We start from the raw sequence: 144179 nt of genomic DNA, 5'->3' as shown, positions 1-144179 counted from the left end.
GCAAAACAAAGAAACACACAGGATTTTATCTCACTGCTCAAATAAAAGTGGGCACACCTTTAACCTCCCCACACACGCACACATACACTCACACGCTCACCAACTTGTGTGACTGTGTTTACAGAGTACTTGCTGACGCCAGTCACTGGGCCTAATGCAATGGAAATAATGAAGGTGCATTTGATGATGTCTTTTATTGTGCCATTATGCGTTCCCTTTCCTCATTAAAAAGCTCCTCCACTGTGGGAAAGACCAAGATCAAACAGCATTTTCTCCACAGCGCAATTGCATGATATGGAGGACGAATTCTCTCCATAAGTACTCCCAACTTAGTTAAAAAATATATGCATTGCATTTATTGAGCGTCCATCATAACATTATGCAGTGAATGAAAATGCAAGGTGGACATGAGCAAATTTCTCTTACAAATGTTTTGTGTTGTGTTACTGTGATAAACATGAGATAAAGGAAATATGAAAATGAGCTCTATAACCTACAGTCATTACTGTAACCATCATAAAATCCCTAATCAATCCCTGTGGTATGTTTTTGCCTTCTGAATGACATAATCAATCGTAGAGTAAGCATGGTAAAAGAAAGAAAGGTTTCAAGTGGAGGCCTTGGCGCCATGATGTCCTGCAAGAAAACAATGGCTCATTCAAGTGGGTTACGTTTACAGCGAGTAATATGGTAAATGTAACATACAGGGAGCCTGGCAATAGTATACAACATTTGTCTGGTGGGTGCCATCATAGACTATACAAATTGGTTGGGACATAATTAGCCTACCTGATTATCACTATGGTTATTGGTTTGTAAACATGCCATCACAAACCGTTACACGTGTCTCTGCACAATTCTCTCCACACATACTGTCAAAGGAGATGTGATGGCCTTGATGCTAATACTGTAAATAGGAAAGAGAGGACATGTACCCTCTGATGCATGTCTCTAGGCTATTGGCACTAACTAAATAAGTTTGCATTTAAGGTAACAGATGAACAGAGAAATGTGTAGATCAGGGTCCCTGGCAGGTTTATTTGAAGCTTAAATTGAGTTTTGGTCTGAAGCTGAGAGCAGGGCCGGTCCCATGCATAGGCGACATAAGCTGTCGCTTAGGGCCCCCAGCTGCTAGGGGGCCCCCAACCCTCCAAAATTAATATGTTTTTTTTTACTCAGTCGGGGTCTCAACTTACTGTTGGGTCATTTACATTTTAGTCATTTAGCAGACACTCTTATCCAGAGCGACTTACAGTTAGTGAATGCATATGTTTATTTTTTTCATACTGGCCCCCTGTGGGAAATGAACCCACAGCCCTGCCGGACAAACCCTCCCCTACCTTGGACAACGCTGGACCAATTGTGCGCCGCCCATGGGTCTCCCGGTTGCGGCCGGCTGCGACAGAGCCTGGACTCGAACCAGGATCTCTAGTGGCACAGCCTTAGACCACTGCGCCACTCGGGAGTCATTTCATGTCATTTCAGCAAGCCATGACACTCACCATCTCAGATTGTTCTGAAATCATTTCTGTAGTTAGAAACAGATAAGATTAGCATTCCTGCAGCATTATTTTGTTGAAATATAATTTGATCTCTGAGAAATTAAGCTAATTGATTGCACCCAAATTGGCCATTTTAATGTATAGGATTAATATAACAAATATAGTACCTAACATTTGATTTGGACCAAACTGTTTTCTAACCATGGGTAAGACATGAGGAATCCAAGGAAATTGTCAAAAGCGACCCATGGACCCCCCACACCCCACACCAATCCCACCCTAACAATGAGTATATAGTATCAGTTCTCCATGTCAGACTAGTAGTATTGAGCTGCGGCTTGGAATATTGTTTCCTATCCTATGTAATGTATACTGAGTGAATTTGATGTTTTTTAAAACTGTTCAGAAAAATTAGTCATTAAAGTTGTTAGGTCTCCCGAGTGGCGCAGTGGTCTAAGGCACTGTATCGCTGTGCCACTAGAGGTCCTGGTTTGAATCCAGGCTCTGTCGTAGCTGGCTGCGACCGGGAGACCCATGGGGCGGCGCACAATTGGCCCAGGGTAGGGGAGGGAATGGCCGGCATGTAGCTCAGTTGGTAGAACATGGCATTTGCAACGCCAGGGTTGTGGGTTCGATTCCCACGGGGTGCCAGTATAAAAAATAATGTATGCACTCACTAACTGTAAGTTGCTCTGGATAAGAGTGTCTGCTAAATTACTAAAATGTAGGTTTTTGTCCCATCCTACATCCTGATATTACCAGGTTCTGGCCACTAGATGGTGCTATTCCTACTATTGGGTGACCTCCCCCTCAATGTTAAAGGGATAGTTCACCAAAATTACATTTGATTTCCTTACCATGTAAGCAGTTAATGGACAAGGTATGACAGCAACTCATGCTTCGGTTTTGTTTACTTGGCCAGTGTTTCATATGCTTACTTTTTAACATTTGTGGCACAAATCCATTGTAAGTCAATGGTGCCTATATTAGCATTTTCGCGGTTCATATCCAAATAATCTATAAGTAACATCATTGAGTTACACAATCAATTTTGAGATACTTTAGGATGATTTGGACATGATGCGTGAAATTGCTAACATAGGTACTATTGACTTGTATTGGATTTGTGCCACACATGATAAGCATCTCCAATCCAAAGTTAAATCTAGAATCGGCTTCCTATTTCGCAACAAAGCCTCCTTCACTCATGCTGCTAAACATGCCCTCGTAAAACTGACTATCCTACCGATCCTTGACTTCGGCGATGTCATTTACAAAATAGCCTCCTACACTCTACTCAGCAAATTGGATGTAGTCTGTCACAGTGCCATCCACACATGCTAAAAAGTTAGCATTTGAAACAGTGGACAACAAAACCAATGTATGGATCTCCCGAGTGGTGCAGTGGTCTAAGGCACTGCATAGCAGTGCTAGCTGTGCCTCTAGAGATCCTGGTTCGAATCCAGGCTCTGTCGTAGCCGGCCGCGACCGGGAGGGACTGCACAATTGGTAGGGGAGGAACTGGCCGGCAGGGATGTAGCTCAGTTGGTAGAGCATGGTGTTTGCAATGCCAGGGTTGTGGGTTTGATTCCCACGGGGAGCCAGTATGAAAAATAAAAGCTGCTAAATGACTAAAATGTAAATGGATTGCTGTCATACCTTGTGCATAGACTGCTTACAGGGTAAGGAAACAAATATGTCTCACGGGGGGGGGGTTAAACAGGGGGAGCTGGTGTGATAAACATTGCCATGACCCTGGCTGCCAATGGATGAAGTAATGTCGGCAACTGTAACTTATTCTAAGCAATGTACCCTCTCAATGCTGCTCCCTTCTGTCAGTATCAGTGTACTACAGGATTGTACACCACTGTTGAATCCAGTGGTGGAAAAAGTACCCAAATCTCATACTTGAGTAAAAGTAAAGATACCTTAATAGAAAATGACTCAAGTAAAAGTCACCCAGTAAAATACTACTTGAGTAAAAGTATTTGCTTTTAAATATACTTGTGTATCAAAAGTAAATATAATACAATTAAGTAATACTTTCAAGTATTTTTACTTAAGTACTTTACACCACCGGTTGAATCATAGCAGATTTACATTTACATTTTAGTCATTTAGCAGACGCTCTTATCCAGAGCGACTTACAGTTAGTGAATACATATCTTTTTATACTGGCCCCCCGAGGGAATCGAACCCACAACCCTGGCGTTGCAAACGCCATGCTCTATCAACTGAGCTACATCCCTGCCGGCCATTCCTCCCCTACCCTGGACGCCGCCCATGAGTCTTCCCGGTCGCGGCCGGCTGCGACAGAGCCTGGATTCGAACCTGGATCTCTAGTGGCACAGTTAGCACTGCGATGCAGTGCCTTAGACCACTGCGCCACTCAGGAGCTCGATCAGATCAGAATGAAAATGAAAAAAATCGATGTCACATTGTGCGTATATTTAATTTGTTTAAACACGTTTCTCTAAACACATTTTTTTTTTACACTAGGATCCTCTGTATTCAAAGAAATTAGGTATATCAAGAAAGACAACAAGTCCCACGAGGCATCACTTTATGTTTTAACCGGAAGCACTTTGTTTTTCTTCCTTTCTCCAGTTGCATTCTGGGTAGTCGGAAAACGAACAAAATACTCTCGCTGCTGGTTAATTCATTCGTACGTTTGAGACACTTGAAAGACCGCAGAAATCAAGAAAGAACAACTTCGTTACAGTTGAAATTACGGTAAACAAAATACTACATTTAAACCAATTTTGAATGTTTGCTGTAGGTAGTTACCGGTTGCGTTAGTTGCTAGATTGCTTCTACTAACGTTATCCAGTGAGGCCAACACACCCGCCCTTGCCAGCATGCTTAGACCAACAGATGAGTAGCCTATAGCTAACTAACTACGTTTGGCTGTTTGAAAATCCTATTTTTATTTACCTGGCTCAGAAATGATGTGGAAGTAACTATCAATATTGGTACTGAAACTCACTTCTCTTTTCAGTAGAATTGAAAAGGTTTGTTACTTTGTTTACAATATAGGCCAAAATATAAGGTCATGCTCAGATTCAGTGTTTAATAGTCAAATGTACAGGGTTGCAGGTGTGATTGCAGGGTACAGTGAAAAATCTTAGGCTTCGAGCTCCAAATGCAGGACTAAATAACTAGGCGTACAGAGAATTGAATACCATTGTCACAGTAATTGTAAGCCAGGCCAGGTGACAATACAATTGCGAAGAACCTCAAGAGGGGAGTACATCCTCTGGTTGGCCAAGTACAAGTTCAGTGCACCTCGTTTGAACAATAGGCCAGGCGTATCATTGTTAACAGTGGAGACCAACCTTGAACTGGGTCAGCCAGGTGAGTGCATGGACTGTAGGGGTTGGTTTTCCAGATAAAAGGTGAAAGTGGGGCAGTGTATGGAAGGGGGGGCAGGACTCTGGCTCAGCACAGCACAACCAGGGGTGAGGCAGAGCAAATCAAGCACTTTATTTATGGTAGGCTAATCTCTTCATTTTACGCAAACCAAATGTGGTGTCTCTTTTATACCTTTTTTTATTGTGATGGTGCCAATTATTTTCTGCAGACGAGTCTGTACCTTGTCTCTGTTTCTACAGGACCCTTGCAAATATGTCCATTGGCGTGCCCATCAAAGTTCTGCATGAAGCAGAGGGTCACATTGTGACCTGTGAGACCAACACTGGTGAAGTGTACAGGGGAAAGCTCATTGAGGCTGAGGACAACATGAACTGCCAGGTAGGTCTTCAGACTGCCTTTAGGGTTCAGACAAAATAACTTGTTTTAGGGGATATTTGTGAGCTCATCGGTATAGGAGGGATTTGTTTGTCCCTTTTACAGAGTTGTGTAGTAAGTGTATATAGCTTCCTTTCAGATGGCCAATATCACTGTGACTCATCGGGATGGGCGTGTAGCCCAACTGGAGCAGGTCTATATCCGGGGCAGCAAGATTCGCTTCCTGATCCTACCGGACATGTTAAAGAATGCCCCTATGTTAAAGAGCATGAAAAACAAGAACCAGGGCTCTGGAGCAGGAAGGGGGAAGGCAGCCATTCTCAAAGCTCAGGGTGAGTGCTGCTGCTTCTACATGCACCTATGGAGAATTTGCACTCTAAGTATTTTATTTTTTTAACGGCTAACTTCTGCATCTTTGACTATTTTTTATTTTTTCTGCAGTGGCTGCAAGAGGACGGGGTCGTGGTGGAGGAATGGGAAGAGGAAACATTTTCCAGAAGAGGCGATAGTATCTGCAATGGTTAATTTAAAATTATTGCATTGTACAGTTATTTTTTCTTTAGAATTGTGTACACTATTTGATCTAATTGTTTTGCTAGCCTTTTACATTTTGCAAGAACTGTGTTTTTGACTTTTTTTTCTTTAAAAAAAAGAAATAAGGTTATTTTTTAAATAAATTGCCAGTTCCCCTGTGTCAATTTGTATTTGAAGTGCCTTTGGTCTCAATCAAATTCTTGTCATGTGCTTTGTGAACAGGTCTGGACAAACAGTGAAATGCTTATTTATGGGCCATTTTCAACAATGCAGAGAAATGTTGAGTTAATAGAAAGAAAACATGAGGAATAAGTACACAATTAGTAATGATAACTTACCAGTACTGAGTCGCTGTGCAGGGGTACAAGGTAATTGAGGTAGATATGTGCATATAGGTAGGAATTAAGTAACTAGGCAACAGGATTGCTAATCAACAGTAGCAGCAGTGTATGTGAAGGGTCAATGCAGATAGGTTAACTATTTAGCAGTCTTATGGGGGGGTAGAAGCTGTTCAGGGTCCTGTTGGTTCAGCCTTGCTGAGCGAACAGTATATGACTTGGGTGGCTGGCGCCTGACAATTTGTAGGTCCTTCCTCTGACACTGCCTTGTATAAAGGTACTGGGCTGTATGCACTGCCCTCTGTAGTGGCTTGTGTTCGGAGGCCGAGCAGTTGCCATACCAATCAGTGACGCAGCCAGTCAAGATGCTCTCAATGGTGCAGCTATAGAACATTTTGAGGGGGAAGAGGCTTTGTCGGGCCTTCATGCCTGTTCGTGTGTGTGGACTCTTGAGTTATTGTGATGTACAATGCAACTGCTTTTTGATTAAAGTCGAACTATACAGTTAGCGTTTTCCCACTTTACCTGGCTTTCTGGGTCGTCACATTATATAGTTGTTATACCACATGGTGGAGCCAAAATGAATCAAGGCTACATTATGCTTCTATGCCAAGAAAGGCCAAAGCCATGCAAAGTTTGTTTTAGCTATGCTCCGACAATTAGGGCTGAATAGCTATTTTTCCTGTTGTGAATATTCAGGGGTAAATAATAAAACTGTTTGAGAGCGTCCACCACCCACAGCGTTTCACCAGCTGGCTACACGGTGTCTGCCCAGCTGTATTGGTCAGTCAGAGGATGCTCGCCACCTATCACGTTGCTTCGTTCAGTTTCTTCATATAGCTAGATATTTTATCAGCAACATCAACGCTATTTTATACATCAGAGTCAGGGATTAGCACACGGAACACCCTTAGTTCATATTTGCACTTGACAAGGTACGTTTTTGAGCAACGATTAGATGGTAATGTTATTTCTACCATGCGTAATGTTTGTGGTCGAGGGATTGTTTTTGCAAAGAGCGAGCGTCGCTTCCACTAATCTTCGTTTAGGTTAGCAACCTAGCTAGCTATACATCTTTTATGCTGTAACTTGCTAGTTTTCTGTAATCTGTTATGAATGTGAACCTTGCATGATTCCTTTGATGTTCTGAGTGTGTATGCCTTTTCATTATCCATCGCTCTTGTCTTGCGCCCAGGACATTCTCTATCCGGTCATTTACATTTTAGCCTGCAAGCTGGATTTACATTATCTAAGAAATGTCATGGAATTAACCTTAGTTTGCGTCTACTGATTGTTTTGATGTGCTAACTGACGGGCCCAGCCCGTCAGTCGACTGGGGTCCTATGTTTGTGTGTGTGTAACGTATAGGCTATCGGAATCATCTTCTTCGGAATGAAATATCTGGTTACCGACGATAATAATTGTGGGTTTGTAGAAAAACATTGACATTGATGCAAATTACTTCCCATTCAATTGATGACTGACCATATCGACAAGTCATGGCAGCTACAGTGAAATCATCGTGATACCAAACTTTACACGTGCATGCTTCTAGCATCTCTGATTGGTCAAATATATACCAAATAGGCCTAATAATGGGCACCCTCAGTCCCATTGAGGCCTCTCCATAAATAGTACAGTACATCAGCTGTAGTCTGCTTGAGAGAGAGGAGACTCATCTTGCCATTCACAGGCTCAGATCAGTGCCAGGGTTGATCTGTAATGATGCTTAGAATACTCCTCTGCTCCAGATGGCCCTGTGTTGTTGCCCTCAGAGCAGCATCTGTTTGTTTCCAGGGCTGGAAGGAAGCTGCTTCTTCAGCGATCCACTGTAATGAAGGATCACAGACGTTTAATGGCCTTAGTCTCAGATCTCTAGGAGCAAGGAAGTAAGTTGTCTGTCTTTGCCTGGCAATGACTCCATTTTAGCTGCCTTGACAAAAAGTGACAATGTATTAATAAGTAGTCTTACTACTTGTGTGTGAATATCTAAATCACTGACTGTGTGTGCATTAGCATCTCAAGCAAGTGGAAATGGGTCTTGAGCCGTTTCTCACCATCCATCTGAGATCACCATCCATCTACGATAATCGAACATTTCAACAAGCATTTTGCTACGGCTGGCCATGCTTTCCACCTGGCTACCCCGGCCACCAGCTCTGCACCCTCCGCTGCAACTTGCCCAATCGATTAAAGACAGTACTGTGCAGCCGTCTTCATTGACCTGGCCAAGGCTTTCGACTCTGTCAACCACCGCATTCTTATTGGCAGACTAAATAGCCTTGGTTTCTCAAATGACTGCCTCGCCTGGTGTCAAATCGGAGGGCCTGTTATCTGGACCTCTGGCAGTCTCTATGGGGGTGCCACAGGGTTCAATTCTCGGGCAGACTCTATTCTCTGTGTATATAAATGATGTCGTTCTTGCTGCTGGTGACTCAGATCCACCTATACGCAGACGACACCATTTTGTATACATCTGGCCCTTCATTGGACACTGTGTTAACAAACCTCCAAACGAGCTTCAATGCCATACAACACTCCTTCCGTGGACTCCAACTGCTCTTAAACGCTAGTAAAACTAAATGCATGCTCTTCAATCGAACACTGCTTGCACCCGCCTGCCCGACTAGAATCACTATTCTCGGCGGGTCTGACTTAGAATATGTGGACAACTACAAATACCTAGGTGTCTGGTTAGACCGTAAACTCTCCTTCCAGACTCACATTAAGCATCTCCAATCCAAAGTTAAATCTAGAATCAGCTTCCTATTTCGCAACAAAGCCTCCTTCACTCATGCTGCTAAACATGCCCTCGTAAAACTGACTATCCTACCGATCCTTGACTTCGGCGATGTCATTTACAATATAGCTTCCAACACACTACTCAGCAAATTGGATGTACAGTGAGGGAAAAAAGTATTTGATCCCCTGCTGATTTTGTACGTTTGCCCACTGACAAAGACATGATCAGTCTATCATTTTAATGGTAGGTTTATTTGAACAGTGAGAGACAGCATAACAACAAAAAAATCCAGAAAAACGCATGTCAAAAATGTTATAAATTGATTTGCATTTTAATGAGGGAAATAAGTATTTGACAGAGGTCAGACGTTTCTTGTAGTTGGTCACCAGGTTTACACACATCTCAGGAGGGATTTTGTCGCACTCCTCTTTGCAGATCTTCTCCAAGTCATTAAGGTTTCGAGGCTGACGTTTGGTAACTCAAACCTTCAGCTCCTTCCACAGATTTTCTATGGGATTAAGGTCTGGAGACTGGCTAGGCCACTCCAGGACGTTAATGTGCTTCTTCTTGAGCCACTCCTTTGTTGCCTTGGCCGTGTGTTTTGGGTCATTGTCATGCTGTAATACCCATCCATGACCCATTTTCAATGCCCTGGCTGAGGGAAGGAGGTTCTCACCCAAGATTTGACGGTACATGGCCCCGTCCATCGTCCCTTTGATGTGGTGAAGTTGTCCTGTCCCCTTAGCAGAAAAACACCCCCAAAGCATAGTGTTTCCACCTCCATGTTTGACGGTGGGGATGGTGTTCTTGGGGTCATAGGCAGCATTCCTCCTCCTCCAAATGCGGCGAGTTGAGTTGATGCCAAAGAGCTCCATTTTGGTCTCATCTGACCACAACACTTTCACCCAGTTCTCCTATGAATCATTCAGATGTTCATTGGCAAACTTCAGACGGGCCTGTATATGTACTTTCTTGAGCAGGGGGACCTTGCGGGCGCTGCAGGATTTCAGTCCTCCACGGCGTAGTGTGTTAACAATTGTTTTCTTGGTGACTATGGTCCCAGCTGCCTTGAGATCATTGACAAGATCCTCCTGTGTGGTTCTGGGCTGATTCCTCACAGTTCTCATGATCATTGCAACTCCACGAGGTGAGATCTTACATGGAGCCCCAGGCCGAGGGAGATTGACAGTTCTTTTGTCTTTCTTCCATTTGCGAATAATCGCACCAACTGTTGTCACCTTCTCACCAAGCTGCTTGGCGATGGTCTTGTAGCCCATTCCAGCCTTGTGTAGGTCTACAATCTTGTCCCTGACATCCTTGTATAGCTCTTTGGTATTGGCCATGGTGGAGAGTTTGGAATCTGATTGATTGATTGCTTCTGTGGACAGGTGTCTATTATACAGGTAACAAACTGAGATTAGGAGCACTCCCTTTAAGAGTGTGCTCCTAATCTCAGCTCGTTACCTGTATAAAAGACACCTGGGAGCCAGAAATCTTTCTGATTGAGAGGGTGTCAAATACTTATTTCCCTCATTAAAATGCAAATCAAATTTCTAACATTTTTGACATGCGTTTTTCTCGATTTTGTTGTTGTTATTCTGTCTCTCACTGTTCAAATAAACCTACCATTAAAATTGTAGACGGATCATTTCTTTGTCAGTGGGCAAACGTACAAAATCAGCAGGGGATCAAATACTTTTTTCCCTCACTGTAGTCTATCACAGTGCCATCCGTTTTGTCACCAAAGCCCCATATACTACCCACCATTGTGACCTGTACGCTTTTGTTGGCTGGCCCTCACTACATATTCGTAGCCAAACCCACTGGCTCCAGGTAATCTATAAATCACTTCTAGAGCCTTATCTTAGCTCATTGGTCACCATAGCAACACCCACCCGTAGTATGCGTTCCAGCAGGTATATCTCACTGGTCATCCCCAAAGCCAACACCTCCTTTGGTCGTCATTCCTTCCAGTTCTCTGCTGCAAATGACTGGAACGAACAGCAAAAATCTCTGAAGCTGGAGACACTTATCTCCCTCACTATCTTTAAGCATCAGTTGTCAGAGCAGCTTACCGATCACTGCACCTGTACACAGCCCATCTGTAATTAGCCCACCCAACTACCTCATCCCCATATTATTTACATTGTTATTTATTTTGATCATTTGCACCCCAGTATCTCTATTTGCACATCATCTTCTGCACATCTATCAGTGTTAATACTAAATAATAATTGTAATTATTTTTGCACTATGGCCTATTTATTGCCTTACCTCCATAACTTACTACATTTGCACACACTATATATAGATTTTCTATTGTGTTATTGACTGTACGTTTTGTTTATTCCATATGTAACTCTGTGTTGTTGTTTTTACCGCACTGCTTTGCTTTATCTTGGCCAGGTCGCAGTTGTAAATGAGAACTTGTTCTCAACTGGCTTACCTGGTTAAATAAAGGTGAAATATAAAAGGCAGTTTGAACACAGTGGGTTAGGCAGGCTAGCTAAGCCTACATCTTGGGTCACTTCTCACCAACTTTCTCTTCTCTCCTTAAGCTAAATCAGGCTATTGTGGAACAGTGTAGGTACATTACAAGAGAGAGGTTCCCAAAACACAAAATATACTCTGTTGTGATGCCATTCATACAATATTTAAGTTAGGTTGCACAGGACGTTCCTATAATGTTGACAGAACACCTGGTCTAAGTTATTTAATGGTTCCCTGAACATTTCATTAAGTTATGGGAGTTGTCTGGGATGTCGCAAGAATATTCTTGTGATATTCACATAGGTTGCACAGAACATTCCCACAATGTTGCACAATACAGTTTAGTTTAGTCACCAGGGGAGGGTACAGTGCTCTGCTCTGAAAATAATGAGGGGGCAATTCGTTGTTGGGTCTGATTTCCTTTATTCTCTGTGATCTGTTGAAACTGGCCCCTGTTTGATATTGTTACTTGGTAACGAATGATGGAGGAAGATTCCCAAGGGTTCCACGTCATGTTCTGGAAATGTCTTTCTTCTTCAAAAGATTAACACACAAGAATCAGGGCTCCAGACTAATGTTTTCCCCTGGTAGCACTGGGGCCACTAACCTTTTCAGTTGGTGGCACAAGCCAATTATTTAAAATGTTGTTGCTGCGTCACGCAATAGAAAAAACATATGTATATATTTTTTAAAATAATTTAGCAGACGCTCTTATCCAGATCGACTTACAGTTAGTGAGTGCATACATTTTTCATACAGTAATCACCTTATAAAGTTACTCACAGTGCAATAAGCAGTTGAAACAATAACAAAGCGTATTCACCGCCACTGTTTTGGTAAAAAGCTGAGGGAAGGGGCTAGAGAAGTTGGGGTCAATTCCATTAAAATTGTACTCAATTCAGGAAGTACACTGAAATTCACATTTTCTTCAATGCTTTTCAATTAGGAATTGGAATGGGGGTTTGGTTTACTTTCTGAATTGACCGGAATTGAAATGGAATCGACCCCAACCCTGGTGTTTAGTAGGAGATATAATGAGGTAGGGGTCATTGGTGAAGTACAGCAGGCACTAACAGGGAATAAGGCTGGAGATAGCCTAGACAACACAAGCCACAAGCACCCACTCCAAGCTGAGTGGGAGACATGACTGAGGGGACAGGGAGGGGGTGGATAGAAGTGGTGTGAGCCAGAGCAGGAGAGACCCATACAGAGATTATAAAGAGGCATCTAGAGGGAGTTGTATGAATAGAGAAAATGTGAAAGAGTGAGTCCAGGAGAGAGCAAAAGCAATTCACTCCCAGAAGATGTATAGAAGAGACAGACCGTGTGGAGGCGAGGGGAAAAGAGGAGAATCAAGACCAGCTGGATGGGGCGTGTCTTCCCACACACCTTCTCCTCGTTGTGAACTTGGCAGGGGGACGAGTGTCTATTTTTTCCTGTCTGCTTCGATTCTCCAGTCTATGGGGCCCACTCAGTTCGCACACACTGAGCTCCAATTCCCTCAACAGCATGTCAGGAATCTACCTGCCGAGAGAAATCGCTCCGTCTTTACCACCCTTGACGGGCAGAGTCAACATCAGAACAGATAATGGACCCAGATTGGGTTGTGAACAGGGGGTTGTACTTGAGCTAGAGGTAAACAACCTTGGTTGGCAAGAATAGATAACCTAACCCCCTATAGAGACTTCGAGAGTCCAACCATTCAGAGATGTTGTTTCTGATTCCAGCCCTGTTTGTTGTTAGCACATGGAGAAGCAATATGCTAGTAATGTCGCCTAGCCTAAGTTCAAACAGCTGTAGGTTGAGTGGTTCTCAAGAATGTTTATGAAGTTGCTTTGTGTTTGCGTCATCTTGTTAGGATTTGTTTGTTGGCACCTCTACTCATTTTCAGTTGAAAGAGCTAAGATGATGTTGCAGGTTGGAATTCCAAGTGTGTCTGGCTCATCTTATATTTACATTTTAGTTATATTTAGCAGGTGCTCTTATCCAGAGCGACTTATAGTCTTGATATTTTGCCCTTGAGCAAGGTCAGGATCAAGGCTCTATGCCTGTCTACAGACCTGTGTTGTAAATGATAGCCTAAATGTCAGACATTTTAGGTTTTCCGTTGTTCACCAAGTTCTCTGTGTTGAAAGGTGAAATATCATTTTTATTTTGTGTTTTTTGCTTTTAGCGGTCTGCTCTCCTGAGGTAGACCACTGATGGAGCAGCGACATACAGGCTCTGGGGACAGTCGTTGTCATGTTTCCATGTGTTTCCTCCTGGCCCTCTGCTGAGCCCCCGTCGCCCTGCGGCCATGCCTCCCTGCCCACACACACACACACACAGCCCCTGCCTGACCTACTGTGCCGCTGCCCCGCCCCAAAGATGAACCCCCACCCCGTCCCAGACTACATGGAGTCCCTTATCGTGGTGACTGAGTACGAGCCCAAGGGGGGTGAGGAGGAAATGGAGTGCTCTGAGACCCCTGAGCACGGCGCGCTCCCCTTCAGAGCCCACTCCTGCGACCTGCTGTCCCACGCTGTCGGCCGCCCCGAGGCCCTGTTCCCTGAGCCCCAGGAGCACCGGGGAAGACTAAACCTGTCAGACCGGAAGCTGTCCCTGCAGGAGCACTCCCAGACGGCCTCGTCCCCCAACGGGCGCTACATCTACCCCTCGCTGCCCTACTCGCCCATCACCTCGCCCCACTCCTCCCCCCGGCTGCCCCGTAGACCCACCGTGGAGTCTCACCGCGTCTCCATCACTGACCTGCAGGTAGGCCACGCCACCACAGCCCTTCTGCCTTTTACCCTCCTACTTGGTCTTTGGAATAAAACACCATTTTGTGTTAGCCAAATTCTATGAACACACATCAGCTGAACTTGTGCGTTTGTCTCCAGTGGTAAATGAAGCAGCATACTGGTATAAAGGTTGAGCGTATGTGAAGGTAAGGTTCATGGTCTTAGTAGATGCCAGCTCACTCCCCAGTAGATCTCAGAAGCATAGTCCAGTAGACTCCCTGTAGAGATGGCTTGTGTCCCTAATAGCACCCTATTCCCTACATAGTGCACTACTTTTGACCAGAGCCCTATGGGCCCTGCTATTTGGGACGCAGATATGGGCTGCGTTCCAAACATGTAAAAGACACATCCTCCTCCACTTACCCTCACCTTATGCCCTTGGGGGAATCCCAACGGCCATCTTTGCCGTCGGTCCAAACAATTAGCCAAGCAATGTAAGCCCCTCAGCCCTCGTTTGTGATCCAGTGTGTGAGTGTACAATTCTGTTCACTCCGTGGCCTTAAATGCCCCATAATTCAATTCGCGATGACTGTACATCCGCTAAGAAAAGTCAGTCAAAACGTAAAACCAACATCAATATGGAGAAGTCAACATACAAGTGTAAGTAAAAAACGAATGTAAATAAGTTAGAAATTGTGCTACTAATGCACATGACGGCACAAACACGTCTCGTAAAAGTAATGATGTTTTTGTTTGGTTAGCTTTTGGAAACATTATCTAGCGCATACAATTCTCCCTGACATCACACTTATACATTGTAATTTTTGATTTACCTGATTTCATTGGATGGCTAGTATTCGATGTCTGTGGATGCATTGTCTTCTAGCCAAGATATGAAATGCAATCATAATTGACTGTAGCGCATATAAAGCACACACAACAGCTACCGGTGGTTCCATGATGACTGAAAACACAACCTTGGGAAGAACGAGTGACGAATTTCTGGGCAAGGGCGGTTCATTTAAAATTAATTCATTCTTCCCTCGCCCCTTGCCCTGCAAGTGTCAATCATACTTCATGATATGTCATTAGAAGTGTCCACTTAATTTGAGGGGAGAGGGTGTGTCTTTTCCGTGTTTGGAATGCAGCCATGGTCTCTCTGCTTGCTAGGCTGTTACCCTGCTCCTTGAACACCTCTAGACTTTACAGGGTAAAAACTAGCAGATCCCATTACTCATGATTGGTACAGACTTACATTTTTTGGTGTTTTGGTAGTTTGTTTTCCAAGTTGAAACATAATGAAGGTTTTGTTAGTAAACACATTGCTTTTACATGTATTGTTGGTTCTGCTAATGGGATGATTGTGGCAGACCAAGAAAAAGGCATTAGTCAACCAAAGACGTCTGTTTTCGCTCTCTCTCTCAAAGGACTGCGTGCAGCTCAACCAGTACAAGCTGAAAGATGAAATCGGAAAGGTACTGTCGTCTCTCCTCAAAGCACTTCACCATTCCTCTATCTATGGCCTACTGTGCATGTTTTTAAAAAGTCAGAGGATCATTAAGGACATGCTTGCCGTCATTCTCAGTTCTCCCTGCCAGCCTTGTCCTCATTTCAAATTCCCTAAAATCCCTGGCCTAGGGAGAGTTAAGAGGAGGATGATAGGTTGGTATAAATAGCACTAGTCTCCTCTTCTCTCCTTGGGTAGTGTGTGGGGCAGAGTGGGTATGTTCTGTGTGGAGCAGTAGGCAGTGGGAGCCTCTCAAGATGGGTGGTTGGAGAGAGTTCTGCCTGCTATCTAAGATGTGTGGTGGAGGTGTGGCGGGTAGATTTGAATTTGACTGTACTTGATTTGAAGCCGCTGGTCCTCATTGAGAGTACTCAGCCCACACATTTCCGATGGGTCAGCTTGGGATAGCTATTGTGTGTGGGTGGGTGTTTGTGTGTGTATCCTTTTGAGTGTGTACTGTAGGTTTTTATTTGTGTGGATGATTGACAGCTACTGAATGTCACACTGCCTGTGCTCTCCTGTTCTCTGACAAGGGCTCCTATGGTGTTGTCAAGCTGGCCTACAATGAAGACAACAACACCTATTACGTGAGTCCAGCTGGCCACCTTACACACACACACACACACACACACACACATAAGGACTGATCGCTATGAGGTATGACAGTATGTGAAGCAGAACAGAGGCAATTGGTTGGATAATTAATTAAGCAACACTCGCAGTTCTGTAATGTGTTTCTTGTATTGTGTACAAGTAATGCATCCTCTATCAATAGAAGCATGTGCACCAGTGGAGGCTGCTGAGGGGAGGACGGCTCATAATAATGTCTGGAACGGTGCGAATGGAATGGCATCAAACACCTGGAAACCATGTGTTTGATGTATTTGATACCATTCCGCTCCAGCCATTACAATGAGCCCGTCCTCCCCAATTAAGGTGCCACCAACCTCCTGTGATATGCACAGGTTTGTAGCATGTAACTACAATCCCCTTTACTGTACATCTCTCCATACTTTGATGTCAGACCTCTCCTCCTCCCTCTCTCCCTCCTCCTCTCCTCCAGGCGATGAAAGTGCTGTCCAAGAAGAGGCTGATGAGGCAGGCAGGTTTCCCACGTAAGTACTGAGCCTGAGGCAGATGGTCAATCCAGCAGGGAGTACATAGACTATTTAGTACACTACAGTGGGACTTTGCTGCTGTAGACCAGTGGTCACCAACCTTTTCTGAGTCAAGATGCAAGCCGAGATCTACCGCTCAGATTTTTAAAAAGAAAAACGTACGCCTATGCAACATTAACCTATAAAAACGTTTCTGTAGTAATGAGGTTTGTACAGCTATAGGCCCAATACATTATCACTGCATATGGGCTATGCTTGAACTGCCCTGCCAATGTTGTTCTTCTCAGACCATTTTGAAATGTAGGTATATGATCACACTGGTAATAGATCATTTGTTGTCTTACTTGTGAGGCACAGCTGAGTGAGCATAAACATTTTCTTTTTATTTTTTTTTACTGGACTGATGGCCTGCATCTGATGGTCAGTCTGAGGGAGGGAGGAAGCAGCCGTGAGGCTGCCTCTCACAGTCCCTCCACTCTCCCTCCCTCCGCTGAGAAAAGGGGACACAGTCTTCCAGCTGATGATGACAACTCAAGTCGCACTGCATTATTTCTGCCTCATGCACTAATTCATGTTAATCCGATGTCCAGATAAAGTTAAATATTACTCAATATAAAAAAGGGACATGCCGCTAATAATAACAATGCAAACTTATCGAAACACTTTGCTATACTCATCAATTGCAGCTGCAGTGCTGGTTGTAGCGTGAGTGGAAGTAGGGAGAAAGTGCATTTTATGCCTTATAAAAGTTTTGAAGAAAGTGTTGACACTGCTGAATAACAACTTAAACATGAACTTACTCATCAGCGCTTTGCTGTATTTGTTGACTCTCTCTAGTCATGGTTTTAACATTTTTGAAATCTCAGTATCAACTTTGCTCTTCGTTCGAGGTTTCGTTTTACAGTCTATGGCTCGAGGAACTGTGCAGACACGGTGATCTGAGCTATCTGAATGGCCAACAGTAGGCCTATAGGTGCACTTGATTTGCTCTCTGGGCCTGCCAGGTAGGTGAAGTTCTACCTTCAGAAACATGAAATGGTTAAAAATGGGAACACTTTGCCTTCCCGGGGTGCTAAGGCTGCTGAATCAAGTGCACCTGCCACCAACAGTGCGAAACGAATAAAAATAATAGGAACACAAGGCATTATCATTGGTTTTTTTAAAGAAATGATTGGTGATTGACTAGGAATGCCTTGGAGATCGACCAGTTGATCGCGATCGACCGGTTGGTGACCACTGCTGTAGACTAACAAGGCCACTATACTCTCTCCCCTCCTTCCCTCCCCCCTCCTTCCTGTCCACCTGCAGGGAGGCCACCCCCCCGCGGAGCCAAAGCAGCCCCTGAAGGCCCCCCTCAGCCAAAAGGACCCCTGGAACGTGTCTACCAGGAGATTGCCATCCTAAAAAAGCTGGACCATCCCAATGTAGTGAAGCTGGTGGAGGTGAGGCTCTGCAATCTGGATGGTGTTCGTCCTCTTAACTCAAGCTGTTGTGTATTGCCAATGCATAATACATTTGTAATACATTGTGTTGCTGTTTGAGTTCAGTGTTATTTTCATGAAACAGGAACCTCCCTGCTTCAATTGTTTTGTCAAAAATTGTATACAATATTAATGTGACTGCGCATTGGCACCGTGGCACTGTCAGTGATTGCAAGTTGACTTGTGTTTACCACAGACTGCTAGTATTGTAGTGTGCTGTAGGCCTAATATTTGTGTTCCTCTCACCTGCGTCCCTCTCTTCTCCTGCCAGGTTCTTGACGACCCTGGTGAGGACCATCTGTACATGGGTAAGATTGGCCTTTTTCTCTGCTTGGCAGTGCACACATGCACACACACACACACACACACTGATATATATCCCTTTTGTTCACATTACACAATCACTGTTCAACATCATTAGGACTGATCGTTATGAGGTGTGAGACACACGTCCCACTCACTTCCTAATCAGACCCACTCACAGATTTGATCAATTCAATCATGATAACTAACTAGCTAAAGCGTTGATGATGGTGCTTATGTAATGACGGCACCTCTGTTCTGTTCACAGTGTTCGAGCTGGTCAAAAAGGGGTGAGTTAATCCTCTTGTTACTGTAATAATTATAAGCTGGAGTGAGCCCAATCTCGTTAAGCACTGGCGCTCAGTTCACTGCTCTCGCTCTGTGTGTGTCTGTGTCTGTGTGTCTGTGTGTGTGTGTATGTGTGTGTTTCTCTTGCTCGTGCGCAGGGCTGTAATGGAGGAGCTGCCCACGGACAAGCCGCTGAATGAGGACCAGGCTCGGTTCTACTTCCAAGACCTGGTCAGGGGGATTGAGTTCTGTAAGTGGATTCTCTTCTCTAATCACAGTACTGTCTGTGCTCTTCCTCTCTTTACTGCTGCTCACCGGTAGCTCACCTGTGTTCCCTATAAATGCTGTTTTGAATGGAAAAAGATTTACACCCACACCCTGGCTGCGAAGCTGAAACATCTGTGTATGCTTTATGCAACCTCTTTTTGAGTGTGGACCCATCACACCTTTTTGCTTATCTGAGTTTACGGGTTTTACGCACCCACCAAACCATTGGGAGAGCACAATGGTCTTCTTCTGATTCCTCTCTTCAGCCACCCACTGCCTCCTTTCCCCAATGCACATAATCACAATGGCTCTTAGTGGCATTATTGCACTCCATCACAGGATGCGTCCTAAATGGCACCCTATTTCCTATATGAGGCTCTGGTCAAAGTAGTGCACTATATAGGGCATAGGGTGCCATTCGGGACGCACAAACATGCTTACCACAAGCTCTGTATTCTACCAGAGCAGTACAGGTGGAGAGATCGAGGGAGGGAGATGCACTCAAACCTCTCTTCCTCTCCCACATACAACTACTCAGACAAACCCCCCCCTTTCTTAAAGACAAAGAATCCTAATTTCCCTGTATCATCAGGAGGTGTTATACTGAGGTGTGTTTGTAACAGATTGAGATCGTACCGGATAAACTCACCCACAGCTTGAAATGTCGCCATTGAATCGGATCCTTTTCAGTGGCGCAAATGGTTAGTAGGTTGTCAAGCAGGCGGTCATGTGTTTGCGAACAGAGGGTCACTAGTTAAAGCGGTGTTATGGACAGGGACTGTGAAGGAGCAATACTGTTAGCAGCACAGTGACGCTGGTTTTCAGTACGGGGAAAAAAAAAGTAGGACAATTACTGCAAGTCGCTGGATAAGAGCGTTTGCTAAATGACTAATAATAATGTGTTGTTTTCCAGTGCATTACCAGAGGATCATCCACCGGGACATCAAGCCCTCTAACCTCCTGGTCGGCGAGGACGGTCGCATTAAGATCGCTGACTTTGGGGTCAGTAACCAGTTTGAGGGGGCAGACGCCCTCCTGACCAGCACGGTTGGCACGCCCGCCTTCCTCGCCCCCGAGACCCTCTCCGAGACCAGGAAGAACTTCTCTGGCAAGGTGAATGAGCTTCTGTCACCCCCTGGAGGGCTCTTTGGGAATTAAATATTAGCGATATCCTCTGGAATTCCTATAGTGCAACTGTAATGAGGAATTGTTTTGGAATGATGTGGGTTTTAAATGAATTCTGTTTCTTCTTATAGGCATTGGATGTTTGGGCCATGGGAGTGACGCTTTATTGTTTTGTGTTCGGAGTGGTAAACCTCTCCTTCCACTGCTCACTAACCTTACACTGTGTTCCACATATTATTACATCACAATCTGCATAATGCAATAGTACAGGTTTATTACTGATACTGAACATTTTTTATGCATACTTTTTCACCTGACATGTTCTCATTTGACGATCGAGTTGACTGTAATGTGACTCCTATCAACAGTGTCCCTTTATGGATGAAAGCATCCTCAGTCTTCATCAGAAGATCAAGACCCAGCCAATGGAGATGCCAGAGCAGTGAGTTCTCCATTCAACTCTATTGGGAGGGATAAGATCCATTACTAATGGATGACCCTAAGCGTCCTAACTCTTGTTGTGCCTCTGCAGTGCAGACATATCTGACGATCTGAAAGATCTGCTACTGAAGATGCTTGACAAGAATCCAGAGACCAGGATATCAATACCACAGATTAAGGTCTGCTTCTTTGTGATTTGTTAGTGTGCGTGTGCACATTTAGAATACACTTAGTGTGTGTGCCTACATCATGTTGGGCCTCTCTCTGCTCCCTCCAGGTGCACCCATGGGTGACACGGCACGGAGCGGAGCCACTCCCTCTGGAGGATGATAACTGCTGCATGCTGATCGAGGTGACTGAGGAGGAGGTGGAGAACTCTGTCAAACACATCCCCAGCCTGGCCACTGTGGTGAGTGGTGGGAGGACGACACACAGGACACACTGCACTGCCTTCAAAGCTAGAATCTGTAGTTGATACGTCCTTTTTTGGACGTATAAATTAATGATATATGCCCATTGATTCTTGAAGAATATAGTTTATAAATGCCTCATGAGCTTAGTTCAACTGTCGGTCGTACCCCATCAGAATCCAACATTTAAAGTTGTTTTACTCCAATGTTTGTAAGCATTGTAAATGTAAAAAAATTACTGTATAGTACATCTAAGGAATACCTAGAATAGTATAAAAGTAATCCTTCTACCTACCCACACCCCCCCGTCCCCCCATAACACACAAAAAAAAAGTGCTTGTCCCACTGGCTATCATAAGTTGAATGCACCAATTTGTAAATCGCGCTGGATAAGAGCGTCTGCTAAATGATGTAAATGTAAAATAGCCTCAACATGGTTAAAACTATCATTTTGATTTCTCCAGGCCCATCCCTCATTTTACAGCAGGCGGTCTCTTGCTGGACTGGGAAATGAGGCCACACTTTACAGTTCACAAAAGATACCTTATGAATGTTCATTCATTTATTTAATATCGTCAGTTTCCTTTCAGCTCTTTGATTGTTTCATCTACAATTGCTGTCGTACAGCTGGGTAGTTACACTGGTTACAAAGAAGTTATAGAGTAATTACACCATGAGGGCAACTTTTATATGAAGTGTTGCTAAATATGTAACTAATAAAAGACTGTTTGAACTCTGACCAGAAAAAGTGAATGATAAACTTAGGACATTGAATGATCTGCTCATAGCCTCTCTGCTCTGTGACAGGTGTCATTCTGAACTCTGTGGTATAGCCCATTAAAATGTCTCTGTCTCTGTAGATCCTGGTGAGGACCATGCTGAGGAAGCGATCCTTTGGGAACCCCTTTGACTGGGGCCGTCAGAGAACCGAAGACCGAGGCACCAGTCTGTCTGCACCAGGACACATGCTCACGTAAGTCCCCCTCTCTTAGGCCTTTTACAATGCTCTCTAGTCACTCTAACATATTTTCTAAGCAGTTAGGGTTGCAAAAGTAACATTCCCAGGTTTTCCCGAAATCCTGGTTGGAGGATTCCGGATTTTCTGCTTATTTCTGGAACATTTCTGGAAAACCTGGCAAGTTTGAGAAAGTTTCCAGAAATCTGCAATCCTAAAAGCAGAAAATGCTTTTGAATAACTACAGTGGCTTGCGAAAGTATTCACCCCTCTTGGCATTTTTCCTATTTTGTTGCCTTACAACCTGAAATTAAAATAGATTTTTGGGGGGTTTGTATCATTTGATTTACACAACATACCTACCACTTTGAAGATGCAAAATACGTTTTATTGTGAAACAAACAAGAAATAAGACAAAAAAACAGAACTTGAGTGTGCATAACTATTCACCCCCCCCAAAGTCAATACTTTGTAGAGCCACCTTTTGCAGCAATTACAGCTGCAAGTCTCTTGGGGTATGTCTCTATAAGCTTGGCACATCTAGCCACTAGGATTTTTGCCCATTCTTCAAGGCAAAACTGCTCCAGCTCCTTCAAGTTGGATGGGTTCCGCTGGTGTACAGCAATCTTTAAGTCATACCACAGATTCTCAATTGGATTGAGGTCTGGGCTTTGACTAGGCCATTCCAAGACATTTAAATGTTTCCCATTAAACCACTCGAGTGTTGCTTTAGCAGTATGCTTAGGGTCATTGACCTGCTGGAAGGTGAACCTCTGTCCCAGTCTCAAATCTTTGGAAGACTGAATCAGGTTACCCTCAAGAATTTCCCTGTATTTAGCGCCATCCATCATCCTTCAATTCTGACCAGTTTCCCTGTCCCTGCCGATGGAAAAACATCCCAACAGCATGATGTAACCACCGCCATGCTTCACTGTGGGGATGGTGTTCTCGGGGTGATGAGAGGTGTTGGGTTTGTGCCAGACATAGCGTTTTCCTTGATGGCCAAAAAGCTCAATTGTAGTCTCATCTGACCAGAGTACCTTCTTCCATATATTTGGGGAGTCTCCCACATGCCTTTTGGTGAATACCAAACGTGTTTGCTTATTTTTTTTCTTTAAGCAATGGCTTTATTCTGGCCACTCTTCCATAAAGCCCAGCTCTGTGGAGTGTACAGCTTAAAGTGGTCCTATGGACAGATACTCCAATCTCCGCTGTGGAGCATTGCAGCTCCTTCAGGGTTATCTTTGGTCTCTTTGTTGCCTTTCTGATTAATGCCCTCCTTGCCTGGTCCGTGAGTTTTTGTGTGCGGCCCTCTCTTGGCAGGTTTGTTGTGGTGCCATATTCTTTCCATTTTTTAATAATGGATTTAATGGTGCTCCGTGGGATGTTCAAAGTTTCTGATATTTATTTATAACCCAACCCTGATCTGTACTTCTCCACAACTTTGTCCCTGACCTGCTTGGAGAGCTCCTTGGTCTTCATGGTGCCGCTTGCTTGGTGGTGCCTCTTGCTTAGTTGTGTTGCAGACTCTGGGGCCTTTCAGAACAGGTGCGTGTATATATACTGAGATCACGTGACAGATCATGTGACACTTAGATTGCACACAGGGAGACTTTATTTAACTAATTATGTGACTTCTGAAGGTAATTGGTTGCACCAGATCTTATTTAGGGGCTTCATAGCAAAGGGGGTGAATACATATGCACGCACCAATTTTCCGTTATATATTTTTTTGATTTTTTTTTCATTTCACTTCACCAATTTTGACTATTTTGTGTATGTCCGTTACATGAAATCCAAATAAAAATCCATTTAAATTACAATTTGTAATGCAGCAAAATAGGAAAAATGCCAAGGGGGATGAATAATTTTGCAAGGCACTGTATAATGTAGCTTTATATTACTCTGGAAAAGCTCTGTGTTGGAGGCTCTTTTGTACATGGCAACATGGCTAACTTTTCTTATCTTGCAAAATTGATTCTCCTTTTTATTGTCATTAAATTATAGTAGGATGTCACGTACAGTACCAGTCAAAATTTTGGACACACCTACTCATTCAAGGGTTTTTCTTTATTTTTACTATTTTCTACATTGTAGAATAATAGTGAAGACATCAAAACTATGAAATAACACATGGAATCATGTAGTAACCAAAAAAGTGTTAAACAAATCAAAATATATATATTTTTTGAGATTCTTCAAATAGCCACCATTTGCCTTGATGACAGATTTGCAAACTCTTGGCATTCTCTCAACCACCTTCATGAGGTAGTCACCTGGAATGCATTTCAATTAACAGGTTTGCCTTGTTAAAGTTAATTTGTGGAATTTCTTTCCTTCTTAATGCGTTTCAGCCAATCAGTTATGTTGTGACAAGGTAGGGGTGGTAAACAGAATATATCCCTATTTGGTAAAAGACGAAGTCCATATTATGGCAAGAACAGCTAAAATAAGCAAAGAGAAACGACAGTCCATCATTACTTTAAAACATGAAGGTCAGTCAATCTGGAAAATGTCAAGAACTTTTACAATTTCTTCAAGTGCAGTCGCAAAAACCATCAAGCGCTATGATGAAACTGGCACTCATGAGGACCGCCACAGGAAAGGAAGACCCAGAGTTACCTCTTCTGCAGAGGATAAGTTCATTAGAGTTACCAGCCTCAGAAATTGCAGCCCAAATAAATGCTTCACAGAGTTCAAGTAAGACACATCTTAACATCAACTGTTCAGAGCAGACTGCGTGAATCAGGCCTTCATGGTCGAATTGCTGCAAAGAAACCACTACTAAAGGACACCAATAAGAAACACGAGCAATGGACATTAGACCGGTGGAAATCTGTCCTTCGGTCTGAGTCCAAATTTGAGATTTTTGGTTCCAACCGCCGTGTGGGGGTGATACGCAGAGTAGGTGAACGGATGATCTCCGCATGTGTGGTTCTCACTGTGAAGCATGGAGGAGGAGGTGTGATGGTGTGGGGGTGCTTTGCTGGTGACACCGTCTGTGATTTATTTAGAATTCAAGGCACACTTATCCAGCATGGCTACCACAGCATTCTGCAGCGATACGCCATCCCATCTGGTTTGCGCTTAGTGGGACTATCATTTGTTTTTCAACAGGACAATGACCCAACACACCTCCAGGCTGTGTAAGGGCTATTTGACCAAGAAGAAGAGTGATGAAGTGCTGCATCAGATGACATGGCCTCCACAATCCCCCGACCTCAACCCAGTTGAGATGGTTTGGGATGAGTTGGACAGCAGAGTGAAGGAAAAGCAGCCAACAAGTGCTCAGCATATGTGGGAACTCCTTCAAGACTGTTGGAAAAGCATTCCAGGTGAAGCTGGTTGTGAGACTGCCAAGAGTGTGCAAAGCTGTCATCAAGGCAAAGGGTGGCTACTTTGAAGAATCTAAAATATATTTTGATTTGTTTAACACTTTTTTTGGTTACTACATGATTCCATATGTGTTATTTCATCGTTTTGATGTCTTCACTATTATTCTACAATGTAGAAAATAGTAAAAATAAAGAAAAACCCTTGAATGAGTAGGTGTATCCAAACTTTTCACTGGTACTTAAGATTTCTTCTCTCCCCGGGAGACCAATGATATGCTTGCTGTAGCAACCTCTTAATCTGCCCCCGCCAGCAAAGGGAGAGCGGGCAATGTGAGATACTGCTACATTCATAGTAACCAAAGAAGGTGAAGGACTATGGGCCTGCCACTGCCTTGCCTGCCTATCTATCTCAGTACTATTTAAGTTGTATGAAACTCACTTTAGTCCATAGGCATGAATGGTGTTCGTTGTCAAGTGCTCCTGTGTAACAGATCAACATACAGTCAAGGGAATAATTATAGCCAGTTCACAGGGGTACTTGAAACCATGTCTGGGAACCTCTTGCTGATTCCCAACTGCACTGGTATCTGTTATGATGTGGGGTTCCCTACTACCAAGTGCAATCTAAGGTGTTTTTGGCCAAATGTGAACTGTACAGCAATGAGCAGAAACCGTCAAGTCAGCAAATTAGAATGAATCTCATTGTCTAAACCCTGATTGTAATAACCTTCATAACATGATCAAGGTCAACCAGCCTGACTCGGTCCTTGGCCAAGCACTTATAGAACTGCAGCCTAAACACTTTTCCTGTGAAAACCCTGATTTAAATTTGGCCAAATAACTATATTAAAAAAATGGGTCAATGATTCCTCGCATGCAGCACCACAATACCCTCCCCCCTCCCAAGGACATACCAGTGAACTACTTTCATGTTTTTTTTGGTCTCTGACCTGAATGTTCAACCATCAGCTTGATAAGTTCCCTCTCTGCTCGATCTCTCCAGTTATGTAGCTAACAAGTGAATGGTTCCGCTCAGTTTCCCAGCTAAACTGAGGTTAACTAGCTCTATCTCTACAGTGATAGAATTGACACAGGTACTTAGCACTGACGGCTGTATTGAATTCTGCTCCACCGGTTTGTTTCCTAGGAAACAAGAGAGTGGGGAGGGCATGAGAAGTGTGGACCTGCCCTTCGTGGGCGAAGATGAGGCTCTTTCCTGATGTGGTGTGGTTTTTCAGCGCGAGGGTGGGGGCATGCTAGCGAATTATGTTGGGGAAGCCACTAATGTTTTTTGTGGAGGAAGACATGACCGTTGGAAGAGCTCCAGGACTTCTGTTGGGATGTGACTGGAGCCTGGGAACCCTTTTGGTGAAAGCTCCCTCCTGACTGTGTCACTCACTAACACCCGTCTGTAATGCATGCTCATGTTTCTAGTCATAGCATGCTCTGTCTCAGGCTTCTGATGTAAAGGTCTGTATTAGCTTAGGGACACGTGTTTCTCCACCCTCTCCTCCATTTGAAAATGCTCTCATGTTTACTGCAGGGCTATGGGGCCGGGAGGGGGTGTTTGTGGATGGTTGTACATTTCAAGGGGTGACTCCTGGCCCCCACATTTTAGTAGAGCAAGTTACTTGACCATGACTGTCTGGACCACTCATCATTAATGTGGCCAGTTTTGAAACAGTAACCAGGAGAGGTTTATTGAAATGAAAAAGGTTTACTAGCTACATTCATAGTATGCATGTGAGTTTGTTTTCTTTTCCAATGCAAACATTGTATATGCTACGTAAGTTGCACATTCGTAGAATGAGTTATTGATGCACAATCTATTTGATTTATTAAGTCCTCACTAATGGTTTGTTGTAAAATGTCTCCCAGTTACTACAACTGGTAAAGAGCTTTTAAAAACTAAATGTTTTCTAATATGTTTTACTTCTCGAACGTGCGGAGGGTGAAGGATGATACAGTGTTGAAGCCCAAATCAAAATAATGTGTTTTGTGGCATGTTTGTTTCTTTTAAACTTTTTATATGGTAATAGATTTACGGATGTGGTTTTAAAACATCTCATTTTCAGAACACCAAAAATAAAATAAATTGTGTATTTTGTAAACTAATAGCAAACACCTTTTTAAACAAGTTAATATTTCTAATTGCAATTTCATTGTGAAATTGTATGAATTATTGTCTCTTACAAATTCGTTTAACTCCCAGGCATATAGTGCGGCTGCAGACCTCTTGTACAATCTATGCATGACATATCTCTTATGGAAATGTTGCAATTCATTTGACAGATAAAGTTGTCATCAGATATGGTAAGATACAGTGAGGGGAAAAAAGTATTTGATCCCCTGCTGATTTTGTACGTTTGCCCACTGACAAAGAAATGATCAGTCTATAATTTTAATGGTAGGTTTATTTGAACAGTGAGAGACAGAATAACAACAAAAAAATCCAGAAAAACGCATGTCAAAAATGTTATTAAAATGCAAATCAATTTATGAGGGAAATATGTATTTGACCCCTCTACAAAACATGACTTAGTACTTGGTGGCAAAACCCTTGTTGGCAATCACAGAGGTCAGACGTTTCTTGTAGTTGGCCACCAGGTTTGCACACATCTCAGGAGGGATTTTGTCCCACTCCTCTTTGCAGATCTTTACATTACGGTTTCGAGGCTGACGTTTGGCAACTCGAACCTTCAGCTCCCTCCACAGATTTTCTATGGGATTAAGGTCTGGAGACTGGCTAGGCCACTCCAGGACCTTATTGTGGTTCTTCTTGAGCCACTCCTTTGTTGCCTTGGACGTGTGTTTTGGGTCATTGTCATGCTGGAATACCCATCCACGACCCATTTTCAATGCCCTGGCTGAGGGAAGGAGGTTCTCACCCAAGATTTGACGGTACATGGCCCAGTCCATCGTCCCTTTTGATGCGGTGAAGTTATCCTGTCCCCTTAGCAGAAAAACACCCCCAAAGCATAATGTTTCCACCTCCATGTTTGACGGTGGGGATGGTGTTCTTGGGGTCATAGGCAGCATTCCTCCTCCTCCAAACACGGCGAGTTGAGTTGATGCCAAAGAGCTCAATTTTGGTCTCATCTGACCACAACACTTTCACCCAGTTCTCCTCTGAATCATTCAGATGTTCATTGGCAAACTTCAGATGGGCATGTATATGTGCTTTCTTGAGCAGGGGGACCTTGCGGGCGCTGCAGGATTTCAGTCCTTCACGGCGTAGTGTGTTACCAATTGTTTTCTTGGTGACTATGGTCCCAGCTGCCTTGATCATTGACAAGATCCTCCCGTGTAGTTCTGGGCTGATTCCTCACCGTTCTCATGATCATTACAACTCCACGAGGTGAGATATTGCATGGAGCCCCAGGCTGAGGGAGATTGACAGGTCTTTTGTGTTTCTTCCATTTGCGAATAATCGCACCAACTGTTATCACCTTCTCACCAAGCTGCTTGGCGATGGTCTTGTAGCCCATTCCGGCCTTGTGTAGGTCTACAATCTTGTTCCTGACATCCTTGGAGAGCTCTTTGGTCTTGGCCATGGTGGAGAGTTTGGAATCTGATTGATTGATTGCTTCTGTGGACAGGTGTCCTTTTTATACAGGTAACAAGCTGAGATTAGGAGCACTCCCTTTAAGAGTGTGCTCCTAATCTCAGCTCGTTACCTGTATAAAAGACACCTGGGAGCCAGAAATCTTTCTGATTGAGAGGGGGTCAAATACTTATTTCCCTCATTAAAATGCAAATCAATTTATAACATTTTTGACATGCGTTTTTCTGGATTTTGTTGTTATTCTGTCTCTCACTGTTAAAATAAACCTACCATTAAAATTATAGACTGATCATGTCTTTGTCAGTGGGCAAAAGTACAAAATCAGCAGGGGATCAAATACTTTTTTCCCTCACTGTACAAACATGATAGTAGACATTGCCAGTGCAATCTTTTTCCATGTCTAAGCTTATTCTACATTTTTAGATGAGCCCAAAGTGGTCGAATGATCTCCCTAGTTCTCTTGTGGCATGTTTATTTTAACCTTTTGGCCTTTTTGCATGTAGTTAGACAGTGTTTGTGTATGGATAGCTACAGTCACTGGACATGTTTGTGGTTCCATAGTATATTATTGAAACAACATTAATTCAACAATTAATGCTTCCAACGTACAGATTTTTTCAGCACTAACGTGTTGAATGTATAACAAAGGGCAATATTTATTTTATTTTTTACACATTTTCTTGCATGTCACGGCTGGATGTTAAAACTCTAAATGGTATGTTGTGTGTTTTTTAAGACTATTACTTACTATGCATAAGAAATGTCACTCTATTTTGCAACGCTGGACCCTGTCAGTCGGCCTGTCATGTATACTGTGTGGTTAGATGGTACAGTATCTTATTGAGGAGGTCTCTGTATACAGTAGCTGACCATCTAGTATGGCAGTACCTGTTTGGAGATCTCACCATCTTGTGTAAAATGTTCAGGAATAATATTAAAATGAAGGATAAGATACTGACTATATCTATGAGAGTCCAGCTCAGAAGCGGCGGCAGGTAGCCTAGCGGCTAGCGTTGGGCCTGAAACCGAAAGGTTGCTAGTTTGAATCCCTGAGCTGACAAGGGAAGAAAATAAAATACAATTGAATTTTATCCCTCTACGTGAAATTACCCCCCTCCCCTAAGTACAACATTATATCAAAGAAGAGGTTGGGTTTTACGACAGGGCTAAATTAAATGCAACCCACAGAATTCTGTATTATATTTGTATTTATACATATATTTAATCTTCGCTTTTTGTTTCATCACAGTCTTTGCCCAATCTTATTGAAGGGCTAGGATTACCTTTACTGTCCATATCCCACAATGTACTGTAGCATAATGCCATCCATTGTAGTGAGCGCTTTGGGGCCTCTACCCAAATACATGCTATAAAAATACCATTGAATTGTCATGGCATGACAGAGCTTCTCACAAAGCAAGAGCTCATAATGAATTATTCTATTGTATCCAGTTCATTATTTGAGTAAATTACAGTTACCTTTCTGCAATGTGTCCTGTCTCTGTCACATTATTGTTGAGTATTCTGCTGTAGGGTATTGTTGAAGCACTTGGTCACACGTTTTCGGGCCATCATAGGTAATGCCCATACTGTATGAACATCAACTTATGTTACACAAAATGACCACCAGAGTGCATCCTATGCCAATTCATGATACAGTATGCACTCTGCATATTCACTGCCTCGGTCAAAAATAAATGCCCATAGCTGAATAATACTTATAGGACGAATAGATGAATGTATTATAAGAGTTGTATAAACCAGCTGCAAGCAAACTTGTTGAATGTCTATGGTGAATTTGTTTAATATGTGGTGTAGGGATGTTCTTTAATAAATAAAGAATGGTTAAGTTATTATCGGATAACATTTTGGGAGGTCATCTAGACTTGCTTTACAGAACACAGACGTGAAAAGGTTATGAGAACAAACGGTTCTTCAGAATACGAAAGTTTCCAATTGTGGCAGCTGTCTGTGGTGTGCTGTGGGAGGGAAAGAAAGCCACTACTGGGCGACTATCATTGGTCTCACTTTTTAACGAGTGACCGGTTGAATGACAGTGTGTAATGTAATTGCAGGGAGTTCCCAAGAGGCAACAGATAAGGCATGCATTTCATCAAACTGCTTGGGTTCAGTTTCTGCACAACAACTGAAACCGACGGTGACTGATTTAGGACTGACGCATTGATTACTCTTGTTTGTGAGAGACTCGCATGAACGCGCTGAAAGTGTTGCAGAGCTGGCGCGTCCTCTATGGGAAATATCTCTTTTCATCTACAACGCAGCCGGGGAAGTTCATTGAAGAAAACGCTTGACTACACAACAGTTTGCAGCAGTAAGTAGTAAGGTGTCTACACCTTTGAATGATAGGTGAAGTTTAGAATGATATGATATACCAATAAAATTGTAAATGTTACGTAATATCATTCAGCAGTTTTCTTGCATCATTGACGCATTAAACCTAACATCCTAAAATAGAATAGATTTTTTATGGCAAGTAATGAGTAGCTTACTAGTCTGAAACGTAAAGAGACCTGTAACTTGATCATGCGTGAATAAGCGTAGAAACAACAGGTGCTCTCTTATAGGTCGCTATATCATCCAGACTACACAAGTAGCCTACTGAAAGTGCAAGGGTAATATCCAACCCATCTATTGCAGTAATAGTTTTATCACCAATAGTGGAATGTTTCATGTGTTTCTTGTGGTGTGTTTAATCGCCTTTGTAGTTGCATTGTCCCTTTCTGTGTGTGCTTTGTGTTCATAATGTTTGTGGTCTGGTTTCTCAGCTGCTGGCCAAAGGCACTAACTTCTGCTGGTCTTGCTTGTGTTTACACACACACTGTGGGACTGACTGTGCACCCCCGTCCTGCCCACCCCCACAAGATGCATATGAATAGCTTACTTAATCGATGGAGTAAGTAGCACACTCTTTTAGTCCACCCATATGCTTCTAACAGCTTACTACTTACTTACTACTTTTCTTCCTTTGCCCTCAATTCTTCCCGATTCCCTCCCTTGAAAGAAAATCATTGGAGAAAAGCTCTTGTTGAAAGTGATTGCATTGCTTAAATCCTGTATCTGTGCACCCCAGGGTTTAACAATGTTATACTATCCATCAGCACTGCAGGTGCTTTACATCTTTTAGGGGCTTAGTTTACATAGACTACTGACATATGGCTTGCCTATTGATCTAACCTAAACTTAGATCATGCCAAGCCAGTCACCGTGATAAAGTAGGTCTAAACTTGTGTTGAAATCAGTTCATTTTCTTGAGCGGAAATAAATAGATTGTACAGTAATAAATATAATGTAATTATGGAAATGTTATGGTAATAAACGGATAATAACATGACTGGGCAATTATTTCACTTGGCTGACTGCTGATTTGGCAATACCAGCTTTAATCACCTTGGAAGGGGGTCTGAATACTTTCCGAAGGGACTGTACGTCAATTCGGGAGCCCAGAGAATGTATTTATAAATCCCATAATTGGATGGTTCGGTAGTTGGGTTTCCCAAGAAACTCCATAGGCCAGCATAGCTGAACTAAATTGTAAATATAGAAAAAAATATTTGCTTGGTAATGTGTATGTCTTTCAAATCTTGGAATGTTCTCAAACCAGGGTACAGATTCCACATTTGGCCCATTGGGGGATGCAAAAGTCTGCCGTCCAGATTGCAAGGCATTATTGTGAAATATTGGAGTATGATTACCAGTAACATTGTTTTTCAAACTTACGTCAAATAGAAATTGTGTGAGCAGTAATAGGACCAAAGCGTAGTTTACATTGTTTAAGGGATATATCAGTGAAGACCACCTCTTCCAGGGCAATAGAATACACCATATTTATCTCTATACTCAGCCAGGGGGCGGAAGAATCATGTCTAAATCCAATTTAGGATGGGACGAAATGCTAGTGCCTGGAAATACAATTTAAAGTTTGGTATGGATAATGCTCCTACATCTATCCCTCTTTCAAGTTTGTAAATTTTATCTGGGGCACGTTTACCTTGGCATAGAAATGTTTCAACCGCACTATGGATTTTATCCCAATAGCCAGTAGGGGGAGATAAGGGAAGCGTTGAACTACAGAAATTCAGCCGTGGCAATATATTCATTTTGACAATAGATATCAGTCTGGTTAAAGCAACTGAGATATTAGTCCATCTACTGAGGTCGAATTGAATTGATTTGAGCGTTCTGTTTAAAGTTTCTGGCAATGGTTTTATCTAAGGAAGGTAATGTGGTCCTCTGTAGCTCAGCTGGTAGAGCACGGCGCTTGTAACGCCAAGGTAGTGGGTTCGATCCCCGGGACCACCCATACACAAAAATGTATGCACGCATGACTGTAAGTCGCTTTGGATAAAAGCGTCTGCTAAATGGCATATTATTATTATTATTATTATTTATTATTATATCTCCCTCAATGTGATCAAGACAAAGGAGATGTTTGTGGACTACAGGAAAAAGAAGAGGACCGAGCACGCCCCCATTCTCATTGATGGGGCTGTAGTGGAGCAGGTTGAGAGCTTCAAGTTCCTTGGTGTCCACATCACCAACAAACTAACATGGTCCAAGCACACCAAGACAGTCGTGACGAGGGCACGACAAAAACTATTCCCTCTGAGGAGACTGAAAAGATTTGGCATGGGTCCTCAGATCCTCAAAAGATTCTACAGCTGCACCATTGAGAGCATCCTGACTGGTTGCATCACTGCCTGGTATGGCAACTGCTCGGCCTCCGACCGCAAGGCACTACAGAGGGTAGTGCGTACGGCCCAGTACATCACTGGGGCCAAGCTTCCTGCCATCCAGGACCTATATACCAGGCAGTGTCAAGAGGAAGACCCTAAAAATGGTCAAAGACTCCAGCCACCCTAGTCATAGACTGTTCTCTCTGATACCGCATGGCAAGCGGCCAAGTCTAGGTCCAAGAGGCTTCTAAACAGCTTCTATCCCCAAGCCATAAGACTCCTTAACATCTAATAAAATGGCTACCCAGACTATTTGCATTGCCCCCCCCTTTTTTACGCTCCTACTACTCTCTGTTTATTATCTATGCATAGTCACTTTAATAACGCTACCTACATGTACATATTACCTCAATTACCTCGACTAACCGGTGCCCCCGCACATTGACTCGGTACCGGTACCCCCTGTGTATAGCCTCGCTGTTCTTATTTTACTGCTGCTCTTTAATTATTTATTACTTTTATTTCTTATAAAATAAATTTTATTTAATGTTTTTTTGGTATTTTTTGTGTGGGTATTCTTTCTTAAAATTGCATTGTTGGTGAAGGGCTTGTAAGTAAGCATTTCACTGTAAGGTCTACACCTGTTGTATTCGGCGCATGTGACAAATAAGATTTGATTTGATATCTATTCCCTAATATTTAAAATGGGAAACTATTGGGATTCCATAAGTAGAGATGCCTTAGGACATATTTGGTTAGATTTATTTTATAACTCGAGATCGAGCTGAATTTGTCTAATCTTCAGAGCTTTTGGGAGGGATTGAGATACATTCTGTAAGTCGCTCTGGATAAGAGCATCTGCTAAATTACTAAAATGTAAATGTAGATAAGGTAAGATATTGTTGGCGTATAATGAGATGACTTGATCCATAGAATTGAGAAATATTGGTGTTCTTTTGATTTTCGAATTGCCTGGGCCAGGGACTCCATAGACAATAAAAATAGCAAAGGTGAGATGGGATCATCTTGCCTGATACTTCTAGTTATTCTGAACGGAACAAAGCAGGTATTGCCTTTTATTACTATGGCTGAGGGATTGGCATATAGTATTTTAATCATATTAATAAAATTGGAGCCAAGTCCCATATGTTCCAAAACCCACCAATGATATGACCATTCTAGTCTATCAAAAGCTTTTTCTGCGTCGAGATAGAACTGCCCAAGGAGCTTTGATTTCTGATGAAGCATGTAAGATATGTAATAGATGACAGAGGTTATCTGTCCAGATATACCAATCTGTGTTTATCAAAGATGGAGAGCAAGTGAGAGCACTGGGTGGCGTCCTTACCTTTTTAAAAATAAATAAAAGCGAAATTAGTGCTGTATTTATATCCCTTCCAAATGAACCTTTGTGAACAGCTGTGTTAATGATTTCAAGTAACAGTGGACCTAATTGGTTCCAAAATGTTAAATAGACCTCAGGAGGAATACCATCACAACCAGGTGATTTGCCTTTATTCATGTTATCCAATGCCCTTTTGATTTCCTGGAGAGGGATGTGGGCTTCCAGCAAGCCGGCTTCCTCAGTTGAGGAGTTCTTATATCTTTTAAAAAACGACTAAATCTGGCTTGGTGTGGATTTACAATCAGAGGTGTACAATTATTTATTGAAATGGGGAGAATCTTTGCTTAAATAATTTAGGTTCTGATAGTAATTCACATGATTCAAATTCAATAGTTGCAATATTGGCTAATTGATCATTACTGCAACGCTTGTTAGCCAGAAGACGACTGGGTCGATTACCATAGAAGTAATGGTTGAGTCTAACTCGATGGATGGCAAATTCTGCTATCTGTCTTATCAATAGATGTAGTTCTGTCTTGACTTTGAAAAGAGTAGTCACTATCTGGTCTGAAAAAAGTTTTTGTTGAGAACACTCTAACATCGTTTAAAACTTTTCCAATTATGATATCTTCTTTAATTGTGATTTATTCATGGCGTCCCATAAAATCAGAGGATCATCGACAGAATTTTTGTTAATTTTGAATTCTTTAAATTCAGTTCAAATTGTTCACAGAGAGTAGGATCTTGTAGTAAGGAAAAGCATGTGGTCCTCTGTAGCTCAGCTGGTAGAGCACGGCGCTTGTAACACCAGGGTAGTGGGTTCGATCCCCAGGACCACCCATACACAAAAATGTATGCACGCATGACTGTAAGTCGCTTTGGATAAAAGCGTCTGCTAAATGGTATATTATTATTTATAATCTTGTTGCTCTTTTTAGGAGATTCTGAAATGTGTATCTGGCAGTAATAAGCATGATGATCAGATAGGCTCATACTGTATGTCCAATTTCAATTTTCTTGATTTAAAGAAAATAGAGTAGATAATAGTAGGAAATGGATTTAGGAGAATGTTTTGTGCCTGTTTGAATAGAAAGTGTACTCTTTTGGTTTATGGTAATGAGCTCGCAAGGCATCAATGAGGTTGTAATCAGAGTATATGTTGGAGAGCCTTGGTTGCCTGTGGATTGTAGTTAGTCTTATTAGATTTGTCCAGGAGCAGGGCAAGAACAGGAACTGTGCCACTGCCACCCGAACGAGGACAGAGGAGGACAAGTCATAAATCAGTTATTAATTTTAGACAACAGAACAGGCGTTGTGGGCCTTTAGTACAAGAAGCTCTCTAACGGGGTACAGTTGATTCAGTGCTTGATATACAGGTAAGACAGAAAATTACATTTACATTATTATAATTCACATACTGTATTTTTGTAATTATATTCACACTGACTGCATGCACATCCAGTATACCTGAAGATTTAATTAAATATCAGCACACAATATTGTATGGATGAAATTATTTGCATCAGCCTTTTTAAGAGGTACGCAAGGTAGCCTACGGATCTATCCACGGTGCATTAAACAAAGACAATATGTCTGTCAAACACGTCAGTGTTAATTTGTCTTTGAGCCTGAGGAACAGCACGGTCTCTTCTCATGGCGTTTCAATGACAAGATCAGATCTCTTACACAGAGTCCTTTCTGCAGGTACAAAGCATTCATCAGATCTATATATCATTGTCACTCACTTAGAGAAGGAATGAAAAATGCTCTTAAGAATGTTCTCTCCCGCTTGGAGTGATGTACGTTTTGTCTGTGCTTTCTGTTTGCCATGTACTGTCCTTGGTCATGTTGATATTATTGCTCTGTGGTGTTTCACTACTGGGACATTTTTGTGGTAGCAGTCGATTGTTCAGTTGGAGCAAAGTAGCTGAATGAATGTGCGTAGGTCATCTGTGGGGGGTTGGTCCATGGACAAAAACCAAGAAGAACAAGGGGGTTGATTCATAAGGGGCTTAGCCAAACGACTTAGCCTTTCTCTGTGTGGCACAACGCTGGCACGCAAGCCCTGGCTGAACCCTGCCATGAGGTGACCATATCTATCGAAGGTCGAGAGCCATGCGTCCTCTGAAACATGACCCAGCCAAGCCGCACTGCTTCTTGACACACTGCTCGCTTAACCCGGAAGCCAGCCGCACCAATGTGTCGGAGGAAACACCGTACAACTGGCGACTGTAGTCAGCGTGCATGCGCCCGGTCCGCCACAAGGCCGGCTGCGATACAGCCTGGGATCGAACCAGGGTCTGTAGTGACGCCTCAAAGACACACACACATGCACGCACGCACTCACATACACACAAAGTGGCATAAGTCCTTCATGCAGCTGAATATGGCCATTGTGTGTGTCTTTGTTTGTATGCAGACAGCATTTGTGTGATTCTGGAGGTTGGCCATAGGTCATTTTCAGCGTTGGCTATTCAATGTGGAGCTGTGACACGTGTCAGTTAGTTTGTCTGCCATCGAGTAGGAGGTCATGATTGGAAAGCATAGAGTGACCATGAGGAACAGGGTTCAAGGGTCAAGGCCTTGGAGTGAAGTCATTTCCGCTGAGGTCTTGCTGTCGTAGTAAGGTCAAGTGCTCTGGAAATCTCTGGATTTCCTTTAGACAAACCTTCTCACATCCTGGATTGTTTGTGATGACACACAGGCAAGGTAGATCCTTCCCCTGTCCTAAGTAAGATCCTTCATATAGCCCCATTTTCTCTCCTGGCCCAGGTTAACCCTTCATAAAAAGTAATTAGCATAACTGGCCACACTTTTACTTGAAACGTATCTACTTAAAAAGCCTGCCTACACAATTGAACTGAAAACAACCTGAATCCTACACGAAGCTGCTGCATTGTGCATAGTTCTGGTCAGGGAAAATGTTCATCCTATTGTATAGTAGGTGCCCCCCCTGCTTCTAGCCAGAGTCTCTGTGGGGTCTCTGGTGGTGTGCCAGGGTACCAGTGGTACTGTAGAGAGTTCACCACCAGTAGCAGACTGTGGTCCAGCAGTAGCTAGGTTGGAAGGTAGCTGTCCTGGGCAGGGCTGTGGAATGTGGCAGAGCTGTGAGGATTAGCTGAGCCTTTGAACATCAGGTTGTTCTGTACTCAGGCACCTGGTCTGGTAGCCTGGTACTGAACCATTCTCACCCATTCCATCTATTCAGTCACTTCAATAAATGCTGGGCCTAGATTGTAATTTGTCTTTGGTTGGTCATGTGTTTGTCAGAAAGCTGATCCAGTAATAATGCTACCAGGCCTCAGTCACTGACGTCTGATTGATACTCCCTGAGTCTGACTTTGATTACCACCGGCACTTGACACCTCAAGATAATGTGACCTGGAGAATGACAATGGAGCAAAACGTGTACAGTACATGTGATTAAAGGAATAAAATCTGTGGATAATGTGGATATACAGTTGAAGTCGGAAGTTTACATATACTTAGGTTGCAGTCATTAACTCGTTTTTCAACCACTCCACACATTTCTTGTTAACAAACTCTAGTTTTGGCAAGTCGGTTAGGACATCTACTTTGTACATGACACAAGTAATTTTTCCAACAATTGTTTACAGACAGATTATTTCACTTATAATTCACTGTATCACAATTCCAGTGGGCAGGAAGTTTACATACACTAACTTGACTGTGCCTTTAAACAGCTTAGAAAATTCCAGAAAATGATGTAATGACTTTAGAAGCTTCGGATAGGCTAATTGACATCATTTAAGTCAATTGGAGGTGTACCTGTGGATGTATTTCAAGGCCTACCTTCAAATTCAGTGCCTCTTTGCTTGACATCATGGGGAAATCAAAAGAAATCAGCCAAGACTTCAGAACATTGTTTGTAGATCTCCACAAGTCTGGTTCATCCTTGGAAGCAATTTCCAAATGCCTGAAGGTACCACGTTCATCTGTACAAACAATAGTACGCAAGTATAAACACCATGGGACCACGCAGCCGTCATACCGCTCAGGAAGGAGACGTGTTCTGTCTCCTAGAGATGAACGTACTTTGGTGCGAAAAGTGCAAATCAAACCCAGAACAACAGCAAAGGACCTTGTGAAGATGCTGGAGGAAACAGGTACAAAAGTATCTATATCCACAGTAAAACAAGTCCTATATCGACATAACCTGAAAGGCTCAGCAAGGAAGAGCCACTGCTCCAAAACTGCCATAAAAAAGCCAGACTACGTTTTGCAACTGCACATGGGGACAAAGATCATACTTTTTGGAGAAATGTCCTCTGGTCTGATGAAACAAAAATAGAACTGTTTGGCCGTAATGACCATCGTTATGTTTGGAGGAAAAAGGGGGTTGCTTGCAAGCCAAAGAACACCATCCCAACCGTGAAGCACGGGGGTGGCAGCATCATGCTGTGGGAGTGCTTTGCTGCAGGAGGGACTGGTGCACTTCACAAAATAGATGGCATCATGATGAAGGAAAATGATGTGAATATATTGAAGCAACATCTCAAGACATCAGTCAGGAAGTTAAAGCTTGGTCGCAAATGGGTCTTCCAAATGGACAATGACCCCAAGCATACTTCCAAAGTTGTGGAAAAATGGCTTAAGGACAACAAAGTCAAGGTATTGGAGTGGCCATCACAAAGCCCTGACCTCAATCCTATAGAACATTTGTGGGCAGAACTGAAAAAGCGTGTGCAAGCAAGGAGGCCTACAAACCTGACTCAGTTACACCAGCTCTGTCAGGAGGAATGGGCCACAATTCACCCAACTTATTGTTGGAAACTTGTGGAAGGCTACCCGAAATGTTTGACCCAAGTTAAACAATTTAAAGGCAATGCTACCACATACTAATTGAGTGTATGTAAACCTCTGACCCACTGGGAATGTGATGAAAGAAATTAAAGCTGAAATAAATCATTCTCTCTACTATTATTCTGACATTTCACATTCTTAAAATAAAGTGGTGATCCTAACTGACCTAAGACAGGGAATTTTTACTAGGATTAAATGTCAGGAATATGTGAAAAACGGAGTTTAAATGTATTTGGCTAAGGCGTATGTAAACTTCCGACTTCAACTGTATGTCACTATTATCATGTCACCTAAATATGTGGATATATGTCTGTCATGTTGCCTACCAGTCAAAAGTTTGGACACACCTACTCATTCAAGGGTTTTTCTTAATTTTTTTACTATTTTCTACATTGTACAATAGTAGTGAAGACATCAAAACTATGAAATAACACATATGGAATCATGTAGTAACCAAAAAAGTGTTAAACAAATCAAAATATATTTTATTTATATTTGAGTTTCTTAAAAGTAGCCACCTTTGCCTTGATGACCGCTTTGGACACTCTTGGCATTCTCTCAACCAGCTTCATGAGGTAGTCACCTGGAATGCCTTTCAATTAACAGGTGTGCCTTCTTAAAAGTTAATTTGTGGAATTTCTTTCCTTAATGTGTTTGAGCCAATCAGTTATAGCAATAACAGCTCAAATAAGCAAAGAAAATCGACAGTCCATCATTACTTAAAGACATGAAGGTCAGTCAATCCGGAAAATGTCAAGAACTTTGAAAGTTTCTTCAAGTGCAGCCTCAAATTGCAGCCCAAATAAATGCTTCACAGAGTTCAAGTCACAGACACATCTCAACATCAACTGTTCAGAGGAGAATGCGTGAATCAGGCCTTCATGGTCGAATTGCTGCAAAGAAACCACTACTAAAGGACACCAATAAGAAGAAGAGACTTGCTTGGGCCAAGAAACACGAGCAATGGACATTAGACCGGTGGAAATCTGTCCTTTTGGTTCCAACTGCCGTGTCTTTGTGAGACGCAGAGAAGGTGAACGGATGATCTCCACGTGTGTGGTTCCCACCGTGAAGCATGGAGGAGGAGGTGTGATGGTGTGGGGGTGCTTTGCTGGTGACACTGTCAGTGATTTATTTAGAATTCAAGGCACACTTAACCAGCATGGCTACCACAGCATTCTGCAGCGATTCGCCATCCCATCTGGTTTGGGCTTAGTGGGACTATCGTTTGTTTTTCAACAGGACAATGACCCAAAACACACCTCCAGGCTGTGTATTTGACCAAGGAGAGTGATTGAGTGCTGCATCAGATGACCTGGCCTCCACAATCACCCGACCTCAACCCAGTTGAGATGGTTTGGGATGAGTTAGACCGCAGAGTGAAGGAAAAGCATCCAACAAGTGTTCAGCATATGTGGGAACTCCTTCAAGATTGTTGGAAAAGCATTCCTCATGAAGATGGTTGAGAGAATGCCAAGAGTGTGCAAAGCTGTCATCAAGGCAAAGGGTGGCTACTTTGAAGAATCTCAAATATAAAATATATTTTGATTTGTTTAACACTTTTTTGGTTACTACATGATTCCATATGTGTTATTTCATAGTTTTGATGTCTTCGCTATTATTCTACAATGTAGAATAAAGAAAACCCCTTGAATGAGTAGGTGCATCCAAACATTTGACTGGTACTGTATATGTACAAAACATTATGCACACCTACTCTTATCATGACATAAAGTGACCAGGTGAATCCAGGTAAAAGCTATGATCCCTTATTGATGTCACTTCAATCAGTGTAGATGAAGGGGAGGAGACATGGTAAGGAAGGATTTTTAAGCCTTGAGATAATTGAGACATTGATTGTGTATGTGTGCCATTCAAAGGGTGAATGGGCAAGACAAAATATTTAAGTGCCTTTGAACGGGGTATGGTAGTACGTGCCAGGCGCACCGGTTTGTGTCAAGAACTGCAATGCTGTTGGGTTTTTTATGCTCAACAGTTTCCTGTGTGTATCAAGAAGCTTCCACCACCCAAAGGACATCCAGCCAACTTGACACAACTGTGGGAAGCATTGGAGTCAACATGGACAAGCATCCCTGTGGAACGCTTTCGACACCTTGTAGAATCCATGCCCTGACGAATTGAGGCTGTTTCAAGTCTTGGCATATTTTCAAGCTGATTTAAGTCAAAACGGTAACTAGGCCACTCAGGAACATTCAATGTCATCTTGGTAAGCAACTCCGGTGTACATTTGGCCTTGTGTTTTAGGTAAATGTCCTGCTGAAAGGTGAATTTGTCTCAGAGTGTCTGTTGGAAAGCAGACAGAACCAAGTTTTCCTCTAGGATTTTTCCTTTGCTTAGCTCTATTGTGTTTCTTTTTATCCTAAAAACCTACTTAGTCCTTGCCGATGACAAGCATACCCATAACATGATGCAGCCACCACCATTCTTGAAAATACCGTATGAAGAGTGGTACTCGGTGAAGTGTTATGTTGGATTTACCCCAAAGATAATGCTTTGTATTCAGGACATTTCTTTTTGCAGTTTTACTTTAGTGCCTTATTGCAAACAGATGTATGTTTTAGAATATTTTTTATTCTGTACAGGCTTCCTTCTTTTCACTCTGTCATTTATGTTAGTATTGTGGAGTAACTACAATGTTGTTGATCCATCCTTAGTTATCTCTTATCACAGCCATTATACTCTGTAACTGTTTTAAAATCTTTGTAGTGACTGTGTGTATTGATACACCATCCAAAGTGTAATTAATAACTGCACAATGCTCAAAGGGATATTAAATGTATGCTCCCCCCATCTACCAATAGGTGCCCTTCTTGGCGAACCATTGGAAAACCTCCCTGCTATTTGTGGTTGAATCTGTGTTTGAAATTCACTGCTCGACTGAGGGACCTTACAGTAATTATATGTGTGGGGTACAGAGATGGGGTAATTGTTGTACACAGAGTGAGTCCATGCAATTTATTATGTGAGTTGTTAAGCACATAATTTTACTCCTGATCTTATTTAGGCTTGCCATAACAAAAGGATTGAATACTTATTGACTCAAGACATTTCAGCTTTTAATTTGTAAATATTTCTAAAAACATAATTCCACTTTGACATGATGGGGTATTGTGTGTAGATCAGTGGTACACAATCTAAATGTAATTCATTTTAAATTCAGGCTGTAACACATCAAAATGTGGAACAAGTCTAGGGGTGTATGTATTTTATGACACCTAAATATGTGGATATAAAGTACAGTGCCTTGCAAAAGTATTCATCCCCCTTGGCGTTTTTCCTGTTTTGTTGCATTACAACCTGTAATTTAAATAGATTTTTTTTGGATTTCATGTAATGGACATATACAAAATAGTCCAAATTGGTGAAGTGAAATGAAAAAAATAACTTGTTTCAAAAAATTCTCAAAAATAAATAACGTAAAATTGGTGCGTGCATATGTATTCACCCCCTTTGCTATGAAACCCCAAAATAAGATCTGGTGCAACCAATTACCTTCAGAAGTCACATAATTAGTTAAATAATGTCCACCTGTGTGCAATCTAAGTGTCACATGATCTCAATATATACACCTGTTCTGAAAGGCCCCACAGTCTGCCACACCACTAAGCAAGGGGCACCATGAAGACCAAGGAGCTCTCCAAACAGGTCAGGGACAAAGTTGTGGAGAAGTACAGATCAGGGTTGGGTTATAAAAAATATCAGAAACTTTTAACATCCCACGGAGCACCATTAAATCCATTATTAAAAAATGGAAAGAATATGGCACCACAACAAACCTGCCAAGAGAGGGCCGCACACCAAAACTCACGGTCCAGGCAAGGAGGGCATTAATCAGAAAGGCAACAAAGAGACCAAAGATAACCCTGAAGGAGCTGCAAAGCTCCACAGCGGAGATTGGAGTATCTGTCCATAGGACCACTTTAAGCCGTACACTCCACAGAGCTGGCCTTTACGGAAGAGTGGCCAGAAAAAGCCATTGCTTAAAGAAAACAAGAAGCCAAAAGGCATGTGGGAGACTCCCCAACCATATGGAAGAAGGTACTCTGGTCAGATGAGACTAAAACGGAGCTTTTTGGCCATCAAGGAAAATGACCCTAAGCATACTGCTAAAGCAACACTCAAGTGGTTTTAGGGGAAACATTTAAATGTCTTGGAATGGCCTAGTCAAAGCCCAGACCTCAATCCAATTGAGAATCTGTGGTATGACTTAAAGATTGCTGTACACCAGCGGAACCCATCGAAGAGACTTGCAGCTGTAATTGCTGCAAAAGGTAGCTCTACAAAGTATTGACTTTGGGGGGGGGGGGGTGAATAGTTATGCACGCTCAAGTTTTCAGTTTTTTTGTCTTATTTCTTGTTTGTGTCACAATAAAAAATATTTTTTGTATCTTCAAAGTGGTAGGCATGTTGTGTAAATCAAATGATACAAACCCCCCAAAAATCATTTTTAATTCCAGGTTGTAAGGCAGCAAAATAGGAAAATGCCAAGGGTGGTGAATACTCTCGCAAGCCACTGTATGTCTTTCATTTAAGCTAAATATGTGGATATATGTCTCTCATGACAAATATAATGATCACGGCATTAGGAGCTTAGAACACCCTGCCCAAGACGCTTAGCCATTCAGCATAAAAATATCTTCAGTCCCACACCCTAAATAACTTCATGATGTAGTCTGTGTTTTGTATGTTTAAAATGTTTTACATGATGAACCTTCAACTCTGCCTGGGTGGTTTCCTTACATACGGTCTTTTCCAGCAGTTTATCACGTATGTACACACACACACTCACACACTCCCCAAACACACACTCCCCAAACATACACACAGGCCGACACACACCTTATGGAAGCAGCAGGTCGTGACCCTGGGAGCTAAACTGTCTAGGGTGACAGGAAGTAACCTGAGAGAGTCGTTTCACAGGGGCCAGAGAGGGAGGGAGCAGAGAGCTGTGTCACAGGGGCTGGGGCCAGAGAGGGAGGGAGCAGAGAGCTGTGTCACAGGGGCCGGGGCCAGAGAGGGAGGGAGCAGAGAGCCGTGTCACAGGGGCCGGGGCCAGAGAGGGAGGGAGCAGAGAGCCGTGTCACAGGGGCCGGGGCCAGAGAGGGAGGGAGCAGAGAGCCATGTCACAGGGGCCGGGGCCAGAGAGGGAGGGAGCAGAGAGCTGTGTCACAGGGGCCGGGGCCAGAGAGGGAGGGAGCAGAGAGCCATGTCACAGGGGCCGGGGCCAGAGAGGGAGGGAGCAGAGAGCCATGTCACAGGGGCCAGAGCGGGAGGGAGGGAGCAGAGAGCCATGTCACAGGGGCCAGAGCGGGAGGGAGGGAGGGAGCAGAGAGCCAGCAGCAGCTCTAGGGTTCCACTAGACTGAATTATTTACCCAGCACAGCAAAGCCCAACCAGGCCAGGACCCAATGCTTCTTTCCATCAACACAATTCCAAACCCTGCCAGCTCTTCATGCAGCCCCATGACACAGGAGCATAAATTAATCATTATCCACGAGTGGGCGGCCCATTTGGAAAAGCTAAATTCCGTCACTTTTCAACCTGATCTCATTTGTTGCGTGGCCTATAAGGATCTTAGACTAACTGTATAGCATATGAGAGTGATATACACTTGCATATTGTGTATGAAATAATGCATTGAGTCTGAGTCAGCCTGTGCTGCTGGCCAGTGTAAGGTTGTTGTTGTTGATCAGGTTCATGTGTATATTTTTATGCTCATCACATCACCCACACAAGGCAGGCCTTGTTCTTTTTGACTCCCCCCTCTCTGGCCCTCTTCTGCGGTGTTATGAAATCAACTGCTGTCCATTTTGTCTGAGGGCTGAGTGGCTCTGTGATTGTTTAATGGTGGGTGGCCATCCACATCTCCTACAACGCTTAACCCAGCTTGCATCGTGATTCTCTCTCTCTCTCTCTCTCTCTCTCTCTCTCTCTCTCTCTCTCTCTCTCTCTCTCTCCCCCCCATCTATCACTCACTGTCTTTCCATACTTATACAGGGTACATACCATACTCCCACTAGCACAATCACATTCTCTTTTCAGTAGCTCGTATACAGTCGTGGTCAAAAGTTTTGAGAATGACACAAATATTAATTTTCACAAAGTCTGCTGCCTCAGTTTTTATGATGGCAATTTGCATATACTCCAGAATGTTATGAAGACTGATCAGATGAATTGCAATTAATTGCAAAGTCCCTCTTTGCCATGAAAATGAACTTAATCCCCCAAAAAACATTTCCACTGCATTTCAGCCCTGCCACAAAAGGACCAGCTGACATCATGTCAGTGATTCTCTTGTTAACACAGGTGAGACTGTTGACGAGGACAAGGCTGGAGATCACTCTGTCATGCTGATTGAGTTAGAATAACAGACTGGACGCTTTAATAGGAGGGTGGTGCTTGAAATCATTGTTCTTCCTCTGTTAACCATGGTTACCTGCAAGGAAACACGTGCCGTCATCATTGCTTTGCACAAAAAGCGCTTCACAGGCAAGGATATTGCTGCTAGTAAGATTGCACCTAAATCAACCATTTATCGGATCATCAAGAACTTCAAGGAGAGAGGTTCAATTGTTGTGAAGAAGGCTTCAGGGCGCCCAAGAAAGTCCAGCAAGCGCCAGGACCGTCTCCTAAAGTTGATTCAGCTGCGGGATCGGGGCACCACCAGTGAGGCAAAGACTTTTGGAGGATGGCCTGGTGTCAAGAAGGGCAGCGAGGAAGCCACTTCTCTCCAGGAAAAACATCTGGGACAGACTGATATTCTGCAAAAGGTACAGGGATTGGACTGCTGAGGACTGGGGTAAAGTCATTTTCTCTGATGAATCCCCTTTCCGATTGTTTGGGGCATCTGGAAAAAAGCTTGTCCGGAGAAGACAAGGTGAGCGCTACCATCAGTCCTGTGTCATGCCAACAGTAAAGCATCCTGAGACCATTCATGTGTGGGGTTGCTTCTCAGAACACAGCCATGAATAAAGAATGGTACCAACACATCCTCCGAGAGCAACTTCTCCCAACCATCCAAGAACAGTTTGGTGACGAACAATGCCTTTTCCAGCATGATCGAGCACCTTGCCATAAGGCAAAAGTGAAAACTAAGTGGCTCTGGGAACAAAACATCAACATTTTGGGTCCATGGCCAAGGAAATCCCCAGACCATAATCCCATTGAGAACTTGTAGTCAATCCTCAAGAGGCGGGTGGACAAACAAAACCCCACAAATTCTGACAAACTCCAAGGATTGATTATGCAAGAATGGGCTGCCATCAGTCAGGATGTGGCCCAGAAGTTAATTGACACCATGCCAGGGCGGATTGCAAAGGTCTTGGAAAAAGAAGGGTCAACACTGCAAATATTGACTCTTTGCATAAACTTAATGTAATTGTCAATAAAAGCCTTTGACACTTGTGGAATGCTTGTAATTATAGTTCGGTATACCATAGTAACATCTGACAAAAATATCTAAAAACACTGAAGCAGCAAACTTTGTGAAGACCAATACTTGTGTCATTCTCAAAACTTTTGACCACAACTGTACTCAGACATGTCATACTCACACATTAATTTCCCCTTGGGAATTACACAATCAGACAAAGACTGGCTCAGAGTTTGCCTAATGCTTCAGAGGACCACTCAGTGCAAACCCCTGCAGGAGTCCGAATAAACCCTCACACAGGGGCGCAACTTTGGTTTTAGAAGTGAGGGGGACATGTCCCCCCTCATCCCCAGTGAAAATTGCGCGCCTGCCCTCACACATACATGGCATAATGTTCAGGAAGGCAATTTAGCCCAAACAAACTCCGCTATATCTCATAAATCTACACATGCACACGCACTCACATATACATGCGTGCACGAGCACACAGACATGCGCATGCACACATACACACACACATGAGGAAGGCCTTTCTGCCCACTCTCCTGCACGCTCGGAGAGTTTTAGTGGGAGAGAATGTGAGGAGGAAGCGCAGAAGAGTTTCAGTCCTATAAGAAAGAAATGTGCTATGGTAAGGGACCAGCCAAGCAGGTTTATGTGTGTGTGTGTGTGTGTGTGTGTGTGTGTGTGTGTCATGCACAATATGTGATAGCTCATGGAAGCAGAAAGTTAATATTTCACCTGTCAATTGCATGTTTGTGTTGATATGACACTGTACTGTACTATACTGTACTGTACACCATTGTGGTTAGAAAGCCACATATTACAAAGCAAAAGATGGGTGCAGCAAGGAAACATTAGTATATCAATGAAAGATGATTGGATATGATTAGATATTGACTTTTTGCGGTGAAAATATGCATGATGCACATATCCCATAGTGCTGAAAGGCTGATGCTGGAATGAATTAGATAAAAGGGGCACTGTATGCAGATATGAGCAGAAGCAATCATTTCACAAATCTGACAGAGAAAAAGCAGGATTTGATCTTTAGTGACATGAGACAGGAAGTGTGGGATAAAGGATTTCAGATCCATCTCTCTATGTAAGCCCGTTAACCCCTCAATCCCTTCTGGGACCTAAATGGGCTGATGATGATTCCCATATTAGGGCTTTAGCCCTTATGTAATTTATCTAACATGTCCTCCTTCCAAGCCCGGACTGTATGTCTGTACACAACATTATGCCTTGTTTAGGTCAGATGGATTTTATAATCAGCGCCCGGTCGCTGAGAGAGGGGAGGTTGGTAAGCAGATTGTGTCAGAGGATGTGTCAGGATGCCCGGGGTTGCAGGGAGAGCCAGGGGGTAGACTGATGGACTCATTGGACTGTGCAGAGTGGAGAGTGGAGTGTGGCTGCTAGGACTGCCTATGGGAGTTTGGATGGAGCCTTTGCTGTAAAATGATGGTTAAAGAGAAAGAAGGCCATTACTGGCAAGCCGCCACATCATAGATGGCCAAGGATTGAGCCGTGATGGCTTTTTAATGTTTGGGTGACGTTACAAGCGCTCATCCACACTGACGTGTTCATCTGTTTTTGATTCAATAATATCTGTCTTGTACACATTGGGCTTGTGGTACATAACACACACACACACACACACACACACAAATATGCACAGACTCTTTGTGCACTCTCTTTCCCAATCTCTCTCTCATCCATTCAACAAGTCATGACTCATTTCTCAAGTCATAAGTACACAAATGTTTTGTTGATTTAAAGGTAGAATCCTTAATTGAAAGTCAACAAAGGACAGTCAACAGGTGATTATGGTTTACTAGGAGCCACAAATATGATGCAGGTTAAGTGAGGTGTTTTGACCCAGTCGGGGAAAGACACTGTCAAATTCAATGGAAATGACATCCATAAACCCCTATCCATCCCAACACATATAGTGCCTTCAGAAAGTATTCCCTACAAAAGGGCTTTATTACAGACAGAAATACACTTCAGCACCCCCCCACCCCCCTCTGATGATCCCGCAGGTGAAGAAGCCGGATGTGGAGGGCCTGGGCTGGCATGGTTACACGTGGTCTGCGGTTGTGAGGCATGTTGCACATACTGCCAAATTCTCTAAAACAACGTTGGAGGTGGCTTATGGAATGAAATGAACATTCAATTATTTGGCAACACCTCTAGTGGACATTCCTGCAGTCAGCATGCCAATTGCATGCTCCCTCAAAACTTGAGACATCTGTGGCATTGTATTGTGTGACAAAGCTGCCGATTTTAGAGTGGCCTTTTATTGTCCCCAGCACAAGGTGCACCTGTGTAATGATCATGCTGTTTAATCAGCTTCTTGACATGCCACACCTGTCAGGCGGATGGATTATCTTGACAAAGGATGAAATGCTCACCAACAGAGATCTAAACACATTTCTGCAAACAATTTGATGAGATAAATAATATTTCTGTGCGTATGGAACATTTATGGGATCTTTAATTTCGACTCATGAAACATGGGACCAGCACTTTACATTTACTTTACTTTATATTTGTGTTCAGTGTACATTGACTGAACCTGACAAACAGGTTGTTATATCAATCTAATTTCATCATAATCATCAGAAGTATGTATACATTGAAATTGTGTAGAAAATTCCATTTGGAAAGTCTTTTTCATCCTATATTCAGTATATTGGATGGCTGAAATTATGTTGAATGTTATATTTGATTAGACAAATCCAATGTATTGTCCACGTTGATTCCACGTCACAATACACTGACATATTACATTGAAACAACATTGATTCAACCAGTGTGGGCCCAATGGGCCATGACTCTATTATTGTGGATTATGACATTCCTTGGAGTACTGAACTCTTTATGGCCTTACTTTGTTTGTAAGACTCTCTGACCATTCAGGTGAAGCCTCTGTCTCAGAGGCCTTGTATTGGGGTCAGTGGCCTGTGTTTAGACATGGCAGGGAGGTGTGATACAGGGGCCTGTATGTGACCTGCACGGGTTGGTGGCACCTTAATTGGGGAGGACGGGCTCCTAATAATGGCTGGAGCGGAATTAGTGGAATGGTATCAAATACATCAAACACATGGTTTCTATGTGTTTGATGCCATTCCATTCGCTCCGTTCCAGCCATTATTATGAGCCGTCCTCCCCTCAGCAGCGTCCAGTGGTGACCTGTGTGTAGCCTGGCCACTGGTCAGAGTTCCCTGGGTTCACTGGCTTTCTCATCTCCACTCAGGGCACACGGCCACGGCTGCCCGAACTGGAAATGTTCCGTAACGTCTTTCCGCAAAGATACCATCGTCATTCCACTTTCTTACCCAGCTGTGACATTCCAACTGGGGCTCGACCAATATCTGGCTCCTTTTTGACGTCAGATATGTTGGAAAGTAGTGAGGAAAAAAACAACAACAAAAAAAGTCCCTCTCAAAGCCCTCGGAAGAAAATAGAAAGTGTGTTCTGTTTTTGCTGTGGATAAAAAGGGACCTTGGGATGAAGGGAGAAATCTGTCACTTCACTTTAGGAAACTTGGCAGTTGGGACTTTTGCATCATAGGGGGTCTGTCCTTCTGGGAAGTCATGTTTAACTTAGATGTCAGTCTGTCACATCAAGGTTGAAATGTCTGCTTCAGGGGTGAACTACCCACCCAATCCACTCAATGTCAAAGTGACATCATTAGATGTTGCCAGACTGCACAGGAAACTGAATAGAGATAACTGCAGTCATATTTTTCAGAAAAATGGCCACTTGTCACTTGTGATTTAAGACTTTTCATTAAAGACGTTCCTGATCTTGCGAATGGAAAGCTTTTATTACAGAAATTCCAGTAATACTTTTGTTTACATGTGCGCTGACCCTAGGGGATTTGTAAACACTTAAGAATCTAGTTTCTCATGGCCTCTTCCTGGTTGATGGTTGCCCTGGCCTAGATAGTGACATTGCCATAACAAACAATGTTCTACACATGAAACTGATTTGATTATATCTATGTCACCATGTATGCTTTCCTACTACAATATTGTCACTCATACCTGATCATATCTGATCATCATGATGAAAATATTTAGCGCAACTGTTTTCAACTCTGCAGCATTGCAGAAGCTATGAGTTGCTTGTCTGATTGAATCTGTGTGAACAAACCTCTCCCTGTGAGGAGACAACAAACAGGCGGTTGTTTGGCCTTGAGCAGGTGTTAGACACAGTAGCCAAGGCCTTAGGCTAATCTCATGTTTTTCTGTCTTGAAGCTGAAAGCACCAATGACATATGCTGTTGTGATGGTGTCATAGACCTCTACTTACGTATGTGTTTGTAGTTTTAGGTTACACACCGCAAAAGCAAAGAATAATCAGTCTAAACTGTGATTGTGCGTCTCCAACTGGGTGTTAAACCTGACAGTTAGGCCAGCCAATAGTAGGGGCTCCATCTTTGACAAATTACCCTTGAAATGTGATTTCTCACAGAAGTACCATATTGATTCACACCTTGTTGTCTTGTTATCTAACTGCCAAGTATATCAGTCTTGAAGATACAAGTCAAAAATCACTGATATACTTTGATGGAAATTGCAAAGTTATTTGGAATGAATTGTAATGCATTCAAAATACACTGCTCAAAAAAAATAAAGGGAACACTTAAACAACACAATGTAACTCCAAGTCAATCACACTTCTGTGAAATCAAACTGTCCACTTAGGAAGCAACACTGATTGACAATAAATTTCACATGCTGTTGTGCAGATGGAATAGACAACAGGTGGAAATTATAGGCAATTAGCAAGACACCCCAATAAAGGAATGGTTCTGCAGGTGGTGACCACAGACCACTTCTCAGTTCCTATGCTTCCTGGCTGATGTTTTGGTCACTTTTGAATGCTGGCGGTGCTTTCACTCTAGTGGTAGCATGAGACGGAGTCTACAACCCACACAAGTGGCTCAGGTAGTGCAGCTCATCCAGGATGGCACATCAATGCGAGCTGTGGCAAGAAGGTTTGCTGTGTCTGTCAGCGTAGTGTCCAGAGCATGGAGGCGCTACCAGGAGACAGGCCAGTACATCAGGAGACGTGGAGGAGGCCGTGAGGAGGGCAACAACCCAGCAGCAGGACCGCTACCTCCGCCTTTGTGCAAGGAGGAGCAGGAGGAGCACTGCCAGAGCCCTGCAAAATGACCTCCAGCAGGCCACAAATGTGCATGTGTCTGCTCAAACGGTCAGAAACAGACTCCATGAGGGTGGTATGAGGGCCCGACGTCCACAGGTGGGGGTTGTGCTTACAGCCCAACACCGTGCAGGACGTTTAGCATTTGCCAGAGAACACCAAGATTGGCAAATTCGCCACTGGCGCCCTGTGCTCTTCACAGATGAAAGCAGGTTCACACTGAGCACATGTGACAGACGTGACAGAGTCTGGAGACGCCGTGGAGAACGTTCTGCTGCCTGCATCATCCTCCAGCATGACCGGTTTGGCGGTGGGTCAGTCATGGTGTGGGGTGGCATTTCTTTGGGGGGCCGCACAGCCCTCCATGTGCTCGCCAGAGGTAGCCTGACTGCCATTAGGTACCGAGATGAGATCCTCAGACCCCTTGTGAGACCATATGCTGGTGCGGTTGGCCCTGGGTTCCTCCTAATGCAAGACAATGCTAGACCACATGAGGCTGGAGTGTGTCAGCAGTTCCTGCAAGAGGAAGGCATTGATGCAATGGACTGGCCCGCCCGTTCCCCAGACCTGAATCCAATTGAGCACATCTGGGACATCATGTCTCGCTCCATCCACCAACGCCACGTTGCATCACAGACTGTCCAGGAGTTGGCGGATGCTTTAGTCCAGGTCTGGGAGGAGATCCCTCAGGAGACCATCCGCCACCTCATCAGGAGCATGCCCAGGCGTTGTAGGGAGGTTATACAGGCACGTGGAGGCCACACACACTACTGAGCCTCATTTTGACTTGTTTTAAGGACATTACATCAAAGTTGGATCAGCCTGTAGTGTGGTTTTCCACTTTAATTTTGAGGGTGACTCCAAATCCAGACCTCCATGGGTTGATAAATTTGATTTCCATTGATTATTTTTGTGTGATTTTGTTGTCAGCACATTCAACTATGTAAAGAAAAAAGTATTTAATACGATTATTTCATTCATTCAGATCTAGGATGTGTTGTTTAAGTGTTCCCTTTATTTTTTTGAGCAGTGTATATTTTCTGTGCAAATTATGTTTTAGTCTCAGAATGTCTTTCATCTCACCAAACATTTCTCCTTTTCCTCTGAATCTGTTTCATTTGCATTTTAAATTAGTATATTTATCTTTCAAATCGCCCCCATTTTACTTAAAGATTAAAACTATTTTCTTTTTCAGAAACTTTTTTCTCTCATGTTTACTAGTTTTGAGTGTTTGCCTCCAAGATTTCTAAATTGGGTTGAAGGAGAGCATTGTGATACTTCTAGTTCCTCTGATGGCTTTAACACTGGGATATGGATAGTGAGGGAGACTGAGTGTCTGACCCTGTGACCCTGTGCCTCACCAGACGAGCTGTCTAGGATGAGGTGTGAGGTGGAGGTGACCCCTGAACCCAGCAGCCCCACACTGCTCGGAGAGGCAGCAGACACCTACTGCCAGGTGGACCGATGGCAGAAGCTACGCACCGCCGTCCGCAAGCTGGAATTCTGGGAAGACTTCAGTGCCGAGCTGATTGGGAGTGGCTTCTTCTCCAAGGTGTACAAGGTACGAACTGTTCAATTTGGAAATGGCTGAAAAAACATGTGTATGCTTGTGGATACTTCAATGTGTGCGTGAAAGAGAGAGCAAAAAATAACTGACGTTCTACACACCCTCTAATTAAAGTCTATGATTTACTTCCCATTAATTTCCATGTTTGTTTCAGTTACAATTACCTCATTAAATCAGCATATTTCAAAAGTGGCATCATGCGTTATATGGCACGCATCCAGATAAGTGTATTAAAACATACTTGACAGAATACATACATACAATACAGTCCCATACAAAGAGCAACCTACATTTTGTGTACTACCAACTCCGGTGTCAAAACTGACAACATGATGCCTTGGATGATCCCTTAAACACCCCTCAGAGCATCAGACACAACATGCCCAAGTAATTACACTGCAAACCTGTTCTTCTCTGCATTCATATGCCCACGAGACAAAGGAACACAGCTGAAGTTACCTTAATATTGTCTAGGTGTGAGGGACTGTCTGTAGAGTCAAATGAACAACATTTAAATGATCATGACTGAACACTGGCATCGTCTTCAACAGTCCTAGTCGTTTTCCTTGGAGGCCATGTCAGGTCACAATTGTAGCAGGGTCATCATGCAGGGCCACCGTGCCTTTCCTGCTATTGTTAGCGTGTTTGTGTTGAGCTGGAACTCCCAGATGCTCAGATACAGATCAGAGATGGCGTTATAAAGCCCGGTCATGATAGGAGCGTAATTAGAGGTGTGCAGTCAGTCAGCCAGTGTGACGGTTCCCAGAACCTGTGCCAAACAGTCAAAGGATGAATCCTAAATGACACCCTATTCCCTATGTAGTGCACTACTTTTGACCAGGCTCTGGTCAAAAGTAGTACCCTACATAGGGAATAGGGTGCCTTTTTGGATGCACACAGAGAATGCTACTGTGGAGGGAACATGGTGTACCACTGAACCAGTCTTGCCTCACAGAGAGACAATAGGATGCAGTAAACTTTAATCACCTCAGGAAGTTAAGGCCGTTGCTTTAGTCGTTCTAGTTTTAGCACGTTGTTGTGTTGGTATACAAGAAACAATGAATTGTTTGTTTTGTTCGTTCGCTCTAGTTCATAGAGATCCAGCCTCGTTTACAACTTGTACAAATGCAGAATAGTGACATTGTCCAACTGTTGTCAATCAAAGCTGAGCAAGGACAGCTCTGTAAATACAGTATATCGCCCTCTGTTGTCTAGGTGTCACACTGTACCACAAGAAAAGTGATGGTGGTCAAGATCTATAAGAACGACGTGGACCAGGACAGCATCGTACGCGAGATCAGTCTACTGCGGAAGCTCTCACACCCTAACATTGTCAGGTCAGTCCCATGTCCAACATATATGACAAATGCTTGTTTTTAGAGGAAGATGTGTAGTTGTTGCAAAAAAAAAGCCTAACATCGTGATAGTAATGCTAACTATTATTATCTATTGCTTATTCTTCCTAGGTATCTTGGAATCTGTGTGCGGGAAGATAAGCTGTATCCGATACTGGAGGTAAGATTGTCAGTTTATTTGTGATCATGTTGATAATCACAGATAGCAGATATGTTTTCCTCTCAGTATATGTATGCATCTCACCATAGTAGCAGTGTTGGAAGGGAAGAGACTGGTATGCTTGTGTAAAACCCATAGAAACCCGATCTATATGGCATAACCCATAGAAACACATAAGGGATCTCTATGGGACATTCCCTCTTCTGTATTTGTGCACCTGGCAGTAGTCACAGTTGTTGGAGGGAATAGATTGCCATGCATATGTATAACCCATGGATATGGGATATCTATGGTACTTATGCAGCCTCTCTCTGTGCTGTCAGTATGTGAGTGTTGATATAGGATCTCTATATACGGATAAACTCTCTCTCTGTGCTGTCAGTATGTGAGTGTTGATATAGGATCTCTATATACGGATAAACTCTCTCTCTGTGCTGTCAGTATGTGAGTGTTGATATAGGATCTCTATATACGGATAAACTCTCTCTCTGTGCTGTCAGTATGTGAGTGTTGATATAGGATCTCTATATACGGATAAACTCTCTCTATGTGCTGTCAGTATGTGAGTGTTGATATAGGATCTCTATATACGGATAAACTCTCTCTCTGTGCTGTCAGTATGTGAGTGTTGATATAGGATCTCTATATACTGATAATCCCTCTCTCTGTGCTGTCAGTATGTGAGTGTTGATATAGGATCTCTATATACGGATAAACTCTCTCTCTGTGCTGTCAGTATGTGAGTGGGGGCTGTCTGGAGGACCTCTTGGCCCAGGAGGATGTGTCTCTGTGTTGGAGAGAGAAGGTGGACCTGGCCTGTGACATCAGCAGAGGCATGACCTACCTGCACTACAAGAACATCTACCACAGAGACCTCAACTCCAAGGTATACACACACACACACACACACACACACACACACACACATACATAAACACAAACACACCACGGTCGGGCTAGGATCACGTCTGGACAGATAACTCCAGCGGTGCCAGAGCAAAGTACCTTACTAATGCAATCTTGGCTCTTAATAAAAAAAAGCACATGACGTTCATTTGACATAGTTTTTTCCCGTGTATCAGATGTGAGTTGGAAGTTGATTGAAGGGATCAAGGACAAGTAAAGTATATGTTTCTGATTATTTCTTGATTTATAAATCTGATAACTAGGGTCAACCGACTATTTTCTCAAGCACATAGCCGTAAAGCCGCCTAAGATATCCAATCTATCTGCCCTATACACAAACACTCATAATAGGGACCTAACCTAATGCCTACCAGCTTTCTCAGAACTGAACCTTTCATTGTTTCACTGTCTACAACGCAAATGCTAAGCTGCAGGGTTTGCGTTCTACATCACCTGTTTTAGTTCCACTGGACAACTTTGTGAAAGAATAAGAATAAGCCTTTCTCAAAGGCTGCATCGCAAATGGCAAGTATTCCCTCTATAAAGTAGTGCACAAGTAGTGCGTTAGGTAGGGACTAGAGTACCATTTGGGATGCAGCCAGACAGTAAGTAAATAAGCCTTGTCCGAGCCAAAACAGCCCAAAGGGCAGGAGCCTGCCTCCTGTTTCTGTAGCGTGAGGCAGCATGATGTACAAGTATACCCCCTGGACAGGACGCTAGTCTATAGTACTAGTAAGAAGGTGCTGAGGTTGGGGGTATTTCACCTCCTAGATGATCCTTTATGTGAATGTTATGCAAGGGGGTTGTTTATATACAAGCATGCACACACTCACGTCTCCCTTTCTCATTATCTGTCCATCACAGTTCAAACTCCTCTCTTTGGTGGTAAAACACATCAGTGATGAGATAATGATGGGCTGTTTGGTTGTGATCCTCCCATTGCCCCATTGCTCTGTCATTAGTGGCCCATGGTGTGTCAGGAAACGCCCTATATACTCTGTTTTATATAACACAGATACATATAATCTCTGTCTAGCCACTGACCCATAGATCTAGATACGGATACTGTCTAAATCACTGTCATGGACCTATTGGTCAAAACTTACTGTTCCACTTTGTCATCACTAGTATTGGGCCAACAAAATGGCTACCTCGGCCCACAGGTCACATCTCAATAATTCACTTTTCAGAGAAGATGGCTGGTAAAGGGACGTTTCAGACCGGATTATGAGGCAGCCTGCTAAACCAGCTGGTTTCAGATGGGTACTGTTTTTCCTAATGCAGGAGCCATAGGCAGCTCAGTAATCTGAAGTGTGTTTTCACAGTTGTAGCCAATGTTATTCTATTATTCTCCGTCCCTGTGCCTCTTTGTCCATTTGAGAATGTTGTTGTTTGACCTCCAGTACAGTGATAAGTCATACCTGTCAGCGCTCCAACAGTGAATAAAACGTTGTTTCTTATCATGTAGAAACACACGCATGTACTGTCTATGGAATTATGTTGCTACCTCCAGGCTCAAATGCAAAGAGACAGATAGAATGGAGGAGGTTTCCTTTGCAGAGTCGTGTGGCTGTAGAAGTGTCACACTGACCTCTTATGGTCAACATGCTACACTGCAGTGTGACGACTGTATGACTTCAATGATTGTGCTTCTAGTGAACACCAGCTCTATGAATATACTGTACATTTTAAGATGCAATATGTTACTTTTTGGTTGACCCGACAAAATTCACATAGAAATGTCAGTTATAGATCTGTCATTCTCATTGAAAGCAAGTCTAAGAAGCGGTAGATCTGTTCATTGTGCGCGATTTCTATACTTCCTGTTTTTGTGTCTTTTTTACTTTCGGTTTTGTACACCAGCTTCAAACAGCTGAAAATACAATATTTTTGGTTATGGAAAATATATTTCACAGCGGTTTAGATGCTAGAATGATTATTTACACGATTTGCTTGTTTTGTCACATAAACTGAAATTAGGAAAACTACTCGAATTTTAGCAACCAGGAAATGGCGGAGCAATGTCTGCATAGTACATCTTTAAATATACATTTTTATGTCCACTTTATAGTCAATTTAAATATATTTAATACATTTGGTAGCAGTGACCAGTCCTGGGAGTAATATTCTGAACGTTGTGTGTGTGTGCAGAACTGTTGTCTAACATTGTCTGAACGTTGTGTGTGTGCAAAACTGTTGTCTAACGTTGTCTGAACGTTGTGTGTTCAGAACTGTCTGATCCGGGAGACGTCTCGGGGCAGGGAGGCGGTGGTGACAGACTTTGGTCTGGCCAGAGAGGTGATGGTGGAGCTGCCGGTCAACGACCCCGAGAGGAAGATGTCTTTGGTGGGATCTGCCTTCTGGATGGCCCCTGAGATGCTCAGAGGGGAACCTTACGACCGCAAGGTTGGTAGTCTACACACTCTCTGCATCCCAGTTTAGTGCAGTACTTTTTACCAGGGCCCATTTGAATCTATTTAATATTAATTTAATGAAAATAATTCATAACAATGTAATAATGGAACTAAGACTTGAGTAAACAAGATAATGGATTTTCTCCAGGTGGACGTCTTCTCCTTCGGGATCATGCTGTGTGAGATTCTGGGTCGGATCCCAGCAGATCCCGAGATCCTTCCCAGAACACGGGTGAACACAAAACACACGCATACACTGGCACACGTACGCAGGCGCATACACACACACACACACACACACACACACACACACACACACACACACACACACACACACTTATCAAAACCAAAGAACCATACACTACTAGATTTAGACTGTCACTATACATGGGGAAATTATACCACAACTCTGAGCTATGAGTTAATAAGATGTAATTCCCCACAGTTCAGACATTATATTGAACATGATCCTGCTGCGGAATTTGACGATTATCCAATTATCAGTCTAGTGACTTGATAGCACTTTTGCTAGGCCATTAGTGACAGTGACATTTGTATGTAGATTATGGTGAAATGAGTCATTTGTTGTCCCTGTCTGTCGTCCCTGGGGGGATCAAGGCAAGGTCAGAGACACCGGGAGCAGAGAGAGACTTTAATGTGCTTAAATTCATTTTGTCATTGGAAGTGGGAGGACCGCAGGGTCAGTTAGTCACACTATCCTATCCATACAGTACTTGTTCTGCAAATTCGTCAGTAGTCGCCGGTTATCAAAAGTGGAGTGAACAGTAGCCTACAGCGATAGTTGTGGTCTCATAACGTTCCTTGTTTGCCATGACTTACATTGGTTTTCTGATCTAGCTCTCTAACCTGTAACTACTTAGTGATAATCTATGGCCCCATACACACTCAGATTGTACAATGCATTTGACATAATGTTTGTTCTCTCTGCAGGACTATGGTCTAGACGTGGAGGCTTTCAGTGAGATGGTGCAGGGTTGTCCACGACGCATCCTGGAGCTGTCAGCCAACTGCTGTCTGGTCAGTGTGGACTGGAGGGATGGAGTGTGGGGGAGAAACAGGGAGCGAGAGAGAGAGAGAGAGAGAGAGAGAGTGTCAGACAATATTAGAGAGTGAATGTGACAGCACGTGTTCGAAATTGAGAGACTTAGGATTCATTTCAAACGTGTTGTATGACCGACCAACATATTGCTTTTATTTAGGTGTGCCTTTTAAAGGTCATTTAAGTTTGAGCCAACATCCGCAGTGTTTATCATGAATGCGATCTCCGTGAACGTCGGGATAATTCCATTTAAAAGATGCATTGTCTGTATTTCAGTGCGTAGCGCTGGAATGCACTTTGACAGCATTTGAACATGGTAATAGAATCCAGGTAATAGAATTTGCCTCAGTAATCTGATTGTGAGAAAGACTTGCATGTGCGATCTACTGTAGAAGCTCACACTTGTTGTCCTCTTGTCCTGTCGTTCAGATGGATGCGTTTCGGAGACCCTCCTTCCCAGAGCTGCTGGACGAGTTAGAGGACATCGCTGAGAGCCTGGAACCCCCCGACTCAGACCTGACCACGGGGTGAGGGTCTGGGGTCACCGTGTACCCCCAAACCCCTCCACCTCTGGAACAGTAACCACATGCCGGGCTCATATTGCAGCTCTTCCTGCTGACTCTATGTGACTCTGTGATTCGCTGAAACAGAGCTCTCTTTCTACAGTACAAACTCAGCTAGTGTGGGTCCATTTGAAAGGGGTGGGGGCAAAACAGATTCAACAACCGTGTGACCAAATTCCATCAGGAGCATTTTGTCCTAGCTCTTAAATTGTATGATATGATTGTGTTATTCCACTTGAAGTTAAGGATGTAGAAGCCTGATTGTAAATAGTGCATAAGGATCTGTCCATTCTCTCTTCTATTTCAATGCTGCCTCCTATCATCATTGAACAGAATCTTTATGTGGGACTGCTCCTCTCTTTCATCAGCCAGTCCACGTCGCGACGCAAGCAAAACTAAATTCCTCCCTCTGTCTAACTAGTCATCTGAATTATGTCCTCTGTAGCTCAATTGGTAGAGCATGGCGCTTGTAACGCCAGGGTAGTGGGTTCGATCCCCGGGACCACCCATACGTAAAAATGTATGCGCACATGACTGTAAGTCGCTTTGGATAAAAGCGTCTGCTAAATGGCATATTATTATGATTATTATTATGTCAGCAGTGAGGTAATGGCCGCTTGTAGACTGCAGCAGTAGAGCTGAAGGGACAGGAGAGGAGTCACAATTACATTGAGTCAAGATTCAGGATTACAGGAGTCCGGATGACTTTGCACTAGAACTGACTGTTACAGTACGTGGCTGAAATCAATAGGATGGAGGAATTGTGCCATTGTGTGGGCGAGGACCAAACTACACTCTTTCTTTCTCTAATTTCCTCTCTCATCCTTTCTGGTTTGTAATGTCACATATTTTCTGTTGTTGATTAACAGAGTTGGCAGGTGTTAGGTAAGGGTTGGTGTTTAGTGGTGTTCAGTACTAGGGCTAAGTAGGCGGCGGAAGGAGGGCTATCCCTCCCTCTCAGGATGTGAATGAAATAATACTAAACTTAATGAAACACCAACCTCAGCAAGACTTTAACTGCAGTTGTGTATCAGTTTATATTCAATGCCTTTGTGTCTTGTCATGCTTGTACAATAACAATTTTGCCTCACCCTTTTTGTGGGGATACATTTTGTTTACCATATCAAATCCATACAGTACTCTGTTTATATTTTGTGAATCTGTTTAGGTCTTGTGCTATGGGAAACTATGTTCTTGCTTACTTTACAAATCTTTAGATTTGTATAGAAGATTTAAAGATGTAATAAAATGCATAGTGTATGAATTGACTTGTGTGTATTTACTTAAAAAAGATTGACACAATTTTGCTCGTTAGCCTCATTAGCTCAAGGTATTTAATTGGTGTCTGGTTAAAACCAATCTGTTGAAGAATTCAAAACAATATGTGGTGATTCACTCAGAAAATGGGCTTGGAGGTCTTACTGCAATTATCATATTTCCTTTTTACTGCAACAGGGGAGTCTAAAGGTGATTCCCCTGTTGCTTACTCCAGCCTATTGATATGTCATGCCATGGCTGCATGATTCCCTTGTTGATGTGGAAGCAATAACAATGGAAAAGCTCTTTAAGGCTATTTCCTACGGTCCAGAAAGGGCAAATAAATTAAAACAATTATTCCCTCATTTTGTCGAGGTCACAAGATAATTTTCTCGTGTTCACGACATAACAAAAGTTGTTTTGTTGTGATCACGAGAAACTCTATAAATAGGAGTGGACATATTGATGTTAGAGTGACGGTATGGCTGAGGCAGCAGAGCCAACAGCCATCAGTGCATCCCTTTTTATTTTGATCAGGGATTAACCCAGGCAAAAATTGCATTATGTCTCTCAGCTATAGATGGCTTCCAGTTTTGGCTCAAATCCAATTTTAAAGACATAAAAGTGTGGTTGCACTTCTATTTCTAAACGGATTGAATGTGGAACGTTCAGTGCAAGAAAAGTTCTCATTGAGGTCTGTGGTTGCAGACTACCAATGAAAGTTTACCAAAGTTCACCAGACTACCAATAAAAGTTTATTTTAATCTCTTTAATAGTTTTAACAGGGAGGTTGTCCTGTCAATAGCAGCAAAAACACAGTCACATACAACAATTAACAACTAGTACATAAAAATAGTGGAACAGGTGATGTGAATCCCTTGTTGTGGTTTCTAAATACTCCAACACATCATGTAGGTTACAGTCTATTTGTCATTTCAGACCAAAATGGTGGGCAAAATGGTGTGGTGCTGAAGGACAGCTCCGCAATTCATCCAGTTATAAAAATCATCTCATTGACTAGACACATAATGTAACACATGCAATTTGTTTGGATTTGTAATTCCTCAGTTTGCCATTGTTTGCCTTTTATTGCTGGAGCTTTGATAAGAAGGCCCTATACAGTAGCACATCACTACTTACAACACATATGCTCTAATAGATCTTTGTAGAGTCTTGCTGCAACTGGTCAACTATGACACTGCTGTCAATTTATCATCAATATGTCTACTCCTATCTATAGAGTTCATCTCGTGATCTCGACATAACGAGCTAATTATTTATTTATTCATTTGTGTTCTCTGGACTTCCGTAATTTCCTGATGGTGAACAGCATAATTAGTTTAAAATTTTTTGCTTTTTGACCAACATAAGGGTTTGCTTTTTGACTGTCATTTGTGCCAATCAATAGGACATTGTCAAAGGCAAGAAAAACGTCATGAAAATCACTTGCATTTGAAAGACCAATTTTCCCCACCTCTAAATGAACTTGACAGCACTCAACTCTCATGCTCTGAGAGAGACAGCTAATCCACTGGCTACTGATCTAGTGCTTGAAAAACGCGGGTGGACGCCATGGACGGGCTGTGTACAGTTGGGGGGACAAGCCGCTCATCCGATAATTGATGAACACAGATCAAAAATCTATTTGGAGCCAGGGAGCACAACGGGAGGAGAGTAATAAACCACTAGAGGTAGGCTAATAATTTGCTGTGTGTGTAATAGTGAGAAAAGGACGTGGAGTGATTGGAACAAGGCCCAGCCTCGCTGCACTGGGGTGTTAGAGAGCAGGGGTGAAACAGGAGGTTAGGATGATGAAGGAAGAGGAAGTTGGGTGAAACTCAAACTGTGGAACGCAGCATTACTTAGCATTCCAGGCAAGAAAACACTCCCTCTGTGTGAAAGAGGAGAATTGTGTGAAATGCAAATGAGAAAAGGCCAGGGAAGCAAAACAACTCTATGATGTACAAATCCACTCTTCAGATATTTCTCATTTTGAATGGTAAGCAGAGCAGCAAAACAAAACAAAGAGCTGGAACCAGGGACAGACTGGGACCAGAAATCAGCCCTGGACCATTCTTTTCCTCATGGCCCCCAAACCAGCCCATTTTCTTCCTTGAGGCCCACATTATTAGCCAAATCATTATAATTTGGTGTAACAACCCCAATGCAGACAGACCCACTGGGCTGAAGATGGATCTGCCCATCTGGCATTTGCCTGAACTGCCCTTTGACCAGTCCGTTTCCAGCAGAAACACAGGTGGAATTAATATCTATAACCATAACCCACCAAACATTAGTAGGAACTGATGAAAAAGGAAAGGGTGATACCTAGTCAGTTGTACAACTGAATGCATTCAACTGAAATGTGTCTTCTGCATTTAACCCAACCTCTGAATCAGAGAGGTGTGGAGGGCTGCCTTAATTGACTTCCACATCTTTGGAGCCCGGGGAACAGTGGGTTAACTGCCTTGCTCATGGCAGAACGACAGATCTTTACCTAAACCAAGGCATATTAAAATGAACCATTCCAGTTCCAGTTATAAACAATGACCAAGATGACTGATCAAATCCCAAGGGGCCAACATATATATACATTTTTTTACATTTTTAGTCATTTAGCAGACGCTCTTATCCAGAGCGACTTACAGTTAGTGAGTGCAAACATTTTCTTTTCTTTTTTAATTATATATATTTTTTATACTGGCCCCCCGTGGGAATAACTGAAGCATTTGGTAAATTATTTTGAGCTGATTCATATGTCATAGCTAGCATTTGGCATTGAAACTTACCTAAAAGAGACAGACAGCTTGCCACTGCAGATGGCTCATTCAAAATGACTATTTCTATGTGTTCTGATTGGTTCATTGCCCTGCATTATCATTATGCTCAACATATCAAAGCATAAAAATGCTTTGATCAACTTGGACCAGATTAACACTACAGCACTCACTTCATCACAAAGCTTTGTTTACCAGGCAGCACTGCACACAGTCAGTTCAGATCAAAGGCTATTTTAGGAGTTGTGGTATAGCTAACCCAACGGGGGGCACCTGGGGGAACAGGGGGGCCCAAACCCCCACGTCAGCAGACGGGAAGGGCTGATTGAGAGGGGAACGTGAGCCTTCGCTCCAGATCCACATTTAATTGTTTACCGGAGGGCAGAGAGAATAAAGAGAGTGAAAAACGCAAACAAACAAGCAAACGAAAAAGGTCAGCAGTTTTAGAATTGCACACTTCTGCAGGTGTGCAGTTTTTCTGATCCTCTGGTTCCTGTCTGGTTCCTCCCCTTCTCTTGTTTCTCCCTGCCCTTCCCTGGTCTCCTCATTTAGAGAAATGGCAGGTTTGGGCTCTAAAGAGAAGGGAGCTGACAAAGCAGGTGTGGGAGGGAGGGAAAGAGAGAAGAGGTTTTTTTTTATTAGAGGAGGGATCTGTTTTAGTGCCGGAAGCTGGGTAACCGCAGTCTGTATAAAATATTAAGATAAAGTAAATAAATGATTGGGTCTAAAATGTAAGAGAAACTCTAGTGGTACTTTAGCATTACTGTCGGATGAAGAGACATCCATTTCCTGAATATGTTTTTTGTAGGGAGTCTAGGGACATCGGAGATGCTACAGTGAATTTAGGCAATGTAACATTTCCAATGCCATACATTATTGATTCCAATCCCCCAAAGTACTTCACAATGAAGAGAACCCTCAGTTAGACCTTGTTTGAAGAACGAATAGTGTGGTTCTACGAAATTCACACACACACACACACCTTTTCATCTCTATGCAGAATCTTCAAATCACAAGGCGTCACACCTCGCAGTATCAGACAAATGTTCAAAACGTATGCTCTGACAGTGAATTTACAGAACAAATTTATTACGTTTCCTTCCAGACTGCTCTGATGTTGAGATGCTAATATAAACATGACAACCACTTTTCAGCACTTTCATCAGCTGAGCAAAGGGGAGAGAGGAAAGAGAGAGAGATGAGCAGTGAGGGATTCTAGCAGAGACAGACTGAACTGTAGTCAGCTCTCCTTAGACAGATGTCTCACGTGTTGGCCCATGAGCCCAACAAGCTCAAGCTTCAAGCTCACTGCTTCTCTCACTAACTACCTGATATCCCACTACCTAGCCCTCCCCTCCCTACTGCACATCACTGCTCTGGGTAAACACTGAGTGTACAAATCATTAGGAACTTCCTAATATTGAGTTGCACACCCTTTTGTCCTCAGAACAGCTTCAATTCATCAGGGCATGGACTCTACAAGGTGTTGAAAGTGTTCCACAGGGATGCTGGCCAATGTTGACTCCAATGCTTCCCACAGTTGTGTCAAGTTGGCTGGATATCATTTGGGTGGTGGACCATTCTTGATACACACGGTAAACTGTTGAGCGTGAAAAACCCAACAGCGTTGCAGTTCTTGACACACTCAAACCGGTGCGCCTGGTACCTAATACCATACCCCGTTCAAAGGCACTTAAATATTTTGTCTTGCCCATTCGAATGGCACACATACACAATCCATGTCTCAAGGCTTAAAAATCCTTATTTAACCTGCCTCCTCCCCTTCTTTTACACTGATTGAAGTGGATTTAACATGTCATGGAAAGAGCAGGTGTTCCTAATGTATTGAACAAAAGTATTTGTTTTACAACTTACGAAAATGTAGTATTTTCTACTGAAACAAGAATATTCTCATTAAATTGAGTAGGCTCGAACTAGACGCTGCTGTAAAGGCCTAACCTTCCATCTTCAGTGTTTACTCAATAGTACACCAACAGCAGGGAGCTATAGCACCTCCATCCACAGTGACTGAGACTGAAGCATTTGGTACATTATTTTGAGCTGATTCATATGTTATAGCTAGCATTTGGCATTGAAACGTACCTAAAAGAGACAGACAGCTTGCCACTGCAGATGGCTCATTCATAATGACTCTTTCTATGTGTTCTGATTGGTTCATTGCCCTGCATTATCATTATGCTCAGTCATCTCAATAACACCTGTGAACAGTAGGTGTTACATACACTGGCAGACACACACGCAGACGCACACACACACCTGAACACACTCCTCTGTTTCCAAATGCTCCAAAATGGTGATGGATGACATGTTTAGAGCATTAGGCTATGTTCTAGGCGATTCTCTATCTCTGAGTTCAACCCAGTGAAACGTCAGGGGGAGAGCGAGAGAGAGAGAGGGAGGGAAACAGAGTTAGTAAGAGAAGGAGAGAGGAGATGGAAAAATTAAAGCTCAATTCCCCCTTATCTTCACCCAGACACCCTGTCAATAATGGCCTAATGTGATATAATCAGTAGGCCTACTGATGAGAATCACAAGTTGCCAACAATAGGTCGTTATCAATAAAACGTCACAATAAGGTTCAGAGCGTTCGATTTGCCTGCTGGGGGGCTAAAACCATTGACAACTGCGTGCCGTTTTCAAGGTATTGTTAAATAAATGTTAACTATTTGGTTGTTATATCATCACCTCTTGAAAAGCATAGTCAGAACTACAAATGTCCTATTCCATGCAAAACAATTGCGCACATTTACAGTAGCTCTATCATCAGAGTTATACAGCAAGTAACTGCATGCTTTTCATGATCAGTAAACATCAAATTATCATGTAATTTCAGATATGTGAGGGTAACCTCACAATATCTCTCAATATTGGCCACCATTAATTGGATATTTAAGTGATATAAAAATAAAAGTGAACTACACCTGACAACTATGAGTGGTTTAAGTTAATTTCCCATCCTTTGTGGGCTCTGCCTGTCAAGCAGCAGAAGGGTGCGTTTGCCGATGTACTGTTAGCTGGTAATGTTTACATTGCAAGCTACCGGTAGAAACGTTGTATAGTTGGCTAAACATACACTCAGCGGCCAGTTTATTAGGGACAGCACCCCGTTCACAAACATGGATCGCTCCTACAGACAGTGAGTCACATGGCCATGGCTTGTTATATAAAGCAGGCAGACAGGCATCGAGGCATTCAGTAATTGTTCGATTGAACATTAGAATGGACCTAAGCGGCTTTGAGCGTGGTATGATCGTCGGTGCCAGGTGTGCCGGATCCAGTATCTCAGAAACAGCCGGCCTCCTGGGCTTTTCACGCATTAGGGTTTACCGAGAATGGTGCGACAAACAAAAAACATCCAGTCAGCGGCAGTCCTGTGGGCGAAAACAGCTCGTTGATGAGAGGTCGAAGGAGGATGGCAAGAATTGTGCAAGCTAACAGGCGGGCCAAAACAAACAAATAACAGTGCAGTACAACAGTGGTGTGCAGAACGGCATCTCGGAATGCACAACTCTTTGATCCTTGTCACGGATGGGCTATTGCAGCAAACGACCACACCGGGTTCCACTCCTATCAGCTAAAAACAAGAAGAAGTGGCTCCAGTGGGCATGTGATGACCAACATTGGAAAAACATCGCCTGGAACATGACAGCGAGTTAAGTTTACTTGAGTAGCCTGCGCAGTCCCCAGACTTCAACCCAATAGAGTATCTTTAGGATGAGATGGAACGGGCTGTTCGCAGCATGAATGTATAGCCGTCCAATCTGCAGCAACTGCTTGATACCATCGCGTCAGCATGGACCAACATCCCTGTGGAACGTTTCCGACACAGTGTAGAATGCCCCAAAGAATTCAGGCTGTTCTGGAGGAAAAGGGGGGTCTGACCCAGTACTAGATGGGTGTCCGGTACCTAGCGAAGATAGCTAACATCCCCTTTTCAACATTGTTTTTAAGTGTTTAATAACAATTGCTGCTGACAGACAGACAGGCTACATTGATTGATGGACCACGTCAAATTGGCTAGCTAGCTAATAACAAATCACATCAATATGCCCCCCAGCAGTCAAATCGAATGCTCTGCACCGTATTGTGATGTTTTATTGATAACAACCTATTGCCAGAGAAATCCCCCCCTGATTATTTCCATTATTGTCTGATTTAGGTTAGTCTTCCTTTAACCTGTGAGATACTTACATGGTAGTTGGTAGATGTACCTATCTGGCATCAACCTGGACATTTAAGAATCAACTAGACTGTGTAGGCTGGTCATTCTTGAATTGCGGTGGTAAATGCTGTCCATTTGGCACCATGTTAATACAGTTTAAAATAACAAAAACAGTTTTATTGAACTGTATATTTAATAACAAAACATATGTAAGGCTTTTATATGGCAATACATCTATTTGTATACTTTGTAGAAACTACTGCGGGCTAGCAAATTGGCTTGTCCCATTGGTGCTGTGTAGTGACGTTTTTGTGATTAAGAGATATTTCTCTATTATTTTGAATGCTAGACAGTGAACAAAGGTATTTATGCGTCACAATACAATGCAGAGTGTTCGATTTGCCTGCTGGGGGGCAAGGAGATCCCCAGCTCCCCTAAAACCATTGACAACTACTTGCCATTTTCAAGGGATTGTTAAATAAATGTTATAACTATTATGTTTTAATATCATCACCTCTTGAAGAGCATAGTCAGAACTACACATTTCTGATTATTCCACATTTAGCTCTATCATCAAAGTTATATAGCAAGTAACTGCATGATTTTCATAATCCATAAACATCAATTGATTATGTAATCTTAGATAAGTGAGGGTAGTCTATCCATTTGGCATATAGTTAGCTAGCATTCAGCTTGCTTCATCAGAGATAAGCCTTTTGGAAAGGGATTGACATCGACAAGTCCTCATCCTGGTAAAGTTGTCAGTTGGAATTCTGTCATCACCACTATAGATGGCAAGCAAATCAAACAATATTTGGATATAGCTAGCCATCTAGCTAGTTTATCCCCTGAAAGTTAGCTTGTTAACTAGCCATATTAACATGACCTGTTATTAGCTAGCTAGCCAATTTGACGTGGTCCATCAATCAATGTAGCCTAGTTTTATGCTTTATTAATCAAGTTAACCATGTGAATGTTTGTCTTTCCTTATGTGATGGTTTGAAGTTCTTTGATGACTGGTAACAATTTGCAAGTTGGGTGTAGATTAACTGAGGGTTTTAATGTTTTAGTATCATTATGGCCTATTAATAAAAGTGTGATTTTTTGTTTGTATTGTATTATAATGAATGACAATCTGTGTTTTCTTATTTTTTTAATCACACCTTATTAGGTGTGAAAAGGGGGATTATTGGGGATTTATTATTCTCCTAAATTGATGGGATGACTAACTTAGAAAGAATGCATTCTTGACTGGGCTAATGTAGGTTGTGACACCTGGCAGGCTGTGATTGATGTGAAGAGCTGTTTTAGGGGGTAAAGTGAGATAAGGATTTGTGTCTCCAAATGCTAGACTATACTGGTTCTTTGTGATCTGTGAACCTTCCTTGGACATAGGAATGGTGTCTAAGGGAGCTGGCTCTTCTCACTATGACAGGTTGTTATGATGAACGTATGCCTGGTAACAGAAGAGGCTGGCAACAGGGGTGCATCAACGGATTGGCTGAGTAAAGTTTAAACCACACTCAGTCCTTTACTCTGATTGGCCAGCAGAGAAGTGGGAAACTTTCTCTGTCAGAGTATTTGAGTATTGGATCTGAAACAATGTTTTAGTTCTCTGGGGTGCCCTGCGAGGTATCTCAGAGAGCCCGTATATACGAAACATCATATTTACCATTGAAGGTTTTTGCATTAATTAAAATAACTAGTATATCTTAGAAGTCGTGTTGACCTCTTTTGTTCCTAATACCAGATTTGAATTGACGCGACTTTGACACCTATCATGTCTGTCAGCAGAAATCGTGATTAAACACTCTTAAAAACAATGTTGACAAGGGGATAATGTTAGCTAACTTTGCTAGGTGGGCCTCCGTTGGTTGTAGAAAAAAGTGCTGTACATTAGGTCTACTTAACACTATGTTTAGCCAACTGAACAAACAGTACCGATAGCTTGCAAAGTAAACATTATCAGCTAACAGTACATCGACAAATGTGCCCTTCTGCTGCTTGACAGGCACTGGCAGAGCCCACGAAGGATGGGAAATTAACCCAAACCACTCATACTTGTCAGGTATAGTTCACTTTTATCTTATATCACTTAAATATCCAATTAATGGTGGCCAATATTGAGAGATATTGTGAGTCAACCCTCATGTATCTGAAATTACTGATCATGAAAAGCATTTAGTTACTTGCTGTATAACTCTGATGATAGAGCTAAATATGTACAATTGTTTTGCATGGATTAATTGGAATTTGTAGTTCTGACTATGCTTTTCAAGAGGTGATGATATTACAACCAAATAGTTAACATTTATTTAACAATACCTTGAAAAGGGCACGCAGTTGTCAATGGTTTTAGCAGAGCAGGGAGTCTCCTTGCCCCCCAGCAGGCAAATCGAACACTCTGAACCTTATTGTGACATTTTATTGATAACGTTCAATAAAAACAAAGAAGGCTATTAAAATACATTTTTGTTATTAATATAATGTGTGTCCCTCAGTTTTATGTCATTGGTGTTACCGCCTTGAAAATGACTGATTACAAAGATCTTGAGCATTCTCTCCAGTGGCAAACTGTTATAGGGGGAAGGGTCTATATTAAAGGAAATTATTAGCTCATCTTTTTTTTTTTTTTGTCATTTAGCAGACCCTCTTGTCCAGAGCGACTTACAGTTAGTGAGTGCATACATTTTCATACTGGCCCCCCGTGGGAAACGAACACACAACCCTGGCGTTGCAAGCGCCATGCTCTACCAACTGAGCTACACGGGGCCTTAACTAAGCTACACACTCTTAGTAGGCTATGTCATACATTTAAGGATTCCATAGATAATTTGGTGTGTCTAAAACCAAAGTGTCACTTAATGTTCGGCAATTTAAATGAAGGGATATAACATTGTGGGCAAAATGATTAATCATATCACTTTAGTAAATGGAGAAAAAAAAGTATGCACTCACTAACTGTAAGTCGCTCTGGATAAGAGCGTCTGCTAAATGACTAAAATGTAAATGTAAAATGTAAATTATTTTTAAAGGTTTGATGACCTTAGATTTTAGCATTTGTGGCCTCCATTTCAGAAAATCCAAATGTACCTAAAATTACTCATTGGTGTTACCATCATTGGTGTTACTACTCCTACTGGAAGCACAATGTTATCATAATGGTCAAAATAATTTAAAGTCATTAAGCTACCATATTAGTTGATTTAAAATGGGAAGATGTACCTAAAAAGTTAGTATTTTTTTCCCAAAATGCCATGCCCGTGCTGGGCCAGCAATCCGCAGAGAGATGTATCGCCTCGCCACGCTGTTCACTTTCACCAGCTGCTGCCTCAGATCCCCCACCACCTACATGGTGGACGGGAGAGTTTCTGACGGGACAGGACTCAAGCTCAACTTTTTTCCTCGCGCCTCCTGTCTCCTTTTCAGTCCTTTTTACTTTTGAGAGATGGTCTAAGATTCACTTCTGTTTAAAGGAACATTCTCCAGTGATTATTATTGTGTTGTGACATGGAATTAAATTGGGATTTCAGAGGTGGGTGAGCCCTATTTGGTGGTGGTAACGGGATTAGGATTAGGGTTGGCGCTATAGTTTGGGTTAGGGTTATGGTTAGGGTTGTGGTTGAGGCCAGGGTTAGGGTTGAACTGGGATGTGGACATGAAGCTAGGGTTAGGGTTGTGGTTGAGGCTAGGGTTAGGGTTGAACTGGGATGTGGACATGAAGCTAGGGTTAGGGTTAGGGTTGTGGTTGAGGGTTAGGGTTGAACTGGGATGTGGACATGAAGCTAGGGCTAGGGTTGTGGTTGAGGCTAGGGTTAGGGTGTGGAGGAGCTACCGCCCTGCTTCCGCTACTCATTCTAATATTGTTTCTTACACATCTGCAGAAGTATCGCGGAAGATCCTCGTTACAGTTTAATTGAAATTTAAAGGCAATGTTCCCGCATTCACTGAGACTTCATTCACGGTAAACGCTGCATATGTTGGCTCAATCGGAAATTAACTATACATTTTAACAAGGATCTTCCGCAATATGATTGGAATACATCCCTTAATCGAGCACCTGATGCAATTACGCAATATTTTTGTTCTGTGTTTCCGAGAGTACCCTTACCCCAGATGGGGTAAGGATTCAGTCAAATTTTGAGACTGTAGATGGAGGATCAGATAACAGCTGAGACAGCATCCTTCCCTGCAGACAACTTTTTAGCAAAACATCATGACACTGCAACAGACATGAATCCTTGGGATATGATTACAGTTTCTCGATTGCTAAGACACATTTCTTGAAACCTTCACCCATTTTCTCAAAACTTTAAACACAAAACAAATCTTCAAACTACATTCACAAAACCCCTGACTCTTCTGGCAAAATCAAACAATCACCTCAAAACCATTTAATCTGTGCTCAAAATCAAACAATGCTTTCAGATCATACACACAGCCAGTCAATATATAAACACTACAGAGCGTTCATTAGACACTACATCAAGAATTGGAGAACACAGCGTCCAGGGCATGTAGTTACAGAATTTTCTATTTATAGTAAACACATTTTGCAATTAAAACAAAAAGTATAGTAATCACAACTTAGTACAGTGAATATATTGTATACTGTAAGTACTGCAAGTAATACAGTACTGAATGTCTGTATATTCAGCACTTGCATAAAAATACAGTAGTCCAACTGCAAAAGCCCACAGAACAAAGAAAACTCTAAATGAAAAGCACATTACAGTACACTGAAAAATGTTGTGCAACTGCGAAATCAAAGTCAATGAGAGATTCATTCTGCCTCAGCATCACGTCTTTGTGCTGGTTCCGGCCAGAGGACTTCGTCCACATCGCAGGCAACGTTGTCCCTTGCCAGGCAACGGGGGAAAAACCCTCTGGTGTGCCGGATCCAGCCTTGACAACACTCCACACCTATGTCACCATTGCCTGTAAGAGATTTTCCCTGGTATATGGGTTTCGGTCATAGACCTTCCACCGCCACGCAGAGAAAAACTATTCTATTGGGTTGAGGAAAGGGCTGTATGGTGGAAGGCAAACATTTATGAATCGCTGGTTGATGTTGAACCACTCGCGTATCCGGACACCACGGTGAAAGCTGAAATTTTCCCAAACCACGACATAGACAGGATGCACTGCCTGATGATGATCCTGCTGCTCACGCTCAAACAATACATCCCGAAGACCACCCAGAAATGTAAGAAGATGTTCAGTGTTATATAGCCCCAGGGTTGCATGAAGGTGGAGAACCCCATGATTACTTATGGCTGCACAAAGGGTGACATTGCCACCACGCTGGCCAGGGACTTCCACAATGGCACGTTGGCCAATTATGTTCCTGCCTCTCCTTCTCCTCTTTGCCAGATTGAACCCTGCTTCATCTACAAAAATGTATTCATGGGGCCTTTCCATGGAATCCAATTCAAACACTCTCTCTATATAAAAATAGATAAATAAGTAGTTTAGTAAGTGATACAGAAAGACAGACTTCTGCAATAGTGCATTTGTATGCACTCCTGATTTACATACACTACAATATAGTGCAGTTTACAGTAACAGTAGGCTAGTAGCATAGCATTGTACTGTAAGCATCAGCGCTGAAAGTGTCTAAGTGTACACTTACTTGCACATACTGAAATCGTAGATCTTTGACCATTTCTGAGTGTGCTCAAAGGGTACTCTGTACACTTGCTTCATGCGTACCCTGTTGCGCTGGAGGACACGGTCAATGGTAGAAAGGCTGACACTGTTGATTCCTTCAAAGTTCACATTGTGTTCAACAACTCTTTGCTGTATTTCACGCAGTCGGATGGCATTGTTTTGAAGGACCATATCAACAATGAGAGCCTCTTGCTGTTGGGAGAACATAGCAGGCCTTCCACCCTCATGTGGTAGTCTTGCAATTCTACAAAAAGGGAAAATGCACTTACAAACGTATACATACAGTAAAAATAGTAATGGACATTACTTCTATACGTAAAATATTGTATGGTAAGATGTTTAATTTTTTTTCCCCCAGTCCCCTTTCTATTGACAAAGTGATGTACTGAATCAAATGTATACAGTAAACTTTCAATGACCAAAATAAAAAAGAAACAATGACCTGTTCTCTTCTCTGAATGTCCTGATTATGGTGGCCACAGAGAATCTGCTCAAATTGGGTTGCACTCTTTGTCCTGCTTCCCTCATTGTCATTCCATGAACAACAACATGGTCTATCACAGTTGCTCGAATTTCTTCTGAAATTACTGTTCTTGGTCTTGCTCTTCCTCGTCCTCGTACTCTTCCTCCTCGTTCACCACCTCTTACACGTATTCTTCCTCCTCTGCCTCTCAGATTGTTTCCATCCATTGTTGGTATCAACATTCAACACACCTGTGCCACCTGTGCACTCTGAACTGGCTTATATTCTGTACAATTGGTTTGATCACATCATTAGAAACAAGTTTGAACAATTTGGAGTCGTTGTGTGTAAACGATGACAACTGTGTTGTAGTTGTGTTTAACTTTTGCCACCTGTGTTTACCATTTTGTAACACAAGTGCATCACAGTGCGAAATGTGTTTTAGTCAGTGAGAATGTGTTTAGAGTTTTGCAAAAAGAGTGATTGATTCGACAAATGGGTTTAGGCCACTGAGCATTTGGTTCAGAGAATGGGGTTTAGTGTTTTAGCAATTCAGAAAAACTGTATAAGAGAGAGAGAGAGAGAGAGAGAGAGAGAGAGAGAGAGAGAGAGAGAGAGAGAGAGAGAGAGAGAGAGAGAGAGAGAGAGAGAGAGAGAGAGAGAGAGAGAGAGAGAGAGAGAGAGAGAGAGAGATACATAGAATTGATCACTCAGGTGGAGATAAGGGACCTAAAATGAGCAGAAAACCAGAATAAATACTCCATCACTGCATCCATCCCCTTATCTTTCTGTCTGTAAGCTTCTGAAAAGATACTCCTCTAAAGTATGCTTCAGACTAGAGCTTGTTTATGTCTGCCGTCTCTCTATCCCGCTTGTTCTATTGTAGCCTAGTTCAGAGGAGGCAAACAGAGTGTAACGTCATAACGCCAATGTTCGACAAAGGAATACACGTCATCAGCCCAACAGATGAAATGATACTGCAAGGCACGATCAGTTTTCTCTGAGAATATCCAACAAAAAGTCATTTTGTTGAAGCAACCCCTTACTCTTCTTTCCCCTTTTATTTAAAAAGTTCTAACCCCCTCATCTCAATCAATGCTAGTCTCTGTAGACTCCCATAGCGTTGTAGTGTGCAGTCTGCATAGTGTGTCATCAGTGCAGACTTCCTTTCCAAGCAAATCACTCAATTATGTTAAATATACCTGTTCACCGACCCTGCTATGGATATGACACAGGGTCACTGGAATTCGTCTTTTCTCCAATGGACTTAGGAGCGGAGTTTGAGCAGAGTAGGAGATGGCCTTTCAGGTTCAAAGAAACCAGCTTTAGCACTCTGAAATAGGGCTCTTCCAGCACAATGCCGTTAATACTTGCTTTAATAAAATGACAAGACATGAATAAAACAAAAAGAGGCACACTGGTCTCAATTTCAACAGGACATTTTACTGGAAAATATGCTTTAAAAACCATTATGTACAAGTCAATGCCAATTGTGTACATCGTTTCTCTCAGTAGATTTAATGGATGCCCTTAACATAGCCAACTTTACTCAAAAAGGCATTTTCTCCCTCCAAATACCATGAGGGTAAAGTACAATGAAAGGCTCACTACACAGATTTGCTTTCGATTTTGGTCATTTCAAATGAGTCATATCACCAGTAGAGATATACAGTGTGTATTTTATTGTTGATATCTACATTGGTCTACCTCATAAAATGCATTGAGAATCAGAATGCTCCAAATAAACAAATTATCACATTGTCTTAAATGACTCATAGATTATAATTCAGTGTAGACTACTTGCTATAGAATAAAACAGACATACAAAAGGCTGTGGATTTCTTCATGGAACTAAATATCAATCATGGGGCTTTCCTTCCCCTCCCCAAAAGATAATGGTCGCATTCCTGGCTGACTACTTTGCCGACATTGCGTTGCATCAACCAATGGTTGTGTGCCAGGCCATCGATTGTACAGTCGGGCATCAGATTGCTGTATCATATGATGTTGTTTGCTGATATGTTAAACACCTATCCAGGCATTGTGAGATCTGACATGGGTGTGTCTGCAATGTAGTCAGCCTGGAACGCGGCCATAATCCACCAGGTGGGCGGGCTGTATGCCTCACCAATGTGTCATCAAGCAATCATCCTCTAACTAAGCCAATCATCTTCCAGCTGAGCCAGCCACCGGCCATCTCTGAGTGGGCAGCGGAGGGAGGAGTGGGAGGATGCAGAGGAGGAGAGGAGGGAAGAGGTGGCTAAAGAGCAGACCTACTGGGCTTCGTCCCAAATGGCACGCTCTTTCCTTTATAGTGCACTACTTTTGACCAAAGCCCATGTCTACAAGGCAGGCATAAGAAACAGCATCATCCTCTGTCTGAGTTCCTATGAGACCTGAAAAAAAACAAGCATTTTATTTTGTTTTCCCTCAGTGCCTAGAACTCTGAAGTGTACAGTACAGTGAGTCGCTGCACATTAAGCCCTGTTGTTAGCAAGAGAGTTTCAAAAAGAGTGTGACATCAATCATTTTAGGGCATTCTCAACTTTCTTCCTCCCCAACTTTCTTACTCCCCCTCCCCCCTCTCCCCCCTCTCCCCCCTCCCCCCCCCATCTCTTCCATGTTGCTGCTACAAACCACAGATCGAGGAGAAATACGTCTGTGGATTCTCACTCTGTGCTCTATACCATACCATATACAGTAACATTAATAGAGGCAAGAAGCAAATCACTTAAATGATTAGGTAAAACAAATCCTCATTTCTTTTTTATATATTTCTTTTTAATACGTTCTTATGTTTTCCCTAACACTTTATATTTCCCTCACACTATATATTGAAAAGGTAACAGTATAGTCATAGAAATGGATGTTCCATAAAGGATGAGATACGGGTAGAGTGAGAGACACAGTATTGCTGTTTGCATCCTTAATTAGATGTAGCAACGAAGGCTTATATGAACTACAGAGAAAAGAACAGAAGAGTACCTATTGAACTTCTGCTGACTGCTGAGTCAGAGTCTGGGTTACATGACTCAGACTCCAACAGTGAGCAGACAATGCGTTGGCATCTTTTGCTATATCTGAGGGATGACATCGATATCCACCACTCAACTCTTCACCCTCAAGAACATGAAAAAGGACAACAGAACAGCCACACAAAAGAAGACGAATGTGTTATGTTTGCGTTAACTTGGCGTCGACAGAGAACAGCTAGCTGTGCAGGGAATAATGCTGTGTGTGTGATCTGGATGGCTTTGACTAGTGTGGAGTTATGTCTTTTAGATGTCCCCTGGCCATCCTCTGGCTATCTGACTGCCTGCCCCCAGTGTTCTTGATACAGTAGTTTTATGGTGTGATACTGATGAACATGCACGCACACACGCACGCACACACACACACACACACACACATAATACTCTCCCCTCAGTGCATTACAGCACATAACTCTGCGGACACCTACCAAGAGCCCCAGGACACCTACCAAGAGCCCCAGGACACCTACCAAGAGCCCCAGGACACCTACCAAGAGCCCCAGGACACCTACCAAGAGCCCCAGGACACCTACCAAGAGCCCCAGACGGCTCCTTAATAGCTTGGAATGCTGGAAGATCAGACCAATTCCTTAAGTGCCTATTTTCTGACTGGACTAAGGCCCAGTGGAGAAAGGGGTGCTGGGGGGGAGCCAGAACTGTCTAACTGATGGTGAGAGCAACCAACAGGGTTGTGGCTAGATGGAGTACAGCTACGGACGGAAGGTATTGATATGGGCCATTTAAGTGGCATCACCCCGATGGAGACAGTAGAAAGCGATCCACAGGGTAACACTGATAGGGGTTTTGCTTGAGCTATTGGCCATGACACCAGACCTGACATCACAACTCATCTGCTGGAAGTGTGTGTCAGTGACTTCACTCTGTGGTGTGAAATGGAATGGTTCAGCATGGCTATATCAGAGAGGGGAAACGCACACACACACGAACGCACGCACACGGACCTACGAACGCACATGCACACACACATATGTATTTGTAGTGACATCATCCCTACACTTTTGGCTCTGGAGCTGAATCAGTTGAAATAGATAGAAGATACATGAGATATACATTCATCCCAAGCAATGGCAATGATGATTACAATATCTGGTAGAGTAGGGGATCAAACAAACAGAGATTATTTCATGGTTAAAACCTGAGTTATTGAAGAGAGTCCAGAAGAAACAGCAAACATAAATGATGTATCATATTGTTATATAGCGAGAATTTGCATGACTAGAGCTAGACTATATTCATGTGATGTATACATACACATCTATATATGGATTTAATTATGCTTTTCCAATCCAGATTCTCTGAGAGGTCCAACCAAAACAGAACCAAACAACTGCCCTTTAAAGTATAACTGTGCTATAAGCACCTCAAACATCAAAAAGAAAAAGACATGTTTTTATTCCTCATTTCATGATGGAGAGAGCAAGAGCACAGAAGATCCCTTCATCCCCCTTCTCCATCTTCAGGTCTTGTTGTCCTTCTAGCATCCCTTCTGCTTGGTTTCTCTCTTTTTGACCCTCGACCTTTGTGGTTGCGTAGGCGGTGAAGAGGAGGGTTGAAATAAATAATGGGTGACACACACAGCACCATGACAGCTGCTATGTCACCCACCCTCCTCCTATACCTACTCTCTATCACCACTCTCCCTCCTCTTCTTCTTCACCCCTCTCTCCCAGTCCTGGATGAAAGCAGGTATGATGGGTGTTACAGTGGGGTTGAGCAGTAAGGTTGAGTTGAGCAGTGGTGTTCAGTGGGTCCTCCTGCCCCAGTATACACTGTATGAATGCTACAGGGCTGACTTGACTTGGAGTCCCGTCACAAAAGATCCTCGTAGTCCAGGAGTTTGGAGTGCTGGCGGGTTTTCCACAGACGGAAGAGACGGAAGTCAAAGTACATCTCAATCATCTCTTTTCCTAGATAAAAGAAGGTATAGTAAAGGTTCAATTATGCATTTCACTTCAGGGTACCGTACCTAGTTATTAATACAAGGAATGCGCTAATTTGGATGTTGCCCTCAAGCGATTCCACCTTAAAGCGGCAATCAGCAGTTAAAACAATAACAAAACCTTTCCCCGCCCCTGTTTTGGTAAAAAGCTGTGGCATAGGGCTGGAGAAATGTAACCACTCTCAAATTCATAGACAGAGCTATGACCATCTATGATATCAAAATGATAGTTTTAACCATGTTTGAGGCTATATAGTGTTTGTTTACATATACTTTGTTTATAAACATTGGAGTAAAACAAGCTTATATTTTGGGTTCTGATGGGGTACAACAGTTGAACCAAGCTCACGAGGCATTTATAAGTTATATTCTTCAAGAATCAATGGGTCCATATCATTGATTAATAAGTCCAAAAATTTATGTAGCAACTGTAGCAAATTTTGAATGTGATAATAATCTCTTTAACATTTGACTTGTTATTCTCAAGAACAATATAATTTACAATGAATGGTTCAACTTCTATCATCTATCATTGTGTGTTGACACTGTGTCATTCACTGTTTAGGGAGCACCCAGCTAGCGCATAAAGTTCTGAGAATCATATGTTTCTTAAGGCCATGATACACCAGCAATTTGGAGAGACAATATTGCTGAGCAATGTTGCCAGCAATGTTTGCTGCAACTATTTTACATTGAAAATGAGCAACTTTTTATTATCTGGGGAATCTTGATCAGCAGCGCCACCTAGTGGGCAATTTGTAGGAATGCTCCAATCAGAGCACAGATATTGGTCATGTGATCAGTCTGCTGTTCCAAAATATTTTGGAAAACATGGCAACCGTTTTTGAACTGAAGTGAGAAAAAAATCTACTCCCATGTTGGAGTGAGATGTTGGCAATTCACGTCTCTTATGTTTCTCCACTACAATATTATATCATGATACATTATTACATACATACTGTGTTCAGTTTGTCATGTTTAACTGACAGAAATATCCACGGTGGTGCACATGTTAATCGATTAGCATGCTAACTGCAATCCATGCTAAGTCAACTGGCTTACCTGGTTAAATAAAATAAAGGTGAAATAAAAAATAAGTCAATGGGACAAACAGGCTAATTCGTTAGCTAGCTAGCCATGTAGATTTTACATTCATTTTTCGTTTTAGATTGTTTTTTGTATGTTTAACTAGCTGGTTAGCTTACCATTTACACTTCCTTGCTTAGAATTGTGAAGTAAAACGTTTTCTAAATCTAGTAATCCTTACGTCTGCGTTTGTAGTAAGTTTGAGTGGATGCCCATGGCAGGGGCAACACCTCTTTGTTGTTTGTTTGTTAGCTGATAAATTCCAGTACAGATGTGGCAGTCAACAGCCAACAATAAGCTATAGGAGATTTGTAAATCAATGGGGAAATTGAGTTTTAAGTTGATTTATGCTGCTTCATATGAAATCTATTATTCATGTCCATGTTGCTCATTGCTCATCATTGCTCCAGTGTCTCATAACCCACTCTGTTGCCAGCATTGCCTCAAACGAATTGCCAGTGTATCATGGCCTTTAGAGCTTGGTGAGAGTGTGGTTGTCATATGGTCATTTGAACACAACCTTCCCATAACTTTTTGGGAATGGTACAGGAGTTGCTTGGCTTTGGAACATTCTCAGGAACTTCACAAAAAAAACAGTTTCTTGGTATTTCATTACTTTAACAGAACGTCTCCTAAAAGTTCAAACATGCTTACATTTAATTTAAATGTTGGTAATGTTCTAGAAACGTTCTCCAACTGGTTTGATACTGGGAATCATCTCAAATAGTTCAGAGAACATTAAGAAACAACGTTCTTCTGTGGGAATTTTAGTACTTCAGCATAATGTTTCCTATAGGTTTCCTCGTGGTTCTATTGAAGGTATGTTCTCAAATTGTTTCAAGAACGTTAAGAAACAACGTTCTTCTGTGGGAATTTTAGTACTTCAGCATAACGTTTCCTACAGGTTTCCTCATGGTTCTATTTAAAGTCATGTTTTCAAGTTGTTCGGAGAATGTTAAGAACACTTTACATAAAAACAACAAGAACAACTTTAGTAACGTTCAGAGAACGTTCTAAGAATGTTATTTAAAAACATATACATTCTGTTCTCAGCATCAACAAAACTAATTGGCCACGCCTGATCTTAATGAGTGCTTGTTTGCTTTGAAATGGGGTCTGTCTGAATAGACAAAATGAACAGCTTTGTATGCGTAAAACAACATGGCATGCTAGCTCCATCCTGGTGGCGCAGTGGACTAATTCCATAGATAGAGAACAGAAGATTAGTTTCCATGTGTCCTATCTGTACTTGGAGTAAAAAAACAGTTAACCCAAAATAAGCTAGCAGTGTTTTTAAAAGTCTTATTGAAACATTCAATGAAAGTTTTAAGGAAGTTATTCAAAAACCTCCAAATAACCTATAATTTCCATTCTTAGAGCGTTAATAAAACCACCCAGGAAAACATTAAAAGAACCTCCCTGCAACCTAAAAAGAAATGTTCCCAAAACATGCAAAATGTTCCCTTCTGTTCTCAGAATGTTGAAAAAAAGTTCAATTTTACAGGTCATAAAACACATGTCTTCATTCCCACAACCAAATGTGCTAGCTGGGTAGGTTCGTTTGACCCTCTCCACAGTAAGCCACTGCCTGCCAATTACCTTGCAGACCTTATCTAACACACACCACAATATCACATCACCCAGTGTGTATAAGAGTGGGAAAGGTAGGGAAGGAGAGAGGGAGGGTGGGTGGGAGAGGCAGACAAGATAGTCCAGTTACAGTGAATGGACCCAAAGGAGTGACAGAAAAAGAAATGAAAAGGAGAACAAATGAAGAAAGAGAGATAGTGTTAGCAGAGGGAATTAATGAAGAATGAAGAATGTGAGGGACAGAGAGAGAGGAGAAGGAGAAATAATGGCATTTTTCATTGAGGGAACAAGTCCATCAATAAAAGCTATTGCTGGTTGTGTATATGTGTGTGTGTTTGTGCGTGTGTCTGTGTGCGTGTGTGTGTGTGTCGCTGACAGTCCTCACCCTGCGCAGACAGCTCCAGTGGCGACTCAAATTCGATGGAGTAAGGCCTCATCAGGTTCTTCAACTTCTGGAACAGCTGTTGGCCAAAGATAAGAACAGACACCAATTAATCCTCCAGCCTGGCTCTCCCTCCTCACCAGGGGGGCCTGGACCTCGAAAGGACCCAGCTCCAAGCTTTTAGGCTATGGCAAACTCCGCATTCATCCAAGATGGGTGACAGGAAGGGCAAATGAGAGAGAGAGAGAGAGTGTCTGTGTCTGTGTCTGTGTCTGTGTGTGTGTGTGTGTGTGTGTGTGTGTGTGTGTGTGTGTGTGTGTGTGTGTGTGTGTGTGTGTGTGTGTGTGTGTGTGTGTGTGTGTGTGTGTGTGTGTGTGTGAGTGTGTGTGTGTGTGTATGAGAAAATGTTTCAAAGGCACCCAGTGATTGCCAGTCTCTGTGCTTTGCTTCTTCTGTATAAACAACATGATGCTGTACTCTGTGATGACACTCTGAGGAACACACTTCTTTCATACTCGCCGTTGGAGACTTGCGCTCGGGGAGAATCAAATAATTAACTCATCTGTAATTTAATGGGCTCTAGAAGCGCTGGCTGACAACTCTCATTTTGGGAGCCTTTGCTTTAGTTTTTTATTGAAGCTAGCTTGATTTCTCTTCATCGAGCACAATGGTCTCAACTCAGCAGCAAGCCCATCCTAGCTGTTTTTCTGCCAATCTGTCTCCCAGTAAAAACACCCTGCCAATACACATAGAATGCTAATGTACTGGGGGTAATGAGTCAAGGCCAAGAGGGAGAATTCTAAGAACCAGATTCCCAGATCCTGAATTCTGAGGATACGAGTACTTGAAGTGTAAATGATGATGCATCACCCAGTCAATATGTCAAATCAAAATCAAATCAAATGTTGTTGGTCACATACATATAATTAGCAGATGTTATTGCGGGTGTAGCGAAATGCTTGTGTTCCTAGCTCCAACAGTGCAGTAGTATCTAACAATTCACAACAATACACACATCTAAAAGTAAACGAATGGAATTAAGAAATATATAAATACTAGGACGAGCAATGTCGGAGTGGCATTGACTAAAACACAGTAGAATAGAATACAGTATTTACATATGAGATGAGTAAAGCAGTATGTAAACATTATTAAAGTGACTAGTGTTCCATTATTAAAGTGGCCAGTGATTCCAAGTCTATGTATATAGTTCAGCAGCCTCTAAGGTGCAGGGTTGAGTAACTGGGTGGAAGCCGGTTAGTGATGGCTATTTAACAGTCTGATGGCATTGAGATAGAAGCTGTTTTTCAGTCTCTCTGTCCCAATGTTTATGCATCTGTACTGACCTCGCCTTCTGGATGATAGCGGGGTGAATAGGCCATGGCTCGGGTGGTTGATGTCCTTGATGATCTTTTTGGCCTTTCTGTGACATCGGGTGCTGTAGGTGTCCTGGAGGGCAGGCAGTGTGCCCCCAGTGATGCGTTGGGCAGACCGCACCACGCTCTGGAGAGCCCTGCAGTTGCAGGCAGTGCAGTTGCCGTACCAGGCGGTGATACAGCCCGATAGGATGCTCTCAATTGTGCATCTGTAAAAGTTTGTGAGGGTCTTAGGGGCCAAGCCAAATGTATTCAGCCTCCTGAGGTTGAAGAGGTGCTGTTGCGTTTTCTTCACCACACTGTCTGTGTGGGTGGACCATTTCAGATTGTCAGTGATGTGTACGCCGAGGAACTTGAAGCTTTCCACCTTCTCCACTTCGGTCCCGTCTATGCGGATAGGGGCGTGCTCCCTCTGCAGTTTCCTGAAGTCCATGATCAGCTCCTTCGTTTTGTTGACGTTGAGGGAGAGGTTATTTTCATGGCCCTCACCTCCTCCCTGTAGGCTGTCTCGTCATTGTTGGTAATCAGGCCTACTACTGTTGTGTTGTCTGCAAACTTGATGACTGAGTTGGAGGCGTGCGTGGCCACGCAGTCATGGGTGAACAAGGAGTACAGGAGGAGGCTGAGCACGCACCCTTGTGGGGCCCCTGTGTTGAGGATCAGCGAAGTGGAGGTGTTGTTTCCTTACTTCACCACCTAGGGGCGGCCCGTCAGGAAGTCCAGGACCCAGTTGCACAGGGCGGGGTTCAGACCCAGGGCCCCGAGATTAATGATGAGCTTGGAGGGTACTATGGTGTTGAAGGCTGAACTATAGTCAATGAACAGCATTCTGACATAGGTATTCCTCTTGTCCAGATGAAATAGTGCAGTGTGCAGAGCGATGGCGATTGCATCGTCTATGGATTTATTGGGGCGGTAAGCAGATTGAAGTGGGTCTAGGGTGTCAGGTAAGGTAGAGGTGATATGATCCTTAACTAGCCTCTCAAAGCACTTCAAGCGCTACCGTTCAAAAGTTTGGGGTCACTTAGAAATGTCCTTGTTTTCGAAAGAAAAGCCATTCTTTTGTCCATTAAAATAACATCAAATTGATCAGAAATACAGTGTAGACATTGTTAATGTTGTAAATGGCTATTGTAGTGGAAACGTATGATTCTTAATGGAATATCTCATATGCGTACAGACGCCCATTATCAGCAACCATCAGTCCTGTGTTCCAATGGCACATTGTGTTTGCTAATCCAAGTTTATCATTTTAAAAGGCTAATTGATCATTAGAAAACCCTTTTGCAATTATGTTAGCACAGCTGAAAACTGTTGTGCTGATTAAAGAAGCAATAAAACTGGCCTCCATGTGACTAGTTGAGTATCTGGAGCATCAGCAATTGTGGGTTCGATTACAGGATCAAAATGGCCAGAAACAAATAACTTTCTTCTGAAACGCATCAGTCTATACTTGTTCTAAGAAATGAAGGCTATTCCATGCGAGAAATTGCCAAGAAACTGAAGATCTCATACAACGCTGTGTACTACTCCCTTCACAGAACAGCACAAACTGGCTCTAACCAGAATAGAAAGAGGAGTGGGAGGCCCCGGTGCACAACTGAGCAAGAGGACAAATACATTAGAGTGTCTAGTTTGAGAAACAGACGCCTCACAGGTCCTCAACTGGCAGCTTCATTAAATAGTACACGCAAAACAACAGTCTCAACGTCAACAGTGAAGAGGCGACTCCGGGATGCTGACCTAGGCAGAGTTGCAAAAAAAAGACTGGCCAATAAAAAGAAAATATTAAGATGGACAAAAGAACACACACTGGACTTTTTCTTTGCAACTCTGCCTAGGTCAGCATCCCGGAGTCGCCTCTTCTGTTATGATTTAACTGGATAGAACCCAAATGCAGACAAGTACACCAAGCCAGAGAAGTTTTAACAGGTTTATTATAATGTTCAATAGTCCAGGTTTCCAATAAATGGGGAAGAGCAAGTCCAGGTTACAGTGAGGGTACAGATCCAGGTCAGGGCAGGTGTGGTACCGTAATGTCCTAGTGTCCGTGGGGAGTCCAAAGGAGAGGTCCGATAGTGGAGAGCAGGATGGTGGTGGCAGGAGTGAAGCGGAGGCAGGAGTCAGGTTCCAAATATCTGTGGCACAGGAGAAAAAGTAAATAAACAGTCCAAAAAAACACAAGAGCGAAAACAGACAGGTTGAGTCGGCAGCGAGACTAACATGGTTGTCTTGACTATGATCTGACGATGAGTGGCAAGTTTGACCGGGTCTTAAAGGGCTGAGGTGATTATGGTGAATGAGCTGCAGCTGGAACCCTGACTCCCGCACACCAGACTTCACTCCTGCAATCAAGGACAAACAGAGGGGAGGGGAAGAGCAGAGAGAGAGCTACCTAGCAGCAGTAGGCCTAACAGTACCCCCTCTCACGGACGCCACCTGGCGGCCGACAGGGTTTATCGGGATGTAACCGATGAAATTCACGGACCAGAGCAGGATCCACAATGAAGCTCCTGGGCACCCAGGAACGTTCCTCAGGACCATAACCCTCCCAATCCACCAGGTAATGGAAACCACGACCCCGGCGGCGAACATCCAGAAGTCGCCGGACAGTGTAGACAGGACCCCCACCCACGATCCGGGGCGGAGGAGGGGGACGAGAGGGCGGGCACAGAGGGCTGACAGACACAGGCTTGATCTGGGATACATGAAAAGTGGAATGAACCCGTAGGGAGGCAGGAAGCTGTAGCTTAACCGCGCAGGGGTTAACAATAGACAGTATCTTGAACGGTCCTATAAAACGCGGCGCCATCTTCTTAGATTCTACTTTCAATGGAAGATCACGTGACTTAAGCCATACCTCTTGACCAGGAGAGTAACCGGGAGCCTGGGACCGGTGACGGTTGGCTTGCCTCTGCATGTATGACGAAGCTCGGGACAGAGCTACCCTGGCCTTCCTCCAGACCTTGAAGCAGCGGCGCATGTGGGACTGCACCGAGGGTACCGCCAGTTCCCTCTCTTGAGAAGGGAACAGGGGAGGTTGATAACCCAGAGCACACAGAAAGGGGAGACAAACCAGAGGAAGCGTTAGTCAAGGTGTTATGAGCATATTCCACCCAGGGGAGCATGGAGCTCCAAGACCCAGGGTTAGACCCTGTGACACAGCGGAGAGCGGTCTCCATCTCCTGGTTCGCTCTCTCGGCTTGCCCGTTGGTCTGGGGGTGATATCCAGAGGACAGGCTGGATGTGATGCCCAAAGCTTTACAGAAAGCTTTCCATACCTGGGAGACAAACTGGGGACCCCTGTCGGAGACAATATCAGTGGGCAGACCATGAGAGCGGAACACATGTTCAACCAAAATATCAGCCGTCTCTCTGGCAGTGGGCAGTTTAGGTAGGGCCAAAAAATGAGCAAACTTAGAAAAACGATCAATCACAGTAAGAATGACAGTCTTTCCAGACGAGGGGGAAGTCCAGTGACAAAATCCAAAGCAATGTGGGACCAGGGCCGACTGGGTATTGGCAGAGGTCGTAGATGACCAGCGCTGGCCTGGGTGGAGTTCTTACTTCGTGCACAGACCGTACAAGCAGCAATGAAGGCTCGAGTGTCCGCCTCCATCCTGGGCCACCAGAACTTCCGTCGCACAAAGTCAAGGGTCCGAGTAACTCCAGGGTGACAGGTAAGGGGAGACGAGTGAGCCCACTGAAGTACCTGGGAGCGAACAGACTCAGGGACAAACAACCGGTTAGGAGGACCGCTCCCAGGGTCAGCTTGATGATGTTGAGCCTGTCTAACAATCCCTTCGATGTCACATGTAATGGCCGCAATACTGCAGGTAGGAGGCAAGATGGGTTCAGGGTTACTACCAGTATCAACAGCAGAATGAACACGAGACAGGGCGTCAGGCTTGACGTTGCGTGACCCAGGACGGTAAGACAGAGAAAAATTGAATCTCCCAAAAAATAGTGCCCACCTGGCTTGACGGGGATTGAGCTGCTTAGCTGACTGGATGTATGCCAGATTCTTGTGATCCGTCCAAACGATGAAGGGTTGTTCCGCCCCCTCCAACCAATGCCGCCACTCCTCGAGAGCCAGCTTAACGGCGAGCAGTTCACGATTGCCAACATCATAATTCCTCTCTGCCTGAGAAAGCTTCCGTGAAAGAAAAGCACAGGGATGCAGTTTGTTATCTTCAGGAAAACGTTGTGACAAAACCGCACCTACCCCAGTGTCGGATGCATCCACCTCCACGACAAACTGGCGGTCTGGGTCCGGCTGCATCAGAATGGGAGCCGAGGCGAAGCGATGTTTCAGTTCTTCGAACGCTGATTCGGCCCCTTCATTCCAAGCGAACGGTAGTGAGATGGAGGTGAGAGCGGTGAGTGGTGCCGCAATGCGGCTGTAGTCCTTGATGAACCTCCTGTAGAAGTTCGCAAACCCCAGGAATCGTTGAAGTTGTTTGCGGGTGGAGGGGGCTGGCCAGTCCGTGACTGCAGAGATCTTAGCTGGGTCCATCCGCAACTCCCCCTGAGCGATTATGTAACCCAAAAAAGAGGTCTCAGACACATGAAATTCACATTTCTCCATCTTCACAAATAGTTTGTTCTCCAACAACCTTTGCAACACCTGGCGCACATGTAGTTCATGTTCCTGGGAGGACTCTGAGAAAATCAGGATATCATCCAGATAGACAAAAACAAAACGATTCAACATGTCCCGAAGGACATCATTCACGAGTGCCTGAAAAACAGCAGGGGCATTAGACAAACCAAAAGGCATGACCAGATACTCAAAATGTCCCAAGGGTGTGTTGAAGGCAGTCTTCCATTCATCACCTTTACGAATGCGCACCAGGTGATACGCATTTCGTAGATCAAGTTTCGTAAAGATGGTAGCACCATGAAGGAGGGGAAAAGCAGAATTAATCAAAGGCAGAGAATACTTGTTCTTAATGGTGATATTGTTAAGTCCACGGTAATCAATACAGGGTCTGAGGGTCTTATCCTTCTTAGCAACAAAAAGAATCCTGCTCCTACAGGTGACGAGGAAGGACGCATAATACCTGCCGCCAAGGAGTCCCGAATGTAGTTCTCCATAGCCTCCGTCTCCGGCCGGGAGAGATTGTACAGGCGACTGCTGGGGAGCGGGGCTCCTGGCTGGAGGTCAATGGCGCAGTCATAAGGCCGGTGAGGAGGAAGAGAAGTAGCTCTGTGTTTGCAGAAAACGGATGCCAGGTCATGATACGCGTCAGGAACAGCAGAAAGATCCATGGACTCCAGTGGAGGTTGAGGCACAGTACTGGCAGGAGTCTGAGCAGAACACAAACAATTCACATGACAAAAAGTGCTCCATGAAACAATGCTACCTGTCACCCAATCAATGTGTGGATTGTGTCTTATGAGCCAGGGGATACCAAGGACCAGGGGGTCTGTGGGCAGTCGATAATATGGAATTGAATGTTCTCCTGATGATTTCCCGACACTCTAAGACACACAGGAACAGTCTGATGGGTAATACGGGTCAACAATTGTCCATTTAGACCCTTAGCCTGCAGCGGACAGTCCATAGGAACAGTCTCCAAATCCATCTGTTGAGCCCACTCTCTATCCAAAAAGCTTTTCGTCGGCACCAGAGTCAATCAGCGCACTAACCGAGAAATTCTGAGACTGCCACTGGAGGGATGCCTGGAGCAGAATGCGGGGAGAAGAGGAAGAATCCGCTGCTCGGCTCACCAAAACTTCTCCCATTAATGATGAGCCGGGCCTTTTCCCGGACGAACTGGGCAGGAAGGAACGAAATGACCAGCTTCTCCACAATACAGGCAGACCCGAGCCTGAATACGACGTGCACGCTCCTCTGAGGACAACCGTGCACGACCCACCTCCATGGCTTCGGGTTCAGTGCTCCTCGTATCGACTCGGGAAGACACGGCTTTCTCCGTAGGGAAGATGCAGGGAGGAGTTTGTTGATGACAGACACTCCTCTCCCGGCGGCGCTCCCCGAATCCGATTATCCAACCTGATAGTGAGTGAAATAAGATTATCCAGCGTAGGCGATTCATCATATGACACCAATTCATCCTTTAAAGTCTCAGACAAAGCATTGATGAACACTCCTTGTAATGCCTCGTCATTCCAACCACTCACTGCTGCTAAAGTCCGAAACTCCACTGCCATCTCCGCCACACTACGAACCCCCTGCCGAAGAGAAAACAACCGTTTCGCAGCCTCCTTGCCTCGTACGGGGTGGTCAAAACCTTCCTCATCTCCGTGGTGAAGGCCACGTAAACGTTGCAAATGTCCGACTGACTCTCCCAGACCGCGGATCCCCAGGCACGAGCGGAACCGCTAGTAGAGTTGATAAGGTAGGCAATACGGGCTCTTTCTGAGGCGTAGGTGAGGGGCTGTTGTTCAAACACTAACGAGCATTGAGTCAAAAACTCGCCACAGGTTCCCATGTTCCCGTCATAGCGCTCTGGAGCAGGAACAAAAGGCTCTCTGATCTGGGCTGAAGGGGTAGTAAGGGCAGACACTTGATTGGTGAGTAATTGAACCTGATTAAGCAGCACCTGACTGTCCTCAGCAATCGTCTTAAACAGGGTATCATGTCGGCCAAGTAAAATGCCCTGATTGGCTATGGCAGTCCAAATTTGAGTGCACTCTGGGGTGGTATCCGAGCTACTGTCTGCTGGGTTCATGTTGGTCAGATCATACTGTTATGATTTAACTGGATAGAACCCAAATGCAGACAAGTACACCAAGCCAGAGAAGTTTTAACAGGTTTATTATAATGTTCAATAGTCCAGGTTTCCAATAAATGGGGAAGAGCAAGTCCAGGTTACAGTGAGGGTACAGATCCAGGTCAGGGCAGGTGTGGTACCGTAATGTCCTAGTGTCCGTGGGGAGTCCAAAGGAGAGGTCCGATAGTGGAGAGCAGGATGGTGGTGGCAGGAGTGAAGCGGAGGCAGGAGTCAGGTTCCAAATATCTGTGGCACAGGAGAAAAAGTAAATAAACAGTCCAAAAAACACAAGAGCGAAAACAGACAGGTTGAGTCGGCAGCGAGACTAACATGGTTGTCTTGACTATGATCTGACGATGAGTGGCAAGTTTGACCGGGTCTTAAAGGGCTGAGGTGATTATGGTGAATGAGCTGCAGCTGGAACCCTGACTCCCGCACACCAGACTTCACTCCTGCAATCAAGGACAAACAGAGGGGAGGGGAAGAGCAGAGAGAGAGCTACCTAGCAGCAGTAGGCCTAACATCTTCACTGTTGACGTTGAGACTGGTGTTTTGCGGGTACTATTTAATGAAGCTGCCAGGCGGATTACCAGGACGTGTACTCCGAGCATGCGCTGACCAACTGGCAAGTGTCTTCACTGACATTTTCAACATGTCCCTGACTGAGTCTGTAATACCAACATGTTCCAAGCAGACCACCATAGTCCCTGTGCCCAAGGACACTAAGATAACATGCCTAAATTACTACCGACCTGTAGCACTCACATCTGTAGCCATGAAGTGCTTTGAAAGGCTGGTCATGGCTCACATCAACACCATTATCCCAGAAACCCTAGACCCACTCCAATTTGCATACCGCCCCAACAGAGCATAATTACTTTCCCATTGTTCCTCAACTGTAGTGTATGATATACAATTTTCTAGCTCTGAGTCTCTACTTTTATCCAATGTAAAAAACACAATTTCAAATTTAGCTACATAAGACCGAATCGAGCCGGTCGGTCACAAATTTGCTTTGTTAAAATCCCCAGCTACAATAAATGCGGCCTCAGGATATGTGGTTTCCAGTTTGCATAAAGTCCAGTGTGGTTCCTTGAGGGCCGTCGTGGTATCGGCTTGAGGGGGGATATACACGGCTGTGACTATAACTGAAGAGAATTCTCTTGGGAGGTAATACGGTCGGCATTTGATTGTAAGGTATTCTAGGTTGGGTGAACAAAAGGACTCAAGTATCTGTATGTTATCACAATCACACCATGAGTAGTTAATCATGAAACATACAACCCCGCCTTTCTTCTTCCCGGTGAACTGAGAACCCAGCTGGCTGTATGGATGGGGACATGAGAGAGCCATGATTCCATGAAACAGAGTATGTTACAGTCCCTGATGTCTCTCTGGAAAGTGTGCCCGCCTCCTGAGTCGGACTAGAAGTCCACTCCGAATACCTCTTCTCCGCCGGCGGCGTCTTGGAGCAGCCTCTGGGATAAGTTCAATTGCCCTTGGGGGTACGAACAAAGGATCCAATTAGGGAAAGTCGTATTCCTGCTCGTAATGCTGGAGAGTTACCGCCGCTCTGATATACAAAAGTTATTTCTGGCTGTATGTAATAATGTAAGAAATAACACCAAAAAAAAAAAAATACTGCAAAGTTGCTTAGGAGCTAGAAGCAGAGCTTCCATGTCTGTCGGCGCCATTCTACGTCATTTTAATAAATGTAAGCTGTATTCTGAGAAGGCTTTTAGATCTTCTCAGAGTGTGTCCAGTGGAGCAGCAACCATGACCTGACTAACACTGAGAGGGGGAGGAGTGGAGAGGAAGTGTGGAGAGGAGGAGTGGAGAGGAGGAGGGGAGAGGAGGAGTGGAGAGGAAGTGTGGAGAGGAGGAGGGGAGAGGAGGAGGGGAGAGGAGGAGGGGAGAGGAGGAGTGGAGAGGAGGAGTGAAGAGGAGTGGATGTTCTAACTGTCACAGCTGATTAGTTCTGCATCTCTCTCACACATATGCATGCACAAGCACACGCTCAGGCACACACACGCACACACTCCTCACATACACCTACGCACACATATTCATGAAACAACAAAAAAAAACGTCAGCCAGGCACTACAGTACGATACAGAAACCAAGGTCACATATGTGTTTTCACCATCATATATGTATAAAGTGCACACGATCACTTTCATAACCTGTGACATCACATGTCTGTTTCAGTGGGCTCTAGAACCCCAGTCAGACACATAAAGAGAGAGGAGACAGCCAGGAAGAGGGCAGAGCAGAGCCTGGGAGACTAGATGGAGGGCTCTGGGGATGTGAGGGCTGTTTGTAATGCTTATGCAGACAGTGAGCCTGGCCCTGCATGTGCTGTACACTCCCCTTAACATCTTTACAACACAGAGACACCAGAGAGCACTTCACATTCATGTAACCAACGATGCCAAGCACTTTGGCAGACACAACAGAAGCCCACAGAGTTGTGTCAGCACTGGCCCCATGTGGATTTATGAGAGTGTGTGTATGTGTGTGTGTGTGTGCCTGTATGTGTGTGTCTAAGTGGACAATGGCATAGCAGCCTCTCCCCTGTCACAGTTACTTGGCCCCTGTGCCCCTCTGCTAAAACTCAGGATGAGATAATGGACTCTTACAGGTAAGAGGGAGAGAAGTAGGGAGAGAAGTAGGGAGAGATGAGGGAGAGAAGTAGGGAGAGAGGAGGGAGAGAAGATGGAGAGAAGTAGGGTGAGAGGACGGAGAGAAGGAGGGAGAGAAGTAGGGAGAAAGGAGGGAGAGAAGTAGGGAGAGAGGAGGGAGAGAAGTAGGGAGAGAGGAGGGAGAGAAGTAGGGAGAGAAGGTGGGAGAGAAGTAGGGAGAGAGGAGGGATAGAAGTAGTGAAAGAGGAGGGAGAGAAGGAGGGAGAGAAGTAGGGAGAGAGGAGGGAGAGAAGTAGGGAGAGAAGGAGGGAGTGGAAGTAGGGAGAGAGGAGGGAGAGTGAGGGAGAGAAGTAGGGAGAGAGGAGGGAGAGAAGTAGGGAGAGAATGAGGGAGAGAGGAGGGAGAGAAGTAGGGAGAGAAGGAGGGAGAGAAGTAGGGAGAGAGGAGGGAGAGAGGAGGGAGAGAAGGAGGGAGAGAAGTAGGGAGAGAAGGAGGGAGAGAAGTAGGGAGAGAGGAGGGAGAGAGGAGGGAGAGAAGGAGGGAGAGAAGTAGGGAGAGGAGGGAGAGGGGAGGGAGAGAAGGAGGTAGAGAGGGAGGGAGAGAAGGAGGGAGAGAAAAGAAAAAGAGAGATTCTTTACCCTCTTCATATATTCTTAGCAAGGAGCCATGATAAGTCACATAAAGTACAGTGTGTGTGTTTTAGTGAGAAGTGTAGTGTACCTTCTCTCCATTGGGGTTTCCCAGGACGTAGCATCCCATAATGTGGATGAGGTTGGGTTCAGGGTTTACTTTGCTCATAAACCGACTCAGCCTCCTCCAGAACCTATTGTAGGAGGATAACATGGTTCAGTTACACCAATACTGCTACTCTAACAGTACTAACAGAGAGACAGTTACTGTATGGATGCGTCCCAAATGACACCCTATTACCTATGTAGTGCACTACTTTTGACCAGGGCCCATAGGGACCTTAGGGCTCTGGTCAAAAATAGTGCACTGTATAGGGAAAAGGGTTCCACATAGTCAAAAGTTGTGCACACTAAATGCAATACAGTGCCATTTGGGACACATCCAGGTACTGTATGAGAAGTATGGCTGCTGTATGAAGAGTATGACTGATGACACTAACTGGCTCATGTCCTCTTCTTTCTCCACCTTGGCGAATGTGGCCACTTTATTCTTCAACAGGTACAGATGCCCTGGACCTCCCTATAAGAAACCCACTGCTTTTCAAGTTCTCAGTCAAGATACAAACCAACACCACTAATTGGCACTCACATAAAAACACAATTAGCCCCTCCACTTCAGAGTTATAAATTGCTAATTGAGGTGTTATCTATCTTCCCACTGGGATTGACATCATTCAACCTAACAAGCGTTTTCTTTTGTTCTTTCATAATCATCGGCATCTCTCTCTCTCCCCTTTCTTTCTCTCTCTCTACTTTCTCCTATCTCACCTGACAGAAGATGAGCATCCTCCAGATTTTGCTGCCTCTCCTGTAGGCTGTTAGCTTCTTCTCGATCTCCTCTGTGAAGAGAGAGAAAGAGAGAGGGGCTAGAGAGAGGGACAGGGAGTACAGTAAAAACAGAATTTCCCCACACAAAAAGCCAGCAGTATGGAACACTGCATTATTCTCACAAACATGGATTCCATCCCAAATGGCACACTAGTCCCTACATAGTGCACTACTTTTGACCAGAGCCCATCAAAAAAGTAGCACACTATATGGGGAATAAGGTGGCATTTGGGACTGATAAAGACAAAGTCACATAAAGTACGGTTTACCTACCGAGGATATCATCAAACGTAGCATGTTCATGGTCCTGGAGATACAGAGATATGATATCCACTCAATATCCATTCACTGAATATTATACATGATAATTTATTTATCATCTGTGCATGCAGACACATAGAGAACAAGTTGATGGTGTCATGTGTGTGTGTGTGTGTGTGTTTGTGTGTGTGTGTGTGTGTGTGTGTGTGTGTGTGTGTGTCAAAGACCAAAGCAAAGCAGTTGGCTAGGCACTGCTCTGTTTCAGCTGTTGTGGACAGCCTAGCTGTCTGGAGAAAAATGGGCTTTCTTTATCCTTGAGTGTCCATGCATACAGGGACCTTTGAGATGTTTGGATCCTTCTAGAAATGTAAATGTGATTTGTGGATCCAAATAAAGTATTTAAAATGTGTGCGTGTGTGCATTTGATCAGAAATGCTTGGACTCACATAGAGGATGGGGATGATTGAGGGGTCATCCCTGCGGATGATGGTGGGAACGTACTCCGCCTTGGGGACTTTGGAGGAGATCAGCTGAGAGATGGAGAAAGAAGAGATAAGAAGAAGGAAGGAAGAGAAAGGAGAGTCACATGCACTTCTCTCTCTCTCTGTTGTGTTCTGTCTCTAAACCAATGCCTGCTGGGCCCTTAACATTCATTATTCATACTAGTATGTCTGTGTAGCCAAGATGCATTACTCATCTCATATGTATATACTGTATTCTATACTATTCTACTGTATCTTAGTCTATGCCGCTCTGACATTGCTTGTCCATGTATTTATTTCTATATTCTTAATTACATTGCTTTACTTAGATTTAGTCCCCTGTAGCTCAGTTGGTAGAGCATGGCGCTTGCAACGCCAGGGTTGTGGGTTCGTTTCCCACAGGGGGCCAGTATGAAAATGTATGCACTCACTAACTGTAAGTCGCTCTGGATAAGAGCGTCTGCTAAATGACTAAAATGTAAATTTGTGTGTATTGGGTATATGTTGTGAAATTGTTAGATATTAGTTGTTAGATATACTGCACTGTCGGAGCTAGAAACACAAGCATTTCGCTACACCCGCAATAACATCTACTAAACATGTGTATGTGACCAATAAAATGTGTTTTGATTTGATTTGATTTGGTCTTTACTGGCATCCAAAAGGGTTTGAGTCAATTCCACTTTATTTCAGTCTGTTAAGGATCTAAAAATAGCCCATTGATTTCTATATGTTTTATTTTCTTCCAAGCCTAATTTCCATTTATGTGTTGAATAATCACAACAACCTTGCCATTCCAACTCAGTAAACATAGTTTCGGAAATAACAGACCTAGGGCAACAGCACTTTTTTTTGGGGGGGGCACTCTTCAGGCAGACAACTCTCCCAACAAATCACAACTTTGGGTAGGCATGGCTTTTAAATAATCCCCTCGGAAACATGACAGAGGCGGACACAATGCGGACACAGATAGCTAGGCAAATTTAAACCACAGCCAGTCAGTGGTGTTAAGCTTGTAACGGTAACGTCATGGCGCATACACTCATTGAAAATATCCCCCGCGAGCTCCATCAGCTAGCTAACGGAATTGTTTACGGCAGGACATGAATGGATAGGGCTCTGGACGGATTCCCGGCACACGTACCAACTATGCCCTTTCTACACCGGAATTTTGCAACCCTAGTCCCTCACCATGATTTTGGGTGGGATGAAGTCGTCTCCCTCACAGGCCAGTCTCTCCATCTCCCTCTCCTCCTCCCAGTCTAGCTCCTCACGCTCCCCCTCATCCAGGGTCCCACACGAGGCAGGCAGGTCTCCACCTAACCCCCCGACACAAAGAGCAGGCACACCGTCAGAGAAAGAGAGAGAGGGGGGAGGAGACGGGAGAGAGATGGGACGAGAGGAGGGGAGACAGGGAGTAAGAGAGGGGGGCGGGAGAGGAAGGGAAGAGCAAGAGAGGCAGGGAGAGGGGGATGGAGGGCAGGAAAGAGGCAGACAGGGAAAGCAAGCAATGAAATAATAGTGGAAGAAAGAGAAAGGCATACGGAGGGAGAGAGAGTGGAATGGAGTGAGAAAGGTGGCAATAGAAAGTGACAGTGAGGCACAAAGACGTGAAGTGACAGAGAATAAGAACCTTCCAGATGAATAGGAGGAAGAAAAGGAAGAAACAAAGGAACATAGTCTCGTCAAAAAGGACAGAAGAAAATGTATGAGTAGGATACTGCGAGGTAAAAAGGAGAATGAGAAAGGTGATAGGGTAGAGCAATAGATTGTGTCAATCATTAACTGTCAGAGAAGGAGAGAAATACATGACACAAATAGACTTTTAAAATGTCATCAACAGTAACCTGTCAGAGACACGGTGGCACAAAGTAGATGGAAAAACAGAAACAAACACACTAACATTCAAAAACGACAGAGAAAAACACATGCCGACACACACACACACACACACACACACACACACACTCCCAGACCTGTGCTTGACACACTCCCAGACCATTTGAGACAAATACTCACAGAGAAAGCGAGAGAGCATCACAAACTTTGAGACAGACCCAAGGTCAGAGGAAGACAGACAGTGTCAGAATCAACAGCAGAGACAGCTGATTAGTGTGTGGTTGTGTGAATGTGTGTACTTTATCATAAATGCTTTTCAATGCTTAATGCATCAGCATCAGGGTTGGGGTCAATTCTATTTTAATTCCAGTCAGTTCAGAAAGTAAACCAAATTCCAATTCAAAATGTTCCTCAATGAAAAGCATGGAAGAGAATTGGAATTGGAATTGACTGGAAATGAAATGGAATTGACCACCACAACCCTGTCCAGCATACTTGTACTAGTGTATGAGTGTGTTCGTCTGTGTGTGTGCCCAGTTTTTGAGTGTCTGAGTGAGTGTGTATAGTAATGTGTGTTACTGTATTGACTCACTGTCTCTGGGGTCATGTGGAGAATCATTCTTGACAGGGGTGGGATCACTCCAGGAGCGGTTGAAACTCATCGCTCTACGCTCGGCAAATGCTAGTGCAAGTGGAGAGAGAGAGTCACACAGCCACACACCATACACACACCCTGAACACATACACCCTGAACACCCAACCCAACACACACCGCACATGGTCTGTTGTATCCACACACAAGCAAGCACACATACGCACACGTAACACCATTGCTCCTCTCCAAAGGACACACTGGGTGGGTGAGTTGTGGCTAGGTGCAACATGACCAGCCTCACAAATGAGAGACTGGGGAGATCTCCCATTCGTTAGCTTAACGTCTCACATATCCAGCAGCAACTTGCATATCCAGACCACCTAAGCCTAAACACCAGCATAAACACACACACACGTAGGTTCATCAAACGTGTGCCAACACACACACACACACACACAATCACCGGTGCACAACGGCATGCCACACACCGATACACACATCACACACAAGGCCATGCATAATCCCAGGCATGCATTAACACAAAGTCAACAAAACACAAAACCACTGATGGGGGGCGGACATGTTGGGAGAACACACAGCACATAGTGACACTGTGACTCACTCTGTGCCTTCATCCTCCTGCTGCCCACCATTCTAAGATGCTTCCGGAAGTTCCTGTGGGCAGATTGGGCATGAGGAGAAAGGGCGATGGGGAGAGAGGGAGGAGAAAAAGAAGGGAAGACAGTCAAAATCATTTAGAGAAAGAAGTTAATTAATAAGGGAAAGAGAGTGGCTGTGTCCGAAATGGCACCCTAAATAGTGTACTACTTTTGATACCCACAGGACAACAGCACTATGAAAAGTAGTGCACTATATAGGGAATAGGCTGCCATAATAAGATAAAAAGTGACAGAGACGTTGTAAGGGATCGGGGGTTGGCTGGGTCTAGACAGAGTCTGACACTTCCCTGATCTACAGAGAGGGGGAGTCATCAGACTCGATCTGGTTCACCTGAGTTCTGAGCACACCTGTCAGTAATTAGTGTAGGATATAAGGTGTGCTCAGAAGCTCAGTCGGTGCGAGGTATTGTTCCATTGTGACTTGCTAAGCGTTTTGTTCCGAGAGAGAGAGAGAGAGAGAGAGAGAGAGAGAGAGAGAGAGAGAGAGAGAGAGAGAGAGAGAGAGAGAGAGAGAGAGAGAGAGAGAGAGAGAGAGAGAGAGTGTTTGTTGTTTTTGTTTACCCGTGTATCCGACCTGTGCCTTGTTGTTTGACTCCCCGTATTGCTTAATCCTCTGCTTGTCTATCCCAGTGATTACCGTACTCTGATCCTGTGCCTGTGCCCTCGACTACGACTACGCCCGCTCCCTTGGTACCTTTGCCTGTCTCTGCCTGGCCCGGTTTTGACCACAGCCCGCCCGACCACGATTGAGCTATTACCTTGTCTGTACTCTAATAAAGCATCGCAATTCTGCGATTGGATCTTACCACTCTGTCCGAGTATTCATTACAGAATACCTCGCCATTACCATGGATCCAGCGGAATTACAGAGGCGATGGGAGATACAAGAGAAACGGATGGATGAACTCCTGCAGCTACTCAACGCTGGTGCGGCTGAGGGCACCACCCCGAGCACGGTCAGTCCTCGTCATGCACCTCCGATTTCTCTACCGACAAGGTATGACGGGGAACCTGGCAAATGTCAGGGGCTTCTACTCCAGACGTCCCTGTATATGTCGTATAATCGTACGATGTTTCCCGATGACCGTAGCAGGGTGGATTTCATGATTTCTCTGCTAACGGGAAGAGCACTGGATTGGGCTACTGCGCTTTGGACAGCTGAGGTCCCCGAGTTGAATGCGGAAGTTCAGTTCAAGAGGCTGTTCCAAGAGGTGTTCGACCACCCAGTATCTGGGCGTAGTGTGGGAGACCAACTATGCGAACTTCAGCAGGGCCGTCGCACAGTAGCCGACTACGCTTTAGAGTTCCGTACTATAGCAGCCGGTAGCGGATGGAGCGAGACTGCTTTGCTCACCGTTTTCCGAAGAGGGCTGCGCAAAGAAGTACAGACTGAGTTGGCTTGTCGGGGAGATATCACTGCGCTACATGAGTTTATCAACATAGCCATCTCTATTGGTAATCTTATAGTGCAACATAAGGTATCCACAGTCCGGGAGCCCTCGGTCACTGGTCCTACGCAATCGACAGAGCGGAGGAGAGAATCTGAGGAGGAACCTATGCAACTGGGACGGTCACCCCTACAAGGTTCGGTGAGACAACAACGTCGGCAAGACGGACTATGCCTGTATTGTGGTCAGTCGGGTCATTTCGTTCGTCAATGTCCGGTACGACCAAACCGTAACCCAGGATATCGCCTCGGAACTGCCAAACCGGTGAGTGAGACTCAAGGGTTCAACATTACAGCTAAACAAATGTATGTGCCAGTTACCTTATCTGTCGGAGAGAAAGTGCGCAGGTTGGAGGGTCTTATTGATTCCGGAGCGGCTGCCAGTTTTCTGGATATGGGTCTCGCTGAGGAATTGGGAGTTCAACTTATCCCAATTCAACCTCCCCTGCGAGTCAACGCGCTAGACGGTGAGCCCATGGGCACTGGGTTCATTACGCACCGTACGGAGGTGATCAAGTTACAAGTGGGCTCCATACACCATGAGGACATCATTTTGTTCATCATCTCCGCTCCACGAGAGCCGCTAGTTCTCGGCCACCCCTGGCTCGTCACCCATGATCCGGTCATCTCCTGGAAATCTGCCGATATCACTGCTTGGAGTGAGGTATGTAGGGCAGAGTGCCTCAAGTTACCTTGCAAAATGTCTACTGTGGAGGATGCGCAGGGTGCGGTGTCTACTGTTGTTCCAACAGAATACCAGGATTACGCGCAGGTGTTCTCCAAGGAGAGGGCTACCGTATTACCACCTCATCGGGCCTGGGACTGCGCGGTTGAGCTGCTATCCGGGGCTACACCTCCTCGTGGAAGAATCTACCCGTTGTCACAGCCGGAACGAGAATCGATGAGCAAGTATATTGATGAGGCGCTACAGCAAGGGGCCATTCGCCCATCTACGTCTCCCGCCGCATCCAGTTTTTTCTTCGTGAAGAAAAAGGATGGCGGACTGCGTCCTTGTATAGACTATCGAGGTTTGAACGATATTACCATAAAAAATCGTTACCCCCTTCCTTTGATCCCAGCAGCCCTCGAGCAGGTGGGGCAGGCCTCTATCTACAGTAAACTGGACCTCAGGAGTGCGTACAATCTGGTGCGCATTAGAGAAGGGGATGAATGGAAGACCGCCTTCATCACACATCGAGGACACTATGAATATTGTGTCATGCCCTATGGATTTACCAACGCGCCCTCAGTATTCCAGGCGTTCATGAATGACATTTTCAGGGACATGATTGATCGCTTTGTTATAGTGTACATTGATGACATCCTAATCTATTCTAACTCTCTGAGTGAACATGTGTCCCATGTACGACAGGTTCTGGATCGGCTCCTACACCATTCTCTGTTCGTGAAGGCAGAAAAGAGTGAATTCCATGTCACGACGATTTCCTTCCTTGGGGCCATACTCACTCCCGACGGGGTTAAACTGGATGAATCCAAGGTACAAGCGGTACAAGACTGGCCTCAACCCCAGACGGTGAAAGAGCTCCAGAGATTCTTAGGGTTTGCCAATTACTATAGACGGTTCGTGCGTAATTTCAGCACCACCGCAGCTCCCCTGTCGGCGATGACCAGCTACAAGGGTCGCAGTCTGAACTGGACGGAGGGGGCAGTGCGTGCGTTTGAGACGTTGAAACAACGCTTTACCACCGCTCCTATTTTATGTCAGCCGGACCCTACCTTGCCGTTTATCGTGGAAGTGGACGCCTCGGAGGTTGGAGTGGGAGCCGTGTTATCCCAACGCCAAGGTGAGCCGCCTAAATCACGACCCTGTGCTTTCTTTTCAAAGAAACTGAATTCGGCCGAGCAGAACTACGACGTGGATAATTGCGAACTACTGGCGGTGAAGTTAGCACTGGAGGAGTGGAGACATTGGTTGGAGGGAGCAGAGCATCCGTTCCAAGTGCTCACGGACCACCGCAACCTGGAGTATCTTCACAGTGCTAAACGACTGAACTCCCGACAGGCAAGGTGGTCTTTATTCTTCAACCGTTTCCGATTCACTGTCTCTTATATCCCCGGGTCCAAGAATGGTAAGGCGGACGCGCTTTCCCGACGGTTCGAGCGCGTGGAAAGACCCGTGGAACCAGAACCTATCCTCCCCATGAGTTGCCGTGCTGGTCCTGTGAGGTGGGCTATCGATGACACTATTCAGGAGAGCCTACAATCGGAACCAGCCCCTCCAGAAACCCCGGTGTCAAAGGTGTTTGTACCAGCTCCGCTTCGACCTCAACTGATGGAATGGTGCCACACGTCGCTGGGATCTGGTCATCCCGGAATCACCTGAACTACACGACTCATCAGCCAAAAATACTGGTGGGATTCCCTCACAGATGACGTCAGAGACTATGTCTTATCCTGTCCAGTATGTGCTCAGTCCAAGGTACCTCGTGCACTACCGGAGGGTAAGCTGATGCCATTGCCAACTCCTCAACGACCCTGGTCGCACATTGCAATGGACTTTGTTACAGATCTACCAGAATCAGAGGGCCATACTGTAATTCTCGTGGTCATCGATCGCTTCTCCAAGATGTGCCGGTTAGTACCCATGACCCGTTTGCCTAACGCCACTCAGATGGCTGAGACTATGTTTACCAGGTGTTCCGGCAGTTTGGTGTCCCGGAGGATATTGTTTCCGACCGGGGACCCCAGTTTGTATCCCGGGTATGGAAGGCCTTCTGCGAACGCTTGGGCATCTCGGTTAGCCTAACCTCCGGATATCATCCCCAGGCCAATGGGCAGACAGAACGGCTCAACCAGGAAATTGGGAAATATCCACGGAAACAATGTTCGCGGCAGCCGCAAGAGTGGAGCCGATTCCTTCCTTGGGTAGAGTATGCTCAGAACTCACTAATTCACACCTCCCTATGCCTAACGCCCTTCCAGTGTGTTCTAGGGTATCAACCACCCCTGTTCCCGTGGGATGCCGCATCAGGGATGGTACCGGCGGTGGACGAGTGGTTCCGTCGGAGTGCGCAGGTCTGGGAGACAGCCCATCAACATCTCAGTCAGGCCTCACAACAGCAAAAGACCTACGCCGACCGATGCCGGAGACCTACTCCCACTTATCAACCCGGGCAACGAGTGTGGCTGTCTACCCGGGACCTGCGGTTCCGACGGAGCTGCAAGAAGCTTCAACCCAGGTACATCGGGCCTTTTAAGATACTGAGACGTATTAACCCTGTCACCTACCGTCTGTTACTTCCCCGACACTACAGGATAACCCCTACGTTCCACGTCTCCCTGTTGAAACCTGTCCACTATAGCCCGATGTACCCCCCAATCGCTCAACAACCTACTACACCACCTTTGGAGGATGAACAGGACACCACCTATACAGTCCACGAGATACTGGAGTCAAGACGGAGACGAGGGGGCATCGAATATCTCGTGGACTGGGAGGGATATGGACCTGAGGAACGGTCCTGGGTCCCTGCTAAGGACATACTGGATCCCGCTCTCAAGACCACTTTCCACGCTGAACACCCAGATTATCCAGGGACCCCGACCCAGAGGAAGACCACCCGGTAGAGGTAGAAGGCCGTCAGGAGCCGGCCCTGGGGAGGGGGATACTGTAAGGGATCGGGGGTTGGCTGGGTCTAGACAGAGTCTGACACTTCCCCGATCTACAGAGAGGGGGAGTCATCAGACTCGATCTGGTTCACCTGAGTTCTGAGCACACCTGTCAGTAATTAGTGTAGGATATAAGGTGTGCTCAGAAGCTCAGTCGGTGCGAGGTATTGTTCCATTGTGACTTGCTAAGCGTTTTGTTCCGAGAGAGAGAGAGAGAGAGAGAGAGAGAGAGTTTGTTGTTTTTGTTTACCCGTGTATCCGACCTGTGCCTTGTTGTTTGACTCCCCGTATTGCTTAATCCTCTGCTTGTCTATCCCAGTGATTACCGTACTCTGATCCTGTGCCTGTGCCCTCGACTACGACTACGCCCGCTCCCTTGGTACCTTTGCCTGTCTCTGCCTGGCCCGGTTTTGACCACAGCCCACCCGACCACGATTGAGCTATTACCTTGTCTGTACTCTAATAAAGCATCGCAATTCTGCGATTGGATCTTACCACTCTGTCCGAGTATTCATTACAGACGTGCCTAACAAAAATTCATTAAAGATTTACGATTGAACTCTTTCGTAATTTAGATCCGTCAGGTGAGTGTTTTAAGTAACGGGAAAATTCAACTGCTACTGCATACCCTATAGCATCTGTCACCTGTTGCTACTGTATATTCAACACCACTGCCCTTTGCCAGAAGTTTCTGACCAGACGTAGAGATGTTTCAACCTGTTTGCTTTAGTAGCCTAGATCAAAAACAGAAAATTCATTGATCAGTTTAAAGTGTTTAGGCTTGTAACGATCCCGGCAGTCTGAGTCGGGTCCTGTCTGGTGACCAGTGTTTTGGGTTCGTAGTCTCCTGTTTCCCGAGGGTTCGGGAACGCTCCGGGGAGCTCTCTGGTTTTCCGCACCTGCATCCCGTCAGCAATCTGCACACCTGGCCCTCATCATCACCCTTTTTAGGCTCTGGCCAAACATCCAGTTCCTGCCGGATCGTTAGCCATGAACAGTAGGTGTTCTGTGAATCAGTTTAGAGTTTCTTGCGTGAGTTTTGTTGTTTTGTACTTTGTTGAGTTTTTGTGTCCTTACCTCCGTTTTTGTTCCACCTGCAGTCACACGTCCGGAACCTTCACCCCACCTCTGCCTGATGGTCGGCGGCTGCCGAGCCATCACTGGACCTTGTGCTGCACCCCCAACTACTCATCCACGCCGCCCGCTCTGTCCCTGGATTATTCTGCACCTTTGGTTGTATCTAAATAAACCCTCACCTTCGTTCAACTCTCCTTGTCCTGGTCTGCTTCTGGGTTCTGGCTGAGGGAACTGTGACAGAACGATCCGGCCAAATATGAACCCAGCGGACCTGGACTCTGTTCGCCATGCCATTACCCAGCAGGAGAAGACGTTGGGCCATCATAGCATGGTACTACAGGAGATCGCGTTGTCAGTTCGGAACCTTTCTACCGGCCTGACGGAGGTCCAGAACCAACGCCAGTGTCCGGTGGAGGACCCACTACCGGTTTCACCCATCTCGCCTGCCGCTTCTGAAGTTGTGTCCCTCCGTGAGCCCAAGGTTCCGACGCCGGATAAATATGAGGGGGAGCTGGGAAGATGCCGTTCCTTCCTTATGCAGTGTGGATTAGTGTTCGATCTACAGCCCTACTCTTATGCCACTGACAAGGCTAGGATAGCCTTTTTTGATTGAGTTGCTGCGTGGTCGAGCGCTGGAGTGGGCTTCAGCCGTTTGGGAACGACAGGATCCCTGCATGGCTTCATACCAGGGGTTCACGGCCGAGATGAGGAAGCTCTTCGACCATTCCGTCCGAGGGAGGGACGCAGCTAGGCGTCTGTTTTCTCTTCACCAAGGAACTCGCAGCGTGGCCGACTTCGTGATCGAGTTCAAGACGTTGGCTGTGGAGAGTGGATGGAACGAGGAGTCTTTGCAAGCGGCCTTTTACCAGGGCCTGTCGGAGCAGCTCAAGGATGAGTTGATCTCCTATCCGGAGCCTAGTGACCTGGACAGCTTGGTAGCCTTGTCTATTCGGGTGGATAATCGAGTCCGAGAGCGAAGGAGGGAGAAGCAATGGGTTCCGTCCAATCGATCAGCTTCTCAGTTCCCAGTCGGGTCGGGTGGTGGACCAGAACACGTCGATCATTCTCCACCACTAAGGATTAGTGGAGAGGACCTCTCTCCCGATTCTGAACCCATGCAAGTGGGGCGGCACGGGTTAACCAAGGAGGAGCGTCAACATAGACGTAAGACCAACTGCTGCCTCTACTGTGGTCGCTCAGGACATTACATCTCCACTTGTTCCCGGCGGTCGTCAAACTGCCCGGCTCGCTAAAGTTGGGAGGACTTTTAGCGAGCCAGTTTCAACCTCTCAGTACCTCTGTCAGACCCCGCTTCCCGGCTACCCTTGTTAACAGGAATCAGAGCTTAGCGCTTAACGCTTTTATCGATTCAGGTGCCGATGGAAGCTTTCTTGATGCCGAGTTGGTGGAACAGCTGGGGCTTTCCAAGGAGCAATTGCCGGAAGCCATTGAAGCGACCACTCTGAACGGCAGTAGTCTGGCACGTATCACGATGAGGACTGAACCGGTTAAGATGCGGTTGTCGGGGAATCATTCTGAGATGATTTCATTTTTCATTCTGCCGTCTTCCCATGTTCCTCTGGTCCTTGGATACCCCTGGCTGAAGGAACACAATCCCACGTTCGATTGGGTGACGGGCAAGGTAACGAGTTGGAGCCTTGATTGTCATGCTAACTGTCTCAAGACTGCCTGCCCCCATTCGGTTCCCAGTCAGGTGATTGAGGCTAAACCCCCAGATTTGTCCCTGGTTCCCGAGACATATCACGATTTGGGGGAAGTTTTCAGTAAGCAGAAGGCTCTGTCACTTCCTCCCCACCGACCATATGATTGTGCCATCAACCTGGTTCCTGGAGCTGTCTACCCCAAGGGAAGGTTATACAGTATCTCCCGACCTGAACGTGAGGCGTTGGAGACCTACATCAAGGAGTCCCTAGCTGCTGGTCTCGTTCGTCCCTCGTCATCACCCCTGGGGGCAGGATTCTTCTTTGTGGGAAAGAAGGATGGCTCTCTTCGACCGTGTATTGATTATCGGGGGTTGAATGACATCACGGTCAAGAACAAGTATCCCCTGCCCTTGATGAGTTCTGCCTTCGACTCCTTACAGGGTGCTACGGTGTTCACCAAGCTAGACCTACGCAATGCGTATCACCTGGTCCGGATCAGAGAGGGGGACGAGTGGTTGACGGGTTTCAATACACAGATGGGTCACTTGAGTATCAGGTGATGCCGTTTGGACTGACCAATGCTCCAGCGGTATTCCAGAGTATGGTGAACGACGTCCTGAGAGATATGATCGGTCTCTTCGTGTTTGTTTACCTGGATGACATTCTGATCTTCTCGAAGGAACCTTCCGACCACGTCCAGCATGTCCGGCAGGTTCTGCAGCGATTGTTGGAGAATCGCCTGTTCGTGAAGGCCGAGAAGTGCGAGTTTCACGCCCACACTACATCCTTTCTCGGGTACATCATCTCCAGGGGTGAGATTAGGATGGATCAGGAGAAGGTTAGAGCGGTTCTGGAATGGGCCCAGCCCGGTACGAGATTGCAACTCCAGAGATTTTTGGGGTTTGCGAATTTCTACCGCAGATTCATCCGGGATTACAGCCGTGTGGCCGCTCCATTAACTGCCTTGACTTCCAGTATCAGGACCTTCAAGTGGAATCCGGAGGCGGATCGAGCGTTTCTGGATTTGAAGAGGCGATTCACCAACGCACCGATTCTCTCTCAACCGGACACGGCCCGTCAGTTCGCCGTTGAAGTGGGCCGCGTCTGATGTGGGAGTTGGCGCCATCCTGTCGCAGCGATGCTCCACGGACAGTAAACTCCATCCCTGCGCCTACTACTCTCGTCGCCTTTCGCCTGCAGAGAGGAATTACGATGTGGGTAACCGGGAGCTTCTCGCGGTGAAACTTGCCTTGGAGGAGTGGCGCCACTGGTTGGAGGGCGGAGCAACCGTTTATTGTCTGGACTGACCACAAGAATCTTGCTTACGTGCAATCAGCTAAACGTCTCAACTCCCGTCAGGCCAGGTGGGCGTTGTTTTTCGGACGATTCAAGTTTGCCCTGACGTTCCGACCTGGATCTAAGAACGGCAAGGCGGACGCCTTGTCCCGGATGTTCTCCAAGACGGAGGAGAGTGGGTCCAAGACCGAGACTATTCTCCCCCGGAACTGCGTCGTGGGAGCAGTGATGTGGAAGATTGAGGAGGAGGTGCTGGCGGCCCTTCGGACTCAGCCCGGTCCCGGTAACGGTCCACCCGGTCGGTTGTTTGTGCCTGAGTCGGTTCGTCCTGCTGTCCTCAAATGGTCCCACGCCAGCAAGATGGCTTGTCACCCTGGCGTGGCTCGGACAATGGCGTTTTCTTCGCAGACGTTTTTGGTGGCCTGCCATGGCCGAGGATACTCGGGGTTTTGTTGCTGCCTGTCCAGTGTGTGCGCAGAATAAGAGTACCAATCGGCCCAGCTCTGGACTACTTCACCCCCTTCCTATTCCCCGGCGTCCATGGTCGCATCTGGCCCTGGACTTCGTCACGGGGTTGCCCGCTTCTGAGGGGAACACGGTCGTTCTGACTATCGTGGACAGATTCAGCAAGTTCGCCCACTTTGTGCCTATTGCCAAGCTTCCCTCTGCCTCGGAGACGTCCGAGATCCTGGTTAGGGGAGGTTTTCAGGGTCCACGGTTTGCCCAGTGATATCGTTTCCGACCGTGGCCCTCAGTTTACCTCTGCTGTCTGGAAGTCCTTCTGTTTGGCCATTGGAGCTACAGTCAGTCTCACATCTGGTTTTCACCCCCAATCCAATGGTCAGGCGGAGAGAGCCAACCAGAAGATGGAATCCACGCTACGCTGTCTGGTCTCTTCCAACCCCACCTCCTGGGCCTCTCAGTTGCCTTGGGTTGAGTATGCCCACAATACTCTCCCTACATCTGCCACTGGGATGTCTCCCTTCCAGTGCCTGTATGGCTACCAACCTCCCCCTGTTCCCTTCTCAGGAGAGGGAGCTATCAGTGCCTTCTGTTCAGGCTCATATTCGTCGTTGCCACCGGACCTGGCATCGGGCCAGAAAGGCACTCCTTAGAGGTTCGGATCGGTATCAGCTCCAGGCGAATCGTCGCGGATCCCCGCTCCCACCTATACCATCGGAGATAGGGTTTGGTTGGCCACACGGGATCTTCCGTTACGGACTGAGTCTAGGGAAGTTGTTACCGAAGTTCATTGGTCCGTTTGTGGTGGAGAAGGTGATCAATCCGGTGGCAGTTCGACTCAAACTACCGAGGACGCTCAGAGTCCATCCCACCTTTCATGTCTCCTGCCTCAAGCCTGTCTTCCTCAGTCCTCTGTTGCCTCCTCCGCCTCCTCCTCCTCCTCCTCGGATGATCGGAGGTGGTCCTGCCTACACGGTGCGTCGCATCATGGATTCCAGACGGCGGGGCCGGGGTTTCCAGTATCTCGTGGACTGGGAGGGGTATGGTCCTGAAGAGAGGAGTTGGATTCCGCGGCGACAGGTCCTAGATGCTGACCTCATCAGGGATTTCTACCGCCTCCATCCTGGCGCTCCGGGAGGTCCGCCCGGTGGCGTTCGTCGGAGGGGGGGTACTGTAACGATCCCGGCAGTCTGAGTCGGGTCCTGTCTGGTGACCAGTGTTTTGGGTTCGTAGTCTCCTGTTTCCCGAGGGTTCGGGAACGCTCCGGGGAGCTCTCTGGTTTTCCGCACCTGCATCCCGTCAGCAATCTGCACACCTGGCCCTCATCATCACCCTTTTTAGGCTCTGGCCAAACATCCAGTTCCTGCCGGATCGTTAGCCATGAACAGTAGGTGTTCTGTGTATCAGTTTAGAGTTTCTTGCGTGAGTTTTGTTGTTTTGTACTTTGTTGAGTTTTTGTGTCCTTACCTCCGTTTTTGTTCCACCTGCAGTCACACGTCCGGAACCTTCACCCCACCTCTGCCTGATGGTCGGCGGCTGCCGAGCCATCACTGGACCTTGTGCTGCACCCCCAACTACTCATCCACGCCGCCCGCTCTGTCCCTGGATTATTCTGCACCTTTGGTTGTATCTAAATAAACCCTCACCTTCGTTCAACTCTCCTTGTCCTGGTCTGCTTCTGGGTTCTGGCTGAGGGAACTGTGACAAGGCTCTGCATAACCACATTAGCTTTGAGTGACATTTCACTAATGGCCTGCCTGTCGTTCCCTATTCATTCCATTCCGTATAATTGCTATTTTCTAAGAGATAAACACCTGATCTCTCTGGCCAACTCCCCCTCAAACAGTAGGTCACATCTCTCCAACACGCCATGCGATTGTTCTCCGCGGCTACAACATGTCTATTGGTGAAAGGGTCAAAAATAGCCACCGCGTGTGGGTGGAGACGTGAGACATGAGGAGCCCGGAGAGAGAGAGTGAGAGAGAAAGGGAGAAAGAAGCGAGGAAGAAAGAGAGAGTCCTTGTTTTACCCCCAGAAACATTGTTCACCAACAATGAATGATAATCCAATCGTTATGTCATTTCACTCACAGAGTCAAACAAATCTCAATTGGACTAGTTTTATATTGTGATTAAAACACTCCTTTCTCAAACATTCCCTAACACCTCCCTAACCCCTAAACCCTAAAACAGAGCAGGCCTTATCGCTATCTTCACATGTTGGATGGAGGGAGTGTGAGCTGATAGAATGAAGTGGAACAAAGACAAGCTCTCCTCTTTTCCCCCGCATGCTCACAGACTAGAGACACGCAGCAGGTCCCCTAATGAGAGGATGAAAGAGAAGGAGAACACCCCTTTGCACACTCAGACAGCTGGGGATGAGTCACCGGCTCTCCTCTCTCTCTCTCTCTGTCTCTCTCTCGTCCTACCTCTCATTTACTCCCTCTCTCTACATTGTCCTCTCTCTCTACCTCTGCCTCATCCATCTATCTATCTATCTATCTATCTATCTATCTATCTATCTATCTATCTATCTATCTATCTATCTATCTATCTATCTATCTATCTATCTATCTATCTATCTATGCTGCTCACGCGTTAAGGGCCGCTCCGATGCTCCTCTGGCACTATGTCCCCTTTTTCTCCCTCATTTTCTCTCCCTCTGTGTACAGTATACTATAATAGGGGAGACTTGCATGCTGTACGCTGCTCCAATGTACCTCTCGTCCTCTCTCTCTTTTCCCATCCCTTTCTCCCCACCTCACTATCCCTCTGTCTCCCTATCTCCTCCTCCTCCAGCTCTGTCTACCTCTCCTTCTCTCCCTCTCTCTTTATACCCCTCTATGTCCAGACAGAGGGGATGGTGGTCTGTTGCTCCTCCATTAATCAGCTGAGGCTTCGTGTCACATTAACCTTCTACTGCAGCAGCCTGGCATTGTGGGAAAACGTCTGTCTGTCCGTCTGCCCATCTGAATCTGCCTAACATTACATAGCAGGTGTAAAAGAAAACGGCTGAGCAGAGGAAAAGGAAGCTAGGTTGAATTAGTTGTATCCCTGAAAACCGGATGCATCTAGTTGTTGGCAACTCCGCTAAGCCTCTGCCAGTAATGAGTTCACTCTCAAAGTCACATGTCCAGAAGTTAGTTTTAGCCTCGTTAGCGTTGCTAACTATCTAACTTTAGCCTTGTTAGTGCTGAGGTAGCCAGGGTAATGGGTTCACTACCAATGTCACCTGACATGTCTCTAGGAGTTAGCTTTAGCTTCATTAAGCATAGCAACGTATGTCTCATATACACTCAGTGGCCAGTTTATTAGGTACTCCAATCCAGTACCGGGTCAGACCCCCCTTTGCCTCCAGAGCAGCCTGAATTCTTCGGGCCATGGAAACGTTGCTCAATTGGTATCAAGGGACCTAATGTGTGCCAGGAAAACATTCCCTACACCGTAACACCACCACCACCAGCCTGTACTGTTGACACCAGGCAGGATGGGTCCATGGACTCATGCTGCTTACGCCTAACTCAGCCATCAGCATGATGCAACATGAACCGGGATTCGTCAGACCAGGCAATGTTTTTCCACTCTTCAATTGTCCAGTGTTGGTGATCGCGTGCCCACTGAAGCCACCTCTTGTTTTTCGCTGATAGGAGTGGAACCCGGTGTGGTTGTCTACTGCAATAGCCCATCCGTAACAAGAACCGACGAGTTGTGCATTCTGAGATTGCCATTCTCCTTGACCTCTCATCAATGAGCTGTTTTCGCCCACAGGACTGCCGCTGATTAGATGTTTTTTGTTTGTCGCACCATTCTCGGTAAACCCTAGACTCTGTCGTGCGTGAAAAGCCCAGGAGGCCGGCCGTTTCTGAGATACTGGAACCGGAGTGCCTGGCACCGACGATCATACCACGCTCAAAGTCGCTTAGGTCACTCGTTTTGCCCATTCTAACGTTCAATCGAACAGTAACTGAATGTCTTGATGCCTGTCTGCCTGCTTTATATAGCAAGCCACGGCCACGTGACTCACTGTCTGTAGCAGAAAAACCATTTTCGTGAACGGGGTGGTGTACCTAATAAACTGACCACTGAGTGTACACTAGCCTAGCTCATCATGAGATTTTAGCTACGCTGTGCTAGCTAGGTTCCTTACCGTTGTACAACCGCACATATGGCTGACTTACCACACTGAATCCCATTTACACTGCAGCAGTGAGAGGATAGCAGCAGGTCACAAGAGAGACCAATGAAGATATATGGCATTGTGTTGCACACACCATCTACCTCTGTGGCACAGTGCAACACACTCTGAGCGTGCTTTTTTCTCTCACTTATGGTAGTAACATCATTGCAATCTGCTTGTGCCCAAAGCTATTTTTACCTCTCCCGGGAGTCTATATCTATCCTATGGATAATGGATGGGGGAGTCAGAGAGTACTGGAGCACAGCAGTACACCCTGACCAGCCAGGAACACAGTAGATACCTGTGGATGACTTCAGCCGAATCCAGCTCCATCTCTCCCCTCTTTCTCTGCACAAATCCCCGGAAAGCCCTGCTGGGACGTGGCACAGAATGAAAGGATGAGAGGGAGAATGCTGGCTTATCACGAGGGGAGTGAGAAAGCGCGCGGGGGGGTGTGCATTGCCAGGGTAGGGTTTAGCTATAGTACAGGGTTTAGCCAGCTCTGGGGGGGGTATAGTTGCAATGGCTAGGTTTGCATCATCGGGATTTGGGATGCGGTCTCTTTGTTTGAGTTAGTTGAGGAGGTTAGCGTAAGAAGTTAGGGCCAGCTGGGGTTTAGCTGAAGAGTTGACCATGTGGGTTAGCCAGAGGTGAGGGAGGGAGAACAGTGCTGCAGCCGGATCAGTCTGCAGCTTACAGCCGGTCTGGGTTATTAGCTGTAGGTATGTGCCATGATCCCCCAGTGGTGTAATGTATTTAATAAGTAAAAATACTTTAAAGTACTACTTAAGTCATTTTTGGGGTAACTGTACTTTACTTTACTATTTGTATTTTTGACAACTTTTACTTTTACTCTACTACATTCCTAAAGAAAATATGTACTTTTTACTCCCATACATTTCGAATGCTCAGGCAGGACAGCAATATGGTCCAATACACGTACCTATCAATATAACGATTTGTCATCCCTACTGCCTCTGATCTGGCGGACTCACTAAAAACAAACACTGCGTTTGTAAATTATGCCTGAGTGCAGGAGTGTGCCCCTGTAAAGAAAAAGAAACTGGTGCCGTCTGGTTTGCTTAATATAAGGAATTTGATGTATAGAATTTACTTTTACTTTTTGTTACTTTACTCAAGTATGACAGAGTACTTTTCCCACTGTACTTAAAGGGCAACTCCACCACTTTCAACCTCATTTTCATCATCTCCAGCACAATACCATTATCTACATACTATATGTGAATCTAAATTTGAAAAGTTTTGATGAAATCATCAAAAGTTAAAACATTTTAATAACAGTGATTTCCAAACACTATGAGCTTTGCGGTGACGTGGGGAGCAAGAAAATACCCTCCCTCTGGCTAGAAACTCATTGCCGACTTTGAAAATCACCATTTAAAAAACGTTTAATCCTACCCTGTCATGTCACAGAAAAGCTTTTTTTAGGACCTTTCTTCTTAACCACAGATCATACAAACGCACCGTTTTCACATATGTAGACACTGATATGGTTCTGGAGATGATGAATATGAGGTTGAAAAGTGGTGGAATTGTCCTTTAAGTACATTTAAAACCAGATACTTTTAGACTTTTACTCAAGTAGTATTTCACTGGGTGATTCACTTTTACTTGAGTCATTTTCTATTAAGGTATCTTTACTTTTATTAAAGTATGACAATTTAGTGCTTTTTCCACCACTGGGATCCCCAGTGTCTTCTTGCATTGTGTGGATTAGAGCTGGGTTTAGCTGCAGTGACAGAGTCCAGGTCAGCTCAGCGTACATAGGTCCTTTTCCATGTCTTGGGTTTGGGGTTGGCTAAAGGCTCAGTTGCGGTGGATTAGCCTGGGGTTCAGTCAGTGGTGTAGGTTTAGGTTTGTTCTTGAATAGGGTGCAGTGAGCTACAATGGCTATGTCTGGGTTGGCCCAGGGTTTCACCACAGACGAACGAGGTAAACCAGACACGTCACAGGGGCTATAAAGCAGATTCATCCGTTTAGAACGTTTTCTCACCACCAAATATGGTAGTTATAGGAAGTCCAGTAGTGGGTAGTGGGAGAGCATGGAACTAGGTGAAACTGGGCCAACATTCTACTAATTTTCTCATATATGAAACATCTGATCTCAATAAATTTTTATGTTCCCAAAACTAGAATCTGTTACGAACACAGTGCACTAAGTTTTATAGATTTGACGCTTTGCCAAAGTTTTAAATAATGGCGTTGTTTAGAAGGAGTGCAAGGTCGAATTGAGTTTGTGCACACGCACATTTCACAGAGGAGGCTTTCCCTAACGGAAATATGCAAATACATACTACAACGCCAATAGGATCTCACTAGCTCGTGCTTGGCTTTGCCCACCTCCTCGCTTGTTCTGCCCACTATGCTTAATTTGCTCCCACCTTAAATGACAGATTAACTACACTACAAGTATGTGGACACCCCTTGAAATTAGTGGATTCGGCTATTTCAGCCACACCCATTGCTGACAGGTGTATAAAATGTAGCACACAGTCATGCAATCTCCATAGACAAACATTGGCAGTAGCATGGCCTTACTGAAGAGCTCAGTGACTTTCAATGTGGCACCATCATAGCAAGTCAGTTTGTCAAATTTCTGCCAGGCTAGAGCTGCCCCGGTCAACTGTAAGTGCTGTTATTGTGAAGTGGAAACGTCAACAATGTCTCAGCCGCGAAGTGGTAGGCCACACAAGCTCACAGAATGGAACCGCCAAGTGCTGAAGCACGTAGCGCGTAAATATCATCTGTCCTCTGTTGCAACACTCACTACCGAGTTCCAAATTGCCTCTGGAAGCAACGTCAGCGCAATAACTATTCGTCGAGAGCTTCATGAAATGGGTTTCCAAGGCTGAGCAGCCGCACACAAGCCTAAGATCACCATGCGCAATGCCAAGCGTCGGCTGGAGTGGTGTAAAGCTCGCCACCATTGGACTCTGGAGCAGTGGAAACGCGTTCTCTGGAGTGATGAATCACGCTTCACCATCTGGCAGTCCAACAGACGAATCTGTGTTTGGTGGGTGCCAGGAGAACGCTACCTGCCCCAATGCATAGTGCCAACAGTAAAGTTTGATGGAGGAGTTATAATGGTTTGGGCTAGGCCCCTTAGTTCCAGTGAAGGGAAATCTTAACGCTACAGCATACAATGGCATTCTAGACGATTCTGTGCTTCCAACTTTGTGGCAACAGTTTGGCGAACGCCCTTTCCTGTTTCAGAATGACAATGCCCCTGTGCACAAAGCGAGGTGCATACAGAAATCGTTTGTCGAGATCGATCTGGAAGAACTTGACTGGCCTGCAAAGAGCCCTGACCTCAACCCCATCAAACACCTTTGGGATGAATTGGAACACCGACTGTGAGCCAGGCCTAATCGCCCAACTTCAGTGCTGTATGGAAGCAAGTCCCCGCAGCAATGTTCTAACATCTAGTGGAAAGCCTTCCCAGAAGAGTGGAGGCTGTTATAGCAGCAAAAGGGGGACCCACTCTATATTAATGCCCATGATTTTGGAATGAGATGTTCGACTTTTGGCCATGTAGTGTATCTTGGGTTAGTTATAAGTATTTTTGGTTTCACTGTTTGAAGAGCTTGGACAGGTAGGGGAGAGTGGGGTAAATTGAGCCAAATGGGTAGGTTGAGCCACCCTTGTTTCTAGGAAACCATACACAAAATTAATAATTTGACCAAATACTTAGGAAGAGGTCATCATTTCATGGAGTCTGTGAAGGAAGAAACCGCATGGAAAAAGTGGTAAGTGGTACAGTAGGTCAAAAAAACAAATTTTCACCAAGTCAAATTAATTTATTGTGTTAGAGGTTTCACGATGCTTGTACAGTGAGGGAAAAAAGTATTTGATCCCCTGCTGATTTTGTACGTTTGCCCACTGACAAAGACATTATCAGTCTATAATTTTAATGGTAGGTTTATTTGAACAGTGAGAGACAAAATAACAACAAAAAAATCCAGAAAAACGCATGTCAAAAATTTTATAAATGTATTTGCATTTTAATGAGGGAAATAAGTATTTGACCCCCTCTCAATCAGAAAGATTTCTGCCTCCCAGGTGTCTTTTATACAGGTAACGAGCTGAGATTAGGAGCACACTCTTAAAGGGAGTGCTCCTAATCTCAGCTTGTTACCTGTATAAAAAACACCTGTCTACATAAGCAATCAATCACCGCATCAAAGGGACGATGGACGGGGCCATGTACCGTCAAATCTTGGGTGAGAACCTCCTTCCCTCAGCCAGGGCATTGAAAATGGGTCGTGGATGGGTATTCCAGCATGACAATGACCCAAAACACACGGCCAAGGCAACAAAGGAGTGGCTCAAGAAGAAGCACATTAAGGTCCTGGAGTGGCCTAGCCAGTCTCCAGACCTTAATCCCATAGAAAATCTGTGGAGGGAGCTGAAGGTTCGAGTTGCCAAACGTCAGCCTCGAAACCTTAATGACTTGGAGAAGATCTGCAAAAAGGAGTGGAACAAAATCCCTCCTGAGATGTGTGCAAACCTGGTGGCCAACTACAAGAAACGTCTGACCTCTGTGATTGCCAACAAGGGTTTCGCCACCAAGTACTAAGTCATGTTTTGCAGAGGGGTCAAATACTTATTTCCCTCAATAAAATGCAAATCAATTTACAAATTTTTTTACATGCATTTTCCTGGATTTTGTTGTTGTTATTCTGTCTATCACTGTTCAAATAAACCTACCATTAAAATTATAGACTGATCATGTCTTTGTCAGTGGGCAAACATACAAAATCAGCAGGGGATCAAATACTTTTTTCCCTCACTGTATCTAAACCAAAGTAGATAAGTTTAAGATTGTTCTATACATTAGTTGGTGTCTCTATAAGCTTCAATATGAGGTCCTAAACCTAGCATGTAGCTCTTTGAGGTCGGTTCGGTTTCGGTTAGATTCTTAAAAAATAATCATGGTTTTCGAATTCGGTTTCAATAATTATTAAATAATGACATTACAATGATTTTAGAGTTTTTTTAATGTAAATTCCAACAGCAAAAATAGTTAACAATGAATTGCCAAAACATTGAAAATATTAGGTCCAAAATAAACCCATAGAAACACATTGGGATTATTTTTGACACATTTTAGCGAGAGAAACCTCTCGCTTCGCCTCTTCCTCTCTGATCCATCTCTTCAGCCCAAAAAAACTGCCGCAAATGATTATGGTCATTATAGTTAATTACCATGTTTCTGCGCTGAACTAGGTTGAATATTTGCTTAATGAAAACTACAACTCCCTTCAGCCCAGTGTCCCACATAGTTCTTGATTTCTCACATTTCTTTCATGAATGATTTGATTTCTCTCTAGAGAAACGGCGTGTTGGGCTTACAAAAAAACTAACCTAAATGGAATTCAAGTAATTGAACCTATGTCATTCAATTAGTTGTTTAATAAAAATAAATAAAAAATAAATGTTGGTTAATCGCTCAGCACTACTACCATGAAAGTGCATCCTTGTAGGTGTGTGGGCTAATATAGTCCAAATGTTTGCCTTGGGGTCAATTGAGCTAATGGCAAGTTGAGCAAATTGAAGTGTTTTCTTCCCAGGCGTAATGCAAGGCATTATTGCTGGGATATGATGTAACAACAGGGCCTATGTTCAAAGTGTTTAAAAAAGTACAAAGTGTTTGTTAGGTGTTAAGCCTGTGTTAAAAGATGCTTAGAATGATTAGAAGACCAAAAAGTGACTGTGATCGTGTTGAATTGTGTTTGGGAAATAAAGATAGACATGGTTTTAAAAAGGTAGTGGTAATAGTTTTTCCCCCACCCGCCATAAAAAAAATAAAAAATAAAATAAAGGTGGTTGTCCCACTGGCTATCATAAGTTGAATGCACCAATTTGTAAGTCGCTCTGGATAAGAGTGCCTGCTAAATGATGTAAATGTAAATGTAAAATATTGAATTAAGTACAGAAATGTGTAGGCGGTTTAACTTACCCTGTCCCGCGGCTCAATTTACCCCATACCCAGGGTAAGATGTGCTAACAGACCGCTTTTTTTGGACAAGCTATGTTTGAATTCTTGTTAGAAAAGAATACTATAGAAAATAATACTATATTTCCCTTGACGGAGTGATGCTGAATGTAAAATATTGCTCAATTTACCCCACTCTCCCATACAGTAACATCAACAGACATACAAACACAGCTCCTGGATTGTAAAGTCAGTTTCCTCTGTAACTTCAAACACCCCAAGGAAGGGTTAAGGATGTGGGTTAAGGGTCATGGGTCATGGGTTTAGGGTCATGGAGTTAGGGGACACAGGGTTAAGGAGCGGGAGGAAAACTAGATTCAACAGGTCAAAGATACTCACGATATCCTGCAGTGGGTCAGAGAGAGAAGTGCATGAAAAAGAAAGAAAATGAAAGATATCAACATCCTATAGGCCATGGTTACTACAACATGTGTGTATTAAAGAAGCGAGGTCAGTAACATCAGAGAGATAGAGGGGGGTAGGAGATAGAGAAACAGGAAGAGCGGGAGAGGACAGAGAGAGAGAGAGAGAGACAGACAGACAGAGAGACAGACAGCGAGGGGTATAGAAAGGGTTAAAGTGTGGATGGTGAGTCCCAGTGACATGTCAGCATGTCCCCAGAGAGGCAATTGTTCAGGTGTTAGCAGCAGTAACACCTGCACAAGCACCTGTCCATAATGTTGTGTGCATGTGTGTGTGTGTGCATGCATGCGTGCGTGTACGAGCGTTTGGGCTGGGTACTCACGCCTGCATGGTGGTAGTAGCAGTCTGAAAGCTAAACATATTTTCTTTTGGGTACCAGTTGTTGTCCTCTGTGGAGAGAGGGATAATGAATGGAAGTTACAGTAGCAGCCAGCCAGCCACATAGAGTGTGTATGTTTGTAAACCAACACTAAGAAACCTTAGAGGACACAGCACCAGTCCACTCCACAGAGGGAGAGAGGGAGACACACAGGGAGAGACAGCAGAGGAGAGACGGAGAGTCAGAAATACAGACCACGTCACAATCCAAATAACATCGACCCCCCCACAACCCCACTTTGATTTCAGCGCCTCTCCCTCTCTGTCTCCCCCGTCTCACCTCTCTCCAGCCCAGTCATCCGGCCCACACTCCACATCCTCTCTAGGCGCCTGTGTTGCTTGCCTGCCTCGCGGGAGCTCTCTAGATCCAGGGAGCCCTGGCTACGGGACGGGGCCCCACTAGAGTCCAAGACCACATTGAGGCTGCAGTCCTCCCGCGAGCCCCCCTTTCCCCCCTCGCCCCAGCTGCGGATGTTTTGCGCGCTGACCGAGCTCGACAGAGGCTGCTGGGATAGGTGGTGGTGGCTGCCATGATGACCATGGTGGGAGGCGCCCCCACCGGTAACAGTCAGAGTGTGATGGTTGCTGCCACTGCCGCTGGCCACGGGGTTGCCGTGGCGATGGCTCCCATCATCGCGGTGAGTGTTGCTGCGGTGACCATGGTGGAGGTGGTGCTGGGTGGGTGAGGAGGAGGAGGTGGAGGAGGAGGGGGAGGTTGAGGGCTGGACCAGGTTTGACGCCCCCTTCAGCATCTCCAGCTCCAGGCTCTCCTTGCTGCCCCGGTTGCTACCCAGCATGCCGTGCTCTCCAGTGATGGTGTAGACGCGGGCGGGCTGCAGGGCGCACTCCACACACTTCTGCTGGTCCTCCTCGGCCGAGAAGCTGCGCTCCAGAGACAGGCGGGTCTTGGTGGTGGTGATGGAGGCGGGCGGGGGCTGGAGGTGGTCCAGCGGAGGCTTCACCAGGCTGGACTCAGGGGAGGCCGGAGAGCCCCTGTGGGGGTATGGATGGTTGTTGTTGTGGTGACGGACACCGCCAGGGGAGACAGAGTCTGGGCCCACAAACGTGTCAGACAGGAGATGCGCTGCAGGTTATAGAAGAAGGAGAGAGAGAGAGAGAGAGAGAGAGAGAGAGAGAGAGAGAGAGAGAGAGAGAGAGAGAGAGAGAGAGAGAGAGAGAGAGAGAGAGAGAGAGAGAGAGAGAGAGAGAGAGAAAGAGACAGAGGAGTTACAGAGAGAGAGAAATAGAAACAGAGCAGAATACGAGAGAGAATAGGATAGCAGAACCTTATCATCCATCAGCCATCTGTGGTTTACATATCAATTATGTAAATGGAATAAATAGGAGGATGGAGTTAATATGATGTTACAAAAGAAAAGAGGAAAAAGTAAAAGAGGCGAGAAAAGATGGATGGAGAACAAGAGGTGGCAGGGAGGGAGGGACGCTGACCTGATCCGTTTCGGTTCTCAGGGTGTGTGTGGGACAGGTACTCTCCAAACGCTCGCGCTGCTCTGTAGAGACACACATGACACACATTGACGTTAACACATGAGTGACAGCGAGAGAGAATGAGAAAAAGAGAAAAGGAGAGAAAGAACAGAAGTAAAGTAGGGAGAAAGAGGAGGAAATGTTAACTTCATTGCCTGCTTTGTAGGTTTGTGCCAGCCACAGATTAAGATGTAGCTGTTTTATCTCTCAACTCTAGGCAGGCTCCAAGAGAGAGAGTGCGAAGGAGAGAGAAAGAGAGAGAGAGAGAGAGAAGGAAAGAGAGAATGAGAGTAGGAGGAGACAGGGAAAATTAGGGTTGGTAAAATAACAACTTAATTTCCAATCAAATGGCACAGTCCCTTCTCTACAATATAGAACCTAAACCCAGGGGCGGTGTGTTCAATAGGGCGATATGGGCGACGCACTGCCAAACGGGAAAAGGAAGGGATTTTTTTTCTAATCAATTATATCACGGCAACAGTAGTTATCAGTGTTGTAATCTAGACGTCTGATCTGCCACAGTGCCACACTGCCACTAAATGTCCAATCAGGCTAAAGTCGTGCTTCAAATGGCCACCCCCCCTTTTGGGGCGATTTCAGTCAGGTTGAAAATCGCCCAGAAGTCTGTCATAGACTCCCATGTAAAATCTATTTTTTTCAAATTTCAGAGCTTTCAATACAATCTCTATGGGTGTCTGAGGGCTTGCACTTACGCGCTTTCGTCATACGTAACGTAACCATGAACGTAACTAAGAAAAGAGCGGGTAGCAGCGTCTCTGTTGCGACCTGCAGTGTGTGTGACGTTATCTTATGTTTTTAATCTTATGTTTTTAATTTGTACACTTAGTGGCGTTATTTTATGTTTTTAATTTGTGCACTTAGTTTACAAACATTCTGCCAACCATGGATTTCCAGTGGTGGGGTCACGGTGTTGGACTGATCTTGTTGATCGTGTACATACCCGCTACGAACGGACTAAATAATGAAAACGCTGCTGGCAGCGGAATCCAATACAGCAGGGAGTTTTTACTACAATGCAACTCAAATACGAACGCGATGGATATCCCAATGGCCCATCTAATACCTGATTGTCTGCAGTGGATTACAAACCCAAATGCAAACGTGGAAAAACGGGGGGAATCAGACAACGACTTAAAAAAATTAAGAACAAACTTCCCTTACCCACCACCTTGCTGATTAATGCCCAGTCACTGAGGGGGAAAGCGGATGAGTTGTCAGCGAATCTGCGCTTCCAACACGAATATCGGGAGGCCTGTTTGCTGGCATTTACTGAGACTTGGCTGGATGACAGAGTCCCGGACAGAGAAGTGGAGCCGGCCGGCTTCACCCTGGTCAGAGCGGACCGCGATCTGACAGTCACAGGAAACTTCACGGCGGGGGCGTCTGCCTGCTTGTCAGCGACCAGTGGTGTAAATCGATCCTGGTAAGAGAGCGACTCTGTACCCCCGACATTGAACTGCTTTCTGTGTCACTGCGACCTTACTATCTGCCCCGTGAGTTCCCCCAATTGTTTGTTACCGTTGTGTACATTCAACCAAAAGCTAATATAACAAAGGCATCAGAGATTATTTATAATCTGTCACAGAAACTGGAATCCATCTCCCCCGACGCACCCAAATTTATTTTAGGGGATTTTAACAACTGTACCTTGCACAAAGTCTTGCGCACATACCATCAGTATGTGAAATGTCACACTAGGAAAAATAGGACTCTTGATTTGTGCTATGGGACAATACCAAAGGCGTTCTCTGCCACCACCAGACCTCCTCTGGGGACATCAGACCACAATGTGGTCTACCTCAGGCCAATTTACTGTCGCCTCCTGGAGAGGGAGAAACCCACAGTTAAAACTGTCCAGATCTGGAATGACAACAGTATCACTTGGGGTGTTTTGACTGTACAATGTGGGAGGTATTTGAGGACAGCAGCTCTGATCTGGATGAACTCACAGAGGTTATTTCAGACTATGTAAACTTCTGTGTTGAGTCAGTTGTGCCTACTAAGACCTGTAAAATCTTCCCTAACAACAAGCCTTGGGTATCAAAACATCTAAAATCACTACTTGATAGGAAGAAGGCAGTTTATGCTGGGGGTGATAGACAGGCTTTAAGAGATGTACAACGTGAGATAAAAAGACAGATACTGGTGGACAAGTTTTGCGGAGTGTTTGAGTTAGCTTTGCGAGGCAAAGATGAAACTGAGGGCTCCACCAACCCTGGTAAGCCAACACTTTTGAGATCAGTCAATAAATGCTTCTGGTATTGACTTATATGCTGCCCCTGTCTTCATGTTGTTGCTGGACATATATTTTTTAAAATGTGTGTAGGTCACCTAAATCATCAGAAAAATTGCCCCCCCTGAGAATTTTTTCAGGAGCCGCCACTGCCTAAACCACATGATGCCAGGGAGTGGAGGTGTGTGTGTGTGTGTGTGTGTGTGTATATGTGTGTGTGTGTGCGTGCGTGTTCATGGGTGTGTTATATGTACGGGTTTCTTACACAATGCAGTCCTGGCAACTGAGAAATGGCTGTGACAGAATAGCTGAAAATTGTCTGAGACATTCGCTAGTACATGTGGTACAAACCCACACACATTCCGTACAAACATAAATCCACACACTTACAAACACACTCATTCATACATAGAAACTGGGAGATTCTGAAAAGAAATCCTCATTGATAGAATGACTCTAGGAGACTGACATTGTCTTTTGACGTGACTCTATTCATCAGTGGGTATGAAAGGAGGGAGTAAAAAAGAAAGAGCGATAAAGAGAGATAGATATCAGAGTGTAAGGAAGTGATATCAATATCATAGCTCGAGCTGGAGGGAAATGCAGCAACAGCAGATTACAAGAGTTGCTCTGAATCACACAGCGAGAGAGAAAAGCATCAATTACATAGTTTAGACCCCAGGTGCTCCATTCAGCAAGTAAACCCTCAAGTCACCATCATCTTTTCAACAGACAGCATTATTGAATCTAGTTAGCATATCCTCCATTTTGCACATGCCCCTCCCCCACTAAAATAATGATCATCCTTTGATTGACAGGCCTACAGAGAGACAGGAGCCCTGTTGATAGACGTGCAGCATAACAGACAGTGTGACTGAGCTCCCTATCGATGGAGTCTGAAGCCACGTTTATACCTGGTTCTAACATGCGTCCTTTGTCCTGATCTTGTCCTCATTCTGATTGTGCCCACATTTTAAGACAGGTGTAGACGATTAAAAGATAAATTGTGAACTGATTTTGGTCAGATCTTAAGTGTAAAAGGGCAAGATCAGGACAAGATCGGGACAAGATCAGGATGAAGGACGCATGTTAGCAGTAGGTATGAATGGGGCTTGAGACAAATGGGGAAATGGATTTCACATTGGTGCTGGATACAGTGGAGACAGGAGTTGTCAGTAATCCAATAAGAGCTGTCAGACATTTCTTACAGCCCCATGCAATGCACTGCCACCCATGCAGAGAGCTTTCTATCTTTTACTGTGTGTGTGTGTTCGCGTGAGTGTGTGTTCGTGTGTATATTTGTGTGCACACATGCGTGTCTGTCTGTGAAGACTGTGTGTGTGTGTGTGTGTGTGTGTGTGTGTGTGTGTGTGTGTGTGTGTGTGTGTGTGTGTGTGTGTGTGTGTGTGTGTATGTATGTATGTATAACAACTTTGCATCTTTGGCCCTGCTTCTGACAGTGAGATGGATTAGAGCCAGGGATGATCCTATACAACGACATCACTTCCTGTCGGCGCCCTCAACACGGGGATAGGGCTCACGCCAGCGCTCTCCTCTGAGAATGTAAAACACACTCGTATGCAAAGCCACACTCACATGAACAAACACATGTTATTCACATTGACAACCATGAAAAGACTGACTTACAAATCCACACATAGAAATGGAAATCCATAGGTGTTCCTATGTACCACCCCCTTCCCTACACTGGTAACTATCCCTCAGTAGCTTTGTCAGGATAGAGAAGTGGCACACTCTGGGTGGACACGTTATCCCTGACAGCACTCTCAAATCAAATCAAATTGTATTAGTCACATACACGTGTTTAGCAGATTATTATTGCGGGTGTAGCAAAATGCTTGTGCTTCTAGCTCTGACAGTGCAGTAATATCTAACAAGTAATATCTAACAATTTCACAATTATTAATGAAGGCCAGCCAACACAGGCATCTCAACCATGTGAGATCTTCTACAGAAAATTCCCTGGGACTGCCTGGGATCCTTACATCGGAGAGAGACAGGGGGAACGCTCCCTCTCTTCTATTTCCCACCTTCTCTCCGACTCAGTGTTTTCATCAGTTAAAAGGGTCCACTTCAGAGCCCCTCTGAGGTACTGTAGATGCCATATTGCTTTACGCTCCGCCACACCACAGTCACAGTAACAGTCTGTGTCTCTGGGTTTGGTGATGTCACCAGCAAAGGAGTGTCTCGACACGTGCACCAAACGGCTCCTGTGCACATTTAAAAATAGCTCTGCATGCATGTGTCAGTGCAATTCTGTCACTGCACCTTCCTCCTTCCTCTCTGGCCAAACAGTGGCATCCTCTCCGGGATGCTGTGTGTGTGTGTGTGTGTGTGTGTGTGTTTGTGTGTGTGTGTGTCAGAGGAGGCTGGTGGGAGGAGCTATAGGAGGACAGGCTCATTGTAATTTCCATACAGTATGTTTGATACCGTTCCATTTATTCCATTCCAGCCATTAAAATAAGCCCGTCCTCCTAAAGCTCCTCCCACCAGCCTCCTCTGGTATGTGTGTGTGTGTGTATGTGTTTGTGTTTGTGGATGTATGCATGTGTGTGAGCTAGTGCAATTCGTCATGGTGCGATTAGTCAGACCTGCTGGAAGCTCTCTCTCCCTGTGCAGAGTGCGATTAAGCTGGTCTGGTGTAATGAGTAATTACTCCATCCCTTCTGAAGCTTCTGAAGACTTTTTAATTTCCCCATTTTTTATTATTCAGCAGCTTGGAGCTTTGATTAAAATCAACAACAGGATACATACGGTTGCCTGGGAGACACAAAGCATCCATAAAACATGAGCAGAAACAGAGGAGAAGAGAGAGAGCCAACCGCCTCTCCAACTCCATCTTATTTTCAAATTTTTCCTTCACTCGCTTCCTCTCTCCCCCTCTCTCTCCCTCTGTCTCTCTCTGCCGCTCTCTCCCCCTCCCTCTCACTCTGTCTCTCTCTGCCGCTCTCTCTCCCCCTCTCTCTGCCGCTCTCTCTCCCCCTCTCTCTCCCTCTGTCTCTCTCTGTCGCTCTCTCTGCCGCTCTCTCTCTCCCCCTCTCTCTCTCCCCCTCTCTCCCTCTCTCTCTGTCTCTCTCCCTGCAGCTCTCTCTCTCCCCCTCCCTCCCCTTCTCTCTCTCTCTCTCTCTCTCTCTCAATCTCTCTCCTTCCTTTCCCCCATCACACCCCAGAGACTGACCCATCTGGAGGATGCTTAACTGTATAGAGGTGAGAGGGAAGGAGGGATCACTAGGGATAGTGAGACTGCATATTAGTGACAGAGAGAGAGACAGAGGGGGGAGGAAGGTGGAAGCATACTCCCAGACATGTGAGTGGAGAAGAGAGGGTTGAGGTAAAGGATTTGGGGAAGGTGGAAAGGAGGAAGATTACAACTGAGAGGAAGAGAAGAAAGGAGCATATTAAAGATGAAAGGGAGAGAAAGAAGAGGGGGAGGAGAGAGGAGGAGGATGTGGAAAGAAAACCAGAGGGAGAGCAGAGAGAGAGAGAATTGAGGTGACAAGTGCCTATGCCTGCAGCCCAGGACCGTTAAGCTAGACAATGGTGATCATAAGGCTGGGTGGTGAAATGTTGTGAGGATGCTACTATATTATAGAGTTTGAGGTCTGTGTGAGTATAGAGGTATTGTCGTGGGATATTCCAAATGACAAAAACAAATTGTTCAAAGGAGGGAAGAAAGCATTATACAGCATCCAGCTGTGCAGGGGAACATGCAACCCACTCACTGCCAAAACTACACTGAGGAGTCTTTACTGTGCGAGAGAACATCAGAGACGCAAACAAATCCACAGTATAGAGTCTTTCTATGAGTCTGTAAAAGTCAATAATAGGATCTGTTCTGTTAGCTCTTGCGCTGTTGCAGATTGCCAATAGGTGGCACCATTTTGTTTCAGCATCATTTTCTCTCTGTCACTTTGCCACCCAACACTTCCGACCCTCTTACTAGTACTAGCTGAAAAAAGTGTCTTGTCATATTGAGTTCTATACACCACTTCATACACACGGTATACAAAACAAACAGTCCACATACTCCTCTTCTGTGTTCTACAATGTGTATATGTGTACGTATGTATGTACAGTTTGTGTGTGTCAATGGCTGCGTTTACACAGACAGCCCAATTCTGATTATTTTTCCAGTAATTGGCCTTTTGACAAATCAGGTCAGCTGTTTTGTAATGATCGGGCAAAAAATCAGAATTGGGCTACCTGTGTAAACACAGGCTTAAAATGCATAAGAAGTTCCCTTTTCTCTATCAACTCACAATCCCTTCCCTGTCGTTTCTCTTTACGTCTTAATGCAGTGAAACAACATACTCCATTATCATTTAGAGGACAAACAACTAATGCCGTAAGATGACCAGCAGTTCAATGGCAGGATTCCCAGTAGTCCTTGAATACCTGCAGACCTGCAGACCAATTCCCCAGCCTTTGGCTCCCCTCTATCTATAAACAATAGGCTGGCCAGCAATATCTCTAAATGTTGGCTAATCTAATCCTCTCACCGTTTCACTAATTTAATTGATTTTTCTCTTCCAGCTGCTTAGCTCAACTTCCTGAGCTTAAATACACCTGATAGGTGTGAGTAGTTTGGCTCTCTAATTGCAGGTCTTGTAGGGGTGCTTTATAGGGCATTGGGGCCCAGCACTTGATCAGAGGACCGATTAACATGCCACTTCGTCAGAGAGTAGGTGCCACTTCAGCCTCCTCAACCCTGAGTGAGGCACTGAATTCACTCCCGCCCACGACGCAGCTCATCAAACACATGCACAGAAGCATTTGCACTCAAACACATAAACACACACACAAACACACACACATAACCACACACATAACCAGCACCAAACACGACAGAGGCCTAATTGCTGTCACTTCGAAATCGGTATCATCTCACCCAATCAGCGTAATAACAGCAATCACTTTAATAGCCTCTAATAAAGAGGGAGGGAGGGAGGGAATGAGAGGGAGGGAGAAAGAGAGAGAACACAGGAGTTGAGTAAGTTTATCTTAAGATAGTTCAGCTCAGAAAAACAAACAGTTCAGGGTAGTAAATGAATAAATAACAGAGGGAAAGCACAATAATGTCAGAGGATCGGGAGAAGACAGAAGAAAGATAGTCTTAGCCCCTGGTCTATCTGCTACACTGCACCACCAGAGACAATGCACTAGCCATAGAAATATAATGACTAATTGTATTTATATTGCACTGGCACTCCTTTCAACCCGCCTGCCTTTTCTTTGAAAGAAACCCAGGAGTGTGTCTGAACGTGAGAGTGTGAGCCCCAGATCTACTACCTCATCGCTCCATCTTTCAGAGTGCTGTAGTAGTCCAATAAGCTTCAATTGATCTATCATATACCACTCTCCTTAAGGATACACAGAACAAGGATTTGGGGATTTTCCTGATGCCATATTTCCAAAGATTATCCAAAAGGCTGCAGGGTGAGCTATCTATTGCTCTAGCCTCAGCTGTTTGAAAGTTTCAGTAGTTTGTGTGATCTGTAATGCAATCAGGTATACACCATAGAGTTAGATAGAGGACTCTAGATGGATAAAGCCCGTTTTGGCATGGACATTGCCATTGAGGGCTTGCACCATTTTAAAGTAGTCAACTTGGTGGGACTTCCTATGGGTTAAGGAACGATTACATGATTCCATTAGGGTCATCAGGAGGGACCAGCCAATGAATTATACTTGTGAGAAAACACTAGGTGTGTTTTCTCACAAGTTTTCTCACTAGTTTGCCAACTCATAGAAGTAGTAGAAGAAGAAAGTTGACTACTTCAAAATGGAGATTGCCTCAATGGCGCTGCCCGTGCGCTCACAGACTAATGCCATATATAAAGATGGTATCTCTATCTATCTCTGTAGTATACACACACCTGGGCAGAAGGCGGCTGTCTCTGCATCTTCACTGTGTCAATCTAACACGCTGCCTGCACTGTCCAATCAACACCTAGAGTGGCCAGACACCTCATAGTGCGGGGCATTTGACTGTTGGACGGGATTCACTGTCCGACCCCATCCACCCCTATACGATAAGCACTGTGTGCTGTAAAGACGTGAAGCATCACTCTTCACCAGACTGTATATACTAACAAGAGTGTGTAAAAATACCGGTAAACGGTAATGAGTGATGACTCAGACACCGGACACACAGCCAGCTGTCCGGACACCCGCCGGCTGAGGTGTGCGTGATCTCCAGTCGTTTGCTGTGTCCCCTGGCGGAGCTCTTCAGTGAGGCCCTCCCTCCACAGTGTGACCCTGTGTTTCCTGACGCTAACGCCAGGAGCGGATGAGCCAGACAAAGAGGCCTCGCCACTGTGGATGAGCACAGCTGGCCTCATCCATCACACAGACACCAGCCTACGGGAGCACGGAGGAGCCACGGAGCTCAGCCACATGTCCCACTAACACAGGACGCACACGTTCACCTGAGATTGTCTGTTTCGCTGCTTCAGGGCTCAGAGATGAGTGCGTTGAAGTGGGCTAAAAGAAGAGGACAGGAAAGAGAACGCTTGGCACTGAATCCATAGGTGGGATACCTATGGATGCCAAATGTCAAAAGTCTTAGGTAGCTAAGATAAAGATGGAACATGCTATGTGTTGCGATCCAGCAGGGACAGAGGGTACTGCGTATGAGGCTCTTTGATGGAACACAGAGGGAGAGAATATAAGAAGTCACAGGGTCAAGCACAGTGGGATAGAGCAGGAGAACAGGCACTGCAGAAAGAAAGACCACTTTGATATGAGGAGCAGCTTGCAGAGCTGCAGAGCCCGGCCTGCCCTTTAGACAATGGGGAGGACAGCAGGATGGGGCGCATCAAATAGAAGGACTCTGTGTACCAGCTGTACTGTGTGTGTGTGTGTGTGTGTGTGTGTGTGTGTGTGTGTGTGTTTGCAGGAAAGAAGGATTGTTTTGTGTGTGTGTCTGTGTGTCTGCGTGTGCGTGCCTGTGCATGTGTGTGAATGTGTGTATGTGTGTGTGTGCGTGAATGCATGTGTGTGGAAAGCAGGACCACTGGAGGAGCTTCTGTGTGTTGAGCACGTTCAGCCCACAGACCCTGACACCCTTTGAATGGCTTTCTGTGGTCACAACGTCGCGCAGCACAGGCCTGGCTGTGAATACCAATCATATAGGCCAGCTCCTACTGTATAAAACAGATATGACAGTGTGTATGAGAGAGATACATACTGTGTGTGTGTGTGTGTGTGTGTAGAAATGTCAGATCTTAACTTGATCACTCTTTCGTCTCAGAAAACTTTCCTGCTGCATCAGGAAATTTAAATGAGCGTTGTGAGTCCCTGAAAATGAGCAGTTCTCTTTCTCTCCATGGGGGGCAGTCGAGTCATTGGGATCAGGGTTTGCTATCAACATAATTGTATCTCTCGCTCACTCAAACGCTAGGCCTAGGTCTTATTACTGCAACATTCAAATGTACAAAAATGTATCTGAAATGCAGCCATACACATCAACAACCGTCGTTTTACATAGCTTAATAACACAAGATAGATATTGGTCTCCACTAAGCTACGACATACAAGTGTCAAGTGTATCCTAAGGTCAAGATTCAGTTCAATCGTGGCCTGGGGTGGTCTAGAGGTTAGGCTGTGCACATATAGGCCTACAGTGTTGGCGTCAGTTTGATTCCAGCCCACGCCCTTCTGGCACAAATCATTTAATAATTATTTACCATTTTAAATATAGACAGTTCAAGGATATTTTACCCCTGATCTTGATAAGAAATGACCATACCAGACACTTTTAGATAACATAAATAGTAAACAAATAAAATAATAACAATAGGATACTCCAACATTAGTTTCCTTTCTTACAAAGTGTTGGGTAAATTGCCACAGTAGATTTGCCGAGGTAAACGAGGAAATACTTGATTTATATTATTGTACAGAATGCTGGTCAAATAGATAAATCGCCTTTAGTCTGTTCAAAAAGGACTAAGTTATTTCGATTACAATACCAACCAGAGGGCGAACATACACTACATGACCAAAAGCATGTGGACACCTGCTCGTTGAACATCTCATATGGAGTTGGTCCCCCCTTTGCTGCTATAACAGCCTCCACTCTTCTGGGAAGGCTTTCCACTAGATGTTGGAACTTTGCTGCCGGGACTTGCTTCCATTCAGCCACAAGTGCATTAGTGAGGTTGAGCACAGATGTTGGGCGATTAGGCCTGGCTCACAGTCGGCGTTCCAATTCATCCCAAAGGTGTTCGATGGGGTTGAGTTCAGGGCTCTGTGCAGGCCAGTCAAGTTCCTCCACACCGATCTCGACAAACCATTTATGTATGGACCTCGCTTTGTGCACGGGGACATTGTTATGCTGAAGCAGGAAAGGGCCTTCCCCAAACTGTTGCTACAAAGTTGGAAGCACAGAATGGTCTAGAATGTCATTGTATGCTGTAGCGTTAAGATTTCCCTTCACTGGAACTAACGGGCCTAGCCCAAACCATGAAAAACAGCCCCAGACCATTATTCCTCCACCAAACTTTACAGTTGGCACTGTGCATTGGGGCAGGTAGTGTTCTCCTGGCATCCGTCAAACCGAGATTTGTCCGTCGGACTGCCAGATGGTGAAGCGTGATTCATCACTCCAGAGAACGCGTTTCCACTGCTCCAGAGTCCAATGGTGGCGAGCTTTATACCACTCCAGCCGACGCTTGCCATTGCGCATGGTGATCTTAGGCTTGTGTGTGGCTGCTCGGCCATGGAACCCCATTTCATGAAGCTCCCGACGAACAGTTATTGTGCTGACGATGCTTCCAGAGGCAGTTTGGAACTCGGTGGTGAGTGTTGCAACCGAGGACAGACTATTTTTACCTGCTACGTACTTCAGCACTCGGCGGTCCCGTTCTGTGAGCTTATGTGGGTTACCACTTCACGGCTGAGCCGTTGTTCCTCTAGACATTTCCACTACACAGTAACAGCACTTACAGTTGATCAGGGCAGCTCTAGCAGGGCAGAAATTTGACAAACTGACTTGTTGGAAAGGTGGCATCATGTGACGGTGCCACGTTGAAAGTCACTGAGCTCTTCAGTAAGGCCATTCTACTGCCAATATTTGTCTATGGAGATTGCATGGCTGTGCGCTTGATTTTATACACCTGTCAGCAATGAGTGTGGCTGAAATAGCCGAATCCACTAATTTGAAGGTGTGTCCACATACTTTTGTATATATAGTGTATCTTGAAAGACTTTGGTTGCAAGCAAAACTAATGTTAAGGTAACACTGACATCATCTTTTAGGGAGCGGTAATGTGGTGACCAGTAATGGTTGCAATTGAGATCAGCTGTGCAGGTGAATTTAGTGCTATTGATTGTTTAATGAGACATCCGCTGGCGATAATCTAGTGCCATCGATGGTTGCAATAGGCCCCTTGTTATTTGATTATATTCCAATAGGCTACGTTCTTTATGCTACCCGTTAGCCTATCCATTGTCACATAATTGTCACGATCGTCATAGGAAGCAGACCAAGGCGCAGCGCGATATGCGTACATCTTTTAATGAGTACTTAGACAATACAACAAAACGATACGTGAAGTCCTAAGGTTAACAAAACACAAACCTCTCCGGAACAAGATCCCACAAAAGACAAGTGCCAAACAGGCTGCCTAAGTATGGTTCCCAATCAGAGACAACGAGAATCAGCTGCCTCTGATTGGGAACCACCCTGGCCAACATAGAAATACAACGAACTAGACCATGAACATAGAACATACAACATACCAGAACAGAAACCTGGAAAACTAAACATAGAAACTAACACCCTGGCTCAACATATGAGTCCCCAGGGCGTGACAATAATGAAAGGTGTGAAAACTGACAATAGGCTACTGTTTGTGTTTCCCTAGTTGAGTTGATGAGCTGATTTGGGCCATCAGTTAATTGATCGATGTAGGCCTACTGTAGAACGATAAACGTTCCTCCAGAGTAGTATATCTCCAGGCTTTTGTTGAGCTGAGACACTTTTCTTTGATGCGTAAATGATCAGACTATTCGTTTAACTTCTTGAAAACATTTAAATAAATGCAATTAACTTGTGGGCCTAATTAATGTAGTCACGGGATCGCCCAGCACTCATGAGGCTCGGAGCCGGAGCGCGTTGCTTAGACCACTGTGCTACGACAGTTCACAATGCTCTAGCAAGCATTAAGAATACTGTGAATACTGATGATAGATAGGCACGTCTTTTTAATTATTTTGTTTTAAGCCTTCCCCAATGCCTAAACTGTTAACCTTTGAGTTGTTTCTGTTTTAACCCTGTAACCATGTGGAATTAACGTGTCAAAAATAGACATTCATCCATGAGTCAAAGGGCAGGATTCAAATGAGGTAAACAAAATAATGTATTCTGCCTACTGCTTGCCTTCAACATATAATAAAACAATTGATCTAATGTAGGTACGGTACTGCATTGTATACAAACACCACTTCCAGCTACCCCCTGGTGGCGATTCTAGATATTTCTTCAGATATTCAAATCCTCCTGCTGCAGGATTATTTTCCTCCTGCGATGAGTGAGAGAGATTAGGTTAGTACTGTGCGTGACCATGCATTGATGAGTTCATATGCAGGTGAGTGAGCAATGAATATTAAAAGTGTTAGATGTGTGATCTCAGTAATGACAGTAAAGTTTGGAGCTGACTGAGCAGAGATGAGTGTACTGAGGAGTGTACTGATGAGTATACTGAGGAGTGTACTGATGATTATACTGATGAGTGTACTGAGGAGTGTACTGAGCCTGGAGATATACTACTCTGATGTATACTACTGTATGTTCAAACATATCATTCATACTCCAGTCAATTGAAAGGCATGAGAGATAATGTCAATGTGTCAGGCAGGAGATTGGCGTGTGTGTATGTTTGTGTTTGTGTGTGTGTGTGTGTGTGTGTGTGTGTGTGTGTGTGTGTCTGTGACGTGATATTATTACGTGCTCCGGGTCCCCTTTCTCTCGTTATAGCCCTTTGTGTGTGTTCACAGAAAGTAGCGCAGTACAGAGAGTGGTGCGCACACAGGCAGCACTGCATACAGAGAGGGTTTACACACACAAACTCACATATCCATACACGTATGCACAGACACACACACACACACACACACACACACACACACACACACACACACACACACACATTGAATGACATAAGCATGCCAATGCCATCCAACATCTATCTGTGAAGTTAACCCAGCATCTGGATGCAAGGTCATGCAGTGACCTCCATTTAATGAATATTGTGTGGCAATTCATGTGTGACCAATCAAATATGTTTATCTCTGTGAATTTCTCTTCTATTCCACCTGCTGTATGTTCCATTTAATCTCACCAAGGTGCAGCTGCAGCCATGATGGTACGAGGCAGCTAACACACTGATTTCATTATTGGCCAAATTGAGTCGGGACCTATCTATCTTTTGGGAATCCATAAACTGATGACGTGCATTGAGAAAACTGCGGGTTAATCCGTTCAATATTCCCAAACAGTAAACACAGCATAACTGCGCATAGCCAATTTTAGAATAAACGTAAATGCAGATTATTGCCTGGGTGACACGGTTTCAGAAATCTCCCAGATTAACGACCTGTGTTTAAACTTTTACAGGACATGAGAAGTAATGTTTAGCTCATGCAGGTCGTTTAGTCTGGTTAGCCGTAGCCTATAGCCTCAGAGACCTGCCAAATAGAGCTTTTTTGTTGTTGCTTTCTTTGCTTAATAAATTAACGGTGGCGTTTATAGGCATTCTGTTTCCCTTCTCCGACCGGTGCAATAACTCACGGTGACGGCTGATCACCGAAGGCGCGCGAGTCAATTGCGGCTGATTGATGAATTGATAGCTCGATCATTTTCCCGCAGGGTGCAACGCCAATGCATCCAAGAGCGGTAGTCGCTGCTATTAAGGTCAAGTGCAGACCATTACAAATCCAATTGTTTCTCTTTAAAGATAACAGTTAATGGTAAATGTCCTTCATATCTGATCCATTGGTTTGAAACAAGTCACCATCCGTTCAGTGGGACCCATAGGCTACAGTCTCCTAAATGGGTTAGACGATGTTGTCATGATTTTACCTTTCTTTTGCATATCATGTTTGATTTTAGGCCACCTTCAAGAGCTATCTGTGCTAATGTGTTAACTGTTGTCTGTAAACGAGATCCAGACAGAGAGTGAACTGAAGTTGAAATGGACTAAGCTCAAAACATCTAAATTGCACTGCACCACACAGATATCCAGTATAAGTGGACATCCCTGTCATTATACACACCTTCTGCATGCGCCCAGAGACATGCTTGCGTCAATGGTGAGAACAAATGCCACTTTGGGAACCTAAAGGCATAAATTGTGTAACCCATCAATTGCTATTTGTGCAACCAAGTCATGTCGAGCAAGCTGCAGAAGCAGCGACGGGTTGATGTTGCTCCCCGATTATTATGACGATATTTAGCCTACCTGTCCTGCACCGGACGACATAACGTGGAATAATTATGTGGGACCCACGGTGAATAGATCGAGGCGTTAATAAACGCGCAATTACGCAATTTCGTTGGTTAGCCTAAATACACCTGTTCTTGTTGCATAAAGGGGTAGCCTTAATGTCACTATATGGCCCTATGTAACGCTATGTTCAGTCATTTTGTAGCATAACAGATTTATGCTAAAATACGACGGTAATGCCAATAGGCTAGTCTGTAGGTGGGTGTTTGGTCACTCACCTAACTTTTGCTGCCACGGAAGATGTCGCATCGTTTCTTATATTCTTCCTTTTGGACACGGCAGTTCCCATGCTGACATGGAAACGACGCAAGCAGGAAAACAGCTCATTCCAGAAAACCTAGGATGGAGAAATGCGGCGAGAAGGTTGAAGGGAATCCAGGAAAGACTGTGGTAACTGGCGTGCGTTCCACTTCGGCAGGAATCCTGGTGTTTTCAGGTCTGCAGAGCTCTCTCTGAAAGAAAACAGCCAGTAATGCAACGGATATATACGGGTGCCCTGTTCGCTGCTGTGTCTTCAGAGTACGTGTGAGGTAACGTGTATTGTACGAATACAAGACACGCTCTCTCTCTCTCTCTCTTCATTGATCAGAACCAGAGAAAATGGGATGTTAGGGGGTTGGACTCCTGCTTGTCATCATCAGGGTGTGTGTGTGTGTGTGTGTGTGTGTGTGTTGACAGGAAACTGAGCCATATAAGGAGCTGTCATCCCCCTACACCACAAGGTGAATTCCTGCAGTATAAGTTTGTACACACAAATACAGGTATGTGCAAGTGTATTGTCCCTAGAGGACCACGTTTTACTTGGTACATTTCAGTGAAATTCCAAGGTGCCTAAAGTCAAGATATAAGGTGTGCAGGAGTCTTGTAAGTATTTTTGGTGCTTAGTTGAGTCACTTTCTAGCTAGCACAAAGCGAGTGACTGGAGACACACACAAATCGTTAACCCACAGGGCAGGATACACTGGGGTATTGTGGTTGTATAAATACACTCCACTGGCAGACACAGCAAACATAGCCACCAGACAAAGGAACAAGTAACAGGCCATCAGCCTTCGAATACTACGTCCTTGGGAGTCTGTCATATAATATTTTTCAGTCATTGTTACACACTCTCACACACACACACACACACACACACACACACACACACACACACACACACACACACACACACACACACACACACACACACACACACACACACACACACACACACACACACACACACACACACACTGAGACAAAAGGGATACAAATAAATAAAACAAAGCACCCCAGATTGGTGTGCGCTGAAGGCAGTCAGGCAGTAGATCATGTGAGGCAGCAGATAAAGGAAGGAACAGAGGGATGAATGACGAAAGGACAGCGTGGCTCCACAGACTAAAGAGGAGAGGAGATGAGGGAGGAAATAGGACAGATGAATGTACAGATTAAAGACAGGGGTGCAGCTACGACTAGTGTGAGCAGAAAATAGGTCATGTGTGTGTGTGTGTGTGTGTGTATGTGTGTGTGTGTGTGTGTGTGTGTGTGTGTGTGTGTGTGTGTGTGTGTGTGTGTGTGTGTGTGAGTGTGGAAAAAAGTATAAGAGGAGTTAGAGAGTTACTGTATTGACCTCCGCCCACACCTTTCACTAAAAGCCTCAATTCATATGTCTGCCAGAGATATATGTGTCTCCTCTGGCCCTAAAACCACTCATGATTGACTGATGAAATAGCTGATCAATATTTGAGTCTGAGTCGAGTAGTTCTACCAGCCTATAGTGCATGGCTGGAGTGTCGCTCTCGTTTGACTCTGCCCCGTTGAGTACTATGAAAGGACATCCATCCTTCCTCCTTCCGCCATTCCAGAAGGTGATCTCAGATCTAACATGATCAGCAACTATGGGGAAAATCTTACTCTCAGCCATCCATCTTAGTTAGATTTGGAATAGCTGAGATGATCTCACTACCAGTAAGAAAAAATATGTCGCTCTCTGTGGTCCTGAAAAGAAAGGCACTAGAGTAGAAACATTGCTTTACTTGATCAAATTCTGTGAGACTGGAAGAAGAAAGTAAGACAATGTTCCAACCAAATCCAGGTGTAACCTACATGGCGGAAAATGTGTGTCGCTCTCCATGGTCCTGAAACATCAGGTCAGATGTACTACTAGGAGAAAAGGCACAGTATTTCGTGCTGAAACAATACACACAGGTCTGATAGCTACTCTACTGTCAGTGCATGTCTGCAACACGGTGGTCAGACAAACAGTGGCCTGAGAGTCCCACAGGACTGGACAAGGAAAACCTTGACAGTTTTAATCAGTTAGGTGCACTGGAGCGCCACCATTGTATTTCACCCAGTGGAGCTGCAAGTTACTGTCCTTTAGTTGCAAAATAAAAACAAGCCTCTGAAGAGTACGGTGTATGAGGACATTCTCAGCAGCAGTTGTTGAAGAGGGGTCTTTTTGAAATGAAGGTATTAAAGAGGGTGATGCAATTAGAAAAGAATAAGAACTGAGAAAAACACAGACTGTGGCAAGAAAGCATGTGCCAGAGAGTGTGACATCAATTATGTACTGCCACGCTTACCAGCATAAGTTATAGTTAAAATCTCTGAGGTCCTGTGGGAGGGTCAGAGGGAAACAGGATATATGTCTAGCTTCTTGATGGCTTGTCTGGTTTTGTTTATTATTTAATTCCTTTGTCCTGCTATTTTGTTCTATGAAGACACTTGATCACAAAGGAATAAATAAAGGATGCAAATTAAGATATTTACATCATCATAAATGAGGTAGAATGTAGACAGACGTCTGCAGTTAAATGGTTCTCTATCTAGATAAAGAGAACTATGGAAGTATTTCTCTTAGAAGGCAGAGATCAGCTGACAGGAGAAAGCAAGAGGGGGAGGGCTGGAGGAGATAGATGGCAGCAGTAAAATGACAGAAATGGAGGGATAAGATAGAAATTAAGTGTGCCCAAGGAGGGAGATTTTCTCAGACAGATGATGGATAGTGCAATCAGCAGGCAAGGAGTGAGAAAGTGCTTTTGTGTGTGTGTGTGTGTGTGTGTGTTTGGAGATGTGTGGAGGTGTGTGTGTGTATGGATCCAGAATGCTGTGCTTCCATTCTGCCTCTCACCTGTATAAGTATGTTTGATCTACTACCCTGATCAACAGACAAAAGTATAAGGGAATGACATGCAGAAACACACGCACGCACACACATTTTCCATCTCCATCTGTGTTCTGTAATATGAGAAGGCAGTGGTGAATGTAGAGGAGGAAGGGCTGGTTGGCTGGTCTCATCTCCCTGGCTATGCCTGCTCTCCTCTCCATCATGCCAAAGCTGCTAGAGAAAACAAACAGCTAAACAAGTTCAGCCAACAACCATTCATCCACTTTCCCTGAACACATGGTCCAGCCACAGCATCAATCTCACTGTAATAAGGCTGCTATGAATGTAATTACAGTACCCAGGCGTACTGTAGATAATCAACGGCTACGAACACATCCAGAAGCATTGATGTGGCTGTATGCAGCATAAGAAATGTCTCTCAGTGTTCTGTTCTTCTCTTGTCTGGACCAGATGTCACCTTTGTGACATTTACACTACCGACTGAGCCAGACAAGTTGCCAATAACACCAATGAGCAGTTTGATTTGCATAAGCAAATAATTAGGAATTATGTTAATGTCGTCCAAACAAGCTTTTGATTTAATTGAACGTGTCAGTCAGTGGTTTTCTATTTCAATTTCATCACTGAGTTTGGATTGGGATAGCGATGTCTTCTCTAAGGTGGAAATCATTTCACGGTGACATACTTTATGATGAATACTAATGCTGGGATGACCTACTCATCAAATATAGATAGGACAGCAATAGACATAGGCTGCATCCCAAATGCCAGATGACCTGACCATGTGGAACTTTGACAGAGCACAGGTGGCTGATCATTTTAATTAGTTTTTCACCACCATTGCCAGCAACCTTGTTGACCAACTCCCAGAATGCTCTGGCACCTTTGGAAACCATCATACTCAGACCTATTATTAAGCCAAGGGCATCTTTGATGGACAGTTTGCATTTTCCCAAGTTTCAACTTCAGATGTTACAAAGATGCGTAAAGATCTTGACAAACAGAAACCACAGGACTGGATAACAATCCAGCTGAGCCAGACAGCTGTGTAACACACATCATCAACCTTTCCAATCAACATGGAAAGGTATCACAAGAGTTGAAACATGCAAGAGAGTTGTTCCTTTTTACAAGAAAGGAGGCGAAGTTGAACAAGGGAACTACAGTCCAGTGTCGATCTTGAGTGTGTTGTCAAAGGCTTTAGAACAGGGTTCTTCAATTCCGGTCCTGGAGGGCCGAAACACTTCTGTTTTTTATTTCTACCTGGTAGTTAATTGCACTCACCTGGTGTCCCAGGTCTGAATTAGCCCCTGATTAGAAGGAGAGGATGAAAAACAGAGGTGTTTCGGCCCTCCAGGACCGGAATTGAAGAACCCTGCTTTAGAAAGAGCACTCCATGAACAGATCCTAAAGTACGTTGATGACCATAACATTTTATATGACCTTCAGTCCGGTTTTAGACAATCCTATTCTACCAACACTTGTTAACTATACTTGACAGATTATATCAAGCAGGAAATTGACAGGGAGCAACTTCTGTGGTATGGTCATGCTTGACCTACAAAAAGCATTTGATTCTGTGAAGCATAGTATTTTGTTGCACAAAATTTGGGGGTCTTTGCTTTTTTTGCATTCGGAAAGTATTCAGACCCCTTCATTTTTTCCACCTTTTGTTATGTTACAGCCTTATTCTAAAATGGATTAAATAAAAACAATTCCTCGTTAATCTACACACAACACCCTATAATGACGAAGCAAAAACAGAAATACCTTGTTTACATAAGTATTCCGACCCTTTGCTATGAGACTCGAAATTGAGCTCAGGTGCATCCTGTTTCCATTGATCATCCTTGAGATGTTTCTACAACTTGATTGGAGTCCACCTGTGGTAAATTCAATTGATTGGACATGATTTGGAAAGGCACACACCAGTCTATATAAGGTTCCACAGTTGACAGTGCATGTCAGAGCAAAAACCAAGCCATGAGGTTGAAGGAATTGTCTGTAGAGCTCCAAGACAGGATTGTGTCGAGGCACAAGAAGGGTACCAAAACATTTCTGCTGCATTGAAGGTCCCCAAGAACACAGTGGCCTCCATCATTCTAAAATGGAAGAAGTTTGCAACCACCAAGACTCTTCCTAGAGCTGGCCGCCTGGCCAAACTGAGCAATCGGGGGAGAAGGGCCTTGGTCAAGGAGGTGACCAAAAACCTGACGGTCACTCTGACAGAGCTCCAGAGTTCCTCTGTGGAGATGGGAGAACCTTCCAGAAGAACAACCATCTCTGCAGCACTCCACCAATCAGGCCTTTATGGTAGAGTGGCCAGACGGAAGCCACTCCTCAGTAAAAAGCACATGACAGCCTGCTTGGAGTTTGCCAAAAGGCACCTAAAGGACTCTCAGACCATGACAAACAAGATTTTCTGGTCAGATGAAACCAAGATTGAACTCTTTGGCCTGAATGCCAAGCGTCACGTCTGGAGAATACCAGGCACCGCTCATTACCTGGCCAATACCATCACTACGGTGAAACATTGTGGTGGCGGCATCATGCTGTGGGGATGTTTTTCAGCAGCAGGGACTGGGAAACTAGTCACGATCGAGGGAAAGATTATCGGAGCAAAGTACAAAGAGATCCTTGATGAAAACCTGCTCTAGAGCGCTCAGGACCTCAGACTGGGGCGAAGGTTCACCTTCCAACAGGACAACGACCCTAAGCACACAGCCAAGACAACGCAGGAGTGGCTTTGGGACAAGTCTCTGAATGTTTTTGAGTGGCCCAGCTAGAGCCCGGACATGAACCCGATCGAACATCTCTGGAGAGACCTGAAAATAGCTGTGCAGCGACGCTCCCCATCCAACTTGACAGAACTTGAGAGGCTCTGCAGAGAAGAATGGGAGAAACTCCCCAAATACAGGTGTGCCAAGCTTGTAGCATCATACCCAAGAAGACTTGAGGCTGTAATCGCTGCCAAAGCTGCTTCGACAAAGTACTGAGTAAAGGATCTGAATACTTATGAAAATGTAATATTTCAGTTTTTTATTTTTTATACATTTGCAAAAATGTCTAAAGAGCTGTTTTTGCTTTGTCATTATGGGGTATTGTGTGTAGATTGATGAGGGGGGAAAACAATTTAATCTGTTTTAGAATAAGGCTGTAACGTAACAAAATGTGGAAAAAGTGAAGGGGTCTGAATACTTTCAGAATGCACTGTAAATGACATAGACTCTGCCTGTTCATGCCCTCTGTTCCTGTATGTGTATGATTCTGCCCTCTTGGTTTCACTTAAGAATCAGGAGACCGTTGAAAAGACCCTAAGCAGCGAACTAACTAAAGTCAGTAAGTGGCAACAAACTGTCTCTGCATTTAGGCAAGACAGAACGTGTCCTGTTTGGTTCCAAACATAAAGTGAGAAACTCTTCCAACTTCTCGGTCAAGTGTAATGGTGTAGCGGTGAAGGGACATTGTTCTGTTACATACTTGGGATGTGAGCTGGACCAACACATGACAGGTGAACTCATGGCTCTGAATGTCATCGGGAATGTTCACTCCAGGACAAAGTTCCTGGCAAGGGTAGCCAAGTTCCTGGATACAGACACTATAAGGACCCTGGCAACATCTCTGATACAGTGCCACTGTGACTATGCTTGTATCTCATGGTTCAGTGGTATAACAACAAATCTGAAGGACAAACTTCAAACGGCCCAAAACAAACAAATGAGAATTATACTCAAGCTCAGCCCTAGGACGCACATTAGTCCTATTAATTTCAGGGAACTGAACTGGCTTCCAGTTGATATCCGGGTGGTGCAGATCAAACTGTTGATGGTTTTTAAAGTTATACGTGACCTTTCCCTCAGTTACCTGTCTGGTTATTTTAATTTAATTAGACTCTCATAGCCATCACACCAGACCCAGTGTTGCCAATATCAGACCACTGCGCTATAAGAGCATAGCTGGAAAACGCTCTTTCCTTAAGCAGAGGAATGGAATGGTGATCCAAACCATATAAAAGCCATACCTATGCTAGGGAGTTTTAAGATAAACCTTAAGAAATGGTTTATGGGCAAAATGCTTTAAAACTGCACAGGCTTTATGTCACGCCCTGGCTCTGGGGACTCTTATGTGTTGAGCCAGGGTGTTAGTTTCTATGTTTAGGGTTCTATGTTTATGTTCTAGTTCATGTGTTTCTATGTTGGCCGGGGTGGTTCCCAATCAGAGGCAGCTGTGGCTTGTTGTCTCTGATTGGGAACCATACTTAGGCAGCCTGTTTTGCACTTGTTATTTGTGGGATTTTGTTCCGTTAAGGTTTGTTTTGGTGTATAACCTAGGACTTCACGTATCGTTTGGTTTGTTGTTTTGGTCGTGTGTTAAGTACGTTTATTGAATAAAGTATGTACGCTTACCACGCTGTGCCTTGGTCCGCTTCATCATATTACGACGATCGTGACAGAAGATCCCACCAATTAAGGACCAAGCAGCGTGTCCAGGAGCAAACGCCGGAGGTAACGCTAGTGGATGTCCTCCTCGGTTGGGGGAAGATCACCGAGGAGGAGGCCGTCCGCTACCGGAGGGCGATGAGGGAGGATGTCCAGGCAGGAGAGGAGAAGCGGCGCCAACCGGGCCGTCGTCGGACAGGCGAGAGGCAACCCCAATAAATATTTTTTTGGGGGGGGGCACACGGCATGGACGACGGGGCTGCTGGAGGCAGCTACAGGGCGAGTTTGTGGACTAGGAGAGAAGGCCACCAGGTTACGGGGGCCATTGGTCAGGAGGGAGAAGGAGAGTGTGGAGGCACGGCGAGAGGAACTGAGTAGGCAGCAGAGGGAGCGGAGGTTTATGAGGAAACCCAGTCCCGCTCCTCGCACCAAGCAAGTGGTGTGTGTCACCAGTCCAGTCCGGCCCGTTCCTGATTCCCGCACAAGCCCAGTGGTGTGTGTTCCCAGTACGGTCAGGCCCGTTCCTGCTCCCCGCACTAAGTTAGTGGTGCGTGTTCCCAGTACGGCCCAACCCGTTCCTGCTCCCCGCACTAAGTTAGTGGTGCGTGTTCCCAGTCCGGTCCGGCCCGTTCCCGCTCCCCGCACTAAGTTAGTGGTGCGTGTTCCCAGTACGGCCCAACCCGTTCCTGCTCCCCGCACTAAGTTAGTGGTGCGTGTTCCCAGTCCCGCCCGACCCGTTCCCACTCCCCGCACTAAGTTAGTGGTGCGTGTTCCCAGTACGGCCCAACCCGTTCCTGCTCCCCGCACTAAGTTAGTGGTGCGTGTTCCCAGTCCGGCCCGACCCGTTCCCGCTCCCTGCACTAAGTTAGTGGTGCGTGTTCCCAGTCCGGCCCGACCCGTTCCTGCCCCTCGCACCAAGCCAGTGGT

At 44.7% G+C, this 144179-nt stretch overlaps 4 protein-coding genes across 11 annotated transcripts; 3 read left to right on the top strand and 1 right to left on the bottom strand.

Moving 5' to 3' along the window:
• The first annotated feature begins 4101 nt into the window (after positions 1–4101).
• Positions 4102–5947, top strand: LOC121541147 (small nuclear ribonucleoprotein Sm D3). The gene is made up of 4 exons (XM_041850123.1): positions 4102–4235; positions 5114–5252; positions 5389–5581; positions 5691–5947. The coding sequence occupies exons 2-4, from the start codon at positions 5127–5129 to the stop codon at positions 5756–5758; spliced, it is 387 nt and encodes a 128-aa protein (XP_041706057.1). The 5' UTR covers positions 4102–4235; positions 5114–5126; the 3' UTR covers positions 5759–5947.
• An 817-nt stretch (positions 5948–6764) lies between these two features.
• LOC121541608 (calcium/calmodulin-dependent protein kinase kinase 2) lies at positions 6765–27415 on the top strand. The gene is made up of 16 exons (XM_041850758.2): positions 6765–7056; positions 13528–14108; positions 15502–15549; positions 16115–16168; positions 16645–16696; positions 18008–18141; positions 18452–18488; positions 18752–18773; positions 18930–19021; positions 19952–20151; positions 20295–20348; positions 20532–20605; positions 20696–20783; positions 20882–21013; positions 21875–21987; positions 26452–27415. Exons 2-16 carry the CDS (start codon positions 13596–13598, stop codon positions 26522–26524), a joined length of 1686 nt encoding a protein of 561 aa, XP_041706692.1. The 5' UTR covers positions 6765–7056; positions 13528–13595; the 3' UTR covers positions 26525–27415.
• Positions 27416–29162: 1747 nt separating this feature from the next.
• LOC121541609 (dual specificity testis-specific protein kinase 2) lies at positions 29163–60837 on the top strand. 3 transcript variants are annotated; one of them, XM_041850760.2, is made up of 11 exons: positions 31119–31201; positions 31656–31783; positions 53668–53864; positions 55086–55207; positions 55337–55385; positions 56122–56271; positions 58521–58697; positions 58854–58937; positions 59657–59743; positions 60042–60095; positions 60195–60837. In XM_041850760.2, the coding sequence occupies exons 2-11, from the start codon at positions 31753–31755 to the stop codon at positions 60294–60296; spliced, it is 1053 nt and encodes a 350-aa protein (XP_041706694.1). In that variant the 5' UTR covers positions 31119–31201; positions 31656–31752; the 3' UTR covers positions 60297–60837. The 3 variants fall into 3 exon arrangements, with proteins under 3 accessions (XP_041706693.2, XP_041706695.2, XP_041706694.1); XM_041850759.2 differs by lacking the exon at positions 31656–31783 and having other exon boundaries at positions 29163–31201; XM_041850761.2 differs by lacking the exons at positions 31656–31783; positions 60042–60095 and having other exon boundaries at positions 29163–31201.
• Positions 60838–77292: 16455 nt separating this feature from the next.
• On the bottom strand, positions 77293–136275 carry LOC121541607 (NMDA receptor synaptonuclear signaling and neuronal migration factor). 6 transcript variants are annotated; one of them, XR_005995776.1, is made up of 16 exons: positions 135920–136275; positions 120879–120940; positions 119710–120513; positions 119374–119440; positions 118968–118973; positions 98803–98855; positions 98178–98267; positions 96938–97065; positions 95711–95794; positions 95277–95310; positions 94944–95014; positions 94616–94695; positions 94207–94309; positions 82732–82807; positions 78177–79638; positions 77293–78134 (listed from the first exon to the last, which is right to left on the bottom strand). XR_005995776.1 is itself a non-coding variant. In XM_041850754.1 (15 exons), exons 1-15 carry the CDS (start codon positions 135988–135990, stop codon positions 79541–79543), a joined length of 1827 nt encoding a protein of 608 aa, XP_041706688.1. In that variant the 5' UTR covers positions 135991–136275; the 3' UTR covers positions 77293–79540. The 6 variants fall into 6 exon arrangements, 3 of the variants coding, with proteins under 3 accessions (XP_041706688.1, XP_041706689.1, XP_041706691.1); XR_005995778.1 differs by having other exon boundaries at positions 78198–79638; XR_005995777.1 differs by having other exon boundaries at positions 77293–78155; positions 78240–79638.
• Positions 136276–144179: the final 7904 nt, after the last annotated feature.

This window comes from Coregonus clupeaformis, chromosome 27 (assembly GCF_020615455.1).
Source record: "Coregonus clupeaformis isolate EN_2021a chromosome 27, ASM2061545v1, whole genome shotgun sequence".
NCBI lineage: Eukaryota > Metazoa > Chordata > Actinopteri > Salmoniformes > Salmonidae > Coregonus > Coregonus clupeaformis.
This window is presented reverse-complemented; position numbering and strand designations above follow the sequence as displayed.

Bases quoted from the DNA above. Each gene is read 5' to 3' on its own strand.
- LOC121541608 (XM_041850758.2), top strand. From the start codon at position 13,596: ATGTTTCCATGTGTTTCCTCCTGGCCCTCTGCTGAGCCCCCGTCGCCC. The intron at 20,606-20,695 runs GTGAGTTCTCCA...GTGCCTCTGCAG, and splicing joins CCAATGGAGATGCCAGAGCA to TGCAGACATATCTGACGATC. The intron at 21,988-26,451 runs GTAAGTCCCCCT...TTTGTTTCCTAG, and splicing joins GCACCAGGACACATGCTCAC to GAAACAAGAGAGTGGGGAGG.
- LOC121541607 (XM_041850754.1), bottom strand. From the start codon at position 135,990: ATGGGAACTGCCGTGTCCAAAAGGAAGAATATAAGAAACGATGCGACA. The intron at 98,268-98,802 runs GTGAGTCACAGT...CACTTGCACTAG, and splicing joins CAGGAGGATGAAGGCACAGA to CATTTGCCGAGCGTAGAGCG. The intron at 95,795-96,937 runs GTGAGGGACTAG...TCCATCTCTCAG, and splicing joins TCATCCCACCCAAAATCATG to CTGATCTCCTCCAAAGTCCC.
- LOC121541609 (XM_041850759.2), top strand. From the start codon at position 31,120: ATGGGAAATATCTCTTTTCATCTACAACGCAGCCGGGGAAGTTCATTG. The intron at 55,208-55,336 runs GTCAGTCCCATG...TATTCTTCCTAG, and splicing joins TCACACCCTAACATTGTCAG to GTATCTTGGAATCTGTGTGC. The intron at 58,698-58,853 runs GTTGGTAGTCTA...GATTTTCTCCAG, and splicing joins GGGAACCTTACGACCGCAAG to GTGGACGTCTTCTCCTTCGG.
- LOC121541147 (XM_041850123.1), top strand. From the start codon at position 5,127: ATGTCCATTGGCGTGCCCATCAAAGTTCTGCATGAAGCAGAGGGTCAC. The intron at 5,253-5,388 runs GTAGGTCTTCAG...GCTTCCTTTCAG, and splicing joins AGGACAACATGAACTGCCAG to ATGGCCAATATCACTGTGAC. The intron at 5,582-5,690 runs GTGAGTGCTGCT...TTTTTTCTGCAG, and splicing joins AGCCATTCTCAAAGCTCAGG to TGGCTGCAAGAGGACGGGGT.